At 39.1% G+C, this 113,607-nt stretch overlaps 1 protein-coding gene across 1 annotated transcript; it reads right to left on the reverse strand.

The window, feature by feature from the left end:
• Positions 1-28,231: 28,231 nt before the first annotated feature.
• On the reverse strand, positions 28,232-78,463 carry LOC150089802 (uncharacterized). The gene is made up of 6 exons (XM_090368822.1): positions 78,371-78,463; positions 55,724-55,907; positions 45,848-45,906; positions 42,622-42,750; positions 31,563-31,661; positions 28,232-28,323 (listed from the first exon to the last, which is right to left on the reverse strand). The coding sequence occupies exons 2-6, from the start codon at positions 55,812-55,814 to the stop codon at positions 28,279-28,281; spliced, it is 423 nt and encodes a 140-aa protein (XP_090224948.1). The 5' UTR covers positions 55,815-55,907; positions 78,371-78,463; the 3' UTR covers positions 28,232-28,278.
• Positions 78,464-113,607: the final 35,144 nt, after the last annotated feature.

A 113,607-nucleotide genomic window follows, 5' to 3' on the forward strand; every position in this document is an offset into this window, starting at 1 on the left:
ATGAAAGGATGCAGATGGTCTGCAAGGATAGACACGTACCCTGGACCGCTGTTCTATGATGCATCTAGACGTACCAGAGGTCCCAACCTATGCTAGTTGGACACGCCCCAAGCCATTACCGACCGGTCAACTGCTTGAAAATTTCCTTGTTGACATGACGGGAACATAGCTTCGCGCTGTTTTCGCCAGATACGCACACTCTCGTCCGCTAAAAATAACTGCAAATGAGATTCATCGGACCAGGCGACCAGTCTATTGTCATCCAGGGTTCAGCGTCGATGTTCTTTCGCCCAGTTGAGGCGTAGTGTTCTGTGTCGCGATGTTAGCAATGGAACTCTGCTGGGTCGGCGGCATCCATAACCTTTTGTAGCTAATGCCCGCCTGATAGTCTTTGTGGATACATTTCTGGCACCTACTTCGTTGAAGTCGGCGGTGATTTGTGCCACTGTCGTTCTCTGTGTGGATAACAATGCGAGACAGAAATCGACGTCCACGTTCAAATACCACCTTTCTCCGCCCACAGCGCTATCCATGATGAGATGTAATTCGAGAAATGGCCTATTCCCGTTACACTCTTGATACTGTCGAACGGATGCAGTGCAATTTCTGTACCACTTCCGTGATAGAATGACCCATCCGTCGAGCACCCATCTATCATCTTTCTTTCAAAGTCAGTTAACTCATAACGTTTATGCATACTGATATCGAATTTCCATCTACATGAATGCAGTTTGCCCATCTACCCAACAACGGGTGGATTCGTCTACTAGCGAGAGTGGTAAGAGCATTGCCTAGAAACCATCTGACCACTTAATTCTGCTCTTTCAGTGAATACAACAAGATTGAAAATATTTTGCCATTTCATAAAAACTGAACAAACAATAAAGATTTTGGATATGCCTATTAGACTATACATTTTTAAGAAATGTTTCTCTTCAAAAATAGCAACCAAGTTGTTCTTTTAAAGGCATAATGCGCTGGTAAATCAAAATAGTGTAAACGTAGGCACTTCTGAGAGAAATCTGTCATTATTTCTAAAAGAAATGCAGATGTTTCACCAACATTTTATCGCTGTAGTCCAATGTATTTAGTGAATGAACTGAGGTCCTTTCTACACTTCAACTTCAAACATAAAGTCGCAACAAAAAAAGACAGAAATCACTGAAGAAATTCGATCCTAACTACGAAACCTCCAAGATTTATACCTCGTACAATACAGATTTTACTGTACGCAGTTGAAGTGACCAGATTTTTACAATTTTCCAAAATAAAACTTTATTTCATTTTGCGTGAGTAAAATTAGTGAAATGCTATTTGATCTTCAACGGGAAACATAATTTCAAATTAATTTTATTTGAAGTGATATTTTATGAAATACTATTGTTGTTACAGATTATTCAGAAGGGTAAAGATTTATAAAAAAAAAAATAGCCATTTAACGGTACTTTAGATCTTTAGATTGGATTTTGTTCGTCTGTGAAGGGGAAATTGAAGCAAAATCATTATAAAAGAGAATGGGCCAGTGGCACTGGTTTCCATGGTTTACAAGAAGGAAATACAGTAGAGCCAGTGAAAGCGGTAACTAAAATGAATTTAATAAGTTTTTAACGCGACGAAGAAGCTTTTGGGGTAACGAACCCCTTCCTCAGCAAGAAAGGTACATACAGAAATGCAAACGTATCATAAAATGTTAGGATTGGAATTAACTAATCGGACACTGGGCTAAGGAGTGCTTTGAAAGGCTGCCAGTTGAAGGTAAAGCAAAACATGTCCATGGATATTAGCTGGAGCATATATGGCACAACGTATTTTAGCGAGAGGAGGCGTTTGTGAGAATGCTTTACCCACAGTCACTATTTCTAGAGAAGATTTCATCAATGCCATTAATTCCTTGCCTAAGAAATCTACGATCGGCCCCGACGGGTTTCCTATCTTTATTTTAAAAATATGCAGTGCCTATGTTTATATTGTGGATGTGCTGTTGCACATTTTCCAAAACATCCTGAAAGATGGGGTTCTCCCCCAGAGACGGAATCGCTCATTTTTGCAGCCGTTACCAAAAAAGAAGAACCCTAAGGCCTCTTCAGACTTTCGACCTATATCCATCAGTTGTTGTCTTTCAAAACTCATTGAAAAGGCCATCCTTCCTGCTTTAACCCAACAGTGCTTTTCTGCACAGGCCACCCCACCTCCAAACCGTAGTACCGAGACGATCCACTACTACTAATCTGTTGGAGTCTCTCTTCGGAATGCAGCACGCATTAAATGAAAAAGCGCAAATTGACATCATATTCCTTGACATAAAGGCAGCTTTCGATAATGTGTCGTTACTTGCGCTTCAAAATATATTGAAATTTTATTTCGCATTGAGGGCAAACTATTAAAAATCATCAAGACCATTTTGAAACCAAGGCACCTAATTGAACAACACAAAAAATTCAGTGCAGAATACACCCTCACTTGGGGCATCCATCAGGGAGGTGTTTTATCAGCATTGCTGTTCGCTGCCACCCTGGAGCCTTTTGTGGCGCGGAATCACAATTTTATTTCCTACGCCGATGATATAAAATATTTTGTTGTCTCTAACGAAGGATCTCTGGTGTCTGACGTCAATTTTCACGCCAACGCGTGGAAATTTACGCGTATCCTGTATGAACTGGAGACATGCCTAAGTAAAATCGGTTTATGGCTAATCTCAGACGAGTCAGCACAACTGTCAATAACTAATAAGAACATAAAAAATCAAATCAAATTATCTATTAGGAGCACAGATTAAGAAAGTCAGCTCATACACCAACCTAGGAGTGATGTGGGACGAGGGCCTTACTTTCCGAAGGCACATTCAGAACACCAGATCCAAAACTCTTGCTGCCATTTGGGCTGTAAGACAGGAAATAACTGGGATTTGAAACCAGCAACTAGTGACCCAATATATCCAAAAATGTATCGTTTCTCTATCCTTATATGCTTCGACAATTTGGTCCTCTGCTCCAAATACTTATAATAGGAAATTTCTCAGCCTGGAATACTGGTTGCTCCGGTGGTTGAATAGGATTTCCGGGAAGCCATTCACAATTTCAAAATCCGTACTGTATGCAAAGTTGAACACAGCTCCGTGGATTCAGATTATCACAATACGTAACATCTGCACTCTGCCACAACTTCTGACTGGGAGTTTAGATGCCCCTTAAACTGAAAATCTTGTAGAAAGGCCCCCGTCCCGGAGTCCGCCGTCGCAACCCTCTTAGACTCCGAAGCGCTCTCAATAACACGGACGGATTAAGATGGATGTTTCCTGCCAATACTCTGGAGCCCTTTAAAGATCTCAAAATATACCCGGACAGGTACTGTCAGCTCATTGCAGCGGATCTGTATACGAAACTACAAATATGATGAAGAACGTAATTCAAGTGTCATCGAACTGAAAAAAAAACATCTGAAATGAACGATTTATAGTGTCTTAAAAAGATTCTTATAATACTGAGGGTGTTCCTTTTTGTTAAAAAAATGACAATCAGAATCAATTCGTAGATTAAATGACGGTGCCAATTTTCTTTGTATGTACAATGTTTTGTAATTTTGTAATTTTTCTCTGAATGTATGATTTCTGTACGCATGTAATTTTTCTCTATATTTATTTATTTTATGTATTTGCTGACATTTTATTCTCTGTTACACTCTAATAAGTTTAGTTGAATGTATGTATGAGCCACTCTCCTAGATAATTTCTGTACAGGGATGTTTGTTGAATAAACTGATGATAATAATAATAAACTAAATAGTCTGTGCGTGCTCAGCCGACTGGGAGAGCGCTACATGAACGCGAGAGTGTTCATTCACTTACTAGGCCACATCACCTGACTGTTGTTGGTACGCGGCGGGCATACGTGATTGCTGCAAGCGTTTGTCGTGCTTCAAAACTACTGACTCAAAAATTGGGTGTAGCCTTGTACCCTCCTGCGACTTAAACTTTTTGACAGCTGGATATATTTAGGGACTTCAACCATGGGCGGTGATAGTAGTGTCGAGATTGATCGATCATCTCACTATAGCGCCTTGGGTTGAGGTCAGTTGACCAAAAGTGCTGTGCGATTGCAAAGTGCTCAGAGTCACTCGGGCGGATGGACTTTTCATGTTCCGCGAGGTAGTCCTGAAAACGTGTAGAGCTTTCTCCTACACAGCAGCTGCCATAATTGTGGTAGATGATCCGGTGTACAATGCCGCTGTGAAGGAGAGGGGCGATGGACGTTTTTACTCTCGACACCAGAGATCGTAAACTCCTACCAGGAAGTTGTGTGTATTTCACGTGGTACTCAGGTAAGTTCTTAGAAATCTAGTCTGAGGCGCCCGGTAAAAACGAAATACAAGCAGTAAATACCGTGTGACTGTCGCGAGGGTGCGAGGACCTCGGGTGAATTGCAAGCTCTTGTGCCTGTACTAAGCACCTTCTCTAACATACGAGATAAGTGTCCACAATTGGTGAGGTGTCTTGGCAAAACGCGTGGCAACAACTTACTTTAAGTAACTCTAGTTTAACCTTACTTTAACTTACTCTAGAAACCGCCGTGCGTCTGGCTTCCTCTAAGCTGGAATGACTCCAAGCTCTCTCTCTCTCTCTCTCTCTCTCTCTCTCTCTCTCTCTCTCTCTCTCTCTCTCTCTCTCTCTCTCACTTGGATTACACGAAAACGGTCAGATGTTTGAGGAATAGTTAGCGCTTCGCCGTGAGGCATAGGACGAATTCCAGATGGCATATTTGGTCATGTCACCGGCCACTTTATCTTAATTACCTTCCATTTTCTAATAGGAGGCTCCATACATAAGTACAATTCTGTGACATATTTTGTTGGCTCTCTCTCCATATCATGGGTACTGGGGAAGGCATAAAACGTCCATTTCTGTTTACCCACGCGTTTTTTTTTTGACGAACAGCTTGAGCGGAATATGTGTAGAGCGCAGTTCTTGACCTTTTCGCCTACTGAACACCCAAAGTACAAGAAGTAGCACTTTTTTTATGTCTCGTTTAAAGGGACGCTTTCTTGAAGCTAATGACTTCTTCACATATGTTACAGAAGTCATCCTGAATATTCACACAACCGCGGGCATATAAATCTTACACGACACAAATACTGCACAAGAAGTAGGAATCTCACAGAGAACAACCGTCAACTGAGAAATAATCATCCTTCAGTACCTAACCGTATTCGTGGATTACTGCAACAAGATTTGAAGACCCAATTGAGGCGACAGCAACTTTCCACATGATGAAGAGTGAGGCGACAGTTGCCGTTCACGTGATAAGAGCATGGGGTTACTTAAAGTAAGGTGTTGCCACGCGTTTTGCCGAGAACCGTAGATGAATATATATTGTAGAGTAACTCGCTAATATAAACCCTCAACTGTATTACGAAAACAAGAGGACATCGACAAATCTTATTGTCATTTTCTTGCTCACCAGCATAAAATTATTGAAGATTGGGAATTTTCCTTTTCGTGACATTTTCCGTGTTGACCAGGGTTATCTGTAGTACAGCCTGGGGTTCATACGTGTGACACAATATACTTTCTTTGATCAACTGGTGTTTTTGCGCAAGCTTCTGATGAAGTATCTAGAGACTTTGTCAAGTCTATGAATCTACTCCGTTGGGGTGATCACGCTGTATCCAACGTTGATGTGCTTGTTTCTGGAGATAGTTTGCGTCGTCGACATGTGTCATCTGTCACTGTGGAGTCTCATTGGGCATGTATTTCCTGTACATCCTGGTACAAAGTATGTTGAGGGTCAAACGGCACCAGGAATTTCTCCCATCTCCGCGAGTGTTCGCTGTATCGAGGGACAGTACTCTGTGAAGACCGGAGATTTAAAAGTGTGTGGATCATGTGTTGTGTAGTATGTTGTGCCCATTGTTCTTCCGGCCTATTGGCCGGAAGAACTATGCCAACGAGGAGGCTGGCCAGGTGTACCTTGAAATTTATTATACTCTGGCAGGTTCCGCCGCCTAATTTCCTGGGATTTCAGCGGCTGGGTCCTATAAAAAAAAAAAAAAAAAAAAGATAATCGCGGTGGCATAATTGCAAAATCGCTATTACGAGATAGTGCGTGGGGTTTGTTCCCCGAAATTACCATGGGGTTGTACGCTAAAATGACAAGTTCTAGAGGCCTAATGGGGCAGGCAACAAATTTTGGTGCTAATTTAAATTTGGATGCGTGGGGCTTTCGCGGTGTATAGTCAAAGAGAAGGGTAGGGAGACTGAAGGCTGGGGGGAAGAAATAGAAGTAAGGGGCCGATAGGGTAGATGGCCCCTGCAGTCAGTGGGGCATGCCCATGCCCCGCCAGAGGGAAAGGGGGATTGCAGGAGGAGGAGGTGAAGATAGCGAGCCATCTCCTCCCCCCTGCCAAGGAATAGGAGTGAAAGCAGGCTGGTCAAGATTACCAGCCCAGGTCGCCATATGGCTAGGTGGCAGCAATGTGCTGCAGTCATTTCTCTGAGCCCTTTCATGGTAGTCTTGTTGTCTTGATCAGTTTGTCAAATGCCTGTGCTGGATGAGGTTGTCTAATCGTGTTGTCACTGTGATTTCTTTTTATTATTTTTATTTATTTATTTGTTTATTTTATTATTATTATTATTTTTTTTTTAGTTGGTCACTTCCAGGTCAGGTCAGGTCAGATCCAGTTACCTTATTCATGTCATGTTCATGTATTGAATGAGATTGTCACGCCAGGTGGATACATCTGTCGGTAGTCATAGAGATTGTGACTTCAGGTAGACTCAGTTGTGAGGTTTAATTCCTTGGTTGTTTCACCCTGGTGTCAGTTAATCATCTGGGAATGTTTCCGTGGTTGTGTAAACAACCATGCCGTGCAGACCTGCCGTGCTGGTCTGCACGGCATGGTTGTTTACTGCAGTGGTTGAGGCTGTGGGAGCGTCCTTCTCCTTGTGAAGAGGTCCTGGGCCAGCTGCGCGAATGCCTTGTATGTGTCAACTTCGGTAATGGCGCGGTCTTCTTGATTACGGAGGTTAATCTGTGTTCTAGTAATGAACCTGCAATAGAGGTCCTCATATAGTGGGCAACTGTACATTAGGTGCTCCCACGTTTCACGTTCACCACAGAGGCAAAACGGTGTATCACTCAGTCCAAATCCTTGTAGTTTGTCCCTAATGGCCCCGTGTCCCTTCAGCAGGTAGGTGGTGTAGAGTCCTGGTGAGAGCCACGGTGGATAATTCGGGTATACCAGCCGTATGTTGGGTAGAAATTTTCTAGTTATTGCGCCTTTGTTGGAGGTCTCCCAGCAGGCCTGCCAAGTTTGTTGGAGGTCTCCCAGCAGGCCTGCCAAGTTTGTTGGAGGTAAGCGGAGAGACGGTTCCTTTCTACTTTGGGATCATTTGACAGATCTGTGGTGTAGTCGAGGCATGTTGCCGTTCTGCCTTTGGTCAGTTGATAGAGTAGCCCATGCTTAACAATCTCCAGATCCAGTGGGAGGGATCCCGTTAGGGCCTGGAGTGCGTGGGTACTTACAGTGTTACATGCTCTCGAGATGGTTATGAGTATGTGTCGCTGCCTAGTCTCTAATTTTTCCGGTTCACTGCAGTGGTAGCCTTGCGATACCATATTCCAGCAGCATATGTAATCGCTGGCAGGAAAATAGCTTTATAGTAGAGGCTGAGGGTTTTCCTCCTCAAACCCCATTCCTTGCGTGTGATTCGCGCAAAAAGTGCAGAGTATCCTCTAATTTTCTTCCGTAAGTGCACTATATGTGGTGTAAAGCTCAGGTTCTTGTCTAGTACGACTCCAAGGTGTTTAATTCGGTGGTAAGCTTAATTGTGTTACCTTGTATCTTGATTTGAGGGGGTCGTCTGGTGTCGAGGGCTCCTTTTAAATCCTGGTATGGACATATGGACATGTGTTTTTGTAAAGGGTGGCTCCTAGAACGTTAGTTCAACTCCGCCTCGTCTCTCTGTGAAGAACAGTATCACTACAAATGGGCCATATGTGTGTGACGTCGGTTTGTGTGTATTGTGTGTGTGTTCTGTTGTTCTGTTCTGGCATCTTGGCTACCCAGAAGCATCAGTCACCTGGATAGATGATTCTGGGTACTCGTCCACACCACGGGAAGGTGGGCCAGTCCCAATGGAGCACGTACTGTCTCGATACGAGACTCTGAACCACCTGATGTTGCCAAAAGGTGGGCCAGATTTCTCTGGGGGCCCATTCCATAAAGGGAAAAAATAAATAAATAAATAAAATAAAAATTAAATAAACTAAAAGCAGAAACAAAATGTATTTCCTGTGGTGCAAAAAATACAAAAAAAAATAAATAAAGAAAATAAAAAATAATAATAAAAAAATAAATAAATAAAATAAAAATAAAAATAAATAAAAAAATAATAATAAAATAAAAAATAAATAAAAAATAAAATAAAAAATAATAATAAGAATAAAAATAAATAAATAAATAAAAAATAATAATAATAAAATAAGAAAAATAAAATAAAATAAATTCCCTGTGATGAAAAAAAAAAAAAAGGGAGAGCTGTCTGGCACCAATGATAGTCCACATCCCAGTTGTCTGAACAGAGCACGAGTAAAAAAAAAATAATAAAATAAATAAATAATTAAATAATAATAATAATAATAATAATTACAGAATAATTAAATAATTTTAATCCCACAGTGAAGAGGAAGATGTAAGTCGGGGTGCCAGCAGAGAGAGAGAGTAAGAGGGGGAAAAAAAATGGGAGAGTGGTTATCTATCCTGCACAGAGTGAGAAAGAAGAAAAGGTGAGCCAAAGCCAAAGCTGCTCCTAGTTCCAGGGCAGGACCTGGAAACAATGCAGAACGGAGGTTAGAAAAAAAAAAAAAAATAATAATAAAATAAACAAAAATAGTCAGTAGAACGGGTGACTTTCAGTTGGCAGTGGAATTGTTAATGATCGGCATTTCCACGTCGGTAATTGACGATCAGTGTCCTCCTCCAGGCAAATACCTCAGCTGCAAAGGTCTGGAAGGCTTCGAGATTGTTTTGGGTACATATCAGTTGATGCAGATCTGCTGGTGGGAAGTCCTGGATCTTATTCTGGAGACGGTTTCTGATATCGTTGTAATGTACACACTCCAGAAGCAAGTGTTTCCAACTTTCACTTTGTCCGCAAAAGCAGTAGGGAGTGTCGATGAGTCCCAGTGTATGCAGTTTCTCATTTAGAGAACCGTGTCCGGTAATGAGAAAGGAAGATTCGAGGCTGAGGGAGAATCATATGTTGTAAGCCATGTTATCAATGTAGTCCTGATGTCAATGAATGTGTGCCATGGAGCGCGTTCGTCGCCAACCTTTCTGTATTTGTTTGTTTTGTCTGCGTGAGTGGGGTCTCGTTGAGGTTGAGGGGTGTGTGCTATTTGTCTATCTTCTTTATGACTTGGTAGATTGGCGCTGCTTCTTCCTGAAAGTAATCGCACAGGCTCGTAATTGCTTTCCTCAGTTGTTCAATGAATTCTGTCAGTCCCCTTCCACTATTTTCCGGACAGCACACTGCGGGTGGTTTTGGCGGCTCTTGGTCATCATTATAATAGTGGATCTGATAATCTCCTCCAGCTAGTTGTTGGTGCAAACTGATTCCGAAGGAGTATGTTAATACTGGAACTGCGTAGTTGTTTATGGCGCTGACCTTGTTCCTGTCTGGGAAATACCATGAGAGATTGTATTTCCCAGGCAGGAACAATTAAGGCCTGGCTGGAGAAGAAATACCATACCATCTCTGATGGTATTCCTTAGCCAGCCAGGCCTCTTGTGTTCTAGCTGTTGAATTCGCATGCATCATCTGCAAATTTTTTCAGACCTCTCCTCTATCATGTCTGCGATCTCTTTACCGATATGCAGCTGGTAGAGTCTGCTGAGTGGATTTCCTTGATATAATAAATGGGTCCTGTATTTGTCTCGCCTAAATTGTATCCTGATGTCAGTGCTGGACTCATCGATTATTTGGAGTATCTAGTGGAGTGGATTTTCCGTTGCAACACAGAATATTTTATCATTCATGTACATCACGTGAGAGTTTTTTTTATGTTTTTTCTCCCTTTTTTAATGCCATAAATATATATTCAGGGTGATTGACTTCCAGTGCGACAAACTTGCAGGAGGTGTAGGGGGCACAAAGACGAATCGGAATCACATAGCATTGCAGCGTCCGAAATGCCTTCGTCATGCGGTAGAGGACGTGGAACGGGAAGTCGCGTGAACAGCGATCCCGCTGGAAGTCAGCATTTGCGAACCGGTTCCCGAGGCAGTAGGATGGACTAGTATTCAAACGTTGAACTGGCCGATATGCACCTCGCGAATGGAGCTGCGGACTGTAACGGACGCGCCGCTCTGCGCTTGTACCAGGAACGTTTCCCTCACAGGAGTGCTCCTCATCATACGATTTTCGCACGTGTGCACAAAAGGTTACGTGAGACTGATTGTTTCACGAGAGGTACCATGAATCGCAAGCGAACTACGAGGACGCCAGACAATGAGGAGAATGTCCTACGTCTTGCAGAAGGCAATCCGAATACGAGTACTCGAGTGATAGGCCAAAAATTGGGTATTTCCCAATCCACTGTATGGAGGATGCTGTCAACAAACCAAATGAGTTCATGCCATCTGCAACGCGTTCAGCCATTGGAGCCTGCGCATTATCCACTCCGGTGGACTTTTGCTACTTAGTTTCTTCAACAGAAACGGTTCGCAAATGCTGACTTCCAGCGGGATCGCTGTTCACGCGACCTCCCGTTCAACGTCCTCTACCGCATGACGAAGGCATTTCGGACCCTGCAATGCTATGTGATTCCGATTCGTCTTTGTGCCCCCTACACCTCCTGCAAGTTTGTCGCACTGGTAGTGAATCACCATGTATATTTACTTGCTGTTTTTGAGCCTGGTGTACAGTGTATTGAGTGCTAGACAGAAAAATAGCCAGGGTACTTTTCTGCAAGATTCATTCTCAAATGTGAATCGTTTTGCTTGTGTTATTTTCGAGTTTGTTGGTGGTTTTCCACTTTGATATGGTTGCTTCTACGAAGTCTATCTGTGAGAATTGGTTTGAAGTCCTTGTGGCAGTCAATGTATACCTTTACAGGATGGGGCTCTTCTGGCTTTCTCCATATGCCGAATCAATGGCTAATTGATACAACACTGTGAAGCCATCTAGCAATAAATTATGTTTTCTTAAACGATATTGCGCAGATTTTATTAATTGGCATTATTTATGTTTCTTTATGAAATTTATGTTATGCCAACCCAAGATCATGCTTCACAGGTTTTTTAATTTTTATTTTTATCTTTCCTAATTTTTATTTATTTTTTTGTTGAGGTTAAAATCCATGTTTTCTGTGGTGGCTGTCAGGTGCTTATCCACTGTGCTACCCTTTCAATTGTGTGAATGTGTGTAAATGTTGCAATTATAGGTATAAACGTGTGAGTGACGTCAACAGACCTTTATTCTACAATTAATTGTGGGAGGCTCTGAGCATTGTTTATTTCTTGTTTCTATGTACCTGAAACAACAAGTTTTTAATTTGTTTTTTTTATTTCCAATGTCGATCCTACTGGAAATATAAACGGTGTTATTGTTAGTTCACTTTGCCTGCGAAAAATCTGAAAGTAAAGATTTTTATTTTATTTTATTTTGTGTTTCATTGTTAAATATATACTGTATATATTTTAACCCATAACTTAGGCTATGAATGGTGGCTCCGTCTATCGGTCTTTTCTGCAAGCTGAAAAAAAATTTCCTTCTTATTCTAGAATGTACACTTTTTTATTTCCTGTACTGATATAATTTATGTCTCCCATGTTTAGAAGCATGCTTTACCTTCGAAAACCTGAAAAGCAAAGATTTTTTTTTTATGCATTCTATACTGTTTGATGTGAAAATTTATTTACCAACGTTAGATGTTGAATGGTGGTTCCATCTATCGGCGTTTTCTGCAACACGATTTTTTTCTTTTGTTAGCGCATCGGTTTCTGTTGCCATAATGCACCTCCCAAAGTTTTTGCATTTACTCTGATCCAAGCCCGAAGCAGGATTCCAACCCGCGACCTATGGGTTGTTAGGCAGGCACTTTACCCACCTGGCTAGCCCAGGCGGCTTGTCTATATTAAAAATATAATGATTTTTACATTCTAAAAGTAATTTCCCAAAATTGTTTAAGATTTTAAAACTACTGATTAATTGTAAAATTTTACAAAGTTTTTTCTTGTAGATAAGAAAAAGACAGACGCAATATTTACAAGAGATATTTTTTTATTGGTACAAGATTTACATGGTTAGTTAAAAAAAACACACAAAAGGTTACTCTATTAGGAGAAAAGGATAAAAATTAACAGAATCACATGGCCATACACATCGCTAAACAGATAGAGCGAATGAGTTTGTAAACACACCTGATTTTAGACGATCCCTAACACAGTGAAGGTGATAACAGTTCGCATCAGTAGAAATGCTGACTTTTTCATTTTCTAAACGCTGAAGAAAAGCATAAATATCAGGGATTATAGTGGCAAGGCAGAGTTAGACTACAGCACGCAACATCTGATGTAAGTACCTCGTAGCTCGGGTCACTCCAGATGAAAACCCACTTTTGTCTGCAGCATATGGATTCCACTGTGCATTAATGTCAGCATTCACTATGTCTTCATATTCTTCGTCATATTCTTCGTATTATATTTTCCACTTCTTCCCGCACGTTAATCCCTGCATCTTCTATCGCTTTTCTATGAGATCGCCAAGTTCAGTATTTACGTTAATTGCATCCCTAATTTCTGCCAGTACTTCTAATCTCTTCTCTAAAATACGTTATCTTATATGACGAAAGAGTTCTGCATTGTTCTGCATTATCCGCAGAAGTAATTCCGAAAATGTTCCATTTGCTTTTTCTTTAAAAAGATTCCTACCTTTTTAATTTTTCTTGATCACATTTTCGATATCGGTCGATTCGTCTGCCCAACCATCCTCGATGGCTTATTGTCTCTCTTATGGCATTTTGGAGTTGCAGCCTCCATTCTATATTCTCTCTGATGAATTTTCTAAGATCTGAGTCACGATTTATTGCACTCTTTAGTTTTCTGTTGAAGAGTTCTTGTTTAACCTACACTTAAAGTCATACGGCTCCAATTTGTTCAATTCTTGATCAATTTCACATTCAACAGTATCAAAAGCTTTCCAGAAATCGAACCATATGATATCAAATTATTTTTTGTATTCCGTTCCTTTGTAACCACATCATTGTACCCAATGAAATCGGTCAGACAAGTCAAACTCAGACAAGATCTTGACAAACTCATGCTGTGTCTGAAGTATAACCGTTGTCTTGTCTAGATGATCATGCAATGCTTCTTTAACCAGTTCCTCCATAATTTTCCCCAGAACAAAACTAACAAATCTGTAATTACTCGTGTCACCCTTGCATTCCCCTTTGTGAATTCGGGATATATTTGCTCACCTACAATACGAAGGAACTTCAAATGAGTCCAAGAATTCTCTCATAATTAGGGCTAATGGTTTGCTTACTTCCTTTTCCACTTCCTTTAATATAACTGGATAGATCCCATCCTTCCCAAGTACCTTTCTTACATTTATCTTCAACAATTTTCCTCCATTTTGCTCTCCATTATCAGAAAACCATAAAGCTCCCTGTTAGAGGTTAATAAGCTTCTGTCCCCCACGTCCCTGCACAATTCCTCATGTGTGAAATCAGTTCTGTATTTAATTTATAGATCTCTGCACCAAATTCATCTTTCTTTGGCTGTGTTGTTCAAAAGGCGTCAGTCTCTTAAAATAGTTATTCGAAAGCCCTAATTTCCTGAACAAGAATAGCATGAAACCCTTGCCGGATAAAAACAGCATGAACACATTGTGAAGAAGCTCGCCGGAAGTCCTTTTATCTGGGAAGATATATTTCTCGACTTTGGTTGTAAAATGGGTAAAGTAAAATGTAAAGTAAAAAGTAGGTAAAATGGTTAATACCAAGTATTAACTGTAATGCTCATGGTCATCGACGCCATTGAGTACGCTTCGCTACCGCGAAGATTGCGAAAAAAGCAGTGACATGGGAGTCACTGATCTTTAGTCATCGTGTAATAGTATAAAATTCCATTTTTTTATGGTAAGGAATGAGAGCGGGGACTATAGACTTTTATTCGTTTTCTCAGACCTTCATTGCCGGTATTAATTAAACTCTTACAACTTGAAGCTTTTGTTCAGATGTTTTTTTTTTACTTTTGTTTTAACATATTTGCTCAACACATTACATGTGTCAGCCACCCACATAGTATGTGAAGATTTCAACCTTCCACCATACCTCAACAACCTATTGGACACACGATGAATAGGCTTCAGCCATGATCCATCTTACTTAACAACGCACAAGGGTTGAAAATAAATTTTACGATTCTATCTTCTGGTAGCTGTCTAATTGATGTACAGCCTGAAATGTCTTTCCTATCCAATCATAGTCGTATTGCAATCTCCATAATGCTACCGTACATTGATTTAATGTCTAGAAATAACAAAATACAAAACAGCATCGCTGCTCTAAATACATCCGACAATGTCATTCAAGCCGATGAAGCCGATGTGGTTGTTCAATTTGTTGATAGTATTATATTGTAATAATTCAACGATGAGAGAATACATGGATTTAAACGTTTACAAATATAATTTATTTTCGGGAAAATTATAAACAGTAATTTATTTGTTTGACCTATTATTTGACGAGTAACTCGGCTGGCGATTATTAAAAAAGGACGTTCACATGAGGAAAGACTCCGAATATGTGGATTACACAGTCTTGGAAATAGACACCTTAGAGGAGATTTCATTGAGGTGTTTAAAGCTCTGAGAGGCAAAATAAAAAGTAAAGGAACGAGGACGAAATTTTCACGGTTATAAATTATCTAGAATTAGGGGTCATAAATATAAGTTAGGGGGGAGTTGTTTAGACGGGATTGCAGGAAGTTTTATTTGATTCAGCGAGTTATAAATTACTGGAATAAGTTACCTACATGGGTGGTAGAGTCTGACAGTTGGGGAAATTCAAATGTCAGATGGATAATTACCTACGGGAGGGAGGAGGGAAATGCATAGATTGTCTATTTCCTTTTCTCTTTTCTGAGGCTGTTAGGACATAAGAACGGAAAGATACGAGGAGAAAGAAAAGGGTCGGAAAGGGAAAAGAAACAGAAATGAAAATTACCGGTGGGGGAAGGAAAAATAGGAGAAGAGAACAAGATGAATGCACAGGAAGGTAAAAGGGAGGAGAGAAAATGAATGGTTTTGGGGAAATAATAGAGCCAAACCTTAACAGAGCAATGAAATCATTCAGGGAAGGGCACGAGAACTGAAGACGATGTTTATCCACCCTTAACGCAACACCAAGACGCTCCAATATGGGATTTATACAGGTCCCTTAATTTCTATAAAAATATAAATTAAGAAATGTCTTAATTTTTATTTTTCTATGCATACTTATTTGAGCGCATTCCTCGCTGCATAGTGTATTTGGACAGATTCCAACCTGTGACAGATCCTAAAGTGCTTTGCGCTATATATGATTTGAGACTCCTTGGAAGGAAGTTATTTTATTATTATTACTATTATTGTTGTTGCTCTTTTATATTATTTCTCCCTGATTGGGGATTCCACTCCGTGACGGGTACTGCTACCAAGTACACAGGGTGGTTGTAATGTCTGGTGTTACTGTCGGTCGAGGAAATCTCTGACTGTCCTACAGGTGTTAAGGAATGCGACTTTCTAGAGTTCCTTGTAGGTGTTCTCTGGGAGACCTATTGCTGCTATGTTGCTATGTAGAGTCTTTGGCACCAAACCGGTGGTTGGCACGATGATCGGGATGGTGGATACTTCTTGCATATGCCACATCTCCTTGAGTTCATGTCTCAGGTTCATGTACTTCCTAATTTTTTCCACGTGGGTTTTCTGGACATTGCTAGTATCCGGCACAGCTATGTCAATCAGATAGGTAGCATTTTCCATCTTGTCCACAAGGGTTAATATCCGGTCTGTTGTGCGGGATGGTCTTATCCGTTATTATGCCGCGGTCCCAGTACAGCTTGTGGATTCGGGTCTCTGGTACTGCGTGGGGTTCGTACTTGTAGTATGGTACACTTCCTTTGGTCAACTGGTATTTCCTCGCTAGCTTCTTACGTATTATCCTGGCTACCTGGTCGTGTCTATGAGTGTACTCAGTGTGGGTGATCACCTTGCAACCCGCAGTGATGTGTTGGAACTTTTCTGAATCCAGGTGGCATCATGGACATGTGTCATCTGACATTCCGGTCTCTTTTGCGATGTATTTTCTATAGTTTATGGTGTTGATTACCTGGTCTTGGATGGCCTGCATGAATCCTTCAGTCTCGGGGATGAGCGTCCCGCTTGTGAGCCATGCATTGAAAGCAATGTTATCGATATGATCTTGATAGAGGTCGTTGTATTTTCTGCCATCGAGTGTCTTCTTTGCCCAACTTTCTAACTTCGTTTCTTGTGCCGTCTGGGTGGGTACAGGTTCCTCGCTTAGGGTGAGTGGGGTATACCACTTATCTATTTTCCTTATGGTCTGGTGGAATGGTGCTGTGTTATTCTAGAGGTAATCCTTCAGGTTAACTATCGCTGTTTTCTGTTGCTCTATCAGGCCCCTTCCTACCTCTTTCTGAGATGTTGTTAGTCTCTCCACTGCCGACTTCTGGTGGTGTTGGCGGCTCTTGGTCATCATTGTTCTTGTCATTCGCATGATATCTTCTAACTCGTTGTTAGTCCAATCTATCACCCCGAAGGTGTATATTAGTACTCGAGCTGCATAGGTGTTTATGGCTTTAACTGTGTTCCCTCCGTTCAATATTGATTTCAGCAGGCTTCTAAGTCAATAATGATATATTTCGGTAAGGCACTTCTTGATTTCCTTGTGTTCTAACTGCTCAGCCTGCATTATCCCTAGGTTTTGTAGGTCTCTCCTTCTGTCGTAGCTTCTATCTCTTTACCAGTCAGCAACTTGCAGTTTCGGCCAACTAATTTTCCTTGGTGCAGTGTGTGGGTCTTCCATTTGTCTAGACCAAATTCCATCCTTATGTCCTTGCTGAATTCTTAGGTGATCCGGAGTATTTGCTGGAGTTGCTTCTCAGTTAGCGCATAGAGCTTGATGTCATCCATGTACATCAGGTGGGTGAAGGTGTACAGATTCTTTCTTCCATGCTTCAGGTTATATCCGTACTTGCTGCCGTTAAGCATGGTGGATAGAGGGTTGAGTGCTAGACAGAACCACAGTGGGCTCAGAGCATCTCCCTGAACGTTTCCACTTCTAATGGGGATTGGCCTGGTTGTGATGTTCTCGACCTTAATGGAGGTACTCCATTTCGCCTCTGTTGCTCCCAGGATGTTTTTCACTATCGGATTGACCTTATTAGATATTCAGGGTCACTATTATCCAGCTATGAGGTACGGAGTCGAAGGCCTTGCGGTAATCGATGTAGGCCGTGTATATGTTGCGTTGCTTCTTGTAGGCTTGCTCCATAACTGCGGAATCTATGGTTAATTGCTCCTTGCTTCCTTTGCTCCTCCGCTTGCATCCTTTCTGATGTTCGGCCTTTATGTTCTGACTATCTAAGTGGTCTGATATCTTCATGGTTTTTCAGCTGATTTGGATATTGTACATTGTTGAGAGGCAGGTGATTGTCCTGTATTTCGTCAGGTTTCTTGTATCTTCGTCTTTAGGCTTCAGATATTTGACTCTTTCTGTGAGAAACTTCGGGATTGTTTCCTGGTGCCTGATCATTCGAGTGAACTGCACTGCTTGGTGCTTGTGTGTGCAGGTGAGCTTCTTGTACCAGTAGTTGTGGATCGTGGATGTTATCAGTTCCTGGGGTTTGCCAGTTGTGGATGTTCCTGATCAACTGTTTTACTTCTTCTTCTCGAAGCTTCCACTCTATCATCTCGTGTATGTCCTTGTTTTTTTTTTCCCGTTCTACTTCTATCCAGGGTGCTCTGCTGTTATGTCATTCTTCACTGCTCCAGATATTTCCCCATTTCGGACCTTTAGCCTTAAGGTGAAAGACCTGAAATGATGCCTCAAGGGCATCCCCATGCCTGGGAAGTGGCAAGTTAAAATAATCTGCTACAACAGTTTGAATTTTTTATGCAGTAAGTTGGTTGCTCACCACGTGAGCAGCTCAGCTCTAGAGTCTTCATTGTGGTCTGGAGGAATGTAAACCAGGCAGCATTGAATTTGGTGAAGAGGACTACTCAGCGTCGTGCAGACGGCCGCAAAGTTATTTGACTGTCTCACTCGTGTCCTTATTGGCTGGAATCGATCGTTGAACAGGATTTCAATACGTCCGCCCCGCCCGCTAATCCTGTGATTCCTTATGTGTTTGTAAGGGGGTGTTAAAAGCGGTACGATCAAGCTGTCTATCCGCCGTTAAACATGTTTCTGTAAGGCATATGAAATCAAACTCATTAAGCAATAGGAGAGTCTGGAGACAATGAAGATTGTTTATTAGGCTGCGTACATTCTGCATAAACCAAAGAATCTCTCCTTCATGTGTACCTGGTAGCATATCATCCTTTTGTAGTTATGGCTGTTTATCTCGACTGGATCCGCTGTAGGCGATCGATATGCTCCTCTCTTGGAACGGCTTTATGAGGGTGCCTACCGGCCAGCAGCTCGAATTCAAGACGATATGCTTTGCATTTGCAGGGCAGTAGATAATAAAGGAAGAATAGGTCGGATGTCTAGTTTTGATAGCCTTTGCGTCTAAATTGATCCCGTGCTCTTGGGCAAAGAGTGTCCTGATACTTTTCGCTTTTGTTGCTGATCCCAGTCTGGAAACAAAACTTCTCTCTCGAGTCTGGACAGCTGAAATATTATATACCTCCTCAAGTTTCCTCGACAGAGGGACTGAGGTAGGTTCTGTAGTAACCGACCTATTAAACTCCTGGGATGGAATTCTGTTGCCCTATGTTTTCACAGGCAAAACACTTTGGGCGCGGGCCATTTGTGGGTTATGCCAGGGAAATTTCGCATTAGAGTTAAACAAAATGCATCCGCTTGAGCGTAGATCCGCTCCTCCCTGTTTTAAGGTGGGGTTTCTCTCAACTCCATCATGTTGTAACAGTGATGGGTCTGGCTCAGAACCTGGCCACCAGGCTTCTCCTGACGTCTTCTGCAAGGTTGGTGCAGATTATATTCACCAGGAATCATACACTTGTGCTGGATAAAAGGGCTGTCAGCCTCGAAGGTCGGACCGCGGTGATGGAGACCGATGTAAGGGGGATGAGAACCCAAAGGGTTCAACGTCACGGCCGGGGCTACGATCTTTTGAGTTGTTTTGTCTGCAAAAATAGGCGAACTGTGCAGATTTTTGAGTTCTGTTGTTCCTCGCTGGACACGCCAAATTTGAGATGGGGGTCTTTGGAAGTATATCATCTGCTTCCTATAAGTGCTCCAGAGGTTCCTGATGGTCCATCACTGACGTCTGACTAGAGGGAAAACTGCATTCACTTATAAAGGTTTTGAGATCCCTGAGTTGTTTGTTCAGTACGAGGACTTGGTCGAGAATTTCAGTATTTTGAGCTCTGAGTTTTCAATTTTCATCATTGAGGCAGGCAGGGCAGTCGATTATTGGGGACAGCACCTCCCCGAAAGCGATATTGAATCTTTCAGGGAGGGCATTGAGTATAGACGTGTTGTCACTTAAAGCACTTTTAATTGACAAACTGTCAGAGGGACTATTAACCAGCAAGCCCTTCGCAGAGGCGGTAGGAGCGGAATCAAACTCCCTATCAGAAAAAGTAACGTCTTTCCCAAAGCATAAGCTTGAATCTCCAGGTGTTCTCGACGCAATGTTACCTTCAATCGAAGTGCGCACCTCAAGAAGGCCAGACAGGTTCAATGGGGTTTCTTCTGCAAGGGTGATAGTGGATATCTCTTCCTTCAAGATGTCAGCGCTTTTTGGGTTATTTGCGCAAAGGTGGCAGGTCCATTTTCTCCGTTTGTTGTTCAATCTTTTAACTTTAGATGGCTGGCAATCACGACAGAAGATTCAACGATACGTAACACAAAGTAATGCCTGGGCCTCGGGTTTGAACCCACATTCGGCACAGGACTTTTGCTGACCGCCTGTTCTGTATTTCATTGTATACAGCTGAATTGGAAGCGAATGATCTGAGCTGAAAAAGGGGCGAATGGCACGTCCCTTTTCACAACGAATGGATTCAGTGATATAGCTAGCATTACAATCTCATGAGAGTTTTCCAGAGGGGTGCGCGTAAATAGTTTATAACTTTCTATCAGATATTTGTATTGTATGTAATTCTACAAAATCCTAGCAATTTCCCAGAGATAATACCCCACTTAAAAAGGAATGCAGGCTATACCAGAAACTTGATTGAATCTATTCAGACCTGCGAAAACGTGATGGAGAAAATATTGCCTCCTACCTACTTCTGGATCGAGAAGAGTTCCAAACAATTTAAAGTTTGTTCTGAGAAGTGACATTTCTGGAGATCCGTCCTAACCTTTTTTATTTAGTCTAGGTGCTTTTATCATTTGTAAATATCATTATGTTTTTCTTGCTCGTGCATCACTGGAGGGAGGAATATAGCTTCATTCCAAGTGATAAAAAAATCATTGATATGCACTGAACTAAGATCCGTTACTGGTTGGAGTCATATGTCCGAATATCCTCAGACATGTATGATTAATCACTGCTTTGATTTGTGGGGGTGGGGTTGTTTTATTATATTTATTTTTTCTTTATTTACTTATTTTATTTATTATTATTTATATATTTACTATACCCCACTTTGCATCTGACTTGTTATCTCACAGAAGAATTCCGGTTCTGAGGGAGTTTTTATATTAGCGCACTCCTCCTTTGGATTTTGCTGTGTGTTCACAAATGACCAAACTCCATTTTCATTAAGTTAAATACAATTAGTTTATTATACATATTCACAAATAAAAAAAATCTAGCAAATCATACACATTATTCACTTGATATAAGTACATAGCTTGGATTACGTTCCTGGTCATTAGGTTCTCCTATCCATCATCTTCTTCTTACTATTGGGTCACTAACACTCTCCTACTATCAGTTTAACTTAACTCTTTCTTAAATACAATTGACATTTTATTTATTATTCATACTTATCTAGCACGATCCTACATTCTTCTTCATGGTTAATACAATTCTCCTTGTGGAATTTAATGTCCACTTTACAAATTATTCTAATCTAGTCTCACCCTAACACAACCCAATTACCCGTTAATGAAATATACATTGGTTTATTTATTTCTTGATTCTCTCAGGTAAATTTCAGCATTTAGCGACCAATTGCACCACTTCTCTACTTCAGTAACATTATATAAGTTAACATACAACTCTAACAGCTCTATTGATTAACCCTTCCAAAAGTTTTTTTTTTTCTACATTCATTAAAGTTAGGCAGGTGAAACGTAACTATGAACTGCCCTCTTATTAAACAATCCTTATGACATTTCTGCACTTATCTATAGAATAAGTTTTGCATTAACTATATGCATCCCAAAAAAATTCCCTTTAACTATTATCTATCTTTAGCTACAGTGTTTTGTACTACCTAATAGTACATATGCCGTTAAGCACTTACTTCTGGTGAGCTGAATTCCTCAGCTAATACTAGGATTGGTCTTTGACTTTCTGCTCTGCATCGGGGTTCCACCCTCATTCTGAGATCGCTTTTCTTCAGCTTCGGAACTGATAACATCTGCCAGGGGTACTATCCACTTCGCCGATCATTCCTGGTGTCATATCTTTCTTCGATGTGTCTGATCATTCAGTAGGAGTCGCTTCCCTTTACTTTACTTCTTTCTGTGGGCTGCAGGGCGGTCTGGTGTCCTTCCGTAAGCATTATCTCGCTGTTCTCCTAAATATTTCTCGGTGGACGCTTTCGGACTTCTATATCCCATCTCGAGAAAGTTCCCTTTACTGTAACTTATCTATTTTTTACTAAAGCTATCGGAACTTAGTCAACTCACCATAACTGGTTCTACTGGTGGATCACTTCTGGGGACTGTTTCCAGAGCCTACCTCTCCGAAAAACTTTCATCACTCCTCCAAAAAAACTTTATCGCCCTCCGGAAAAAACTTAATCACATCCGATAAAAAACTTTATCACACTCTATTTCGCGCGGTCTTCCCTTTTTATTTCCCAAAATTTCGTAACGCCCCTCCTTTCCTCAACCAATCATTTCTATCTGACCATCATCATCTCCATTTTCATTTGCCTCGACCCATGACAGGAAGTTCGCGCTCCCTCCGGTGTAGAAAGGAGACTTCCGTTTTCCAGAAATTTCTCGAACTTTCTAATGACCGGAAATAAATTCCATCAGCTCAGAATCCTTCTAGAACCATCCAGAAAACACCTGCGTTCATTTACTTGGTTCGTCTCGCCTTATTATGAAATGGCCACACCTGCTCTGTTAACGGTAAACCAGGACCGCTCTCCGCAGGTATCCCTATTGTAATCTCCGGAGCACTCTATCCCTTGCCATACTATCAATGGACCCCCCACTGTTCCGTCTCGCTTTCTTCACTTGCTGCTTCAGGTAGTGGCGCTGATCGTATATCTCTTTCTAATGTTTATTTTCATGGTCTATTTACATTAACTCTAGCTCTTACATTAACTATAGCTTCCATTTAATTTAATTCCATTAACGTGAGACCCACTATCTTAAGCATTTGTGACTTTAAGTGTTTTCTTCTAAGCTTTACAATATCACCCTATCTAGCGTTCTTTCTTTAATTATATTGATATTTAATTTAATTTGTAAGACTTTGTGTCTTACAGATTCAAATTACTTTATAGCTGAAAAAGGCATCATATCGATGCCGAGAGTGTTTTAATTTCTACTTATTTTATTTTGTCAGTTTTAACGGTTTTATTTTAAGATTTTAAAAGTTAGATTGTACAGAGAAGAAATCGAGAAAAATTATGGGTCCTCATTTCCTCATAGACCTCATCTCTTAATCGGAGATACAAAAAAGTAATAATTAATAATAATTATTATTATTGCTATTGTATTGTTATTATTAATTATTATTATTATTGCTCTTATATTATTTCTCCCTGATTGGGTGTTCCATATCGTGACGGGTACTGCTACCAAGTACACAGGGTGGTTGTTGTTATGTCTGGTGTTACTGTTGCGCGACGAACTCTCTGACTATCTTACAGGTGTTCAGGATTGCTACTTTCTGGATTTCCTTGTAGGTGTTCGCTGGGAGACCTATTGCTGCTAGGCTGCTATGTAGAGTCTCTGGCACCATACCTGTGTTTGCCACGATGATCGGGATGGTCTTTACTTATTGCATATGCCATATCTCTTTGATCTCCTGTCTTAGGTTCGTGTACTGCCTGATTTTTCTCCATGGGTTTTCTGCAAGTTTTCACAGTTGGGTACCGCTATGTCAATCAGATAGGTAGCCTTTTCCTTCTTATTCACAAGGGTTATTTCCGGTCTTTCGGGCGGAACTGTCCTATCCGTTATTATGGCGCAGGCCCAATACAGTTTGTGAGTTGGAGACTGTAGTACTGCCTAGGGTTCGTACTCGTAGTACAGTACACTTTCTTCACCAGTCACCACCAATCTAAAAGATCAAGTTTTCTTAACGAACTTTTTCATGATTATTATTATTATCACGATAAAGTTTCCTTTCAAGTCCATCCTGCTGGCAGCAGGTTGATGGTTTCGTCGGGATGGTTGTATCACAATACAAACAAACATCATCATACTTCTCTTTGAGGACTACTGTTTATGTATAGAGTTATACTAGAGTAATTTTGTTTTCTTTAGCAATGTCATCAGCAATCTAAAAGATCAATTTTAAGTTTTATTTAGCGAAATATTTCCATTAAGCAATCCACTAATTTTGCAAATATATCAAAGCGCAACGATTTAATTATAAAACACATATTAACCAAATTTAGGATAAAGATGTATATACTACTCCCAAATATTAGAAAACGAACTAATTTGCTCTACAGAAAAGAAACTACAACTTACGTATTAGGCTTGTTCTATACTCTTAGAGACTCATAACTACGTAGTTTCGTACTCTGTGACTGACTTGAAAACAGGTGACCACAGTCATAAAAATTCAGTTGAAGACACGCTCTTACGACAGCAGTGACGACACTTGTTCGTTCGCACTCAATGTTTGAAACCATAAGATCACACCATTTCTTTTCCGGTGCAAAAGAATAATAAAAAAAAACAGAATACGATAATATCCTCGCGCAATATAGTGATTATGTATTTTGGAATAAGTTGATTTTCACTGAAAATAGCATAAAAGATAATTTACGCGCTCTGAAGACTTGGAGTTCTGAATGGACGAAATGGTCAGTCTGTTCGCATAAGAGAATAAGAATTCTTTCTTTAGTGGTTTGAAATGCATTCATGAAAAATCGTGTTTAAATTCGCAGTATCATAATTCCATATAAAGTTAGAACTTGCATAAGCCAATCCCACCTGCATGATTAATTATCATGGGAAAATGTTATCTGAAAGTTTTATGGAATTGCTAGCAAAAATGGATGGAAGGATGCTCATCATGTTTTGGAATACGATAATGCTTTTTTTTTCCTCTTTTTTTTTTTAGCTATATGCAACACACAAACTGCATTATCTGTTAATCATCGTACATTTCATTTCAGTATTGTAAAATCTGATATTCATTACTCCACGATATTTGAATTATTTTGCATTTAAGCGAAGATTGTATTAAAATGTGTCCCATTTTTCCTGCTTTTTTATTTAAAAATTGATGCCTTTGAATTCCACCGAATACTTTGCTATAATGGCAGACTTATCTCGGAAAATATTATGTCATAATGTTCATTAAATATAATTTTCGCTCTTATTTTACAATTTAGAGTAACTTTGCAGAAGGGCTGCTTTTTCTCCATCATAAGAAGTCCTCAAGGATATCACGGAAGTTAAATTCGTTGTCTTCCCACACCGCAGGTGAGAGTAGGCAAAAAGCCTTCGTTTGAATTATGTCAATAAAACAAGGTATGTTTGTCTAATCGCAAGTGAAAGTTGAATGCTTTCTATAAACAGAAAACCTATCGAAGAATGCCTTCAGTTGCAGAGGTAATAGAGTACACTCAACGCCTTATAGCCTTAGTTGCTCTAGTGCTTAACGCACGCAATATACATACGCATACTCAGTCGTCAGAAAACGTTTTTTACAAGAAAAATCACTTCCATTTATTTGAAGACAATTAGTGCTTTCTCAATCCTGAAATTAGCATTATCAAAGGCACATGATGCAAGAAAGTAGGGGCCTCCGTAGCCAGGTGGGCAGGAGCAGCAGTGCGTAGCACACACTTCTTGAGTAGACCGAAGTTCGAGCCAGTGACCACCAAATACCAAGGATGCGGAAAGGTCAGGGAATGATCACCGCATATCCCCCGAGCAATTTGGCCTTAGTTGCTAATGCCCCTAAAAACCAAATAACAACAGCAAGAAAGCAAGCTTATATAGCGTCAGCCGAAAAATACCCTTATTTCACCCATCCACTCACTCCAAATGTTTGTCAAGTTCTACCTTCAATCTATTTAAGCTATCAACTTCTACAACGACAGACGGAAGTTTGTTCCAGCATTCAACCACCAGCTCGATAAAGGCAAACTTCCGCATATCTATCCTACAACCGTCTTTCCTCAATTTGAATTTATGCCCTCTAAGGCGATTATTCTGAGCAGGAGGAAGTATCCCATCCGCATTGAACATGCTCAAACCATTCAAAGCTTTATACACCTCAATCAGATCACCTCGCAGGTGCCTAGTCTCCAGACACTGTAATTTGCAAAACATAAGCCTTTCTTCGTAAGAGCAACCCTTTGTTCAGTTCACTAAGTTTGTTGCCCTTCTCTGTACTCCTTCCAGCAGCTCTACATCCTTCTTGAAATGAGGCCTCCATACCTGTATACAGTACTCAAGGTGTGGCCTGACCATTGCCTTATACAAAGGAATAATCACATCCTTATCCCTGCTAGAAAATGTCCTGCATGTCATTGACAAGACACCATGAGCTACACTTGCAGCCCGTCTGCACTGCTGAGATAATTTCTTATCTGCATGCACAATTACCCCTAGGTCCTTTTCATTCTCTACCACTGTCAGTGTGGTTCAACAGAGTTGTTACGTTACTCTGGGATTACTGTTTCCCATATGTAGTACTTTACATTTGTCAATGTTAAACTTAATTTTCCACCTCTCAGCCCATCTGCTCAACTGTTCTAAATCCTGTTGCAGCAGTGTACTGTCATTAGTGTCATTAACAACCTTGCCAATCTTCGTATCGTCTGCAAATTTGGACATTAAGCCTGATATACCATCATCAATATCATTTATAAATACAGAAAACAACAATAGACCCAACACTGAACCCTGAGGGACTCCACTAATAACATTAGTCCACGATGAGCAGTGTCCATTGATTACCACTCTCTGTCTTCTCCAGCTCAACCACCCCTTTATCCATAGTAGCAATTTGCCTCCAATGCCACACTGTTCCAATTTGTGCAGCAATCTTCCATGTGCAACAGTATCAAAGGCTTTTCTCAGATCCAAATATATGATAACAAAGTTAAATTTTTACATCCAGTTCCATTGTGACACCATCATAGTATCCAGTAAAATTAGTCAAACAAGTCTTCCCCTTAACAAAACCATGCTGTGTCCGAGCTATAACTGAAGTCTTGTCTAGATGATCCCGCAATGCTTTTTTTAGCCAGTGCATCCAATAATTTCCTGGAACAGAAGTTTAACTAACAGGTATGTAATTACCTGTGTCTCCCTTTGATCCTCCTTTGTGGAGTGGGGTCATATTTGCACATCTGCAGTCCATGGGTACCTCCCATGAGTCGTAGGAAGCTCTCATAATTATGGCTAAGGGTGTGCTTACTTCCTTTGCCGCCTCCTTTAATATAACTGGATAGATCCCATCCACATCAGGAGCCTTTCTTGTGTTTATCTTCAACAATTTCTCCTCCACTTTACTGTCAGTTATTACAAGATTATCTAGCTTACTGCCAGAGTTTAATACACCTCTGGCATTCCCCTCGCTGAATAACTCCTGATGTGTGAATGTCGATACAAAATATTGATTTAGTTTGTTAGCTACCTGAGCAGGATCATCAACGGTTGAACCATCGATATCAAATGGACCAATGTGATTCATTTCCTTCCTTCTAGAGTTTACATAAGTAAAGAACTCTTTGCTGTTTTCTTTGCATCATTTGCCAAAGATTTCTCGTAATCTGCCTTCGCCTGCCTAACCTCCTTTGTTACTTTGTCAGAGATCAATTTATATCTATCTTAGGCTTCTGTGTCACGTGTTAATTTATATGTATCCCATGCATTTTTCTTCTCTGTCACATGTCTAATTAGTTCATCTGACATCCGTGGGATTTCAAGATGTAGTGTGACTGTTGGCCTGCCTAGAATGACTGCATAAGTACAAGGCTCTATTGTAATGCTCAACTGGGTTTTTTTTTGTTTGTTTTGTTTATTTGTTTTGCTAGTCTATTTCACACCGATTGTTATTCCTGCAGAAGTATTTGTTGCGGGATAATTTTCATATTGTGAGGGATGAAAACGCAGAAAAAGTCAGGGAGGTAAATTCTCTGTCCCACATCTGACATCTACGATTGCAGAGGATTTTGAGGACTTTCCAGTATCTGACGGGATTGAATTTTAGCTCTCTCGCAATAACAATGTGGCAAATCGAAACTACTTAATGTTCACGGAGTTCTGAGCTGCTTTGAATCATCACACATGAGAACTTGTGCCAAGTAAAACCATTGTATCTTTTCTCTTTTCTGGATTTAAAAAAAGTTTCAGGAGGACTCTATGGCTTCCATCAAAACAAAGTATCCCTGCTCACTTGAAAAATCCATTTAATTTCTCGATATGACTTTTGCAAAATAAATAAAGAAATAATTTATTCATATGAATGTCCAAAACGAAAAGAACTCCACAAATAAGCAATGTTAAAACAAAAAAAAAAAAGTATTTATTTATCCAATTTTCATTACATTATTAAAAATATATTACTTGTATTATTATTATATTATTATAAAATCATATATTATTAATTTTATTAAAATTACTAAAATGAAGGCTTTTTTTTTTTTATTCCGATCAGTACCTATTAGACAGTTAAGCAACTCTAAAATATTTAAGGTCAGTGATATGCACACATCGCAGGACTGAGATCAATTCCACATTCCTGTAAAATAAAAAAAGATCAAAATTTGAAGTTACAACTAACCTATAAAATATAATGAAACTATAGCATTTCCATTTTTTCCATTTATTTGTACACACAATTCTTTACATTTTATATACAAGAACTTACAGAGAAGATATATATACAATTATATATATATTAGCATTATCATTCTCATTATACCTATATATATACTATATTATATGAACACGTGTGTGTGTGTGTGTGTGTGTGTGTGTGTGTGTGTGTGTGTGTGTGTGTGTGTTTTACCTGTATCAAGAGTGGCTCCTAGGCCTTAGCCCATCTCCACCTTGCACGTCTGTGGTGGTGCAGAAACTCAGCAAGCTTTTAATCGCTTGTGTATGTCCACCTTTGGGCAGCCGCCGCCTGCCCCCAGGCACAAGCAGCTCAGCCTGGGTCTACTATTACCTTTAGTGCCATGGGCACAAATCCTACACCCACCAGAGATAGTGCAATACCGGTGGGTGCATGAAACTATAGCACAAAATTAATTTCTAAATGAACAAACTATAAGATATTGTTTCTACACTGTCCCATCAGAGGGGTACCGTCCCATAATAAGAACACGCCTCTGAGAAAATTAACAGCTGGGTACAATATAGGGAAAAATGTTTATCTGTTTTCTATTACTCAGTAACTTAATAATCCCTAGTTGAAGCACATAATTAAGGCAAGCCCAAAGCGATTCATTCTTTTGTGGAGCATACTGTTATCTTAAAGGCAGCATGGAGCAAAATACCGCTAGTCTTCTGCTAATTCTCTTAGAAATTAGAAGAAATATTTTTCAAAATGGAACGACAAATTGAAATTTGTCATTACGCCCAACATGGATTAATTACTTTTCGCTTGAATATAATCATTTGTTGTTTCCAATGGAATCACTGCCCTTGTGACCATGAGGGATCAAACTGTTTTCTCTCTCTCTCTCTCTCTCTCTCTCTCTCTCTCTCTCTCTCTCTCTCTCTTATATACAGGGTGTCTCAAAAATACACGGCATAACTTCAGGAATGAGTTCCTCATATGTAAACAATAAAAAAATATTTTATATCAACATAGTTCCGGAAATGTTTGGTTCCCCAGTTATTAACCAGAATGTCTTATATCCTGCAGGTGATTTCCTTCATCACAAGGTACTGACAGAATCTGCGAGATTTCCATTCCGGCCATGTACTCAAATCAGGAGCAAGCGGATATGCACTTTATGTACGGTTTGGCGGACGACAATGCTCTCGAGGCTCGTCGTTTGTACCACGAAAGGTTCCCAGAATGAAGATGTCCAGACCGGAAAACGTTTGAAACTATCCATCTCTGCCTTTGTGAACATGGGACCTTTACACCTCGTGCTGCCGACAGAGGACGACCAAGATCTACGACTCCTCAAGTAGAGGTGTGGACCAACTCCTGGCCTCCACTCTCAATGATTTAATCCCACTAGATTTCTTCTTGAGGGGCCATTTAAAGTCACTGGTGTATTCATCACCGGTAGCTGATGTGGAAACTCTCCGCAATCGAGTTGTGGCAGGTTGTGAGACAATACGAAACATGCTAGGAATTTTGCATCGTCTTCGGGAGTCCATGAGACATCGATGCGAGGATTCTATTCAGGCAGAAGGTGGACATTTTTAACAATTACTATAAGGTGATGCGAAACGTTAAGTGTCATTGACAGACCTTCAAAACTCGGAAACCAAGCATTTCTGGAACTATGTTGATATAAAATATTTTTATTGTCTACATATGAGGAACTCATTCCTGAAGTTATGCCGTGTATTTTTGAGACACCCTGTATAGCTGGACATATACAATACATACACATAAGCTTACTTTTAAATTACATAAATGAGTAATATTTACAAACAACTTCAAATTATATAGTAAAATAAAATTCATAATACGTTCTTGTGAAAGAGAATATCCACTGAGTGTACTCTATTAGCCACTTTATTAGGAAAACATACCTAATAGGAAATAGGTCCTTCTGTAGAGCTCAGAAGAATCTGGAGTTTTTGTGGGGTAGACACAACGAGATGACGAAAGAATGCCACAGGAGTGCTAGGTCCGTACTTACTCAATTTATCCCCGCAATTGTCAGAGATTTAATGGTTGCCGATCTCTACTACAAAAAGCACCTTCTACCTCATCCCACAGGTGCTCAATTGAATTGAGATCGGATGACTTAAGGCTACCGCAATATGATGAATTCACTTTCTTATTCCTGGAACCAGTTTAGTAAAATTCATGCCTTGTGGTGCATTATCTTGTTGTAAAACTCATTCGCAGATGGATAGACCTCAATTATAAAGGGATGCTCATGCATCTGGTCGGAAATAATTTCCAGATAACCTGTGGCAACCAAATGTTGCTCTACTGATATAAAGGAGGCCAAATGTGTATCACTAAAACTCTCCGCACAACATTCCCCACCACCATCTACGTTCATTGTTGACACCTGACAGGATGGGCCCGTGCTCTTTTTCATTATGTTCGGGTCCTCCCGTCAGCTTAAAACACTAAGAACTAGGATTCGTCAGATCAGGCAATATTTTTGGAATCCTCCACTGCCCAACGTTACTATTCTTGAACCCGCTCTATACATTCTTATTTATTTATTTGACAGAAGTGAAACCCAGTTTGGTCGAACCTACGATACCCTCATCTGTTACAAGGTACGATGCGTTCTGCACTGTGAAATGCCTCTTTGGTTACTACTGTTGTAATGCGTTGATATTTGACTGACTGTAGCATTCGTGTTGCCCTGCACAAGCCTGTCAGCATAATTTTGTCTCTCGCATCAACGAGCTGTTTCCGACCACTGGATCGCCTTTGGCCGTATGTTATTTGGTGATTGTAACAATCTCGCTAACCGCACAGCATAGTCTTACGTCGAACCCTCATCAGGGTTACAGTTTCTGAAATACTCATATCGGCGCATATGATACCGGCTACCACGCCACGTTCAAAGGCACTTAAATGTTTCCGCTTGCCTATTCTCGCAATGCATTCCACGCGCATGCTGTATCCCTGTGTATCTGCCTACCTGCTTTACATCGCATGCTATGAACAAGTGATGTCTTTGCTGAAGATGAACTCCATTTCGTGAAACAGTACGTATACTTAATAAAGTGACACTCAGTGTACATTTCCGTCGAATGCATAATAATAGTGCAGGCGTAATTGTGAAAATTATTTTGTTGATGGCATAAGGAAGCCTAGCTTACCTTACTTGCTTTGAGGTAGTCTTCTTTTTTTGAATCAAAAGTAAACCCAGTAGCCTTTTTGAATTCTTCAAGGATACAGTCCAACCATTTTTCCCGATCCTATAAGAATAAATTATTTTAAAATAATTATAAAGTAATTTTTATTGTTATTTCAGTTTATTAATCAATACTCATATACTGTCCCACCAAAAGAATTCAGACAACTTATCCAAAGTAGTGAACTAAGTGGACTAAATATGTACAATAGAAGAAACAGGTTTAAAGGTCGGCAGGATTTAGAAATATCACAAACAAGAGGTATTTCGAAGAATTTGTCGGATGCCAAACTACAATTTCTAATTAGTATTAGTAATGGCCGCATGGTGAAAAAAAGCCTATGACTTGTACTGCACTGGCCAAAAAAAAAAAAAAAAAAAAAAAAAACCGAATAAAACAATGATAAAAAAAATAATAAAATGAAATAAATAAATAATAATAATTAGTAAAAGAAAAGGAAATTAAACCTATCATCCTATGCGCTTCCCTGACCCGAAGGTACTATCCAGATAACCTTTGAATTTCCCCAATCTCTCAGCCTCTACCACCCATGTAGGCAACTTATTCCAGTAATTTATAACTCGGTGGCTAAAATAAAACTTCCTGCAGTCCAATATAAACATTTCCCCCTGTAACTTGAATTTATGTCCCCTAGTTCTAGCATCATTCATAACCTTGAAAATTCCGTCCAAATTCATTTTACTGATGCCTCTCACAGGCTCAAACACCTCAATCAAGTCTCCTCTAAGGTGTCTAGTTTCCAAACTCTGTAACCCACATATTCGAAGTCTTTTTTCATAAGGACGCCCTTTTGCCGATCTCACCAGGCGAATTCCCTGTTTTTGCACACTTTGAAGAAGGTCGATGTCTTTAGTTGCGGTTTCCATACTTGAACACAGTATTCTAAGTGCGGTCTAACAAAAGCCTTATATAATGGGATTATCACAACCCTATTCTATTTGCAAAAGTTCGATAGATCATCGATAGCACACGATGTGCCTTCCTTGCAACCTGTTTACAATGCTCAGAGAATTTCGTGCCTTCCCGTACCGTAACACCCAAGTCCCTTTCCTCCAGTACTGGGTTTAGTTGAACTCCACCAAGTGAATAATTTATTTTGGGATCACTCTTTCCCAGGTGTAATACCTTACACTTTGTTGTATTAAAGCATAGCTGCCATTTTTCTGACCATTTCTGAAGTCTACCTAGGTCTCTCTGCTAAGCTTGACAGTGATCATTAACCACTATACCAATTTTAACATCATATGCAAATTTAGACATCACGCCCTCTATCCCTTCATCGATGTTGTTTATGAAAATTAAAAACAACAGTGGTCCTATTACTGATCCTTGGGGAACCCCACTTCTTTCATCAACCCAATCTGAGGAATAGCCATTTATCACAACCCTCTCCTGCCCTGAACCATCCTGCTATCCATCTATGGATTTTCCCAGTGATTCCAACCTGTTCTAGCTTATAAAGCAACTGCTCATGTGGGACTGAGTCAAAAGCTTTGCTGAAATCTAAATAAACAATGTCGAAATTATTCCCTAAATCCAGCTCGTGAGTGACCCTTTCAAAATAGCGGACCAGATTTGTTAAACATGATTTTCCCTTTACAAAACCATGCTGAGTATCCTTGAGAATTTCAGTTCGATCCAAATGATCCTGATTTCTACTCTTGAACATTGCCTCCATGATTTTCCTTACCACTGAAGTCAGACTGACAGGTCGATAATTTCCCACTTCACTCTTAGAGCCACCCTTATGTATGGGAGATACATTTGCACTTTTCCAATCCAACGGAATCTCCCCGGAGTCTAGTGATGCTCCCATAATTAGCCTCAATGGTTCAATGCACTCATTTGCCCCCTCCCGTAATATTACACGGTATATTCCATCAATTCCAGGAGCTTTACTGGCCTGAAGGCTTGAAAGGTTTTGATTAAATAATCTTGCAAATTTCAATATCATTAATTACATATTTTTCAACTTCGCTCCCACAATTGGCCATTGCCACAAAAGGCTTTTCATTTGTAAATATCGATGCAAAATAACAGTTGAGTTCATCTACAACGGCAGCTGGTGTATTTAATATTATCCCCTTTCCCTTACGTAAAGGTTTGAACTGGTTTGTCCTGCTCTTCTTGGCATTTATATATGTGAAGAATTCTTTATCCCCCCTCTTTGCTCTGTTTGCTAGTGATTTCTCATAAACTGCCTTTGCCTGTCGAACCTTTTCTGTGGCTCTATTACACATCACCTTGTAGCTGTTATGGGCTTCAGTACTTTTTTATTGCTCTGTAACCTTTCCATGCCACCATTTTCTGCTCAAGTAATGTGGCAACTTCACTATTCATCCAACTTGGAACCCTCCTTGTGGAGTATTTTTTTTAATGCTATATACGCATTCAAGGCATCTGTGATTAATGTTTTAAAAACATACCGCAGTTCAATTGTATTCATTCTTCCTGCGATATCTACCCACGTAGTACCTCTATTAAGGCACATAGTACCTTAATAGGGGCCACGTAGTACCTTAAGGCAACGTAATTTCCTTTTCTGAAATTAAAACCCATTCCTTTGCCTTTTACTACTGCTATCTCTCTCATCTCATCATCATCCACCGTAGAACTCCGTGATCGCTTCCTGCTACTAGTTCCTGTACTGTGAGCCCTGTTATGTCATCTGTTCGTGGGTTCATCTGATTCGTGGGTGATGATGAGGTTTAGGATATTTTTTTCTCTAGTACTTTCCTTGACATCTTGATACAAATAACAGTCATCAAGCTGATTTAAAAATTTTGTTCCCCATGTTGAGTTTCCTTCCCATTTACTCCAATCAATTAGAGGCAAATTGAAATCACCCATAATAAGGTGTAAGGCACGAAGTCTTACAAATTAAATTAAATATCAATATAATTAAAGAAAGAACGCTAGATAGAGTGATATTGTAAACCTTCCAAGAAAACACTTAAAGTCACAAATATTTAAGATAGTGGGTCTCACGTTAATGGACTTAAATTAAGTAGAAGCTATAGTTAATGTAAGAGCTAGAGGTAATGTAAATAGACCGTGAAAATAAACATTAGAAAGAGATATACGATCAGGGCGCACTACCTGAAGCAGCAAGTGAAGATAACGAGACGGAACAGTGGGGGGCCAATTGATAGGATGGCAAGGGAGGAGTCCTCCAGAGATTACAATAGGGGTACCAGCGGGGAGCGGTCCTCGTTTACTGTTAACAGAGCGGGAGTGGGCATTTCATAATAAGGCGAGACGAACCAAGTAAATGGACGCAGGTGTTTTTTGAATGGTTCTGGAAGGATTCTTAGCTGATGGAATTTCCGGTCATCTTACCAGAAAGTTCGAGAAAATTCTGGAAACCGGAAGTCTCTTTTCTACACCGGAAGGAGTTCGACCTTCCTGTCATGGGTCGAGGCAAATGAGAATGGAGATGATGATGGTCAGATAGAAATGATTGGTTGAGGAAAGGAGAGGAGCTACGAAATTTTGGGAAATAAAAAGGGAACAGCGCGAAAAGAGGGTGATAAATTTTTTTTTGGAGGAGTGATGAAGGTTTTTCGGAGTGGTATATTTTAGAAGGGGTGATGAAATTTTTTTCGGAGAGGTAGGCTCGGGAAACAGTCCCTGGAAGTGATCCACCAGTAGATCCAGTTATTGTGAGTTGACTAAGTTCTGATAGCTTTAGTAAAGTATAGATAATTTACAGTAAAGGGAACTTTCTCGAGATGGGACATAGAAGTCCGCAAGCGTCCACCGAGAGATATATTTAGGAGAACAGCGAGATAATACTCAGGGAAGAACATTTCTCTCTGTAGGCTGCAGGACCGTCCTGCAGCCTACAGAGAGAAATGAAGTAAAGGGAAGCGACTCCTACTGAATGATCAGACACATCGAAGAAAGATATGACACCAGGAATGATCGGCGAAGCGAATAGTATCCCTGGCAGATGTTAGCAGTTCCGAAGCTGAAGAAAAGCGATCTCAGACTGATGGTGGACCCCGATGCAGAGAAGAAAGTCAAAGACCAATCCTAGTATTAGCTGAGGAATTCAGCTCACCAGAAGTAAGTGCTGAACGGCATATGTACCATTAGGTAGTACAAAAGACTGTAGCTAAAGATAGATAATAGTTAAAGGGAATTATTTTGGGATGCACATAGTTGATTCAATGCTTATTCTATAGATAAGTGCAGAAATGTCATAAGGATTGTTTAATAAGAGGGTAGTTCATAGTTACGTTTCATCTGCCTAACTTTAATGAATGTATAGAATAAAAACCTTTTGGAAGGGTTAATCAATAGAGCTGTTAGAGTTGTACGTTAACTTATATAATGTTACGGAAGTAAAGAAGTGGTGCACCTCGTCGCTAAATGCTGAAATTTACCTGAGAGAATCAAGAAATAAATAAACCAATGTATATTTCATTAACGGGTAATTGGGTTGTGTTAGGGTGAGACTAGATTAGAATCATTTGTAAAGTGGACATTTAATTCCAGAAGAAGAATTGTATTAACCATGAAGAAGAATGTAGGATTGTGCTAGATAAGTATGAATAATAAATAAAATGTCACTTGTATTTAAGAAAGAGTTAAGTTAAACTGATCGTAGGAGAGTGTTAGTGGCCCAATAGTAAGAAGATGATGGATAGGAGAGCCTAATGACCAGGAACGTAATCCATGCCATGTACTTATATCAAGTGAGTAATGTGTAATGATATGCTAGATTTTTTTTATTTGTAAATATGTATAATAAACGTATTGTATTTAACTTAATGCAAATAGTGTTTGGTCATTTCTGAACTCACAACAAAATCCAAAGGAAGAGTGCACCAATATAGGAACTCCCTCAGAACCGGAATTCTTCTGTGAAATACACACAAGGCAGATGCAGAGTGGGGTATAGTAAGAATATTAATAATAAATAATAATAAATGAGAAAGGGGATTTTTAAGATAAGGGAGCTTATAAGTAAATAAATATAGCAATATTAAATAAAATAATAAAGACAAGGAAAACAAGTAATAAATAAATAAAACAACCTCACCCCCACAAAGACATTGACGCTTACTTGCTCATTCCATTTGCTTGTAGAGGCTTTCGTCATAATCTTCATGTCACCTGGTCTGTAGATTACTCCTACTCGCATTATACCTTTGTTTCCAACTATCTCGCATCATACAGACTCTATACTAGTATGTGAAACGTCTGAATCCTGGAAAGCTATCGTCGTAGTCAGGCTGCTTCTGATAAGAAGCATTACCCCATCACCCATTCTATCTACACTATCCTTCCTAAATACATTATACAAGCCGTACTGAAACTCATCATCCCCAATTTCCGGGTGGCACCACGTCTCTGTAAGCCCTATTATTATGTCCGCATTACTTCTTTTAACCAGCAGTTCGAATTCGCTCATTTTCTTGACGACACTTCTAACCTTACTGTATAAACAATTAAGACTTACTGTTCTTGTATATTTAACAACCCTAACACAACCTTTGAAGATTTTTAGGCTCCCTTCCCTGGCATTAGCCACCCGCTCGCTTGAAACGTTTTTGTCCCCAGAACATCTAGATAATATGTCCATTTGGGATTTGACAAGCTTACGTTTGTGCCTTAAAAGTCAACAGTAGTCGATGTATTTAAAAAGACAAGGACGTCACCACGTAGTCGTATGTATAACCGTGAGTGCTGATGGTCAGATAATGAAAAAAAAAAAAAAAAACGATTGGGATCGTCGATTACCTGAAGAACGTAGTGAAGGAGAATCGAAAACCTCCCTGGAATAACGTCGAATCCTCCTACAGTTTCACATGGGAACAATGAAATTCTTACTATTTAATTAATTCGAATTATTTTATTGAAATTAGCAACTTTAAGACGAAGTATTTATTTTATTTATTTATTTTATTTTTACTGACGGTGAATGGACGAAATATAGTTTCGCATTCACGACCATCTGTCTATTAATTACGCATATTCTTTGTCCCATTTATTTCTTTTATATAAATGAAATCTCTGGAACGTTCCTCGGCGATCGACTATATTATGAAAGAGCTCATACAACTTCCTCCACAATTGAAGGTAATCGGACCGAGACCTTTACAACACATTGTGTGGAAGCAGCAGCGACTTTAATCATCGTGCTACACGAAGTGCGTCTAGGTTGTGGATCCCCAATTTTTCATCATGCCGACGAACTGGGGTTAGAATAACACACGGTATAAAGGCGATCCACTGAAGTCTCGCGGCTTTCATTGTTTGGAAATTAATCCAAAAGTCCAATCCGACCTCGCAAGCTAGAGATGTACGAAATAAGCTGTCCACTGAGTGTAAATAAGTGTCCGTTGTTTTCCACCAAAATTCTTCCTAGTAAACCAGCTAAACCCAGGACGTAATGAACTGATCCACACTCGTCTAACAGTCTGCTCCCTGTAAACTATTATTTTCTAGATGTCTTTAAATAACACCTCTGGGACGCTTTCTACCTCTCTTTACTTTACATAAATATTAAAAAATGGAAGGCCTGTTTATGCACCTTTTTGATGTTACATTAGAGAACGACAGATCTCGAGGACTACAAGTAAATTGCACAGTAAACTTAAAAGACAATGAGGACTTATACGGTTCTGTTTAAAAAAGTTAAAAATTGGCACAGTTATTTACAAAACTGTACATGATGGATAAAAGATTGATATTTGAATTCGCTGCACAGTAAGGGAGACTAGGATCAATTCTTGCATTTTTTACATTTATTTCTATAATTACTCTATTTTTAATGGAAAAAAAAAATGTTAAGTAATTATGTAGCAGGTACATAATGTGTCCTTCCGCTAGCATATTTAACATTTAAGAGTCATCGGCAGGCGTTAAAAACATTTTAATTTTCAGATATTAATAAAATTCGTGAACACTAATCACTTGGAGCTCTTTGACTTCCTTTCTTTGCAACTTGACTTTTTCCAGTCCAACTTTCCTACCAGTGAAGCAATTTTCCTTGGTGATTTTTAATGTTCACAAATCCAGCTGGATTCCGTTTTCTAGTCACACCGACCCAGCAGGTCGAGATTCTGAGGCTTTTGCAATTACTAATGACCTAGCACAGATTGTTCATTTACCTACAAGAATACCGGACAATCCTAATCATACAGCCAATACGCTTGATCTTTTTCTCAAAAACAACCCTTCTAAGTACACCGTCGAAGTGAGAGGTCCTTTAGGCACTTCAGATCACAACTTGGTGATTGTCTCTTCTCCAAAGGAACTTTTATGTCATGGCTATTCCCAACCTCGTGTTGTTTGGCATTACAAGAATGCAAAATGGAATGACCTGCGAGACTTCTTTTCTTCTTTTCCTTGGTCGGATTACTGTTTCAAAACTTCTAGTGGCAACGTCTGCTCAGATCGTGTCAGTGAAATTATTCTTGCAGCAATGGAATCCTTTATACCACACTCCACTTTAAAACCTCGTCCTTTAAATAAATCTTGGTTTTCCAATAAATGTGCTAAGGCTGTTCAAGAGAAGAATGTTGCATATCGTAATTGGCTTGTTTCTAATTGTTCAGTTTCATTTTCTGCCTATACCAAAGCTCGCAACAATTGTAAAGCAGTTATTAATCAGTCCAAACTAGAGTTTGAACAGGCTAAGAGTAGAAAACGTGCTTTTTGCCCTAATGGTAGCAGAGCATTCTGGTCTCTTGACAAAGCTATTGGCCGCAACTTGTGCCCATCTCTGCTCCCACCTCTGTCCAAACCAGATGGTTCTGTTGTCACTTCAGCCAAGGATAAAGCTGACCTGCTAGCATCCCATTTTAGTTCCAGCTCATGTATTAATGATCTTGGTAAAACACCTCCCACCATTCCCAACACGCTCCATTCAATGTTTCCTGTGGTCTTCCCTCAAATGGATACCAGGAGGCAGTAGCGGATTAAGGTCGGTTGAGGCCCCGGGCGCAGAAGAAAATATTGGGCCCCTTAAAAAAAAGAGAGAGACAGGGAAAATAAAAATACATGTTAACCAATTTTTTAAATAAATAAAAAATATTATGTACTATTAATGTTTTATTTCCAATAAAATTTGAATATAATATATGTATAATATAATTAATAATAGCATAATAATAATAATCACAAAGTTTTGAACTAATATGTTCAACTAATTTGTTGGGGTTTTGCGTGGGCCCTTCAGAAGTCGGGGCCCAGGGCGCGCGCCCGGTGCGCCCGCCGTTAAATCCGCCTCTGCCAGGAGGATTTTAATGAATCTTGATGCTAAGAAAGCTCCAGGTCCTGATGGTATTTCGCCACTTGTTCTCAAAACCTGTGGTCCTGAAATTACTCGTATTCTTTGCCGCCTTTTTTCACTTTCTTATTCCAAATCTGTTTTTCCTTCTGCTTGGAAATTTGCTCATATCCAGCCAGTTCCTAAAAAGGGTGACAAATCCCTCCCATCCAATTATAATCCCATTGCAATTATTTCTACTCTTTCTAAAGTAATGGAGAAATCAATTAACTGCCAACTCTTAAACTACCTAGAAACCTTCCGTCTGATCAACGATCGCCAGTATGAATTCCGTCAGTGTCAATCCACTGGTGATATTCTGGCTTATGTTACCCATTTATGGACTAATTCAATGGAAAGGTTCGGTGAAACACAAGTAGTTGCTCTTGACATCTCGAAGGCTTTCGATCGTGTTTGGCATAAAGGTCTTCTAAACAAGCTTCCATCTTATGGTTTGCCAACTGTTTTCAGTAATTGGTTAACCAGTTTTTCTCTATGAAAACTCACTGAGGGTGATGGTAGATGGTTCTCTATCTTCTAACTTCTCCACTAATGCCGGTGTCCCCTAGGGTTCAGTTTTTCTCCCGCCCTTTTCCTCTTGTAGATTAATGACCTTCTTCCATTGACTGGAAATCCTATCCACTGTTTGCCGATGATGGCACATTGCATTCCACTTTCCATTTTGAGAAACCTTGTCCTGCTCAATCAGCTTCAACTTCTCGAATATCTGCTAACAATTCCTTAAATGCCGATCTTCAAGTAATTCTCCAGTGGGGCAAAGACAACTTTGTTGATTTCAACCCTTCTAAAACTCAGTCTTGTCTTATATCTCGCAAAAAGGATTCTTCTGCACCTATGCTTTTCTTTAGTGACACTCCGATTTCTAGGCAAAATGATATATCTCTTTTGCGGGTTATCCTGACTTCTAATCTCTCATGGCACAAGCACATTGCAAATATTGCTTCCTCTGCTTCTAAAAAACTTGGTTTTCTCTTTCGCTCTCGGCGTTACTTTTCTTCCAAACAGCTGCTCACTCTCTATAAATCGCAAATCCGCCCTGCCATGGAATATTGTTCCCACATCTGGCGTGGTGCTCCCAAAACCTCTCTCAGGCTTCAAGATTCCATTCAGAAGAGGGCAGTTAGGTTAATTAATGATTCATCTGTAACAGAATCTCTCCACTCGCTGTCTCATAGACGTACTGTTTCTGCTGCATGCCTTTTCTACAGATTCTTCCATGGGCACTATTCTTCTGAATTGGCTTCTATAATTCCCGCTCTCTTTTTCAAAACAGTCCGAACACGTGCCTCCACCAGCTAACATCCATTTACTGTCCAACTTCAAACCAACAGAACAAACTTTTCATCTTCCTCATTTATTCATTCAACTGCCGTTTTCTGGAACAACCTTCCTTCACATGTATTTTCTGAAAATTACAATCAACAGAAGTTCAAGTCCAATGTCAACAAATATCTTCTTTCATCTTCTCAACCTCCAACCCAAGCACGGTACTAAGTACTATAGGTTCTAATACCTCTCGTGTTTGGGGTTCACATAAAAAAAAAAAAAAAAAAAAACACAATAATAGAACAATGTTTTTATATTATTAATAATAATTACATATTGATTACTGAAAGTATTGGTTTGTGATCGCTAAAGTAGGATATATAATTTTTACATTGAAGGGTTTCCGACTAAATTCACCCTCTATAGTTGTTTCATTACGTATAGTATTTATCGAAAGATCTGATGGCATGTTGAATATTGTTTTCGTAAATGTGCAGAACTCGTTTCCAATATTAGAGTTTAATTTTAAAGAAAAAAGTTACATTCAATCTGAAAATACCAGGTGATTTGAAACCGGATTCGTTTTGGATTTAACGCATTATCCAGTTTCCGAAAGTTTGTGTATCTTAAAAGTTTAATATTTCTGGCTATAAATTCCTTTTGCTTTCCAACGATATGCTATCCGTCCCCATTACGGACCTACAGCTGAAGATAACGTAAATTCCGTATCGCTTTCGCATGAAGGTTGTTCGTTGCAATTTTTTTTTGGAAAAACGCTAGTAAAAACGTTTTTAACGTCAATCATTATATAATTTATGTACAGGAAAGGTAAAGTCTTTTTTGTCACGCTAAGTATACCTTTAAAAGAACTGAAAAGAATTTTTCTTTCTCAAATTCTGCCAGTAGATTATAAATATTTCTGAATCAAATTCAGAGTCTTATAAACTTTTCCCATTACAACTAGCCACCAGTTTATGATTTAATCTAGTTATAACGTGTCGCAGATTATTAAATTGTTTATTTTATTTTGACATCCCCATTTGGTTTTGGTTTTTATAGTTCACTTTTATTGAAAATTACTAAAAATATAAATAATATTTTAAAAATAAGATATGGCGTTTCACTTTAATAAAAATAGAGGGAAGGTGTCTGGGGCTCTTTGTGTAGGGATCCAAAAATGCTAGCTATGCCACTCGGCCTCCGTCAACTATAACGTAGCTAGAAATTTTAATTACGATTTAAATTATTACTATTTATAAAATTGAGTAATCATATTGACTTTTAATTAATATTTATCCTTGCAACTTGCTAATAAAAGGTTATGAAAAGTATCATTTCAACTGCTTTACTCCTCGCTGAATTATTATTAAAAGTATTTGCTTCAGAATTTTTGTAAGACATTTATAATAAATCCAGAAACATGTGTAAGTTTACCTGAGTAACGTTACGGTTGCAGTCACAGTTTGTCCAAAAATCACTGCAGATGAATTTGACGACATCTTTGTAGCCCTGGGACTTATTTTTTCCTACAGCTTCCAAACAATCGACTTTCATATCTACTATCTGTAAGAATAAAATGGAAATCTATATCAATATTATATTATAATTTGTTACATATGTTTTTATATATATAATATAATAAATAAAAAAATATATTTTTCTGTTTATACTCCGGCACGACAACCAAGTCAGTAGAGTTTACAATAAATTGTCAATACAAATATTTATCGTATTTAGTAATCACCGCTTTGAATCCCGGTCCACTCAAGGAACGCGTGCTACACACTCTCGCTCCTGACCACTGTGCTACTTTAAGCCTGTGTATAATATCGGTGTAGATACTCCATAGAATTAAATCACTCAAAGAAAAACTATGGTAGTAGTGGGAAATGCATCATTTCATCTGTAGTTGTTGTTATTATTTGGTTTTTAGGAGCATTAGCAACTAAGGCCATATTGCTCCGGGATATGCGGTGGTCATTCCCTGACCTTTCCGCATCCTCCGTATTTGGTGGTGACGGGCTCGAACCCCGATCTAATCAAGAAGCGTGTGCTACGCACTGCTGCTCCTTCCCACCTGGCTACGGAGGCGCCTCATTTCATCTGTATCTCGTATTGTGCTCATCCTTCACAACGAGTTACCAAGTATTGCACTCCCTCTAATAAGTAACGCTTCATTAATAGAGAAGACTATTGTAGAGAAGCGCTATTTATTCCAGGTAGTGCAATGCTTGGTAACTCACTGTGAAGAATGAGTCCAATACGAGATACACGTGAAATGATGCTTTCCACAATACGATTGTAGTTTTTCTTTAAGAGTTGTCTGTGGTGTATCTGCACCGATATTATATAGATATAGAATTATAAACTCTTAAAATATTATGCCTAGTTGCATTTACTTTATTTAAATAATATAATATTATAGAACATATTGGGGCATGCAGTTCAATTATTTAATAAATTACGATACGGAGAGACGCATAAGCTCCGAATTTCTGTCTTTTACCAAGCAATTTAATGAATCCTAAACTTTATCAATTTTCGTTCGTAAAATCTCGAATTTGCAAATCTTTCCATTTTGTTTTCTACTTTAACACTCTGATACGGTAAATCCTTACATTTGTGAGTTCCTTTTGAATAAAGGTTGATGCAAGTGATTGGTAAAAACCAAAAACTCATAATACGTAAAGTCGTTTATTTAGGTATTTATTTTTGTTAAAAAGAGAGAATAATCCGTTCCCATCTTAACATCATGCGTGCACAAGTAGGCAAATTTAAAAAAAAAAAAAAATACTAATGTTAAAATTAACTGTACAGCATTTAACTGAAGAACTATGAGTAAGGTTCGGGTGAACTTGTAAGCAGAAAGGAAATGTTGGAATGAGGGAATATTTAGAAAAGTGTCATCAAGGAGGCACCGCTAAATTTGAAATAAATGGCATTTTCTAAATTATTTTGGTGCACATACTTTCTGCAGCACTCTTTGGGCTATACTAAGTATAGCCCAAAGAGTATAGCATACTAGACGAGCTCTTGAAGCGCGGCGTCACCTTCCAACGCCCACTTTAGCAGAAAGCAGAGGGTGAAAGCATGCAAACTAGAGGGGTACTTCAAAAGCCGCGTAGAACGAAGTAAAATGGCGTAAAACATCTGCCAACGCCTTCGGGCGCGTTTATCTAATATATCCCCTCCCCTTCCTTCATTTGTTGCTCTAGTCCCTATTGGTGACTGGCATATTCTCATTTTATATTCGAATTAGGTAATGTTTTGCAGCTAACGACGTTTACTATACTGAAGGCTATGTAAACTATATAAACGAAGAATAAATGTAAAGTAAATTTAACAGAATATCTCGTATATATCATGGCACGATTGAGGCGGAAATAAGTACGGCCTTGTTCAAAAATCAGCACATAATGAATAATTCTTTAATTAATGTACAAATTAGTGCATTTGCTTCAGTTCTGTACATAGCCAACTACATAATTAGTTATAAATTGGTGTCATTAAGTATATCTCATATTGTGAATACCTTCACAACGAGTTACCAACATCATGGCAGCTCGTTGTGACTTATTACAACTCGTTATAACGAGTTGCAATAAGCTACGTAATGGTGTCGTATGGGTGATGGTATTGGCTGAGAATAAGTAACAATTGCGTCTCCTATGGTGAAACTGTACTTATTCGAGGCAGTGCAATATCATGGCAACTCCTTGTGAAGGTATTCACAATGTGAGATATATTTTATGATGCCAATTTATAATTACTTATGCAGTTGGCTATGGGCGGAAATGATGCAAATGCATTAATTTGCACATTAGTTAAACTATTTACGTAACCTGAGGATTTATCCCTAAACTATACCATAACTCTTTAATATACCGATAATTTTAATTTTCCGATCTCGCACATCTCGATCTCCCCAAACATTTGATGAGTTATATGATATGTATGTGAGTGTGGATGTGTGCAAAGTTACTGTAATGCTGGAGCAGATTTCACACCTTTCAAATGATGTTTCTCAAAGGAGCATAAACAGGTGCACTCATGAAGTGCATGTTTCATAATAATAAATCTTCATTTATTATTACGAAGAGGCCACGTTGGTTGTTGCAAATCAAATTTCCCGTGTTTCAAACTACAAATAATGGTACAGATCACTGCTCCACATTAATTACTTATTACGCGAAGTTCGTTTTATATTTATTTGTATTTTAAAAGGCATTCCATTTTGTCGTTGTTGTTTGTTCCCTAGCTTTTGAGAATTCATGCAGCTACAATCGCACAAATTTTATAATTTTTATCAATGAATTTATAAATTAATTAAGGTATCTGAATGAGTTATAAGTCATGTTTCTCAATGAATATCACTAATTCGATCTGGACGGTAGAAGTAACGTTCATTTAACCTTCATTTCTACATGAATTCAATATGATATTAGTTACAAAAATTATTACCATGGATACTAGAATCATCCAATACTAAAATTTGGAACCTTATTAGAGCCTTAACCATAGATCCATATTTCTGCAGGGAAATAAGTATGTTGGTAGATCCAGATATTATAAATTTCAGGCAAGATTAATACAAATGAAAATAGGTATTATAATATGATATTTTAAATAAATAATTGTATACTGAAAGAAGCATATTTACATTGTGGAACTTTTTATTCAAGCAATGCAGATACTTTATTAGATGATCTTCTGTTAAAACTGCAATGAAAATAAAAAAGGTTCATTTCGGTTTTATGATTCTTCTTTAGCGAATCTAGAATGATGAAATTTTGAATTTATGATATTGAAAGATATAGCACTTACAAATTTATATAAGAATATTTGTTTTGTTTTGTTTTTGCTAAAAGTAAGGTTAAAGTTTGAAGAACGCTAGATTTAGTAATGGATAATTTAAGCGTGAGAATTAAGAATAGTAGCAAAGGGGTAAACAAGTAATTCAAATAATACGAGAGAGCAAACAGGGACAGCAGGACTAGGTAAAGGGGTGCCATTTGAGAACAGGTATGAAGGGGTTGCTTAAGGAAGAACAATAGGACCTGAAACGGGATTATACGAAGCGCCTCCTTTGATCTATGACACCGTTAGAACCAAAACAGGAAATGAGTGGACGTCCAGTGTTCTCCTCAAATAAACCGGCGTCAGGCTGAATGATATTTGTGTGTTCGGATACTCTTAGAGACAGAGGTGTGAAACGAAAATGAATGTTTTTGGATTGATTGCCAGTGGAAATGAAAGGGTCATGTTACCTGTGAGAAAATAATAAGAAAGTTCTAGAAAAGGGTTGGTTTGTTCGCTGGGGATGACAGCTTGGGAGAATTGTGTTAACAAATAGCAAGGAACAGAAATTTAAGCAGAAAAAGAAGATTGATTGGAGTCATTGGGGGAGGCGTGCCAAACTTGAAGGGAAGAGTGAAGTTCGGGAAGAAAAAAATTGAGAGAGGGAGCATTCTGTGTCTGACTTCTGTGTTGTGTGGTCAAAGGGGCTAAGCTCGTGAGTGCAGGTTGAAGTGGAGATAGGCGAGTTTGGTAATCTAGGCCCTTGTAAAGAGCATGAGCCAGGCATGTACTCCTGTGAATATATTGTCTACAAAAGAAGGTGAATCATGTCAAGAGTGCCCCAGTCGTGAGCCAAGCCTGTCAGCCTCGAAAGAAAACCGGAATGCCTCCAGCAGTGAACGCAAGTCTGTCAGCCTCAAAGGAAAACCGGAGAGCCCAGAACTGGAGTAAGTCTGTCATCCACGTAGGAAGCCTGATCTCAAGGAAATTGGAAGTAGCAGAGATGTCGGAATGTAAGTCTGTTCCTTGTTCCTTGCAAATTGATGTTAATAATTCGTATATTGAGTTGAAGTGAGAGGGAGAGATAGTGTAGTTTATTGTAGCATGGTTTACCTATGTATATGGCAATTGCGATGTTTGTATGTAATTATTTGTTTATTTTATGTAAATGCTGTATTTATGTAAATGTTGTTGTATGCACATTAAAGTTTTGTAATTTTTTGTAAATCAATGTGTGGCTTTAATATTCTGCTAACAACCGATTTACACATACCAGAAATTGAAATTTTCTGAAAAGTGTAGTCAGGTTTGCGTATGTGGGGGTGTTAAAGACGTCAGTAGGGTGTTCAGAGAATTGAAAATAATAAGAAAATAATACAAATAAAAATTATCTCCCCACACAATTGTCGATAAGCCATCCAAGATTAAAGTGGTTTTATAGTGCAGGAAGATAACTGGCGAGATGAGGCAGAATTAAAGCAGTTTAAAGTGTAGCAGAGCATTGAAGTATATATAGCAATAATTGGTTAAAATAACTAGAATTCAGTATACTCAGGTGCCGAAACTATAAAATTCAGCTGGCGAGCCAGAAAATTATTAGTGGATTATTAAGAAATGGTTAATTTTGAAATAAGGATTGAAGTATTGAATGTTTAAAATGTTTAAAAAATATCAAGTGGATTACTGACTAGTGAGTGTTGATTTAAAGTTGATTATTGATTTATGGTAATTTTTGATTTATTGAGGGTGCAATTTATCGAGGTTATAATTGATTAAACAGGTAGATCATTAATTGAATGTCAAGTATTAATTAATGAATTGTTTACTCGTGAAATTAGCTACTGACGTAGAGTTGAGAGGAAGAGCAGGTTTTAGACAAGATACTGATGGGGCAGTTCATAACTGGTGTAAAAGATAAATAGCGCAAGGAAGTCCTCGATATAGTCCATCTTCCTTGGTGCATGCGTTTGAATTGGCACTGAAAGAATGGTTAGACCAGTACTTCAGGAAAGAAGTGAGGAGGGACATATATCAAGTTTCACAAGCACCTCCTTGGATCTATGACACCGTTAGAACCAAAACAGGAAATGAGTGGACGTCCAGTGTTCACGTCAAAATAAAATGGTGTCAGACTGACTGATATTTGGGTATTCGGATACATTTAGGGGAAAATATGTGGAAAGAAAATTAGTGTTTTTGGAGGTTGCCAGTGGACATGAAAGGGTCATGCTGCCTGTGGGAACAAAATAAGAATGTTCTAGAAAAGAGTTGGTTTGTGTGCTGGGGAGACAGCTTGGGAGAATTGTGTTAGCAAATAGCAAGGAACGGAAATTTAAACAGAAAAAGAAGATTGGTTGGCATCCTTGGGGGAGGCGGGCCAAACTTGAAAGGAAGAGTGAAGTTCGAGAAGAAAAAAATTGAAAGAGGGAGCATTCTGTGTCTGACTTCTGTGTAGTGTGGTCAAAGTGGAGAAGGTGGTGATTGCGGGTTGAAGTACAGGTAGGCGAGTTTCGTAATGTAGGCCCTTGTAAAGAGAATGAACCACCTGTAAATACATCGTCTACACAAGAAGGTGTGTCATGTCAAGAGTGCCCCAGCCGTGAGCCCAAACCTGTCAGCCTCGAAAGAAAACCGGACTGTCCCCAGCAGTGAACGCATATCAGCCTCGAAGGAAAACCAGAGTCCAGAACTGGAGTAAGCCTGTCAGCCACGTAGGAAACCTGAACTCAAGGAAATCGGAAGTAGCCGAGATGTCAGAATGTAAGTCTGTTCCTTGTTTCTTTATTGAATCCTGAACTCAAGGACTCATAACCTAGCTCTGTAAGCCATTGAGCAATAGTCCTTGTAAAAGAAAGAAACATTCCTGTTGTTAATGATATGAATAAATGCAAGGGTGGTTCTGGTGTTTGAGAACAAGTGTGAAAGGATAGGTTAATCTATTTCATTAAATTAGGCCAAGTTCCAAATAAGGTAACATAGCAGCTGAGGTGCAAAGAGAATTAATTTTATTAATAGAAAAACCACAGGAGTAAAGAGGGGTGACTAAGGTGATAACTAGAGTGTCTAAGATATTAATTAAAGCAGCATGGGTGACATATAAGGAATGTTATTGAGATAAGAGAGTACCAGATGTAATACGTTTTGTGTATTAAAGGCTAGAAACAAAGATTCTAAAGGAGTAATAAGAGCTGACATAAATATTATTGATGTAAGAGAAAGACAGAAAAACAAACTGACAAGGTAAGAGAATGGTTGGGTAATCATTGTGGAGTCAATTTTATGTAAAATTCAACTGATACAAACTGATGTTAATAATTCGTATATTGAGAATAATTAAGGAGAGAGAGAGAGAGAGAGAGAGAGAGAGAGAGAGAGAGAGAGGGTAGTGCATTGAGGCATGGTTTACATATGTATATCGGAATTACGATCCTTGTATGTAATTATGTTTCTTTTATGTAAATGTTGTATTTATGTAAATCTGTTTTATAAATTAAAGGTTTGTAAATTTTAGTAAATCAATGTGTGGCTTTAATGTTCTACTAACAACCGCTTTATACACATTAGAAATGGGAATTTTCTGAAATTTGTAGTCAGGTTTGCGTATGTGGGGTGTTAAAGACGTCAGTAGGGTGTTCACAGAATTGCAAATTGCAAATATTTTAGTTAAGTTAATAAGAGAATTGCAAATAAATAACAATTCAACATCATAACCCCCACAACAATATCATAGAACATATTCAAATTAACAGATTCAACCGTTTAATTTCACAAATTCAAATGTTTAATTTTAACAAATTAAATTTGAACAAATTGAAATGCTGTAATTTAAATGATAATTGTAACAAAGATAAATTATAACCGTAAAATCCTATAGAAAACTTTTGTAGACTAAGAGGGAGGTTTTCTTATAACACTTAATTAGATTGAGATTAAAATTAATATGCCTGCATTTTCATGAATATAGTCGTGAAAAGAGCTCTCATGCTGTTTACAAGTCTGATAGAAATAATATTACTAATGGATTGAAGATACGGTGCTAGGAAGCCAAAATTTTCTTCCCCATCGAAAAAAAAAAAAAAAAAAAAAACAATGCCGCATGTGTTTCTCCTATTCTCTGCACTCTCAACTTCAATGCACATGGAGGCACTGGAATGACACAGCCTTATAATAATATATAATACATAAACCTTTATAATGACCAATTAGGTAAACAATATAAATTGAAATTTGAGTATTATAGAATTAATAATTAATGAGCGGTTATTATATAGTATGAGAAGTAGTTATTACGAATAAAATTTAAATATTTGTTTTGCTAAACTAAATCCAGGAAGGGAGATGGAAAACAAGTTTTAAGTTAAAAATAATAATTATTAAGATTGTATATTTAGTTGTAATGTAAATAAGGTTAAATTTGGAAGAAACACTGGATTTGGGAATGGGAAAGTTGTAGACGAATATAATAAATAGCGGCTAAATGGAAACAAGTAATTTCGAGAAATATATATATATATATATATATATATAGAGAGAGAGAGAGAGAGAGAGAGCAAACGAGGACAGCAGAACTAGGTGGAGGGTGCCATTTGAGAACAAGTGTGAAAGGGTTGCGGAGAGCCAGAACAATAGTACCGTGAAACGGGGGGAAATACGAAGCCTCTATTTTGATCTAAGCCACTGTTAGAAAGTAAACAGAAAAGTAGTGGACGTCCAGTGTTCGCACCAAAACAAAACGGTGTCAGGGTGACTGAATTTTGAATAAGTTGACCATATTTAGAGAGAAAGTTTGAACACGGAAATGTTTTGGAGATTACCGGCAAACATGAAAGGGTCATACTGCCGTGTGAAAAAGAAAAAAAAAAAGAAATTTCTAGAGAAGGGCTGGTTGGTGTGCTAGGGAGACAGCTGGGTGAGATGTTTTAGCAAATAAAAAGGAAAAATTAAGCAGAGTATGAGAATTGGTTACGAGTCCTTGGGGGAAGCTTTCCAAACTTGGGGGAAAAAGAAGAGTTCGGGGGGAGTAATAGAGCATGTGCCCACTCTGTATCTGACTTCTCTGTGGTCAACAGGAGAAGGTCGTGAATTTGCAGGTTGCAGTGGGAGTAGATTGCTTGGTGGTCGGAGTTCACAGCTCGTTGTAGCAAGATGAAGAAGAGAAATAAAAAACGTGAGAGAAAGGATAGTGAGGCGTAGAGTAACTACTGACTGAAAGTGATGATGGTTTCTGGAGGTATGGAAGATTGGAAACATGTGCATCGACAGTTGTGAAACTAAATGAGCCAAGAAGACTAAGAAAGCCTGGTCCGGCATCGGGAGGCAGTGATAATGGCCAGTTGTGTAGATAAGTGAGCCAAGACGACAAAGAGAGCCTGCACTTGTGTCTAGGGTCAGGCCCGTTGAGAAATGGCTAGTTGTGCAGATATATGAGCCAAAAGAGAAAGAAAGCCTGGTCTGGCATCAAAAGGCAGTGCGCCCAAGAAATGGAAGAAAGCCCGTCCGCCGCGAAGGAAGCCTGAACGCAAGGAAATCGTATGTTGCAGCTATTCCTGAACATAAGTCTCTTTTTTTTTTTTTTTTTTTCTCGAATCCTAAATTGAAGGACTCATAATCTAGCTCTGTAAGCAATTGAGTGACAGTCCTTTGAAAAAAGGAACGCTCCTGTTGTATTAGGCAAGTTAGTTTCTAAGGTTGAGACAATTTGTTATGAATGTCCATGATAATGAAATAACATAAGGGTGGGAAAGGAGATGAGGAAGATGATAACTAGAGAGAAAACCTGTAAAAGCAAGCTTATACAGCACTAGCCACAAAAATGTGAACACTTCCTATTTCACCTACCCATCCCCTCTAATAGTTTATCTAGTTCTTCCTTGAATTTATTCAAGCTACAATCTCTAAAATACCTGATGGAAGTTTGTTTAAACAATCAACCACCGTCTTGCTGAAGGCAAATTTCCGCACATCCGACCTGACCTGCAACCATTCTATCGCAATTTGAAATTATGCCCCCCCATCATGTGTGTAAAAAAAAATTCAAATTATTATTTTAGGGCTGCCCGTAATTAAATACATTAACCCGTATTTGTGTCTGTAAATTGCATATGTTCTATGGTCGATTTGCCTGTTTTTCTGGACGAAAACACCCCGGTTACTGGGGAAAAAAACCTTGCTATCTACGCCTGAGACCGACTAACTCAGCCACGGAGTGAAAAAAGCCCATTAAAGTTCCTCGCATCATCGACGGGATTCGAACCCAGGCCTTTTCCACCAGGTGTGGGGAGGACGGTGACGTTACCACTGTGCTATACGCGCAGCCATCATGTGTGTAGTCTGAGGAAAGATTCCACAGCACTGAGCTCACTAAATCCCTTAAAGGCCTTAAACCCCTCAATCAGCCCGCTTTTCGCCTAATCTCTAGAAGCAGCAATTTGCAAAATTACTGCCTCTGGAGATTAAGCGTCTGGAGCCTTTCCTGGTAAGAGCACCCTTTCCTCCGCTCACCAATCTTGTTACTCTTCTGTGTACCTGTTTCAATACATTCACGATCTTCCTAAAATGATACTTTTACACCCGCATGCAGTACTCAAAATGTATCCTAAACATTGCCTTATTCAATGAATATAATCACCTCAATTTCCCTAAATGCAAAATTCTGTGCATCATAAACAAACTAAAGATGTGTTCTAACTGCCTGCCTGCACCGTTCGAGAAAGACCTAAATTTCTGACTGCACAAAATCCCTCTTTCTCATTTTCACTACTCTGAAAGCAGTCCTACCAATTGGTACGTTAATCTGGGACTGCTGCTTTCCATATGACCTACAATACTTTACATTTTCCAATTTTAAACTTCAATTGCTACTTCACAGCTCATCTGCCTAATTTGTCTAGGTCTTGCTACATTGCAGATTATTGAGATTAAGTAATTAACTGAAAGTGTTCCGGCCTTAGTATTATCTGCAAACTTAGATATTAAGGCTGCTATTGCTTCATCAGTATCACTAACAACTGTTCCAGCAGGGAACCTGGGGGACTCCACTAACAAGCTTAGACCAAGAAGAGCAATGCCCACTGATAACCACTCTGTCTTCTACAATTTAATCATTCCTTTTCCATAGCAGCAACTTGCCCTTAATGCCACAATGCTCCAATTTGTACAACAGTTTTTTTTTTTTTTATATACATGAATATTATTATAAACCTTAAAAATCGTTGCCCCTACACAGCAGTTATCTAGTAGGGCATATACACTGTCGTACCATTAATGTCCGACACCCACCCCTCCATGGATGGAGAAACAGGTCCTGTGCATGCAACACGTCACAGAACCTGCTATAAATATGTAGCACTAGTCTTCGAACAGACAATTGCATAAGTGCGCAAGAAAGATGACACGTTCAACAGAATTACCTCAACAGTTCAGTATAATTGATCACCTCAACAAATGCTAGACGCCGATTAACACGGCGTAAGGAGCGCGAATCCTGGACTGTAGAGCAGTGGAAAACAGTCCTATGGACATATGAGTAGAGGTTCCCACTGTACCAGTCTGATGGCCATTCCTGTGTGTGGCGAATGCAAGGACAACCGTTCCTTCCTGATGGTATTCTCCCTACAGTTCAGTTTGGTGGAGGCAGTGCCATGTTATGGGTCTCCTTTCATGGTTTGGCTTGGGCTCATTTGTCGCTATCGACAAAACCATTAATGCTGTGCATTACCAGGACAGCCTGCACAATTATGCACTTCCAAAATTATGCCAATTCTTCGGAGAAGGTCCATACCTGTATCAGCAAGACAGCGTGCCATGCCATACTGCTCAGGTCGTAAGAGAGTGGAGTTTGAGGACATGGGTGTGCAAATGTTGGATTGGCCAGCCCAGAGTTCTGATCTGAACCAAGAGGCGGACTGGCTATGAGCCTTACTGGTTTCGCTTTCATAGTTTAGTTTGGGCCCATTTGTCGTTATCAACAAAACGGTTAATAAGCACAGCCTGGACAATTATGTATTTCGAACATTATGGGAATACTTCAGAGAAGACCCATACCTGTATGAACAAGTCATCGGGCTATGCCATACTGATCAGATCCTAACAGAGTGGTTTGAGACATGGGTGTGAAAAGGTTGGATTGGACATCCCAGAGTATTGATCTGAACGCAGAGGCGGACTGGCCTCTGGGGAAACACCAGGGACCGGACCCGATGGAGGCCAGTGTGATTTTGTCCATACACTCTAGTATGAGGAAGCTACAAATTTTCCCTTGTAAGAATTTTTGACCCAGTTCGCCTCTGTCTGAACCTTATCGAGCAACTTTGGAATGTATTGGATCGTCGGGATCGCCCAAAAAAACAAGGAGAGGTTGTGGCTGCGTTAAAGGCCGAGTGGAGAACATATTACCTAACACTATAAAAAGCTGGTTGAGAGTATGCTACGAAGATTCAAGGCCGTCATAAAAGCAAACTGTTTCAGTACAAAAGATTAAAAGGCAAAATAAAAGCTCTTTTTTTGTCTAAAGGCAGGTATCCTGACATTAATGGTAGGACAGTGTATATTCTAAATCATTGTCTTGTTAATTGCCTTGTACGTTGAATTATATTCTCCCTATCATTCACTGGGTTGTTCGCCTTGTGAGTATTCTTTTGCAAGGCTTGAACAGCTTGTACTATTGTACTATGGAAGGAGTACTTTTAGGACTTTTTTTTTAGGACTGTTAAAAAAGAAACAATTATATGTAATTGTTTCTTTTTTAACAGATTTATCCTTATTGGTTTAAATCTGTTACAGTCATACGTATATTTAACTGTGGAGACCATTTTTTTTTTTATTCACACTCGATAAACTTTATTAGTCCAATTTACCGATTAATCTTTTGTGTTTATGGCTTTATGGATTTAGAAAGGAGGCAGTCCCCGATATGGCCAGTCGACTCAATGGTCTCCAGACTCTGTGCATGCCTTACTCCCTCGCCAACGGATTTCGTGATCTCCAGTCGCAACTGTTTTCTGCTCAGTATAAACTTCATTTAACTTAAGCTATAATTTAACAAAAAAAGTAACCAGTTATTTATATAGGGACTTAGATATTGCGGCTTTATTTTTTAAGAAATAACTGATTTTCAGTTTTTTTTTTAATTTGCTTTTCTTTCTCTTTGTCAAGTTCTTGTAACAGGAATTACATCTTCCAAAAATGTACAAGAAGGCTCACGCTTCCAAAAGATTCCTTTTTCATTTGCATGAAGCAGGAATCTTTGTAAAACATTTTTTATCGTGTCCCGAAAAGTTAATAATAGTAAGAAGGATATTAAAATATCTAAATAAATTGCAGGATTTTTAAATTATTCTTGAAGACATTTAAATAATTGAAAGCAAAATTAAGGTTCCAACGAAATTTATAACAAATTAAGAAATTCTGAATAAATGCCCAAACTCAACTGATTTAAAATTCATGTGGCCAAATATGAGCTATCAGGGATCGTGATGTGCAGGTGCTATGATAAATTCTGAAAAATTAATGAAACGACGAACAATTGATTGACGAACAGGGAGGGCTTGCTGTACTACTGACAACTTGATCACGTTTCTTACATCTCGATTCTTGGATTTTATTGTAATCTCATTTTACTTTGACTTATGATTTCTGTAGGATATATATAAAACTTTTCCATTATTTATATTAAGATTACTCCTAAATATTTGAAAGTGAAACTGTTTATTATATTTATGTAATTTTATATATTACTCACAACATCTAGCGCAATCCGTCAATTTATCAGCTGTGTGTATATCACCAAGTGCCAAACTGAAGAGGACTGAAAATGAAAGTAATTTCAACATCTTCGCTTAGGATGTCGGGAATCTTTCTCTCAATATGGTTGCTTCTTTAGAGAAATGAAAGACTTCTGGACTAATAAACAGCCTGCTTTAATTCTGAAAAACAAAATGAAAATTACGGTAACTTGAGGTTCAATCATTTTTTAAAAATATTTCATACATAGCAAAGACTATTCTTTAGAATAACACTGTACCTTAAGCATATAAAGTTTTAATATATCCTGTTTCCAGAGTACGTGTGGGTTCCATAGATAATCAGTCTATCCCAACGGTAGTTGTATTGATTTTTATGTGAAGATTCGGTTTTTATTTTGTACTGAGGTCACTAAGGTTATAGTACTTCGTGGCTTTAGCTGTCCTGGCAGCACGAGTTATAAATAATCCAGCCTGCGATGACGCTAATCGTAAAATGGCTAGTTGAGCTTAACCAACATAATTTTTACCTCCAGCAAATCGATGGTTGTTTCTGGTCAGGTTTTATAAGTGTGAATACGCTATCTATTTTGGGCTTAAAATAAACCCTGGAAAATCCAAATCTATCATCTTCTCCCCTAGACCAGAAGCAGACCTCAATCCAGCAGCTTCTCTGCAGCCCTCTATTTCTGGCATGTTCTTGTCGTCACTCATTCCGTAAAATTCTTAGGAGTGGGAATGGATGAAACCTAACATAAAAGGAACAAATCCAGCAGCTGCGTTCAAGAGCATTACGGGCTTTCTGGGGTATGAAACTTGATCTCTGGAGAGCGCACAACAAGGAAACAGTCAGAAAATTTCTCCTCTACTATTTTAATTCTGTCATCAGTTATGGTATTGAAGTTTGGTCGACTGCTTCTCTGTCCAGGCTGAATACGTTCTGGGGTCTGCAATTCTGGGTCCTAAAGTGGGCCAACAATTGGGCTCACCCACCCTTTACAACATCAAATTCACAGCTCTGCATAAATATCAGATGCACCCCAGTCCAGCACCTGGCATATGCGAGGAAGCTCACAATGGCGCTTAATCTGTGCTCCGCTGCTCTCGACTTCGTTAATATCTGGGAAATCGTAGGCTGGTAGAGCCGTCAGAAACCGTACAGTGCTATGTTCTAACCTGCAGAAGCTCTCGACCTTCAAGCTGCACTTTCCGAACAGCATCATCGGCGCGCTGAACTCCGCAAACATATGTGGTCCAGAGATTCTGCCTACATAAGAGAAAAATGCAAATCCATATTCAAGTGCATTCAGTATTCTTGAATTCTTGAAATTCTCAGCGGAATAACTCCCAGTGAAAGTTTCGGGACTGTCTCAGTGTGTTGCAGCTTGTATATAATAACTGTAAAATCTATATAATGCAATATAATCTTGTGTAAAACGAAATTTTTAGAGATCTTCAAGTACCGTGTTAATAGACTAGTAAAGGACAGCGAAAGCTTAAAAAGCGGTACTCACCTTGAATCAATCTGCAATGGCTTACTTAGGCAGCGTGGTTAATATTTAGGTTGAATTGTTAAATTGAATAAAATTAAAAGGGAGGAAGTAGGTAAGTATTGACTGAGTTAAAATAGACACAAGGAGACAGAAGCGTACACGTCTAATCCTTGGTTGTCATTGAAGTAAAGAAGCAAACGAATAATTGAAAACTGAATATAGTGAAGCCAATAGTCGTTACGAGAACTTTCGTTAGTTAAAACGTCTTCAGTTGGCAATGTGTGTGTGTGGAGAGAACGCGCATGGTATTTAAGAATAAAAAATTATACTCTCGTGATGCCTTTTTTGACATGTGGGAACTTTAATCGCGGGAGGTTCCAAATTGGGGAAAGATTGAAGGGGAGTTTGGAATTTAGAATTTTGAGGTTAGAGTGGTGCCGGTACCATTCAATAGCTAGGGCTTCATATTGAAGCATTCTGTAGCTGGATTTTAGTTTAATGACGGAAATGGCAGAGTCAATGAGGGGGTTGTGGTTGTGAGTCTGGGCATGAATTGTAAGTTCTGTAACAGATTGGTTAGACATATGGTTAGACATTGGTTAGACTATGAAAATGATAGTATGCACGGGTGGTGGATGTTTTTGGTGAACCAAATTTGGTACTGGTACTTCCGATGTAACAAGTGTTACAGTTTGGTTGACAATTAATGAGGTATATTATGTTATTGAGGTCGTTTGTAGGATATTTGTGTGTGTCTTTATAGGTGCTGAAGAAGGATCCTAATTTGTTGTAGGTGGAAAAAACAAGAGAGATATCAGTGTCGTTAAATAAGCGGCGGAACTGCCCTGCTAGTTCATAGTGATAAGGGAGGACTATGCGGATGTTTGTTTTATTTTTGTCTTTGGTTGGGTTGTTAGATTTAATTTTATTTTTAGTGATGTAGATTGTGTTTAAAATAATTATTTGAAACACAATCCAGAGGGAGTAACCTCTGGATTTATATCCAGAGGATACCCCCATCAACTTATTTGAAACACAATCTCCATCGCTAAAAATAAAATTAAATCTAACAACCCAACCAAAGACAAAAATAAAACAAACATCCGCATAGTCCTCCCTTATCACTATGAACTAGCAGGGCAGGTCCGCCGCTTATGTAACGACACTGATATCTCCCTTGTTTTTTCCACCTACAACAAATTAGGATCCTTCTTCAGCACCTATAAAGACACACACAAATATCCTACAAACGACCTCAATAACATAATATACCTCATTAATTGTCAACCAAACTGTAACACTTGTTACATCGGAAGTACCACTACCAAATTTGGCTCACCAAAAACATCCACCACCCGTGCATACTATCATTTCCATAGTCTCATGTCTAACCAATCTGTTACAGAACTTACAATTCATGCCCAGACTCACAACCACAACCCCCTCATTGACTCTGCCATTTCCGTCATTAAACTAAAATCCAGCTACAGAATGCTTCAATATGAAGCCCTAGCTATTGAATGGTACCGGCACCACTCTAACGTCAAAATTCTAAATTCCAAACTCCCCTTCAATCTTTCCCCAATTTGGAACCTCTCGCGATTAAAGTTCCCACATGTCAAAAAAGGCATCACGAGAGTATAATTTTTTATTCTTAAATACCATGCGCGTTCTCTCCACACACACACATTGCCAACTGAAGACGTTTTAACTAACGAAATTCCTCGGTAACGACTATTGGCTTCACTATATTCACCTATTTAGTTTTCAATTATTCGTTTGCTTCTTTACTTCAATGACAACCAAGGATTAGACGTGTACGCTTCTGTCTCCTTGTGCCTATTTTAACTCAGTCAATACTTACCTGCTTCCTCCCTTTAATTTTATTCAATTTAACAATTCAACCTAAATATTAACCACGCTGCCTAAGTAAGCCATCGAAGATTAATTCAAGGTGAGTACCGCTTTTTAAGCTTTCGCTATCATTTACTAAGCTTGTATAATCAATCTATTATAATAACTGTAAAATCTCTTTAATCCAATATTAGCTGTATATATTGCACTGTCTATGTATTTTATGTATTTGCTGTGGACTCACGTAGTTTTTATATACTGAATGTAATGTGTCCAGTTAATTGTAAGATTCCTCTGGTTACCTGTAGCGGGAATCGTGTCCTAAATTTCTATTAATAAAGAATTTCATTATTATTATTATTATTATTATTATTATATAGAGAATAGAGAATGTAAAATAATTTAAAATCAATCATAAAACTTCCTATCATGTCTCAGTGTTAAGATATACACAGATAACTGGATTCTGTACAAAGATATCATTACTGTTTGAAATACAATTTTTAAACTTATTAACTTTTGGTTGGTTTTGTTTATTGGGCTAAAAGTTAAACAAGTACAATATTACTGTTCTTGCAATATAGTATATTTTCACTTTGATGCACTTTTCCAGACAACTCAGTATTTTTATCAATTTTATTACATCATTCAACTGTTCCATATACAGTATAGCGTACGATAAACTACGCTACAAGAATTCCCCTTCTGTTCAAATTTACCAATTGCTTTTACTGTTTTTAGGTTAATGCATTGTTAAAATGGAAAAGACAAAACACAGAATTTGTGTCAATCACCCAGACAACGTCTGCTATGTTTGTGGACACTTAAACACAAAAACTCAGAGAAAGAAAATATACAATGTCACAAAAGTTGCATATCCATTGTACTTCGGCTGCAAGGTCGGTGACCAAGAAAATAATTGGGCTCCACATATCTGTTGTATTACTTGTACAACGAACATAATGCTGTGGTTATAAGGAAAGCTGAGAGCATTATGTTTTGCTGCCCCTATGGTGTGGTCCGCGCCCAAGAATCATCTCGACGACTGCTATTTCAAATGCATGACAAAAATATAAGCTGTTTCCAAAAATAGCAAGCACTGCTCAAATATCCAAATATCCCATCAGCAAATAGGCCAGCGCCACACGGTACAGAACTGCCAGTACCTTTGCCACCAAAATCTTCAGTGATTGGAAGTAGTGATGAAAGTACAGAACACCCCCCTTTGTAAGGCTCTCTATTATCCGTAGCCAAACTACAAATTGTGCCTCCCCGCACGAGATTGTCGAACATTCCCTGCCCTTACTAGTTAAAAATCTTACAATAGTAGCCGGGGCCCTCCCACGGTCTCTTAAGCCTCTTCATCATGGCGAACTTGGCAGTACGGTAGTTTCGCCACTGTGTTATTATGTGAAACTTCCTTAACAGATACCTGTGTAAAAGGAACACTTTTTGTGGACTGACAAACTTGGGTCCCAGCCAGAAATATTATACTTTGTTTTAACTTAAGTTGACCCTACTGAGAAAGATGCTGAGTCTCCTCGCAAAATGTATTAATACGCCTATTTCCATCTACACTAATAATGTGATGCAAGAAAGCAAGTGTATGAGCTTATACAGCATCAGCCAAAAAAATCACACCATTCCCTCCAAATGCCTGTCCAGTTCCTCCTTAAATTTATTTAACCTATCAACTTCCACAACGACAGATGGAAGTTTGTTCCAGCAATTAAACACCCGCTGGCTAAAGGAAACTTTCCGCACATCTATTCTACAGTTATTAGTGGAGTCCAACAGGATTCGGTGTTTGGTCCTCTGTTGTTTTGTATATTTATCAATGATACTGATGAAGGTATATCAGGCTTAATGTCGAAGTTTGCAGATGATACAAAGGTTGGCGGGGTTGTTAATGACAGTAATTGACAGTGATGGCAGTGTGCTACTGCAACAGGATCTAGATAATTTGGGCAGATTGACTAAGAAGTGGCAACTGAAGTTTAACCTTGACAAATGTAAAGTACTGCATATAGGTAGAAGAAACCCCAGAGAAACGTACCAACTGTGTGGTACTACACTTAAGGTGGTAGAAAATGAAAAATACATGGGAGTAATTGTGCAGTCAGATATGAAGTTTTCTGAGCAATGCAGACAGGCTGCCAGGGCAGGTCATGGGGTTTTGTCAATGATATATAGGAATTTTGCTAGCAGGGAAAAGGAGGTAATTGTCCCTCTATATAAGGCAATGGTCAGGCCACGCCTTGAGTACTGCGTACAGGTCTGGAGGCCTCATTTTAGGAAGGATGTAGATTTGCTTGAGCGTGTACAGAGAAGGGCAACAAGATTGGTGTGGGGAATGAAGGGATCCTCTTACCAAGAGAGGCTTAAGTTCTGCAAATTGCCGTGGCTGGAGACTAGGCACCTGCGCGGTGATCTGATTGAGGTATATAAGGCCTTGAATGGATTGATCACGCTGAATTCTGATAGAATCCTTCCACTTGTTCAGATTACGAACCTAAGGGGGCACAAATTCAAATTAAGAAAAGACAGATGTAGAATACATGTGCCGAAATTTGCCTTTAGCCAGCGGGTGGTTAATTGCTGGAACAAACTTCCATCTGTCGTTGTGGAAGTTGATGGGTTAAATAAATTTAAGGAGGAACCGGACAGGCATTTGGAGGGAATGGTGTGATTTTTTTGGCTGATGCTGCATACGCTCATACACTTGCTTTCTTGCATCACATGCCACTACTACTACTGCACCATATCACCATCTGGTTTTGTTCCAATAAAATAAAAATATAAACTTAAAGATATGTATCAATATTTCTAACTGATTCATTTATTCCTATATGTATTCATAATATTTTGCCGAACACTACTCTGGAACGGTTTCCAAAGTTTATTTCTGAGAAACAGAGATTTTTTAGATTGCAATGTTGGCGGTAAAACTTCACATGTTGTCATCCATATTAAAAACATGCTCTATCTCGGACACTAAGAAAAAGCAATCGGTCGCCAGAGTTTACAATATTTATCGTCCCCAAAAACTTCTAATAATAATAAAAAAAAAAAAAAAAAAAAAAAAAAAGACCTTGTTCTGTTAATTTAGAGGTTTTTCCGCTTGAACTTTTCCTATTTTTTCCCACGTGAACAGAAGGCTACAGCCCAATACCGGGTTCCTGTTTATCATAGAGACTTGCTTCAACCATCATTTTGCTACTTTTTAGGAGAATACTAACGGCGACCCGATTACTGGAAACCCCTGTTTTCCGTTTTTCGAAAATCATGTCCACTGCAGACTATACTATCATTGATGAATGCCAGGACTTTACTCCTGAAACTATCCAAACTCTAGGCCTACGGGGTGATACTGAGGCCTCCAGGCCTACTCCAGCGTCCAAGAAGCGTAATAAAAAATCATTTCCGAAATCAGAAATGGAAACCAGATCCCAAAGTGAACGAAAGGAACTACAAGACCGATCTTCCCAGCAAGGAGAAAATGATGATGAAGAGACACCACTGGATCCCACTCTGCCTGAGGGTCCCGTTTTAGAGCAGGTTCTCTACCTGAGAACTGCACTAGAAACTTTAATGAAGACAACCAACAGCAGAGTCAGTACAGCTCTGCGCGCAGACATAGTTTCCCTATGGACGAAGTTGGAAACCATTTTACTTACAACGCACCTCGAACGCGAGAAAGCAGTGGCTAAACTCGAGGCATATCTTGACGGTAGGGATAGTCAAATGCAACAGCGCGCCCCTAATTATGCAGACACGCTGAGGATTCCCAGTAATGCTGAACAAACAACTGAATCAGAAAACTCAACCAAAAGGAAAACTCTCCTACAAAAACCACATCTGGTAATTGTTAGATCTACTTCCACAGAAGATCATCACACAAGTGAGGAAGTAAAAAATATAGTGGTCGCAAATTTAGCAGAAGACCTGAAAATGGCAAAAATTAAATCTGTGCGTAAGACACGTAATATTGGTGTCATCATTGAAACTGAGACGAAAGAAGAAGCTAACAAAATCATTAGTAACCCCAAAATACAAACACTTGGCCTACAGGCTGCACCCCCGAAAAGAAAGGGGCCCAGCATAATAATTTATGATACCGAAAAGGACCTAACCCCAGCAACGCTCCAGGATGAACTATACAGAAGAAACCTCCAGCAGGACCACCCAGATGTTGAACCAAATGACCTCGTTTTCCCGAAATTCCAAAAAAATGCCAGAGTGGGAAATTCTACCAACTGGGTAGTGGAGCTTTCCCCCGCAGCCTGGAGAACAATAAGTCAACAAAATAGAGTGTTCATAAATTGGGGCAGTCACCGCTTCAAGGAGCATGTGGCTGTCCCCAAATGCTACAAGTGTTGTCGTTTTGGACACACGACACACACGTGTACCCAAGCTCAACCCACATGTGGACACTGTGCTGAGAGAGGCCACGACTTTAACTCGTGCACTAAAAAAGAAGACCCACCCACTTGCGCAAACTGCAAATCAATGAAAATGCAGGCAGATCATTCCATCCGGGACAATAAATGCCCTGTCTACACAAAAGCTAAGAGCACATGCCAACTAAGGCTCGATTATGGGGACTTACCTTAAACCATTTAATACTACCACTGTAAAATTTGCACAAATTAATGCCCAGCGAGCTAAAGCAGTTGCAGCGCAGTTGAGGAAAAAGGCAGATGAGGAGAACCTCGATATCCTCTTTCTTCAAGAGCCATATTCGCATAGTAAGGCAGTCAGAGGGTATCCGTTGGCTTATAAGATCGTTCAAGTGGACGGGGAGACCCCATGGGCGGCTATTCTGGTCAGAAACTCTGATCTCACTGTTACCAAAATACCACATTACTGCCTTCCCTGGGCAGCCTGTGCCCATATCATCACCCCTTTGGGGGAATTTTACGCAGTTTCTCTCTACTCTCGGCCGGGGGAGGATATTCTCCTGATTATTAGATACTTACAAAGCATCTCTCTGGAATTCCCAAATGCAAAAATCATCGTTGCCGCCGACGTAAACTGCAGGTCGCCAGCGTGGTTCAGTGAAACTCAAGATAGACGAGGCACAAACAACGGACAAAGACTGGAAGAATATCTTTCAAACAGTTCTTTCTCAATTCTCAACCAACCAAATAACCTACCGACCTTCTCTAGTACAATGTGGGAAGCCACAATTGATATCACCCTGGCCACAAGATCCGTTGCACAACACCTTTCATCCTGGACAGTTAGAGAAAGCTGGACCACTTCGGACCACCGTGTAATAACTTTCCAACTACACCGATCAGTAAGCCGACAACCAATTATGAGGCAAACTCTACATAGATTTGCAATTGACAAGGCAAACTGGCAGGAATTTAAGGATTCACTGATCATGGCCGCCCACTCTCTCAGCACAGTTGGACTGAACCCAGACCAGCACCAAAAGGCAATTGTAAGCCTAGTCACTGACAGCTCAATTAACTCTATTAAACGGAAGAAACCTTCTCTTGGAGCCGTACCTTGGTGGTGCCCAGAGCTCCAACAACTGCGACGGGAGGTTTACACCCGACGGAAAAATTTTCAACGCGCAAGACGGACATGGCCAGAAGCGGAAGTAGAGTATCTCAAGCAGCAGTACCGAACGGCAAGAAACGAATACACAGCCCTGATTAAACAAAGGAAAAAGCGCTCCTGGGAGCACCTAGTCTCCACAGTTGGAAATTCTGCTCCATGGGGAGTGGTTTACAGAGTAATCACAAACAAACTCCCCAGGGGAGAAGTCATCCCAGCCACCAAGACGCCACAAGGCACTTATACAAAGACATGGTCCGAATCTATAAATAACATCCTTGACGCCATGTTCCATCAACACATGCCACCAAGTACCCCAGAGCAAATACTACTATGTGAGGAAAACAGCACATACACCACGGCCCAAGTGGAAGACAGCTTCACCAAGGAAGAACTGGACTCCGCTGCAGCAAAAATAAAAAACAAGAAATCTCCAGGAGAAGATATGCTGGAGCCTGAGATCGTAAAGAAGGCTGTTGAAACCATCCCAAATGAGATCCTAAACCTCTTCAACCATTGCCTTGAAGCAGGCCATTTCCCAGTAGTATGGAGATCTGCAAAATTAAGGCTTATTCTCAAGAATCCGACAAAACCACAAGACCTTCCGGAGTCATACCGGCCCATCGCTCTTCTATCCATACTAAGCAAACTCCTAGAACATCTTCTAAGCAACAGAATAGAAATTCATTACTCCAAGGCTGGCCTTCACTCTGACAACCAATACGGCTTTAGAAGGGGATACTCCACGGTGGACGCCTTAGAGAATATCGTCAAAGCAGCTACCACTACCAGCCATAAATACTTCCTTGTCATTTCAGTGGATTTTGCCGGGGCGTTTGACTCCCTCTGGTGGCCAAGCGTCCTTGGCAGACTCCGGAAAGCAAAACTACCAGCTAATTTGTACAATTGTATAAAAACCTATCTTGCAAACAGAACAGTAACCGTCAGTGCTCCGTACTGTTCAGTCACACGACCAGTCTATAGAGGATGCCCACAAGGCTCAGTACTTGGCCCACTTCTCTGGAACGTGGTGCTCGACAGCTTTCTAAACCTCGACCTTGGTAATGTGCGATCGCAGGCCTATGCGGATGACCTGATCCTGATGCTGGCGGCAGACTCAAGAACTCAACTAGAGATCTCTGCAAACCGTGCTATAAATATCCTACAAGACTGGGCCACCCAAAACCACTTAAAGATATCCCCAATAAAAACCTGCTCCATCCTACTTAAAGGTTCTCTCAATATCAGAAGGCCTCCCCAGATAAAGATTCAGGAAACAACAATTAAGCTTTCCACTGAACTTAAATATCTTGGTATTCTGCTTGATAGAAATCTGTCATTCACACCCCATCTTACTTACCTCAGAAGCAAAATCAAAAAATACTCCGCACTAATAGCTAGAGTCACTCGTCGCGACTGGGGACTTAAGAAGAGGACCCTAGCCCTCTTCTATAAGGCAGTCTTCTTACCAGCAATAACATACGCATCAGGAGTCTGGTTCCACAAGGCGGTAACAGCAGTTAACAAAAGGAAGCTAGAGACCATTCAACGTTCAGTCCTACTAACAATCTCGAGAGCCTGCTGTACTGTAAGCACCCACGCCCTCCAGGTCCTCTTGGGCGCTCTCCCCCTGGACCTGGAGATCGTCCGCTGTGGGTTGCTTTATCAACTATCCAAAGGCAAATCAATCACCTGCCTAGACTACACAACTGATCCGGCGAACGATCGTAAACTAGAGAAAAAACGCCTTCTCACCCACCTACAGCAGGCCTGGCAAACCCGCTGGACGACTTCGACAAAAGGGGAAGTCACCCGAAGATTCATACCGGATAATCAACTAGTGTTTCCCCAAAGCCCAAACTGGTTTTCACCGGGTCTGCTGACATCTTACCTGCTCACGGGACATGGCGCAATAAGAGCAAAACTCTCCAGTTTCGGATTGAGTGACACCCCTCTCTGCCATTGTGGACAGCCAGAGACGTGGGAGCACCTCATGCACCACTGCCAACTATATGAAGACCTCCGCTGCCTCTTAATAACTAGAATACGTTTCTCACCAATAAACCAAGAACAATATCTCCTGGAGAGCGAGGACAACTATAAAGCCTTAACGCAGTTTGCGCAGGATCTTTTTACTAGAAGAAGAACATACCCACAACCTTAGCAGGAATTTTCCCACAAACTAACCACTCATCATCCATAATAAAGATCCTTAGATGTGTCAACCAAACAAAAACCTAACAGCTACAATCTGAAAAACTAATCATTAACTTAACCTGGATCTGACCACTGGCTTAAACTGGAGTCATTATCTGGATTTGACCACACACACGGACGGAACAACATGTCCCAGGAATGGCGTACGAAGACCTGACAAAGACATTATGCAGTTTGCTGCCGAAACATCATTAGGCGATCTGAACCGGGTACCCTCACTCGGTTCACTTTCTTTCCCTTCCCTTGGCAGGGGATGGTTACTCTGTACCCTCCCCCCTGCCATCCCCTATCTTCACCTGGTGAGGCATGGGCCTGCCCCACCGACTTTTGGGGTTATCTTCACTATTGACTCCATATTTCTGTCTTTCACCCCCCAGTCTTCAGTCTCCCTTCCCTCTCTAGCTATCTTGCGACTAGCGTTTGACCCTTGCCAAAACTACACAAGCCCCACACAAAAATTTAAAAAAAAAAAAAAATAATAATAATAATAATAATAATAATAAAAAATAAACTATAACCCGTATAACTTATATCTCTTTCGGTCTGACCCAATTTCTAGCGTTTCTCCTCCCCCCTCCACTTTTTTTTTTTTTTTTTTTTTTTTTTTTTTTTTAGGTCCTAGCCACTGAAATCTCAGGAAATTAGGTGGCAGGACCTGCCAGAGTAAATAGTAAATTTCTAAAATACTGGTGTACCTGGTCTGCCTCCACGAGGTATAGTGTGGGCAACGGTGGGTCTCATTTGAGACCCAACGGCTAAAAGACCAGATGAACAACGGTACAAAACATTACACACTACAATATCCATACACTTTTAAACCTCTGGCCTCTACAGTGTTCTGTATCACACCACAATGTATATTACGCGGAGATGGGGGAAACCCCTGGTGCCGTTAGACCCTAAAAACACTATACACTATACACTATATAACCGAGGGAAATATGGTAATAGGGTAAAAAACTACTATATTAGGGTTACCCGTAAATGATTACATTAACCCGTATTGGTGTCTGTAAATTGCGTGTGTTCTCTGGTCGATTTGCCTATTTTGCTGGACGAAAAAAACCCAGTTTCTGAGGAAAAAAAACCTTGTTATCTAAGCCTGAGACCGACTAACTCAGCCACGGAGTGAAAAAATCCCACTAAAGTTCCTCGCGTCATCGACGGGATTCGAACCCGGGCCTTTTCCACCCGGTGTGGGGAGGACGGTGACGATACCACTGTGCTACACACGGAGACTTGGTAATAGGGTGTCAGAAAAAGTACGCCTCCGAACCACCTGCTGAAGGAGTGGGAAAACAGGTGGGCCGTTACCACTAAAGGAGAGATCACCCGCAAGTTTTTTTTTTTCACAGAGAGAGTATACCCGAAATTACCATCACTGTTCTTCCCTTGACTTCATACAACGTAATTAATAACAGGGCATAGCCCCTTCAATGCTAAGCTCGCTGGCTTCAGACTCACAGAAAACCCACATTCTATTTGTGAAGAGATAGAAGACTGGAACCATCTTATGTTTGACTGTCCCATCTACGAAGACTTAAGATATTCTAATTAGAAAAGTGAGATATCTTCCAAGAGGCCAAGAATTTCTCCTCCTTGAAACGGAAGAAGATTATAAAACACTATCACGATTCGCCCAGGACCTCTTCTCGAGAAGAAGGGCGCAGATTGCCATACACTGAGGAAAAGAGAATATGCCACCCGAGTATGGCCAAAGACAAAGCATATCACCAACCAGGACTTCTCCTCCTTGAAACGGAAAAATATTATAACAGAAAACTTGATGACCGGCTGAAAGCGCAACCTCAACAAACTGAATTGCAAGGACGGGACTTGTCCCAAGAATGACCCACAACCCTAGAAGTTAATGTCTCTTTAGAAGAACTAGAACTTAAATAGAAGACCTACCATGGACTTGACTCTACTAGACTTGACCTCATTGCAGCTCTGTTGCCAACGCCACATGTGGACATGTGTTTATGCAAGGGGCGGCTTTTAGAACGTCAGTTCAACTCCGCCTCTTATCTCTGTAAAGAACAGTATAACTACAAATGAGCCAGATATGTGTGTGACATAGGTTTGTGTGTATTATATGTGTGTTCTGTTGTTATAATTTGGCCACTTGGCTACCCAGAAGCATCAGTCACCTGGACAGATGATTCTGGGTACTTGTCCATACCACGGGAAGGTGGGCCAGTTCCAGTAGGTGGGACACCTATGGTCTCGGAGTGTGAGACAACAAAAGAAAAGAAAAAAAAAAAGGAAAGAAAAGAATAAAAATAATTAACTAAGATAACAAAACAAAAAAATAAATAAAAATAATAATAAATAAATAAAAATAAATAAATATATATACATTTACATTTAGTATTAGTATTAGTATTAGTATTAGTAACGGCCGCATGGTGCAAGAAAGCCTATGGCTTATGCTGCACCAGCCAAAAAAAAATAAAATAAAATAAAAAAAAAATAAAAAAAAAAATAAATCCGAACAAAACAATGATAAAAACAAAAAAATAAATAATTAAATAATAATAATTAATAAAATAAAAAATAAATAAAAAGGAAATTAAACCTATCATCCTATGTGCTTCCCTTACCCGAAAGTACTATCCAGATGACCTTTGAATTTCCCCAAACTCTCGGCCTCTACCACCCATGAAGGCAACTTATTCCAGTAATTTATAACTCGCTGGCTAAAATAGAACTTCCTGCAATCCAATCTAAACATTTCCCCCCGTAACTTGAATTTATGTCCCCTAGTTCTAGCATCATTTATAATCTTGAAAATTTCGTCCTCATTCATTTTACTGATGCCTCTCAGAGCCTTAAACACCTCAATCAAATCTCCTCTAAGGTGTCTAGTTTCCAAACTCTGCAACCCACATATTCGAAGTCTTTCTTCATAAGGACGCCCTTTTGCCGATCTCACCAGGCGAGTTACCCTTCTTTGCACCCTTTCAAGAAGCTCGATGTCTTTCTTCAGGTGCGGTCTCCATACTTGAACACAGTATTCCAAGTGTGGTCTAACATAGGCCTTATATAATGGGATTATCACGTCCCTATCTCTACTTGCAAAAGTTCGATAGATCATCGATAGGACACCATGGGCCTTCCTTGCAACCTGTTTACAATGCTCAGAGAATTTCATGTCTGACCGTATCGTAACACCCAAGTCCCTTTCCTCCAGTACTGGCTTTAGTTGAACTCCACCAAGTGAATAAGTTTTTTTGGGATTACTGTTTCCCAGGTGTAATACCTTACACTTTGTTGGATTAAAGCACAGCTGCCATTTTTCTGACCATTCCTGAAGTCTATCTAGGTCTCTCTGAAGAAGCTCAGCTTGACAGTGATCATTAACTACTCTCCCAATTTTAACATCATCTGCAAATTTAGACATCACGCCCTCTATCCCTTCATCAATGTCGTTTATGAAAATTAAAAACAACAGTGGTCCTAATACTGATCCTTGGGGAACCCCACTTCTTACATCAACCCAATCTGAGGAATAGCCATTTATCACAACCCTCTGCCTCCTGCCCTGAAGCCATCTTTCTATCCATCTAAGGATTTTCCCAGTGATTCCAACCTGTTCCAGCTTATAAAGCAACCGCTCATGTGGGACTGAGTCAAAAGCTTTGCTGAAATCTAAATAAACAATGTCGAAATTATTCCCTAAATCCAGCTCGTGAGTGACCCTTTCGAAATAGCGAACCAGATTTGTTAAACATGATTTTCCCTTTACGAAACCATGCTGAGTATCCTTGAGAATTTCAATTCGATCCAAATGATCCTGAATTCCACCCTTGATCATTGCCTCCATGATTTTCCCTACTACTGAAGTCAGACTGACAGGTCGATAATTTCCAACTTCACTTTTAGAGCCACCCTTATGTATGGGAGATACATTTGCACTTTTCCAATCCAAGGGAATCTCCCCAGAGTCTAATGATGCTCGCATAATTAGCCTCAATGGTTCAATGCACTCGCTTGCCGCCTCTCTTAAGATTATAGGGTATATTCCATCAACTCCAGGAGCCTTACTAGTCTGTAGGCTCGAAAGTTTTTCATTAAATAATCTTGCGAAATTTCAATATCATTAATTACATATTTTTTAACTTCGCTCCCACAATTTCCCTTTGCCACAAAAGGCTTTTCATTTGTAAATATCGATGCAAAATAACTGTTGAGTTCATCTGCAACGGCAGCTGGTGTATTTATTACTATCCCCTTTCCCTTACATAAAGGTCCGATCTGGTTTGTCCTGCTCTTCTTGGCATTTATATATGTGAAGAATTCTTTATCCCCCCTCTTTGCTCTGTTTGCTAGTGATTTCTCATAAACTGCCTTTGCCTGTCGAACCTTTTCTGTGGCTCTATTACACATCACCTTGTAGCTGTTATAGGCTTCAGTACTTTTTATTGTTCTGTAACCTTTCCATGCCACCTTTTTCTGCTCAAGTAATGCGGCAACTTCACTAGTCATCCAACTTGGAACCCTTCTCGTGGAGTATTTTTTTAATGGTATATACGCATTCAAGGCATCTGTGATTAATGTTTTAAAAGCGTACCACAGTTCAATCGTATTCATTCTCTGCGCGATATCTACCCAGTTAATAGAGGCCATGTAGTACCTTAAGGCATCGTAATTTCCTTTTCTGAAATTAAAACCCATTCCTTTGCCTTTTACTTCTGCTACCTCTCTCGTCATCATCCACCGTAGAACTCCGTGATCACTTCCTGCTACTGGTTCCTCTACTGTCAGCCCTGTTATGTCATCTGATTCATGTGTGATGATGATGTCTAGGATATTCTTTTCTCTAGTATTTTCCCTGACATGTTGATACAAATAACAGTCATCTAGTTGATTTAAAAATTTTGTTCCCCATGTCGAGTTTCCTTCCCATTTACTCCAATCAATTAGAGGCAGATTGAAATCACCCATAATAAGGCATTGACGCTTACTTGCCCATTCCATTTGCATGTAGAGGCTTTTGTCATAATCTTCACAATCACCTGGTCTGTAGATTACTCCTACTCGCATTATACCTTTGTTTCCAACTATCTCACACCATACAGACTCTATACTAGCATGTGAAATGTCTGAATCCGGGAAAGCTATCGTCGCACTCAGGCTGCTTCTGATAAGAAGCATTACCCCACCACCCCTTCTATCTAACCTATCCTTCCTAAATACATTATACAAGCCGTACTGAAACTCATCATCCCCAATTTCAGGGTGGCACCACGTCTCTGTAAGCCCTATTATGTCCGCGTTACTTGTTTTAACCAGCAGTTCGAATTCGCTCATTTTATTGACGACACTTCTAACGTTACTGTATAAACAATTAAGATTTACTGTTCTTGTATATTTAACAACCCTAACACAACCCTTGAAGTTTTTTAGGCTCTCTTCCCTGGCATTAGCTACCCGCCCACGTGAAACGTTTGTGCCCCCAGAACATCTAGATAATACGTCCAGTTGGGGTAACAGATAAGAACTCTTGAGGTATGTGCAAGAGTTACTTTGACCAATATTATCAGATAAACGCGTGTCAGTATTACCCACATCCCCCCTAACTAGCAGTTTCCCTGAACCTTTAAGGTATCCTCAATAATACTGGCAAAAACTTTTGCACCACCTTTGTTTAAGTGTATCCCGTCTCTACAAAACAAATTCCTTCTACCTACAAGTGTGGGCCATGCTGATAGAAATTTACCCCCTAAAGCCTTGCAGATTCCTTCAAGTCTTGAGTTAATCCACAAGGCTCTTAACATATAATCCCTCCTATCATATAATATAATCCTCACATAATCCTAACATATAATCCCTCCTATACTTAGTACTGTATATATATATTAGTTTTTTAGTATATATACACAAACATATATACATATATATACCAAAAACCGAAAGGGGGAAAACCGAAGGGGGGAAGAGAGAGAGACATAAAGAAAAGAAAAGTAGATCTTCCAGTTGTGCAACCATTAAGAACAGCAGCATCAAAACACTTCGATGCCTCCAGCCAGATGGATTTGATCAACCTCGTATCACTGGAATCATACTTAGTTCAAACACTTCTTTAGCAAATACCTGGAACATCTGAAACTTACTAGAGTCTGTTAAAAATATAGCTTCTTCTCCTGGAGCTATACTCTCAAGAATTTCACGTATCGCTGTCCTGGCATTGTCATATATTCAACAATCATATAGTATGTTCTGCCAGCCTTCCCTGTCCCCGCAAAAACTAAGGTCCGTGTTACTTAGTCCTAATGCATATAATTTCTCATTCATTGACCAGTGCCCTGTTAACAAAAATGACGACTGTAAACTAGGTGTAAACCAATTGCGAACCTTTTTATCATTCAGAAAAATCACGTTCGGGGTAAACAAGTTGGTCACTCCTCCAGTACTGTAGATCCAAGGGTAACGCTCTGGCCAATACATGGAGCGAGGCAGTGGACACCGTTCTGCGCACTCTTAGAATACCAAGAAGCATGATGCGCTGTATGGAATTTAGTTTAGCACGAAACGTAGCTATTTTAACTCTGTGGAACCAGTCTCCTGCATAAGAACTCCTTCTTATGCTTCTTACTGTCCACAATAATTCCCAGGTATTTGGTATCAAGGACCATAGGTAACTGTACACCATTCAACTTGATATGAGGAGGTCGATTTATATCTAAAGCTGTTTGAAATAGCATTATTTTAGTTTTGTAAGGACTAATAGCAAGCCCAAGAACTTAAGTCTGTCAGCACACTACTAGCTCTCTGTTCTAAGAGTGAGCGAGATCGTCCTGCAATTATAATTGTCAGATCATCTGCAAATGCCAGCACCTTACAATCAAGGAACCAACCAATTTTGTAAGACTAGGTTCCAACTAAGGGCTCCCTAGACGGTGCCTTGAGGACATCATCTCACAACCTGTTTTCGTAGTGCTTGGACTTCACTAGCACATATCTATTTGAGAAGTAACTGTTGAAAAGCATATAATTCCTTGGAACAATCAGCGTTTCTTAACTGAGCCATCGCTGCCTCCCACCAAACTGTATCAAATGCCCCTTCGAAATCGACGTAGATTGCTAAATCATATTTGAATGTAGAATTCCCAATATGCTTTCGACATGCCACTAGACAATCTTCACAGGATTTCCCAGGAGTGAACCCATATTGCTGAGGCGATATCATATCCTGCTGCGTTAGCAGGTTGGTTACCCGTAATTTCATTAAGCTTTCAAGATTTTACCAAGGTTTGCCAAAAGAGCGATAGAGCGATAAGATTTAGGTTCAGATAGTGGAGTCCCAGGTTTTCTAACTAACTTCAATAATGCAATCTTCCACTGCGTTGGAAACAGCCCTACTATTAGACATTTGTTATACATTAATAAACGGATATTAGGTAACGATTTATAGAACCTCTTTATAAATATATTCTCGACTCCAGGATATTTTGTGAGATTAAGCTTCTTCAAAACTCTTGTAAGTTCTTCCATCGTAAACTCCGCAGTATGTTCTCAACCTACATAGAGCCGATTATATCTACGTATACCAGTTTGATATTCAATATCTTTCTGAGGATCGTCAGTTGGAAATAGCTTACTTAAAATTATCTCAACGGAGTTCTTCCAACCAATAGTCTCACTGATACCCGTGGTTACAGTATTAAAAACTTCCCCATACCTGAATTTGTCACGTGACAGTTTATATAGTAAACCCCACAGGTTAGAATTTCCCGATTCTTTCACAAAAAGTGTCCATGTCGCCCGTTTTTGATCAGCGATCTTCCTACTGTAGTTGTTTTTTAAGGACAAATACTCCTCGTGCAGCCTTGCAACCTCGGAGGGGGACCAATGTCTGCGGCGTTGATACTGTATTCTAGCCCTGTTTACTGCTCGCCTTAATACTGGTAACTCTGAAGTCCACCAAGGACAGGATTTCGATCTAGCAACTTTCTTCTTGCCAGTCTTGTACGCTGCTCTTATAATTGAATCCTGTATCAATACAGCAAGGGAGTCAGCCGAATACTCTATTAATTGAAGTTGCCTTATCACAGAGAAATCCATAAGAATTGATGCATGGAACACAGACCAATCAATTGTTTTCAGTGAGAACCGAACCAACCCTGGCACTCGATATTGACTAACTAAAGTTGTAACAGTTTTTACATAAAAGGAGATAACTCTATGGTCACTAAATGTCAAGTCAGAAATGACTCGCCAATCATAGATGTAGTGTCGTAAACCAGAAGTTACTATAGTTATATCAATATTAGACTGCCCCATATGTCCAGAGAATGTGGCCGGCTGATTAGATATATTCATCACATATAAATTGTGGTTAAATATAAATTCTTCAAGCAGACGACCTCTTCCATCTGTTGTAGAACTATGCCATAGACTTGATTTAGCATTTGCATCAGTAGTGATTATTACGTGATTAGGCTTCAACATAAATAGTGCATGTTCCAGGTAATCCAAAGAGCTATTAAAATCCATTGATGGAGGACAATATAATGAAATAAGATAAAATTGCAATGTTGTTGTTGCAATTATCACGCATGTGGCACATTGATTACACAATCCGTGTATCAGCACAACATCTAAATCGTTATTGATTACCATGATTCCTGATTTGGGGCTCTTCTTGTACAGGCTGCACAACAGGCTGCATTAGAGCTTTGCTCCGATTGAATCCTGGCCCAATACGGTTCTTGTACGGATACTATATCAATCAAGTTCTCCTCCATTGACTTCCTAATTTCATCAGCCACAAGCCTAGAAAGTTGGCAGTTTATGTGCATGATTTTAATTCCTGAAGAACCAAGAACTCTATCCACCACAGAATTTGTTTTCACTGTATTCGCAGCTTCTGACTCAATCATCAGAAATCCTTTGTCATGCTAATTCTAAAGCTCTTTTATATTCACAGCAGCTGGGATCTTTACTAGAATGCTGGAAGTTTCTTTTGCGCCTTTTACAATGTATAGAGCAAGGGAATTCCTCTTTATTCGGGCATTCTGCGTAGACATGGCCACTCTGGGCACAATGCCCACAAGATGGAGATGTGTGGGTACAGTACTGAGCCGTATGTTTGTATCCCAAGCATAAAAAACACTTGGTAACAATAGTAAATGGCCGATGTCTATGCGAGCTACAGGCCAAGAAAATCCTGTCCATAGTTGAGATACATTTATAAATTCGAGGGGTGATTACCCAGTGAACATTCAATGAAGATCTCGATCTTGTCGTAAATCTGAAAGTAGTTTCGTTTCTGACTTCCTATAGTGATAATCCGTTGTCACTAATATTTTTATTGTATAAATCCTCAACGATGTCTTCTTTACTTAAATCCTTAGGTATGTCGTATATCACGACTGCTGGATTGTCTTTCTTGAGACCCCCTGTAGATATGCCCGCAGAGGATAGGGAATCTGAAGTAGATATGCTAACTAGGTCAGACTTGAAAGCAGTTTCTAGCACTACGCCTTTGTTACGCGCTAATCTCAAGAATTTTATTTTTACATTCTTGTACTTTGACTTTAAAGTATTAGATACTAAATTTTTTACGTCGACACTAAATTTCAGATTACTGTTTTCAGAAGCTCGTAATATTATGACATTTTCTCTTGATCTTACTGATTTTTCCTTCACCGAAGTTGCTCCACGGGCAGCGTCAGCATATGATCTCACAGAGGAGGCAACCTGCAACTGTGTTCCCTCATACACTGCTGTATTTGATTCAGCAGTTTGATTAACTGATTGCAGGCTATGATCCAGTTTATTAATAACGTTTCGTGATTCGACTTTGGAGAACTGCTAACTCTACCCTGTGAGCAAGTTACAGGTTTTCTAAATGAATTAGTCTTCCTTTCCATGTTAGATCTCATAATTCTCAAACAGAAATATTATTAATCATATTATTCTTTAAAAAACAGCAGTTGAAAAAAAAAATAAGAAAAAAAAGTGTTAAATGTAAGGAATGGTAGTGACTCAGCTGTTTACACACAAACTGTACTTATTTAGTCCCTTGGGACAATAAAGATCAGGGAACTACGCTCTCCAGTAGCCGAGGGCAGTAAGTTCCGAGAAGACAACGATCAGTCCAGTACTTCCAGAAGGCGACAAGTTTATTCGATTAGCAACCAATGACAGCAAACGCCTTTAACTCCGAACAAAGACTCTTTTGTCGACCATGATGTTCATATCAAAATTAAAAATACAAAATACTCACCTATGCAGATGAATCCATCGAAGTCATGAGCATAGGCAAGCAGAACATCACTTGATAATAGTCTGAAGACGAGAAAATATTATGCTTGCAGCTTTAATTATCCAGAAAAGGCAAAAACTCGGGGCATGCAAAAGTCACCAGAACACAGTAAACGCCACCTACCGGGTTTTGCCAATGCCACAGGAGATCCTGTACCGTTACACGGTACTTTCTTTACACGTCCCTGTGGAGGGGAGGAGTTGGTTTCACTGTCTCATCCCCTCCTCGCCCTCCTTGTCCTCCTGGTGGGACATCGGCCTGCCCCACTGAACACAGGTGTCACCTCCTCTATCGATCCCTTACTTCCTATTTCCTCTCCAAGCCTTCAGTCTCTCCCGTACTCTGTTCACTTTCAGAGTGTAACACCCACACAGTCTAAATTTAAATTTAAAAATTTTACCTGGAGTCGCCTCACCTTTTAACTCCATATTTCTGACTTCCCCCTGTCTTCAGTCTCCTCCTCTACTCTGCCTAAACACCAGAGAACGCCCCACACAATGTAAAAATTTAAAAAAATTTTCAAAATTCCAAATGCATACAAATTGTATGCAGGTGGAATTTTGTATGCAATTCCAACTGCATACATAAAAAACTCCTCTCGGCCTAACGTTTCAGCGACTACTTCCCAATACTATCAAATTATTATTTATTTATTTTTAGGCCCTAGCCACTGAAATCTCAGGAAATTAGGTGGCAGGACCTGCCAGAGTGAAAACATAAAATTACTTGGTACCAGGTCTGTCTCCACGAGGCATAATATGGACACCCCAGGGGTCTAGCGTCTAAATGGCCAGATAAACAACGATACACAACATTAAACTTACAAAATCCATACACTTTTAAATCTCTGGCCTTCCCAGTGAACTGGAACACCTACAATGAAAGCAACGCCGAGAAGGGGGAAACCCCTGGTGCCGTTAGACACGAATACACTTTACACTAACAGATTAATATACACTAGCTATGTATTAACACGGATAATATACCAGAGCAATATACATTAACAGCACAATACCAGAGCAACTCACAACGATAAATCAGTCTGAAAAACTCAATTTCGACTTCTCTTTAGTGAAAATTTAGCATTAAGCAACCCAGTAATTTTTCAAATAGACGAAAGCAACAGTTTAATTATAAAACATAATAATAAATTTAAGGATAAAAATCTATTTGCTACTCACAAATATTTGAAAAGGAATAACTATTTATTTTTTTTTTTAAAGAAGGGAACTGCAACTTACGTGTTAGCCTTTCTCTGTAAACTAATAGACGTTCCGAAAATCGAGACTTATAAGCTATGGACAAACTACTCAACTTACTTTCCTATACTGGGGTTCGTTCTATGAACATGCAGCAAACGACACAATATATAAAGCACATTTTATGCAAATCTTTCATACCAAAATGACACCACCTCTTGAAAACACACCCATCACATCAGATTGGTTCCGATGTGTCAAATAAACAGAACACCTGCTGAATACGACCGCATCTCGATGCACGTCATATACATGTTTCGAAATTGTAATTCGTCCTTTACCGATACGATATTACAAAACGAATGTTTTTTAAACTTGGACCATTTCTGAATGCACGATATCTGCATTAATTTCATAATCATTCACTACTTTTATGTTTTAAATTTTGAATTAAAGTGGTAGCTTTGACTTAGCGAAAACGCCAGCGACTACGGTCACTTTTATAAGGATTCATTAGGTCATCTCAAAGATATGAATCATTTTATAAGGATTCATGTCTTAGGTTATCTCAAAATCGAAAACTTGAGAATTAATTTTAAAATGCAAAACCTGGAGGTGGCGTTTTAATACTTTAACTGAATCGAAAATGGAGTTGTTAATCGCTATTCAGATTCGATATAATTATCCGAAGTACGTGCAGTACTTTTCTATTTAAACTGGCCTCTCGTCTCCTCATGATGTAAGGCAACATTTTTCAACATTTTTCAGACACGCACCACTTTCATATTGGAGGTAGAGACCACAGACCTAAAAATATTCTTAAAAATTATACGTAGAAATATATTAATAATTAATTTTTAAATACAATGAATGTACTACATTTAGCAAATGTTGTACACGTTAGGTTGTTATAGCCATACCTGTACTCCCATCTCTGTTAATGAGACTATCGCCTACCGCAAAAATATCATGTTTCATTTTCGATTCTCGCGGACCACTTTCATAATCATAAGTGGTCATCGAATCACAATTTCGGAAACTCTTGTATAATGGATCCATTGCTGTATCAATAGGATCATGTAAATTCTTTCAGATCATTGAACACCATAAACTAACTGCGTTTTTCTTTCATTACAGTATACCAGCACTCTCTCTCTCAACTTGGATAGTTTTTCTACAATGAACCCTGCTGTCCTCTATTTCTAATGCTCTGAGAGAATAAATAAGTTTAAGTGGTATGCGGGCCTCTCTGAAGCATTTTATTGTTAAATAGACCTTTGTGAAGGTATAACTTTCTTTCACTTCTTTTTCTTTATAACTCTCGAATGGGTCTTCACTCGAAGACTACTCTTAAAGACAGGTTCATTTTGATTTGCAGTTATCAAGTCTCAAAAGAAAGTTTAGATTTATCTCTCCATCTGTGACAACAAGTTTTCTTGTGTTTCCATTTGGGAGTCCAAGTGAGTCTTTCTTAAAAAGTTAAAAAATCGACAAATAGCAGGGTTTTTTTGGCTGAAAATTCAAACATTGCATTTTGAATTCTCAATATGATGAACAACATATCAGCATTTTCATTCCTTCCGTTTTGATTTCCTAAACTGGGGAAACTATTTACTTGTCTAGAAAAGCACTTTCTTGAGTGATGGACTTTTCGACATTCTAAAATATAACACAGGCTAGTGGTATTAGTTTCTACTTCTACTAACACTCTCCCAGCCAAGGCCCTCTCTAAGGAGTTGGGTATTTACACACCTAGCTTGCCTAGTATCCTTTAAACTCTTTTCCTTTTCTTTTCAACTTTCTACTTTCTATTCTTCTTTCTTCCGTCACTTGAACTGTCAGTGCAATACGAGGGCGATTCGGACATTCTTACTTTTCTCATTCTGGCTATTTTCGCCTCCTTTATTTTTATTATCTTCCCTTACCCTACATTATTTCCCATTTCTATACCACTGACTGTTGCATTTGTTGGATTTATATACATAAAATTACCTTTTCGTCTTTTAAAAACATTTTTCAAAAACTTTTCGATCTTTAGACAATTCAGAATTTGCATTGCATTTTATTCTTTTAAAACCAAGTACATGAAAATAAGGCGCTTTTGCTTTAATTTGTTTTAATTTAAATTACATACACTGTGTTGGGGCTACCTTACTTAGGTTTTTGGAGGTTTTATCTTCTCCCCTCTTTTTTGTTATATTTTAATAATCTTTCCTCCATCAACATAAGTTTGCATAGAAACGCAGTGTTTTGGTACATGATCAGAAGTAATCCCCTGATCTCTGTACCAATTTTATGCAGTTTCCGTCGAAAGGTTTTTTTTCTCCAATTTACCATACTCATTTTGATGCTCACTATTATTTAACATTTATTAATTTTTGCTTTCCCTTTCAGTTTATGTACGTATGATTGGCTATTTAATTCAGTCTTTACTTCTATATAATTTTATATATATATATTTTTTCTTTGGTTCTTTACAATCTTTTTCTTTTTCCTTTAATTGCTCATTCTCTTCTCTTTCTTAGTATCCTTCTATTAGGCTTGGAACCTTGCGTTAATTGCTTCTCCACCTCTTTGTATTTTCTATTAATTACTTTTAATTTCATAATTATATATTTTTATCCTCTTTTCTTGCGCATTCAGGTGCAATTCCAGTTTTTCTTTTTTCTTTTTCTTGCATTTCCTACTCATACATTAAATCTATATATATATAGAAAGGTGAAAATTACAGAAAATGTCAAAGGCTAGAAGGGTAAGGACAGTAGAAAAAAGAAAAAGAACATTAATATCCTAAACGTTATGATGAATTAAGAAAATTATGGGCTGAATTGCAAAATCAATTTGGAGGTGAACGAACTGTAAAGTAAAATTATTAATACCAAGCGATTAAACAAAATAAAGTAAAATATAATAACACGTGGCAGAGCTGTCATCGGATTTGGGTGGACAAATTTAGTTATAAGTCGAATACAGGGATGGCAAAAGTGCAAAGTCTGATATCAGCTGAAGTATATTGATACATGGTCAGGTAATTCATAAGGGGACTACATCTGACCATGTAACAGGAACTGCATCTCTGTACTTGTCCATAACAGTAGACGAAATGTGAAATAAAGCCATAAAGCAAAAAGAATAAAATTAGCACATTCATCAACAGTATAGACAAGGTAGTCCCCCTGTTCATATGTCAGGCCGTAATGTACCAATAAGTAATAACGTAGCAAATAAACGCAAGGGAATTTTACTCTTGTGATGATTAAAGAAAAATGGAAACTGAACGAAGAAAGTGATTTTAAAGAAAATTTAGCATTCTTCTTATGAGACTTTCGACGGAATGGATAAAACATACTTTAAAATCGGTGATCGTAAAATGGAAGATTTATTCTAGCAATTAAACATATATTTTAGGACCATTCACTAAATCGTCCCCTTCGTCGCAAAAGTATTGCCAGTCCACCTCACGTTACCCTAAAGCAAAAATCTGAATAACAACATAATGCACATCATCATCATCATCATCAGCCATTTTCAATCCACTGCAGGATGAAGGCCTCTCCAGCAACTTTCCAGTTCCTTCTGTTTTGAGCACTGGCCATCCATTTACTACTCAAAAACTCATGAATTTCATCTATCCATCTCCGCCTTTGTCTTCCAGGTTTTCTTCTAGCTCCTCTTGGGTACCATTCTGTTATTTTCTTAGTCCATCTGTCATCATGTCTTCGAGCTATGTGTCCTGCCCAAGACCATTTTAGTTCTTTAGTTTTGATAAGAATGTCCTTTACTTGAGTTTGCTGCCTAATCCATGTGTTTCTCTTCTTATCTAACAGTCTGATTCCCAATATAATTCATTCCATTCTTCGCTGTGTAGTTCTTATTTTTATTTATGGAAATGCACATAGCATTTCCATAAATAAAAATTGAATAATAATAAGACGTCTATCAAATAAATAAATAAAGACACATAAATAACAACACTTCTAGCAAATAAATATTCACATTAAGAAAGGATAATCTCTCGTATTGAGGTATTATCATTTTTTCAGCAAATGAAATCCACCTTATTTTTTAACATTGATATTATGATTTGCTTTAAAAATTTTCTATGTTCTGTTTCAGTTCCCTGTTGATGAATAATTTTGATTCGTAACATTTGTTATTTTTTTTTCTTCACATGGGTGTTGTTTTGAATACATATCTACTATTAGTATACATGTTCTGTGATCTGAAAGTTGATTTAATAGTATGTATGAATTAGCATCCGTTAACTTGATGTTTGTTATAAAGTGAGCTAAACAAGAGCTTACTGTTCTATCTCCCTCCATCCTTTGTTGCTTAGTTATTCCAAATAAGGTATGTTCAAAATCATAGTTGTTTAAGATTGCAGAGTAATAATAATAATAATAATAATAATAATAATAGCACTTCAAGCAATGTAATATTGTTAATAAGAAATATGTTGCAAGAAAAAATAGATATTCTGATTCCAATAGCCAATATTCTACATAGTTTATAAAAAATAAGTATGAGCAGGTCATAAAAGATCACCTCGTATTCCCCAACATTATTTGGAACGGGCCCCTGAGGCTCAAAATTCGGAATGAAAGTATAATTCCCTTTTGTAATAGGGTTGCAAACAATTCCAACTGCCCGAATAACCGTTAACACTGCTGAAAGGGCCTGCTCTTCAACATACGCAAATAATACGAAATTCAATACTTTCACTCTCGATGTTGTGGTACCACATTCCGAACAAAATGACTGCACAGAAAGTTTATACAAGCCATAGACTACAGGCTGCAATAAGATTACTGAGAAAATCCAAAAAAGCATTTTAAATGTCCTAGTCAGTATTCCAGCCTTCTGTTTTTCAGGTGAGAAATGAGGAATTAAATTTGTGCAGTTGCGAAGAAAATCCGAGCTGCATCTTTTAACAAATTGAGCTAGCTGCCAAGGACAATATATTCAAATTACAACATTTGTTTTTCTCATTTCATGAATAACTCGCTTTCATACATAAATGAAGGATATATGAATGTCAAAAATGGGCAGTCATTATGCATCTAAATTATAGGCTGTATGTGACAGTCAATTGACAGTAACAAAACCAGATGGTCCAATATCTGGCATACGCTTTCATTCAGGAAATTACAGTTGTTTAACCGATGGTATTCGGTTGTCGAGAGCCTTGGAGTATCGGATGTATCCGCTATGTTTCTAAGCGACATATCTCTTTTGTTTCAACTGATGTATGCTTTCATTCAGGAAGTTACAGTTGCTTAACAGATGGTATTCGTTCATCGAGTATCGGATGTATCCGCTATGTTTCTAAGCCACACATCTCTTTTGTTTCAACTGATGTCCCAAAAGGTTCCACGTTGAATACGAGCTTCATATTACAGTATTACGAATGATGCAATCAACGTTAATAACATTATGTGATTTTATTTTATTTTGCCTCAGATTTTAAATGTGATTTTTTATGAAAATCCCAAATACAAAAGATATCAGAACGTAAAGTACCTAAGATGTGTGGAATGAAAGGTTCAGAAGACAACTGATACTGCTTAGACTTGATTTTCTGTAGATTGAAAAATTTCTAGAAATACATGTCGTTGTTTAACGTAACTCCCCTCTTTTGTAGTAGTCGTGAATATCGTTGTTTGCCGTGCAACAAATAGTCTTAAATTCTGGCCAGATATCACAGGTTCTCTTTATTTCGAACACAATTTTATATTAGTGTTATTTTTGAGTACAGTTAATGTGTGTTTTCATAATTAAAAAGTTTGAAATTAATTTAAAAGGGTTGAATTTTAATTAAAAAGTTAAAGAAATTTCCAAAAGTTGTGCGTAAATTACAAGGTAAATATTGCAACTTCCAAGCTGTTTAATGTTCTTATTATTATGATTAAAATTCTAAAATCTTCTTTAAAGACACAGTTTTAACGAATGAAACACTCTTACAGACATTCTAAAGAGAAAATATCAATGTGCACAGGTCTTAACTACTAATAAATTTCTTAATTCAGATGGCATATCATTATGAGCACAGTCCATTCTTTTTCCATATGAATGTTCGGGAAAGTGTTCACCACTTACAGCATGGAAAAATTTTCGAATTCCACAAAAAATTATACGTAAATTTAGAAGGTGATGTTAAGTTTAAGTAATTATTTTTCAAGTATTCTTGAGCGCAGCAATAGTTTTAATCAAGGTGTTTAAACTATTAAAACATCAATATATTTTTAAACTGCTTAAATATCAACATGTTAATTAGCATAGCTTAATGAACAAGGTAATATTTTCCTGAAAATATAGCGTTATTCATCTATATATGCATTTTTTTCAATTATTCATGAATTATGAACAAAGCAATATATATTTTTTTTAAATTTCACATCTAAACTAAGTAACTGAAGCATAGATTTTAATGAACGAAACAGTTTTATTGGGTTTTATATACAAATTTACATGTTCACATAATATTTGTCAACCAACAAATATTTTTATGGTAAGCTAACATGGCACAGTGGCAAAACTCACCATTGCGAGGTGGTAAGTGGAACCCGCAGCCCTCTCTACCCGCAACATACATTTGTAGGTCTGTAAACTTAGGGCACACGAACGACTCTAAATTTACAAAAGGTATTCTCAGTTTTTGTAATAAATCACGTTCCATGTGGCCACCCTTATAAGCCACAACATATTTACTTGATGATGTGTAAACACTGTACATTTTTGGTACAACCTCTTCTGCACTACAACGCTCTATTGGTTCACGATATGTGGGGTGCAATGTGAGTCCATGAATAAATGATTTCGCATAGTTCACAGGCCGCCAACCCTCTTTTTGTTAATTCTTCCTTTTCCACACTGATCTTAAATCTGTAACTATAGGGTTTTGCATCTTCATAAAACTTAAATCACACCAAGCTTCCGGCAGTGTAATGTAGTTTTGGTGGTCCCAAATTTCAGCATAAAACCGTCCATATCGATAATCATACAGATTTTTGAAATTCCGCCGACAACACGTTCAATTACCTAAAAAGAAAGAGAGTGGTTATTAATAACAATTGTAGATTTTTTCAGTTATTTGTTACAAATATAACCTAAAAGATAACGACACCGAATTATTAAATTGCAAAATGTACAACTAAGAATATGGAAAAAATATATATTGTTGAAAGAATAAGATTAACATATTAACTGACAGTTTAACTTTTCGGAAAGAAAAATATATATCACGAATGTTCATTGTCCCTGTCAAACCTTTACACATCCCAATTTTTACGAATTTGGTGTACATTATACACAATATTCTGTAAATGTTTACATTAACGATTCGACAACTAAAACTTATCGATAAACAATAACATCGTTGTGCTTTAAAAACCGTATCGTTACCATGGAAAAAAAGCATCCCAACTTTTTTTTTTTTTTTTTTTTTATGTAAACCCCAAACACGAGACGTATTAGAACCAATAGTACTTAGTACCGTGCTTGCGTTGGAGTTTGAGAAGACGAAAGAAGATATTTGTTGACATTAGACGTGAACTTGTGTAGACTGTAATTTTCAAGAAATACGTAAGAAGGAAGGTTGTTCCAGAAAACGGCAGTTGAATGAATAAATGAGGAATATGAAAAGTTGGTTCTGTGGGTTTGAAGTTGGACAGTAAATGGATGTTGGCTGGTGGCGGCACGTGTTCGGACTGTTTGGAAAGAGAGAGCGGGAATTATAGAAGCTAATTCAGAAGAACAGTGCCCATGGAAGTATCTGTAGAAGAGGCATGCAGCAGAAACAGTACGTCTATGAGACAGCGAGTGGAGAGATTCTGTTAAAGATGAATCATTAATTAACCTAACTGCCCTCTTCTGAATGGAATCGAGCATCCTGAGAGAGGTTTTGGGGGCAACCACCCCAGATGTTGGAACAATATTCCATGGCAGGGCGGTTTTGCGATTTATACAAAGTGAGCAGCTGTTTAGAAGAAAAGTAACGCCGAGAGCAAAAGAGAAAACCAAGTTTTTTAGATGCAGAGGAAGCAATATTTGTGATATGCTTGTGCCAAGAGAGATTAGAAGTCAGGCTAATCCCCAAAAGAGATATATTATTTTACATAGAAAACGGAGTGTCACTAAAGATAAGCATAGGATCAGAAGAATCCTTTTTGTGAGATATAAGACAGGACTGAGTTATAGGAGGGTTGAAATCAACTATGTTGTACTTGCCCCACTGGAGAATTACCTGAAGATCGGCATTTAAGGAATTGGTAGCAGATTTTTGAGAAGTTGAAGCTGATTGAGCAGAGCAAGGTTTCTCAAAATGGAAAGTGGAATGCAGTGTGCTATCATCGGCGAAACTATGGATAGGATTTCCAATCAATGGAAGAAGGTCTTTAATACACAAGAGGAAAAGAGCGGCTGGAAAGAACTGAACCTTGGGGAAAAACCGGCATTAGAAGAGAAGTTAGAAGACAGAGAGCCATCTACCATCACCCTCAGTGAGCGCTCAGAGAGAAAACTGGATAACCAATTAAAAAAAACAGTTGGCAAACCATAAGATGGAAGCTTGTTTAGAAGACCTTTACGCCAAACACGATCGAAAGCCTTTGAGATGTCAAGAGCAACTACTTTTGTTTCACCGAACATTTCCATTGAATTAGTCCATAAATGGGTAACGTAAGCCAGAATATCACCAGTGGATCGACATTGGCTGACTCTATACTGACGATCGTTGATCAGACGGAACGTTTCTAGGTAGTTTAAGAGTTTGATGTTAATTTATTTCTCCATTACTTTAGAAAGAGTAGAAGTAATTGCAATGGGACAATAATTGGATGGGTGGGATTTGTCGCCCTTTTTAGGAACTGGCTGTATATGAGCAAATTTCCAAGAAGAAGGAAAAACACCTTTGGAATAAGAAAGTGAAAAAAGGCGGCAAAGAATAGGAGTGAATTCAGGAGCACAGGTTTTCAAAACAAGTGGAGAAATACCATCGGGACCTGGCGCTTTCTTAGCATCAGCATTCGTCAAAATCCTTTTGACATCCTCTTGAGGGAAGACCACAGGAGGCATTTAATGGAGTATGTTGGGAGGTGTTTTACCAAGATCATTAATACATGAGTTGGACGAAAAAGAATGCTAGCAGGTCAGTTTATCCTTGGCTGAAATGACAACAGAACCATCTGGTTTGGACAGAGTAGGAGCAGGGATGGGCAAATGTTGCGGCCAATAGCTTTGGCAAGAGACGAGAATGCTCGGCTACCATTAGGGCAAGAAGCAAGTTTCCTACTCTTCTCCTGTTAAAACTCTAGTTTGTACTGATTAATAACTGCTTTACAATTGTTGCAAACTTGGGTGTAGGCAGAAAATGAAACTGAACAATTAGAAACAAGCCAATTAAGATATGCAATATTCTTCCCTTGAACAGCCTTAGCACATTTATTGGAAAACCAAGGTTTAGATAAAGGACGAGATTTTAAAGTGGAGTGTGGGATAAAGGATTCGATTCCTTGGGCAACCCCTTTTTATCTGTAGTGGTATACTACATTCGCTGCACGGATGATCCCTTGGAAACAAATCATCACCACTCGCAACATAATTACCTTCTCCAAACTTATTTCGGATAGACTGGATGCTCCTAACATCGATAGCCTTATCATCCTGCCCACGGATGGAGGATGATCTGCGCTCCTTCTCCTGTACGGGACAGCCTGCAGCAACTTCCCGGCATCTGCGGTCTTGCTCCTGTTCCTGAGAGCCGGCAGCCTCTTCCCGGCATCCCTGCACTCTTCTTGGACAGACGTTGAATGTAATTAAAGTAATATATCGGACCTAATCTGTCTTACCTCCTGTAATTAATTATTGACTTGATCTCTGTATATTTTATTTTCCCTATATTGATATTATATTCATTTTTATAATTCTCTGACCCTCCTAGAATTTGATTGCTGTCAAGGGATAGATGTAACTTTTCTTTACCTGATTAAGTAATACTACTACTAATAATAATAATACTATCACCCACAGTGAGCAGTCAGAGAGTGAACCAGATATTCAATTGCAAAACTACAGTCGGCAATAAGATAGGCCCATGTCTAGAAAGCGTTTTACTAAATAATCAAGTCTTAAAAATGTTAAGCGTTTAAGCGTTTTTTTTTTTTTGAGTTTCACCGAACTTTTCCAACATTAGAGGAGGATTCCCAATTTTTTTAAGATTTTAACTCAGGTTTTAAATTTGATTGATTTTTGGTTTTTTTTCCCAATGCAATGTTTTTTTTCGATAAAATTGTAAGGTTCTATTATTGCTTTATTTGATTTAATTATTTCATTTAATTATTAAAAGTAAGTGATATATTTATTTCTTGCCAAGCTCTAACCCAAACAAAATTATTAATTTTATTTATGTAGGCCTGACTTTTGCACAAATTCATTTATTATTTTACAGGAATGCAGTATCGAAAGAACCAATTGAGCAGTATAAACAAACCCTTTTCGGGTATATGATCGATGATTATATTCACAGCGAATATAACACCGTCCGCCCAGTAGACAATATTTAAATTCGACTCCCTTCAATGATAACTGAAATTTCCATGGGCTTTTATCACAACATGATTGAATGAGTTGGTCTCAGGGGAGAGTTTTATTGTTTTCACTCCTGGAAGGTCGGGTTTGGTTTGCATCCAGCAATCAGGCGAACAGACCATAGAACACACGCAATCTACAGACGCAATGTACTGACAGCTTATCACCTTAGTTGCTTTGGAGATTAACACACACAGGTACACGCACACATATACATTCGCAATAAGCAATCGTTTCGTCAGAATTATATTTACACCAGGTAAAATTAAGGTCCCTATAAACAGTTCAAATTAAATAATTTATACACGATTTAATTAAATTAAGCATTAAATAAATGATTAACTAATTAACACTAATATAACCGGCGCACATTTTGGCTAATGCGAATGAAAGCTTAATTTATTAATAATGTTACTGTTATCATGTATTTATCGGTTATGTCTCTGATTTAATCAGAGGATTATAGTCAAATATTTAAATATTACCCAATTCGTCAAGTGAGCATTTCATGAAAGAGTTCCTTCATTCCTTCATGACACATTTCATTAAAGAAATATTAATGAAAAACAAATCAAAGGAAATTTGATTGTAAAGGACATTCTGCTATGGTCACCGGTCACTATGGTTTTGAGGTTTGTTTCTAAGTTTGTGGTTATCGAGTTGTGGAGCTCCACTCTTGAATCTTCAGTATGATCTGGGGGAAAATATATTACACAGACTTGAATCTGGGTATCACTGAACGATAACACTGTGGAAAGAGATTCAAAGTTAGATGTTCGGCTGGTTTTAGTTTTAGTGGGATGAAAATGTTCTATGAGCACCAGTGCGACAGCCCCTCCTCTTCTGACGTCTCTGGAATTCTCTAAAGATCTATACCTTGTTGGCTGCGTGAGTGTATCTTGGTGATTCCTCTTGGGTAACCATGTTTCTGTGATACATATAATTTCATATTCTTCCATGAAGAGCAGAGATTGAAGTGTGTTTAGTTTGTTGGTGAAACTTCTGACGTTTTGGATAAAGCAATTGAGCTGAAGGCATTTCGGGTTCATATGTTCCTGATCTGTTGGTTGCTATGTCAAATGGTTGATTTCTTTGGTGGAGAAATTTTCTCTATGAACCCTGTCAATGAATGGTTTAACCAGGGTTCCTGGCGGTCAAATTTTGGGTTCTAGAATTATGCTTTGTTTATCCGGAGGACAGAAAATGACAAATGAGATATAACTTGGGCGTCTTGTTTTGATGGGTTTCACTACTACCTGTGCTGCGAACTCGGTGTCCAACATCATCTTGATGTTTTCGCCCGTTCTAGCTGGGCTCAATCTTGAGACGAAAATTTTCCCGCGAGTTGGGACAGCAGTGATATTATAAATGGAAGACAGGCATTGTGAGTGTTGGTCTCTTCGAGGTATCGATGATCTGGTGTCTGGTAAATAGTTATTTGCGTGAAGAATATTAATGCCTGGGTCAATTGATTGAACCACATCAGGTGATTGTGGGATTAACCGCCTGACAAGAGGAGAGGGAGGTTTAACTACTGACCGTGTGGTTAACCTGTCGTGCTTTTCTGGGTGCATCTTTACCACCTTAGCATATTGTGGGGGGTAGAAAACAAATGTGATGATTATATATTTTGTTATTGTTTTATATATTTTATTTATGTTTTATTGGTCTTATTTCGTTTATTTGTTTTGTTCCCTATTATGTGTTTGTCCACTTTATTCTTATTTCCCCCACTTACGCATCTGATTTTACTTCCTAGGAGAATTCCAGATTCAAGGGAACTTCTCAATTAATTATAATTCCCTTCGGAAAGGCTGAGTGTTCAGGAATAACAATTCACAAATTAACAAACAACAAAGTTTATTTACATATATATATACAACATAATATACAATTGAATAAAAAACATGTAATATGCATACAAGGTTAAGTCAAGGATACCTTGCATATATTATTCTTATATTAACAATCAATATGCTATTTTCATCATTATAATCATTATAATCTGTGTTTCATCATTATAATCTGTGTTCTCGCCATTCTGTTACAATACACTGAAGACTAATCTTAACTTTCCTAAAGTCTCTATTTTTTATTAGTCTTTCAGTTAGATCACCAATTCTTCATCAATACAAACACTATATTCAATTATCTATCCTTAGAACTTTCAAATCTTCTCCTATAAATTTACTATATTCAATTATCTATCTTTAGAACATTCCAAGATTCTCACTATAAACTTTATTATCCTTTTAACATATTATAATCATTTGAACAACAATTTAGTATATTATTTATCTTTCGTTTCTCTCATTTGAACAACAATTTTTTCTATTACTTATCTTTCGTTTCTCTTGCATTTTACAATAATCTTTTTGAATTAATTAAACTCTGTTAGTATATATATAATTTACTTAAGAGATAATTTATCTATCAAGTTACTTCTAGTGCTATCTCTGTTTTTCATTAATTAATCACTATACTGTTTCACTAACTGTCCTTATTAACTTACAGTACTTACTATTATCTTTTTTCTTCTTTCCTTTGCTTTCCTGGGCGGTTTCAACCTTCCATTTTTGGCTCACTGAGGATCTCCTTCATCTGCTACACCTGAATTTACTACGGGTAGTTTTTAGGAACTCTTTGCTGCATGGGACTGGCGTTCTTTCTCCACCTTATTAAAACCTATCACAAGGAAAACTCATAGAGCATCTCACACTAACTCCTTCTCCTCTCCACTTTATTAAAACTTATCACAAGGAAAAACCCATAGGGTGCTACCCTCGTTTTTCCGCTCCACTTATTAAGAACTTTTTCAAGAAGAAAACTTCCCCAGGGCGCTACCCGTCTCTTTTCCCACCACGTCCAAACACTCGACTGTTAACTTTTACATATTTCCTACTACAACAGAACCCTCAACTGTCCATGTTACTAACTCATTTTACTTATCTCGACGAAAATCTCGACTGCTGTGTCCGCTGACTATTTCATTTTCCCTAGCACCAACAAAAAAAATCAACTTAGAATCCCACTAATCCATTTTCCTAAACACCCACATAACTCAACTCGGGGATTTGTCACTAACTCATCTTCGCAAAACACTCCCAAATTCTCAACTCTGTGTTTCCTAACTCATTTCCATAAACACACACATAAAACTCAACTCTGTCTCCCTTTTCTCTCCGTTCACTCACTTTTTGTTCATCTCCTTTTCTGTACCGCCTACATATGTCAAATCTGCCCTAGCTTTCTGTTTAACCAATCTACTCATTTTATCAACTTTCTCTCTCTTCTTATTCGCTAATTTTAATTTTCTCACGCTGATTCCTTGTTGCTCGATCCAACTTCTCATTTTAAAAAGTCTGCAAACTTTCTCAGGTTGTCAGTACCTTTGAAGTCAGCCGCTTATAGTTACACTGTAGCAGACTAATTTCCCACGATCTAAAAACTTGCCATCACCGACTGTCAGAGGCAGACTTCCATCTAATTCCCAGCATTGTTCCGTATTTTACTGTCCAGGTGTAACCGATTAAAGAAATGTCCCGACAGCACATGGTCCACTGCGCTATTGTTTACCAGAGTTGACACCTTTCACTCATAACAGTTGCAACCAGTTCCCATTGTTTTGGATGCTCCTGTGCGCTGGGAACCGAAGTACACCCCTTCCTTGCCATTAGCCTTTGTCAAGCTTAACGCTGACCTTCATAAACGTTGTCTAATTTAATCCTTGCCAGTGATCTTAGTAATATTCTTAACTTGTAATGTTCCGCTCCCCCATATTGCTTTATTATAAGTTTTGCTTTAAATAAATCTCCCTCCTCCACAAAATATTATATTTGTAAGATTTTACATCTTACAATATGTCTGTTTGGTGGAAGGGCTTGAAGGGTCCCCCTGGTTGTTATTCTGGGGGTTATCTGAAGGCTGGCTCTGGAAGTTTCGTGATTCCGTACTTTGACTGACGATAGTTGCTAGGTTCTTCTCTTGTGCCAGTTCACAGGATGTATCCACCGGGAAATGCTGCTGCTGCCTTGTGGGGGCAGTTGTCAATGAGGTGTGATCCAATGGGGTGTGTTTGGAGAACCGATTCTCTAGTATTCAGTGGTTGAATATCCTCAGAAAAATGGTAAGAGGGGACTGGCATTTCTATCCTAATGGCGTCAGGTGAGTTGCTGCGTCCTGCAGGTTGAAAAGGGCCCCACTTGGGGATGTTCGCATTAAGATCCTGGTTCAGTTCTGTTATATCAAAATTAACTTGAAACACCCTTTCATTTTTTCGACTCCTGAGGTGTTCACCAGATTTAGGAGAGTTCCGAAACTAAGTGGGTTTCAATGTTTACTAGCTGTGATTTTAAGTGGTAGATTTCTGTCAGTATCTGTTGGTTCTGCTCGCGAAGCGAGTGAATCTCTTCTACTAGTATATCATGATTAGATTGGATTCGGTGGACGGTATTACAATCTACAGGTCGATCCAAATTGTTCTGTCGAATTAACTATACGTTATATGTATCTAAAATTTCAGTGATAAGGTTGCGAAAATCGGGGACCATGTGGGGCTGTGACATGGTTACTTGAAGTGTTAAGTTTTCTTCTCGAGTGAGATGTTCAAGGCTTGATGTGGCTGATTCTGGATCTCCTATTAGTTCGTCATCAGGTGGAGTTGTCGATTCAGTAACATCCATTTTAGGCAACGTCTCCTGTTGTGGTTCTTCAGGAGTTATCTGTGTTGCGTTAGAGTTATGCAAATTATCTTCTTTCGTTGTATCCTCTGTAGGAAGATCTGTGTTGGGAATAGTAGAGGTATGGTTTCTACATGCTTCACAGATCCGCGCGCATCTTCTTTGTTTATTTAATTTTTTTGTGAGGGGGTAAGACAGGAGCTACAAATTTTCAGGTTGCATCGACAACAAGTTAAACCAGCTTCCTTATTTAATTGACAGATGGCACACGTGGTTGGGTGCTCAGTGTGTTGTTTGTCCTGCATTTTCTTATTTTGTTATCCTGTTAAATTTTGAGCACTCAGAATCCGATTGAGTTATGCAGCAGATACTATTCCGCGAAAGGAATGTGTTTGTTTATGCCCTGTCTTGCCGAAGGCAGTTGGGGGTGGCGGCGGACTGCTATTGTTGGGATAAGCTTCCTGAGGGGTGACGACCTTGTGCTGTCCTTGATTATATCCGTAGGCTTGGTGATTTGTTATTGTAGTATGTTCATAAAGAGGGCAAAAACAAAGCAGTGGGCGAGTTGCTAATATAAAAATAATAATAAAAGTTTACCTGTTGGAAGATCTTCTGTGGAAAATTAGTAGCTGACGGGTGAGTCTTTCCATCAGTACAGTCTTTAGCTTGCGTTCCTACGTGAACTAGAACTACTTAAAATTATCGATTAAAGAGGAGCACTCAAATAATCGACCGCACCCTGGACGGTTGCCGGGAATTTTTTCAAAATAAATAAGATTCCTTTTCTCCTTCATATGAGATTTTTCCGCCCGCTCCACGACGAGCACTGGAAACAAATGCATGGGCTGGTTGGGTTGTCCGATTATTATTATTATTACTATTGGTTGTTATTATTACTGTGATTGTCTCACAGGTGTTCAACAGGTTAGTACCTACCAAAAGTGGTCCGACGAGGAAAAACACACGAACCGCTGCCGAGGTGTTGGACAACCATTGCTCATCGATGCTCGAGGTGAGCGAAGGCTCTCCCGAATGTTAGGTGACAACAGAAGGGCTTCTATGGCCCTACTTGCGGGTAATCGGAATGCTGGTAACGGGAGTAATGTGTCACAACACACAGTACATCGAACCGTGCTGAAAATGGGGCTGCGTGGCCGCAGGCTTCTTCGATTGCCGATGCTAACCACCGTTCACCGGAGACGCCGCCTACAATCGGCATGCGAGCATCGAAACTGGACCTTGAGTGATTGGAAGAAGGTCGTCTAGTCTGATGAATCACATTTCCTGTTGCACCATGTGGATATCTGCGTGGGTAACACAGTGGTATCGTTACCGTGCTCCCCACACCGTGTGGAAAAAACCCGGGTTCGAATCCCGTCAATGACTCAGGAACTTTAATGAGCTTTTTTCACTCCATGGCTGAGTTAGTCGGTCTCAGGTATAGATATCATGGTTTTCCCACAAGAAACTGGGGGTTTATTGTCTAGCAAAACAGGCAAATCGACCATGGAATTTAAAGACATAATACACAATGCACGGCCGATGAATTTAAATATTCAAGTGGCCTAATGTAATTCAGGAACTCCCCGACTTACGTAATTGTTGAGTTCTGCTGAACGGTACATAAGTCGGAATTTCCCCCTGCTTGTGCTGCACTTGCAACTGTGCTTGCTGAATTGATTAAATCAAAAAACAAATGTTCGACGAACTTGTAAATAGAACTATTTATTCATTTTTTTTATCTCATGCGCAGAAAAAGTACAAAAGCGTGCAATTTAAAAATATTTCAAAATTATAAAATTACATAAAAAGAGAGGAGACTGGCATAACTTCAGTAAGTTTTACCTCTCGAGTTTCGTAGACAGATTCGACGTCGTCAGCTGACAAGTAAGTCTCTCCGAGGTTGAGTGCTGTTCAGATATAGAAGGGGTCGGCCGCTCAACCTTACGAAAGAACATATTAATTGATGACTGGACGGTGGCTTTTTGTTATTACGGCATGGTACTACGCTGACAGTGGTAGAGAATGAAAAGGACTTGAGGGTAATTGTGCAGGCAGATATGAAGTTCTCTGAGAGGTGCAGGTGGGCTGCAAGAGTAGCTCGTACATCAGGGAGGTGTTTTATCAGCATTTCTGTTCGCTGCCACCCTGGAGCCTTTTGTGGCGCGGAATCACAATTTTATTTCCTACGCCGATGATATAAAATATTTTGTTGTCTCTAACGAAGGATCTCTGGTGTGCGACGTCCTTTTCCATGCAAACGCTAAGCTGTATGAACTAGAGACATACCTACGTAAAACCGGTTTATGGCTAAACTCAGACAAATCAGCACAACTGACAATAACTAATAAGAAGATTAAAAATCAAATCAAAATTTCTATTAATGGAGCACAGATTAAGAAAATCAGCTCATACACCGACCTAGGAGTGGCGTGGAACGAGAGCCTTACTTTCCAAAGGCACTTTCAGAACACCAGGTCAAAACGTTTTCCTGACATTTGGGCTGTAAGACAGATAATAACTGGGATTCGAACCCACCAACTAGTGACCCAATATATCCAAAGATGTATCACTCCTGTATCCTTCAATGCTTCGACAATTTGGTCCTCTGCTCCCAATACTTTAATGCGTGCTGCATTAGGAAATTTCTCAGCCTGGAATACTGGTTGCTCCGGTGGTTGACTAGGATTGTCGGGAAGCACTTCACAATTTCAAAATCATACTGTATACAAAATTGAACATAGTTCCGTGGATTCAGATGATTACAATACGTGACATCTGCATCGGGCACAACTTGTGACTAGGAGTTTAGATGCCACTCAAATTGAAAATCTTTTAGTAAGTCTCCGCCCCGGAGTCCGTCGCCGCAACCCTCTTAGGCTCCGAAGCGCTCTCAATAACACGGACTGATTAAGATGGATGTTTCCTGCCAATACTCTGGAGCTCTTTAGAGACCTCAAAATAGACCTGGACAGGTACTGCCATGAGAAAACTTACAGGAAGCTCATTGCAGCCGATCTGTATACGAAACTACAAGTATGATGAAGAATAATTCAAGAAAGACTTCAAGTGCGCTCGAACTGATAAAAATCTGAAATGAACGATTTATAGTGTCTCTAAAAGACTCTTATAAGAGTTTTAAAGATACTAGTCTTTTAGAGAACTGAGGGTGTTCCTTTTTGTTCAGAGAATGACAATCACAATCAGTTCATAGTGTAAATCACGGTGCCATTTTTCTATTTATGTATAATGTCTTGTAATTTTGTAATTTTTCATTGAATGTATGATTTCTGTACGCATGTAATTTTTCTCTATATTTATTTATTTAATGTATTTGCTGATATTTTATTCTATGTTACACTCTAATAAGTTTAGTGGGATGTATGTATGAGCCACACTCCTAGATAATTTCTGTACAGGGGTGTTTGTTGAATAAACTGATGATAATAATAATAAAGTAAATAGCCTGTGCGGGCTCAGACGACTGGGAGAGCGTGTACATGAACATGACAGTGTTCACTTACTTATTTGGCGAAATCACCTGATTCTTGTTGGCAGGCGGCGCCCACATGGAATTGTTGAAAGCGTTTGTCGTGCTTCAAAACTACTGACTCCAAAATTGGGTGTAGCCTTGTGCCCTACTGCGATTTAAACTTTGTGACAGCTGGATATATTTAGGGACTTCAACCATGGGCGGTGATAGTAGTGTCGAGATTGGTCGATCAGCTCACTATTGCGCCTGGGGCTGAGGTCCTGTTCAGTTGACCAAAAGTGCTGTGCGATTGCAGAGTGCTCAGAGTCACCGAGGCGGATGGACCTGTCATGTTCCGCGAGGTGGTCCTGAAAACGTGTAGAGCTTTCTCGTGCACAGCAGCTGCCATAATCGTGGCAGGTGATCCGGTGTACAATGCCGCTGCGAAGAAGAGGGACGATGGGCGTTTTCACTCTCGAGACCAGAGATCGTAAACTCCTGCGAGGAAGTTGTGTGCATTTCACGTGGTACTAGGTAAGTTCTTAGAAATCTGGTCTGAGGCGCCCGGTAAATATGGAATATAAGTATTAGGTACCGTGTGTCTGTCGCTAGGGTGCGAGGGCCTCGGGTGAATTGCAAGCTGTTGTGCCTGTACTACGCACCTGTCTAGCATACGAGCTAGGATTCCACAATTGGTGAGGTCAAGCTTTTACCCTAGAACCCCGGTGCGTCTGGCTTCCTCTGAGCTGCAATGACTCCAAACTCTCTCTCTCTCTCTTTCTCTCTCTCTCTCTCTCTCTCTCTCTCTCTCTCTCTCTCTCTCTCTCTCTCTCTCTCGAACTTGGATTACAGAAAAACGGTCAGATGGTTGAAGAATAAGTAGCCCTTCGCCGTGAGGCAGGAGACGAATTCCAGATCGCATATTTCATCATGTCACCGGCCACTTTATCTTCATTATCATGGGTACTGAGGAAGGCATAAACGTCCATTTCGATTCACCCACGCGTTTTCTTTTAACGAACAGGTTGTAGGGAATATGTGTAAAGCTAAGTCCTTGTCCTTGTCGCCTACTGAACACCCAAAGTACAAGAAGTAGCCCTTTTTTATGGCTCGATTAAAGGGACGCCTTCTCGAAGCTAATGGCTTCTTCACGTACGTTACAGAAGTCATCCTGAATATTCACACAAGTGTGGGCATATAAATCTTACACGACACAAATACTGCACAAGAAGTAGGAATCTCACAGAGAACAACCGATAACTGTGAAATAATCATCCTTCAGTACCTAACCGTATTCATGGATTACTGCAACAGATTTGAAGACCCAATTGAGGGGACAACTTTCTACGTGATGAAGGGTGAGGCGACAGTTGTCGTTCACATGTTTAGAGTATGGGATTGCTGAAAATAAGGTGTTGCCACGCGTTTTGCCGAGAGCCGTAGTTGATAATATATTGTAGAGTAACTCGCTAATATAAAACCTCAACTGTATTCGAAAACAAGAGCCAATCGACAAATAATTTTATCGTCATTTTCTTGCTCACCAGCATGAAATTAGTAAAGATTAGGTATTTTCCTTTTCGTAACATTTAAAGTGTTGGCCAGGATAATCTGTAGTACAACCTGGGGTTTCTACATGTGATACTGTACACTTCCTTTGATCAAGTGGTATTTTTGCACAACTTCTGGTGAAATATCTAGAGACTTTGTCAAGTCTATGAATGTACTTCGTCTGGGTGATCACGCTGTACCCAGCGGTGATCTGCTGGATTGTTTCTGGATCTAGTTTGCGTCGTCAACATGTGTCATCTGCCACTCTGGAGTCTCCTTGGGCATGTATTTCTTGTACTTTGTGGGGGGGGGTGGAATAAAAAGATGATTGTTTATATATTTAGTTATTGTTTTATTGTTCTTATTTTTATTTTGTTCCCTATTATGTGTTTGTCCACTTTATTCATATTTCCCCCACTTACGCATCTAACTTTACTTCCTAGGAGAATTCCAGATTCAAGGGAACTTCTCAATTGTGTATAATTCCCTCCTGAAAGGCTGAGTGTTCAGGAATGACAAACAACACACACATTAATATATAACCTAACATAGTTTATTTACACTTATATATATATACAACATAATATGCAATTGAATAAAAAACATGTAATATGCATTCAAGGTTAAATCAAGAATACCTTGCATATATTATTCTTATATTAACAATCAATATGTTATTTTCATCATTATACTCTGTGTTCTCGCCATTCTGTTACAATACACTGAAGACCAATCTTAAATTTCCTAAAGTCTCTGAAGAATCAGTTGGACCAACGATTCTTCATTAATACAAACACTATGTTCAATTACCTATCCTTAATACATAATCAAAATTTCTCATAGGATTCAATTATCTGTCTTTAAAACATTCAAAGTTTTTTATATAGTTCAATTATCCTTCTAACATATTATAATCATTTGAACAATAATTTAGTATATTACTTATCTTTCGTTTCTCTCATTTGAACAACAGTTTTTCTATTACTTATCTTTCGTTTCTCTTGCATTTTACAATAACCTTTTTGAATTAATTAAACTCTGTTAGTATACAGGGTGTTTCAGTTATACGTTTCAGAACTTCTAAGAGGGGTACGGTACATCCTGACAACTCGAAATCATATAGCAATGTGGGGTCGGAAATGCTTTCCTGAAGCGGTGTTGTACACAGAAGCACCATAAAAAGAAAAGAGACCGTAAGTGAGAAATCGTTTTAATAATACATGAAAAGAAGCAAAAGGTACATGGATTAAAGTAAGTGTTCGAAGTTTCTTCCACGGGCTACAATGCACGCCTCACATCTCCGACGCATGGACATCCGAACATTCTGGAGTACTCCAGGCGAATTTCGAATTTCTTCGGCAGCTACTGCGATTCTTGCAACCAGCTCCTCAGCATTGTCAACAGGGGTGTCATAAACTAGCGATTTCATATGACCCCAGAAATAAAAATCAAGACATGATAGGTCGGGTGACCGAGCAGGCCAACGCACGGGACCACCACGTCCGATCCACTGTTGACCAAATGTGACATCCAGGTAGTTACGAACATCTCCGCTATAATGGGCAGGGGCTCCATCGTGTTGGAACCACATTGTCTGTTGCGTCGATGCAGAAATCTGTTCATCTCTCAAAAGTTGTGGCAATACTTGCTGCAGAAAGATCAAGTAGATAGGTCCGGTTAGACGACACGGTAACAGGTAAGGTCCGATGAGGTGATCTCCCATAATACCGGCCCATTCATTGACCGAAAATCGAATCTGTGCTGCACGACGTCGCACGACGACTTCTGTGTAGAATACCGCTTCAGGAAAGCATTTCCGACCCCACATTGCTATATGATTTCGAGTTGTCAGGATGTACCCTACCCCTCTTAGAAGTTCTGAAACGTTTAACTGAAACACTCCGTATATATAATTTACTTAAGAGATAATTTATCTATCAATTTACTTCTAGTGCTATCTCTGTTTTTCATTAATTAATCACTATACTGTTTCACTAACAGTCCTTGTTAACTTACAGTACTTACTATTATCTTTTTTCTTTCCTTTCCGGGGAGGTTCCAAGCTTCCCTGGCTCTCAGGGTACCTTCTGGGGATCTCTTTCATCAGCTACACCTGAATTTGCTACAGATGATTTTGGAAACTCTTTGCTGCACTGGGACTGGCGTTCTTTCTCCACCTTATTCGGGCTACCATCCATTCGCTGCTTCCTTCGTTCCTTCTCATTGAGCTACTAATTTCGCATCTTCGCTCCTTTCTCTCGAGCTACTGATTCTGCGGATTTCGCTCCCTTTCTCTCCACTTTATTAAAACCTATCACAAGGAAAACTCATAGGGCATCTCACACTAACTCCTTCTCCACTCCACTTTATTAAAACTTATCACAAGGAAAAACTCATAGGGTGCTACCCTCGTTTTTCCGCTCCACCTATTAAAAACTCTTTCAAGAAGAAAACTTCCCAGGGCGCTACCCTTCTCTTTTCCCACCACGACCAAACACTCAACTGTTAACTGATACATTATTCCTATCACAACAGAACCCTCAACTGTCCATGTTATTAACTCATTTTACTTATATCTCGACGAAAATCTCGACTGCTGTGTCCGCTGACTATTTCATTTTCCCTAGCACCCACAAAAACTCAACTTAGAATCCGACTAACCCATTTTCCTAAACACCCACATAACTCAACTCGGGGATCTGTCACTAACTCATCTTTGCAAAACACTCCCAAATTCTCAACTCTGCGTCCCCTCTCTCCCCGTTCACTCACCTTTTGTTCATCTCCTTTTATGTACCGCCCACATATGTCAAATACACCCTAGTTTTCTGTTTGACCAATCTTACTCATTTTATCAACTTCCACTCTCTTCTTATTTGCCCGTTTTATTTTCTCAAGCTGATTCCTTGTTGCTCGATCTAACTTCTTATTTTAAGAAGTTTGTAAAATTTCTCAGGCTGTCAGTACCTTTGAAGTCAGCCGCTTATAGTTACACTGTAGCAGACTAATTTCCCAAGATCTAAAAACTTTCCATCACTGCCAGCGAAACAGAATTAAATCTAATTCCCAGCATTTGTTCCGTTTTTACCACCTTATTATCCTCTTCAGGTGTCACCGATTAAAGAAATGTCCCGACATCACATGGTACACCGCGCTATTGTTTACCAGAGTTGACCCTTCTACTAATAGCAGTTGCTACTAGTTTCTATTGTTTGGTTTGTTTGTGTGAGCTGAGAGTCGAGTGTCCCTAGGTTGCTAATAGCTTTTCACTTACCGCTCCCCTTGTATAGACGTTGTCTAATTTAATCCTTGCCAGTGATCTTAGTAATATTCTTTACGTATGGTTTCGCTCCCCCATATTGCCATATTATAAGTTTTAATTTAAATAAATCTCACTTTTCTATAATATAATATTTTTGTAAGATTTTACATCTTACAACTTCCGGTTGTAAATTATGCGGTCTTGTATGGCGAGCATGAATCGTTGGTCTCGGAAACGAGCTTCCGCTCGTCAGCCGTCCGTTGGAAGCCATCGTATCAATGTAGTCCTGATGTAATTGAATGTGTGCCGTGGAGCGCGTTCGTCGCCAACGTTTCTGTCTGTTTATTTTGTCTGCATGAGTGCGTCTCCTTGTTGAGGTTGAGTGGAGTGTGCTATTTGTCTATCTTCTTTATGACTTGGTAGATTGGCGCTGCTTCTTCCTAAAAGTAATCGCTCAGGTTCGAAATTGCTTTCCTCTTTTGTTCAATGAAGTCTGTCAGACCCCTTCCCCTATTTTCCAGACGGCGGACTGCGGGTGGTGTTGGCGGCTCTTGGTCATCATTATAATGGTGGATCTGATAATCTCCTCCGGCTAATTGTTGGTCCAACCTCTGATTCGGAAGGAGTATGTTATTACTGGAACTACGTAGTTGTTTATGGCACTGATCGTGTTACTGCCTGGGAAATACCATCACAGATGGTATTTTGCAGGAAGGAACAATTAAGTGATGGGTGGCTGCCATTGTATCAATTGAAATGAGAAATACCATCTCTGATGGTATTTCCCAGCCAGTCAGGCCTCTTGTGTTAGCTGTTGAATTCGCATGCATAGCTGCAAATTTTTGCGGGTCTCTCGCACTGTCATGGCTGCGTTCTCTTTACCGATCTGCAGCTGGTAGAGTCTGCTGAGTGGATTTCCTTGATATAATAAATGGGTCCTGTATTTGTCTCACCTAAATTGAATCCTGATATCAGTGCTGGACTCTTCAATTATTTGGAGTAGCTAGTGGAGTGGATTTTCCGTTGCAAAAAAGAATTTTTTTATCATTCATATCCATCACGTAAGGGAGGTTTTTTTATGATTTTTCTGCCTTCTTTAATAATATATATATATATATATATATATATATAGAAAGATAGCCAGGGCACCTTTCTGCAAGATTCCTCCTCTAATGAAAATCGTTTTGTTTCTGTTATTTTCGAGTTTTATGGTGGTTTTCCACTTTGATATGGTTGCTTCTACGAAGTCTATCTATGAGAATTGGTTTGAAGTCCTTATGGCAATCGATGTAGACCTTTACAGGATGGGGCTCTTGTAGGCAAATTGATACAACATTGTGAAGCCAACTAGCAATAACTTAGGTTTTCTTAAAAGATATAGCAGAGATTTTATTAATTGGCATTATTTATGTTTCTTTATGAAATTTATGTCATTGCAACCCAAGATCATGCTTTACAGGTTTGGTCTCCCCATGTAGCCTTCCAAAAATTTAAATTAGAAAATACACAAAAAAATAAGGGTAATGCCATTACATTATAAATAAATTTTCTCTTTATACTCAGGTACGAAAACCTAGTCAGTAGAGTTTACAATGAATCGTCAGTACAAATATTTATCGTGTTTAGTAGTCACGGGTTTGAACGCCGGTCCACTCAAGGAACGCATGCTATGCCCTCTCACACCTGACCACAGGGCTACGTCAGGTCTGTAAGGAGAAATCCTATAAAGAGTGGTGTGAATTCTTTGAGCTTGAAATGCTGGAAGAAAGAATAGAAAATGCCGATTTCTTCTTATTTAATAAGCTGTTAAATTGTTCTATTAATAGCTCCAAATGACTCAAAAAATTAAACTTCAATGCATCGAACAGAGCATTAAAATATTATCCAGTGCTGAAAGCATCTATGTAAGGCCATAATAAGGGTATTTCAACTAATGTAACAGGAAGGCAACATTAAAAAACATTGCAAGTTTGGAGATATATGATGCCCACCGTCTCTTCAAGAAACAACTTAAATGTCACACACATCTGTTATGTGAGCTTTGAAATTTATTTTATTTTAATGTGTTTCTCTAAAGTGAGCGAAGAAATTTAACTGTACAATTATACTCCCCTCTGGATATGTGAATCAAACCGACCCTTCCTTTGCTTTCAAATAATTTATTTATGTTTTTATTTTCATTTTTAATTTTTACTTGATTTTATTTTAATTTTTATTTAATTTTTTATTTCATTTTCTGTCTCTTGTAATCATCATTACAAGTACCTCAACACAAATTGGGCGTGTCCATCAAGGAACAGCAGAACTCAAAACTTTGTACAGTTCGCCTCTTTTTGCAGACAGAACGACTCAACAGATCGTAGCCTCGTCCGTGGAGTTGAACCCTTTGGGTTCTTATGCGGCGCACACCTGCCCTCATGAGTGCAGTCCGACATTCGAGGCTGACAGTCCTTTTACCCAGGATAAGCGCATGATTCCTGGCAAATCTAATCTCTACCAACCTTGCAGAAGACGTCAGGATAAGCTTGGTGGCCAGGTTCTGAGCCAGTTTCATCACTGTTACAACATGATGGAGTTAGAGAAACCCCACATCAAAATAGGGAGGAGCGGATCTACACTCAAGTGGATTCCTTCTGTCAAACTGATAAATTTAAATCTCATGCGCAATTTCCCAGACATAACTCACAAATGGCTTGAGACCAAAGCGTTTTGACTGTGAAAAGGCACGGGAACAGAATTCCATCCCACACCGATTGGACATTTTCCATCCCGGTTGTAACCGACGTAATAGGTTGGTTCCAACCCAAACTGCATCAGTCCCTCTGTCGAGGAGACTTGAGGAGATATATAATATTTCAGCTGTCCAGACCGGTTAGAGAGAGAGAATTTTTGTTTCCAGACTGGGACAAGAAACAAAAGCAGAAAGTATCAGGGCACTCTTTGCCCAAGATCATGGGGGATGAGTAGGTAAACCGGTAATATAAACAGTTTTGCCCTAGTCGGTGTATTTGGGGTAATAAAACAGTCTGTTGAGTCGAGGTGTGTTCCTGCCCCGCCCTTTTCTGAGATTGGCTGTTGAGGTTGGCTCTGTGATTGGTTGTTCAGTTGAGGGGAACAAAAAATTTATTTAATTATTATTTTGCTCACTAGCTAGCGCTGCGCGTTTTTTCTTTTTCTAATTTTAATTTATTTTCTTGCTGAGGTTCAAATCCATGTTTTCTGTGATGGTGGCTCTCAGGCATTTATCCTGTGTGCCACCGTTTGAATTGTGTGAATGTCTGTAAATGTTGTAATTATAGATATAAACGTGTGAGTTACGTCAAGAGATCTGCATTCTGTAATGAATTGTGGGGGGGGGGGCTCTGTCGTCGAGCGGTGTTTATTTGTTCTGGTTCGGTGTACCTGAAGCAAAATTTTTTTTTTTTTTTTATTATTATTGTTTATTTCCATTGTCGATACTATTGGAAATATATACTCTGTTATTATTAGTCTACTTTACCTGCGAAAGAGCTGAAAGTAAAGATTTTTATGTGTTTCATTGTTAAATATATACAGGGTGTCTCAAAAATATTGGTACAAACGTTTAGGGGAGGTAGGTAACATCTAAAGGAATGTGAATCGCATAGAAACCCATAACCGGAAACGTCACCGTAAGTTGGTACACGGCGCTGTTCATCAGTTCGCGAGAGGGAAATTTTCTGGCTTACTCATTCAAGCAGTAGTCCCCGCACGAAGAGCATGCATCGATATACGAACTATGAGCTGGCAGACATGCACCTAGTGTACCGCTTAGCAGACGGCCCACACGGTGTGCGCCCCCATGCGGCACAATATTGCTTCGCAATAAATGTGTGGGCAGGTATAGTCAGTGACTGCTTAGTGGGCCCATACCTCTTACCATCCCGCATGAACTCCGCTAAATTGTTTGGTTAGTTTTTAGGAGCATTAGCAACTAAGGCCATATTGCTCCGGGATATGCGGTGGTCATTTCCTTGACCTTTCCGCATCCTCCGTATTTGGTGGTGACGGGCTCGAGCTCCGGCCTAATCAAGGAACGTGTGCTGCGCACTGCTGCTCCTTCCCCCCCCTGGCTACGGAGGCGCCGTACTCCGCTAAATATCGGATCTTTCTTGAACAAATTCTACCAGGGTTACTTGACGATGTTCCAGCAAATGTGAGACGCAAAATTTGGTTTCAACTTGACGGGGTACCTGCCCATTATGGAAGGTGTGTTCGTGACCATTTGAACAGGCGTTTTAAGCGTCGATGGATTGGCCGTGGTGGACTCGTTGCCTGGTCCCCACGCTCACCTGATTCATCGAGCCTTGATTTCTTTCTGTGGAGGCCCTCAAACCTATCGTGTTTGAATCGCCTGTGGAGAAGGAAATGGATGTCTTGGCGAGACTCGTCTGCGCTGCTGCTACTGTCAAAGAAACTCCAGGTGTGCTCGACCGTGTCCGCTAATCCATGCTGGGTCGGTGTCACGCGTGCATCGCGTCTCATGGTGGAACCTTCGAGCATCTGTTGTAACATCATGAAATGCATCCATCTCGTACTCCATTGTCAATATTATGTCAAATAAATGTTTGCCACTAATTACTGTCTTGTGTAATTTCTGCTTCTTGTGCCTCTGCTACTACTTTCCCGTGACGTGTCCGGTTATGGGTTCCTATGCGATTCAAATTCCTTTGGATGTTACCTACCTCTCCTAACCGTTTGTACCAATGTTTTTGAGACACCCTGTATATATCTTTACCTTTTACTTGGGCTATGAATGGTGGCTCCAACAATCGGTCTTTTCTGCAAGCTGAAAAAAAAATCTTTTTCTTCTTATTCTAGAATATAGTTTTTTTTTTTATTTCCTGTACTGATGCTATTTATGTCTCTCATGTTTAGAGGCATACTTTACCTACGAAAACCTGAAAAGTAAAGATTTATTCGTTCTATATGCTGTTTCATGTGAAAATTTATATACCAATATTTATATACCAATAACATTGAATGGTGGCTCCATCTATCACACCTTTCGGCAACTTCAATTTTTTTCTCTAATTTTGAAATATAATAATTTTTACATTCTAAAAGTAATTTCCCAAAGTTGTTTAAGATTTTAAAACTATTGATTAACTGTAAAATTTTACAAAGTTTTTTCACTTGTAGCTAAGAAAAATACAGACGCAATATTTACAAAAGATATTTTTTATTGGTACAAGATTTACATGGTTAGTTACAAAAAAGAAACGCAAAAATTTAAACTATTAAGAGAAAAGGTTAAAAATTAACACAATCAGATGGCCTCACACATCGCTAAAAGATACAGCGAATGAGTTTGAAAACACACCTGATTTTAGACGATCCCTAACACAGTGAAGGTGTTCCAATATAACAGTTTGCATCAGTAGAAATGCTGACTTTTTCTTTTCTAAACGCTGAAGAAAAGCATAAATATCAGGGATTATAGTGGCAAGGCAAAGTTAGACTACAGCACCCAACATCTGATGTAAGTACCTCGTAGCTCGGGTCACTCCAGATGAAAACCCGCTTTTGGCTGTAGCATATGGATTCCACTGGGCATTAATGTCAGCATTCACTATGTCTTCATATTCTTCGTTACAGTCAATGTCTGGTCCCCGAACCTCACCCCCGCCCCCTGCCGAACCTATTGATAGCACTGAGGCCGACCGAGATAGATTTTATGAGAATATCTGCCTCGTATGCATGGCTCGAGACGTCCATCAATGCTTTGTCTAAGTTATAACTATCAAGCGGTAATCGCTGTGTAGTTAGGGAACCAGCGCTGTATTGTTCTTCCCCCAACGGGAGCTGAGCATCGCATATCGGAAAAATATAAGGATGACTCCCAAGCAAAACCTTCAACACTACAATCTATCTCTAAAAGGTTTACATCGAATCCGCCGACCGGGCTAGCCGAGTGGGTAAAGTACCTGCCCGGCAACCCAAAAGTCGCGGGTTCGATTCTCGCCTCGGGCTTGGATCAAAGTACTGCAAAAACCTTGGGAGGTGCAATATGGCCACAGAAGCCGATGCGCCAACAACTACCAAATCAAAAAAAAAAAAAAAAAAAAACATCGAATCCAAGGGGAAGTAGCACTGTGAGCTTGCACTGTAAAGCTCAACTGATAACAAACATAGGTTGTTGTAATAAGGCATTTTAAGGCTGTAAAAAATGTGAGTAAACTGAAGAGAACACCACAAAATTAGTCCTTTTAAACTGAAACGCAGATTCAAATATTAAACCAAATATACCCAAGCAACGGCTAGGAAAGTTGAAATTTAACCAATGAGGTGTTTTGTATATATATCTGCGTGCATCTGCAGCCGGAATCAGTACTTTTACTATGGTGTTTATTTTTTTAAATATGAATAGAGATAGGTTTTAAAATTACAATGCAGTTAAGCAAGGTGATAAAAGAGGTAAAAGAGAAAACATCGATCCCATTGCAATAAAATACCAGAGGATATCCGCTTGCCGAGGATAGTTTCGCAGCTCAGAATTTCTGTTCACAGCTTCCACGACAACTTTTTTTGGGGATGTGGGTAATACTGACACGCGTTTATCTGATAATATTGGTCAAAGTAACTCTTGCACATACCTCAAGAGTTCTTATCTGTTACCCCAACTGGACGTATTATCTAGATGTTCTGGGGGCACAAACGTTTCACGTGGGCGGGTAGCTAATGCCAGGGAAGAGAGCCTAAAAAACTTCAAGGGTTGTGTTAGGGTTGTTAAATATACAAGAACAGTAAATCTTAATTGTTTATACAGTAACGTTAGAAGTGTCGTCAATAAAATGAGCGAATTCGAACTGCTGGTTAAAACAAGTAACGCGGACATAATAGGGCTTACAGAGACGTGGTGCCACCCGGAAATTGGGGATGATGAGTTTCAGTACGGCTTGTATAATGTATTTAGGAAGGATAGGTTAGATAGAAGGGGTGGTGGGGTAATGCTTCTTATCAGAAGCAGCCTGAGTGCGACGATAGCTTTCCCGGATTCAGACGTTTCACATGCTAGTATAGAGTCTGTATGGTGTGAGATAGTTGGAAACAAAGGTATAATGCGAGTAGGAGTAATCTACAGACCAGGTGATTGTGAAGATTATGACAAAAGCCTCTACATGCAAATAGAATGGGCAAGTAAGCGTCAATGCCTTATTATGGGTGATTTCAATCTGCCTCTAATTGATTGGAGTAAATGGGAAGGAAACTCGACATGGGGAACAAAATTTTTAAATCAACTAGATGACTGTTATTTGTATCAACATGTCAGGGAAAATACTAGAGAAAAGAATATCCTAGACCTCATCATCACACATGAATCAGATGACATAACAGGGCTGACAGTAGAGGAACCAGTAGCAGGAAGTGATCACGGAGTTCTACGGTGGATGATGACGAGAGAGGTAGCAGAAGTAAAAGGCAAAGGAATGGGTTTTAATTTCAGAAAAGGAAATTATGATGCCTTAAGGTACTACATGGCCTCTATTAACTGGGTAGATATCGCGCAGAGAATGAATACGATTGAACTGTGGTACGCTTTTAAAACATTAATCACAGATGCCTTGAATGCGTATATACCATTAAAAAAATACTCCACGAGGAGGGTTCCAAGTTGGATGACTAGTGAAGTTGCCGCATTACTTGAGCAGAAAAAGGTGGCATGGAAAGGATACAGAACAATAAAAAGTACTGAAGCCTATAACAGCTACAAGGTGATGTGTAATAGAGCCACAGAAAAGGTTCGACAGGCAAAGGCAGTTTATGAGAAATCACTAGCAAACAGAGCAAAGAGGGGGGATAAAGAATTCTTCACATATATAAATGCCAAGAAGAGCAGGACAAACCAGATCGGACCTTTATGTAAGGGAAAGGGGATAGTAATAAATACACCAGCTGCCGTTGCAGATGAACTCAACAGTTATTTTGCATCGATATTTACAAATGAAAAGCCTTTTGTGGCAAAGGGAAATTGTGGGAGCGAAGTTAAAAAATATGTAATTAATGATATTGAAATTTCGCAAGATTATTTAATGAAAAAACTTTCGAGCCTACAGACCAGTAAGGCTCCTGGAGTTGATGCAATATACCCTATAATCTTAAGAGAGGCGGCAAGCGAGTGCATTGAACCATTGAGGCTAATTATGCGAGCATCATTAGACTCTGGGAAGATTCCCTTGGATTGGAAAAGTGCAAATGTATCTCCCATACATAAGGGTGGCTCTAAAAGTGAAGTTGGAAATTATCGACCTGTCAGTCTGACTTCAGTAGTAGGGAAAATCATGGAGGCAATGATCAAGGGTGGAATTCAGGATCATTTGGATCGAATTGAAATTCTCAAGGATACTCAGCATGGTTTCGTAAAGGGAAAATCATGTTTAACAAATCTGGTTCGCTATTTCGAAAGGGTCACTCACGAGCTGGATTTAGGGAATAATTTCGACATTGTTTATTTAGATTTCAGCAAAGCTTTTGACTCAGTCCCACATGAGCGGTTGCTTTATAAGCTGGAACAGGTTGGAATCACTGGGAAAATCCTTAGATGGATAGAAGGATGGCTTCAGGGCAGGAGGCAGAGGGTTGTGATAAATGGCTATTCCTCAGATTGGGTTGATGTAAGAAGTGGGGTTCCCCAAGGATCAGTATTAGGACCACTGTTGTTTTTAATTTTCATAAACGACATTGATGAAGGGATAGAGGGCGTGATGTCTAAATTTGCAGATGATGTTAAAATTGGGAGAGTAGTTAATGATCACTGTCAAGCTGAGCTTCTTCAGAGAGACCTAGATAGACTTCAGGAATGGTCAGAAAAATGGCAGCTGTGCTTTAATCCAACAAAGTGTAAGGTATTACACCTGGGAAACAGTAATCCCAAAAAAACTTATTCACTTGGTGGAGTTCAACTAAACCCAGTACTGGAGGAAAGGGACTTGGGTGTTACGATACGGTCAGACATGAAATTCTCTGAGCATTGTAAACAGGTTGCAAGGAAGGCCCATGGTGTCCTATCGATGATCTATCGAACTTTTGCAAGTAGAGATAGGGACGTGATAATCCCATTATATAAGGCTTATGTTAGACCACACTTGGAATACTGTGTTCAAGTATGGAGACCTCACCTGAAGAAAGACATCGAGCTTCTTGAAAGGGTGCAAAGAAGGGTAACTCGCCTGGTGAGATCGGCAAAAGGGCGTCCTTATGAAGAAAGACTTCGAATATGTGGGTTGCAGAGTTTGGAAACTAGACACCTTAGAGGAGATTTGATTGAGGTGTTTAAGGCTCTGAGAGGCATCAGTAAAATGAATGAGGACAAAATTTTCAAGATTATAAATGATGCTAGAACTAGGGGACATAAATTCAAGTTACGGGGGGAAATGTTTAGATTGGATTGCAGGAAGTTCTATTTTAGCCAGCGAGTTATAAATTACTGGAATAAGTTGCCTTCATGGGTGGTAGAGGCCGAGAGTTTGGGGAAATTCAAAGGTCATCTGGATAGTACTTTCGGGTAAGGGAAGCACATAGGATGATAGGTTTAATTTCCTTTTTATTTATTTTTTATTTTATTAATTATTATTATTTAGTTATTTATTTTTATTTTTTTGTTTTTATCATTGTTTTGTTCGGATTTATTTTTTTTTATTTTTTATTTTTTTTTGGCTGGTGCAGCATAAGCCATAGGCTTTCTTGCACCATGCGGCCGTTACTAATACTAATACTAATACTAACTTTCTTAACAACTAACCAAGTCCTCACCACTGAATCTCTGATCTCCCGGTGCATATCAAAATCATCATTCAAGATTTCAGTATCAGCTTCCGTAGTCGTTTCCTTTTCTTCCTTCTCAATTTCCAAGATTATTTTCTTTAACTATCGATTGTGTTCGATAGCATCAGAAATCGTTTAACGTATCTTAATCCAACCCTCTACGACTGCTTCTTTTTCCCCTCTCTTGAGAAAGTTCTCTCTTGATTTTCAACTTTAAACTGTGTGTTTGCGATAGTCCATATTTAATTGCTTTTCTGATTCCTGCACGTTTATTTACGACGCCCTCAACAACATTCCGCCCATTTGATTTTCCATTCCTCACAGCTTTTCTTGTCAGAGTGTCAAGTTCCGAATGACTTAACCGAATCTCGAATGCCTTCTCGTATACCACGCCTTGTCTAAAATTATTATTATTATTATTATCTGTATATTTCTCTTACGAGACACCCATAGACAGCACGTGGCTAGAGGGTGTGGTTACATTATAGTATTTACAAGCATATTTACATGAACTTATTTACAATTTGCGGACTCTGACAACTTGGAGTTCTGAATGCACGAAATAGTAAATTTTTAAAATCGTGTTTAAATTCGCACTATCATAATTCCATAGAAAGTTAGAACTTGAATAAGCCAATTCCGGTTACAATATTTAAATATGGCGGGAAAACGATATCAGAAAGCTTTGTGGAAATGCAAGCAAAATGGAAGAATGCTCATCATTGAATACGATGTTTTTTTTTTTTTTTTTTTTGCTGTATGCAACACCCAAGCTGCATTATTTGTTAATCATCGTACGTTTTATTTCAGTATTGTAAAATCTGATATTCATTAGTCCATAATATTTAAATTAATTTGCATTTAAGCGAAAGTTGTATTAAAATGTACCCCTTTTGTCCTCCTTTCTTATTTAAAAATCGATGCCTTTGAATTCCATCGAATACTTTGCCATAATGGCAGAATTATCTCGGAAAAGATTATATCATAATGTTCATTAAATATAATTATCGCTATTATTTGACAATTTACAGCAACTTTGCAGAAGGGCTGCTTTTACTTCAAAGATAGGAGAACCAGGATGAAGACTCCATCACAAGAAGCCCTCCAGGATAGCACTGTACGAGACAAAAAGCCTGAGTTTGAATTATGTCAATAAAGCGCGGAATGTTTGTCTAATCGTAAAGTGAAAGTTGAATGCTTTCTATAAACAGTAAACCTACCGAAAAATGCCTTCAGTTGCAGAGGTAATACAGTATACTCAACGCCTTATATCCTTAGTTGCTCTAGTGCTTATCGCACGCAACATACATACGCATACTCAGTCGTCAGAAAACTGTATTTTACAAGAAAAATCACTTTCATTTATTTGAAGACAATTAGTGTTTTCTCGATCCTGAAATTAGCATTAGCAAAGGCACATGATGCAAGAAAGCAAGCGCCTCCGTAGCCAGATGGGCAGGAGCAGCAGTGCGTAGCACACGCTTCTTGATTAAACCGGGGTTCGAGCCTGTGGCCACCAAATACGGAGGATGCCGAAAGGTCAGGGAATGACCACCGCATATCCCCGGAGCAATATGGCCTTAGTTGCTAATGCTCCAAATAACAACAACAGCAAGAAAGCAAATCAAACGAAAAAAAAAAAAGTTTATCAAGTTTTGCCTGGAATCTATTTAAGCTATTAACTTCTACAACGACAGAAGGAAGTTTCTTCCAGCAATCAACCACACGCTGGCTAAAGGAAAACTTCTGCACATCTATCCTACAACCGTCTTTCTTCAATTTGAATTTATGCACTCTCAGGCGATTATTCTGGTCAAGAGGAAGAATCCCAACCGCATTGAGCATGCTCAAACCATTCAAAGCTTTATATACCTCAATCAGATAACCTCGCAGGTGCCTATTCTCCAGGCACTGGAATTTGCAAAACTGAAGCCTTTATTCGTAAGAG

The sequence above is a fragment of the Mastigoproctus giganteus genome, chromosome 2 (genome assembly GCF_048544385.1).
Source record: "Mastigoproctus giganteus isolate SK-2022 chromosome 2, ASM4854438v1, whole genome shotgun sequence".
NCBI lineage: Eukaryota > Metazoa > Arthropoda > Arachnida > Uropygi > Thelyphonidae > Mastigoproctus > Mastigoproctus giganteus.

What these genes read in the sequence shown, in the direction of transcription:
- LOC150089802 (XM_090368822.1), bottom strand. Translation starts at nt 55,814, where the DNA reads ATGTTGAAATTACTTTCATTTTCAGTCCTCTTCAGTTTGGCACTTGGT. An exon ending in GACGGATTGCGCTAGATGTT is followed by an intron (nt 45,907 to 55,723) that starts GTGAGTAATATA and finishes TTTTCATTGCAG; the next exon opens with TTTTAACAGAAGATCATCTA. An exon ending in TGAATAAAAAGTTCCACAAT is followed by an intron (nt 42,751 to 45,847) that starts GTAAATATGCTT and finishes TTATTCTTACAG; the next exon opens with ATAGTAGATATGAAAGTCGA.